General features: G+C 42.5%; 6 protein-coding genes across 10 annotated transcripts; 4 read left to right on the top strand and 2 right to left on the bottom strand.

Annotated features, from left to right (window-relative positions):
* Positions 1–46,981: 46,981 nt before the first annotated feature.
* wnt4 (wingless-type MMTV integration site family, member 4) lies at positions 46,982–58,863 on the top strand. The gene is made up of 5 exons (XM_076267634.1): positions 46,982–47,566; positions 56,254–56,489; positions 57,080–57,211; positions 57,399–57,541; positions 58,016–58,863. The coding sequence occupies exons 1-5, from the start codon at positions 47,490–47,492 to the stop codon at positions 58,484–58,486; spliced, it is 1,059 nt and encodes a 352-aa protein (XP_076123749.1). The 5' UTR covers positions 46,982–47,489; the 3' UTR covers positions 58,487–58,863.
* A 9,263-nt stretch (positions 58,864–68,126) lies between these two features.
* Positions 68,127–86,457, bottom strand: cdc42 (cell division cycle 42). Of its 2 annotated transcripts, none has more exons than XM_076268809.1 (6): positions 86,377–86,457; positions 76,397–76,540; positions 76,222–76,294; positions 74,630–74,739; positions 73,529–73,726; positions 68,127–69,606 (listed from the first exon to the last, which is right to left on the bottom strand). In XM_076268809.1, exons 2-6 carry the CDS (start codon positions 76,499–76,501, stop codon positions 69,517–69,519), a joined length of 576 nt encoding a protein of 191 aa, XP_076124924.1. In that variant the 5' UTR covers positions 76,502–76,540; positions 86,377–86,457; the 3' UTR covers positions 68,127–69,516. The 2 variants fall into 2 exon arrangements, with proteins under 2 accessions (XP_076124924.1, XP_076124925.1); XM_076268810.1 differs by lacking the exon at positions 68,127–69,606 and adding an exon at positions 69,644–71,258.
* Positions 86,458–87,164: 707 nt separating this feature from the next.
* ap5b1 (adaptor related protein complex 5 subunit beta 1) lies at positions 87,165–90,884 on the top strand. 4 transcript variants are annotated; one of them, XM_076269078.1, is made up of 3 exons: positions 87,165–87,193; positions 87,462–87,604; positions 88,063–90,884. In XM_076269078.1, the coding sequence occupies exons 2-3, from the start codon at positions 87,464–87,466 to the stop codon at positions 90,694–90,696; spliced, it is 2,775 nt and encodes a 924-aa protein (XP_076125193.1). In that variant the 5' UTR covers positions 87,165–87,193; positions 87,462–87,463; the 3' UTR covers positions 90,697–90,884. The 4 variants fall into 4 exon arrangements, with proteins under 4 accessions (XP_076125193.1, XP_076125191.1, XP_076125192.1 ...); XM_076269076.1 differs by having other exon boundaries at positions 87,168–87,264; XM_076269077.1 differs by having other exon boundaries at positions 87,170–87,254.
* Positions 90,885–91,221: 337 nt separating this feature from the next.
* cunh1orf50 (chromosome unknown C1orf50 homolog) lies at positions 91,222–94,665 on the bottom strand. Its single transcript, XM_076269075.1, has 5 exons — positions 94,450–94,665; positions 93,924–94,039; positions 93,747–93,833; positions 93,357–93,488; positions 91,222–91,770 (listed from the first exon to the last, which is right to left on the bottom strand). The coding sequence occupies exons 1-5, from the start codon at positions 94,496–94,498 to the stop codon at positions 91,585–91,587; spliced, it is 570 nt and encodes a 189-aa protein (XP_076125190.1). The 5' UTR covers positions 94,499–94,665; the 3' UTR covers positions 91,222–91,584.
* Positions 93,942–104,899, top strand: p3h1 (prolyl 3-hydroxylase 1). The gene is made up of 17 exons (XM_076269074.1): positions 93,942–94,047; positions 95,742–95,816; positions 96,393–97,000; positions 97,794–97,946; positions 98,252–98,441; positions 99,485–99,616; positions 99,744–99,883; positions 100,107–100,196; positions 100,344–100,396; positions 100,814–100,935; positions 101,056–101,219; positions 101,939–102,031; positions 102,186–102,336; positions 102,625–102,742; positions 102,838–102,913; positions 103,276–103,416; positions 103,549–104,899. Exons 3-17 carry the CDS (start codon positions 96,536–96,538, stop codon positions 104,338–104,340), a joined length of 2,880 nt encoding a protein of 959 aa, XP_076125189.1. The 5' UTR covers positions 93,942–94,047; positions 95,742–95,816; positions 96,393–96,535; the 3' UTR covers positions 104,341–104,899.
* A 14,362-nt stretch (positions 104,900–119,261) lies between these two features.
* On the top strand, positions 119,262–128,472 carry cldn19 (claudin 19). Its single transcript, XM_076267400.1, has 5 exons — positions 119,262–120,018; positions 123,615–123,779; positions 124,208–124,292; positions 124,397–124,543; positions 127,492–128,472. The coding sequence occupies exons 1-5, from the start codon at positions 119,796–119,798 to the stop codon at positions 127,538–127,540; spliced, it is 669 nt and encodes a 222-aa protein (XP_076123515.1). The 5' UTR covers positions 119,262–119,795; the 3' UTR covers positions 127,541–128,472.
* Positions 128,473–144,179: the final 15,707 nt, after the last annotated feature.

Here is a 144,179-nt window from a genome sequence, read left to right as displayed (position 1 = left end):
ATTTTTATTCCCTTTATTACATGGATATGAATAAAGCCGTGTAAGAGAAAAAAGGCTGAAACTCAGATGATAAATGTTAAGCTAAGCCTCAGTTCATTTAAAGCGATGGTTCGGAGTAATTTCACCCTAGGGTCCTTTGCACCATGACCCCGAGCCAAACACCCTCCCAGAGCCCTGTTTTCCCTTGGTCTAACCCTGGTCGAGTAGCGCTGTCAGAAACTAATGAGTTTCTGCAGTCGTAATAGTGCCAACTTTTATCTTGTAAATTACCCCACTAATAATGCCCTGAATGGTACGAAACTTCTACAGTAGTACAACTATGTTCTTTACTCATAAAACGAGGCATTGAAAAGTTTGTAAATACACCAGGAGTTTATTTAAATAACACTTGCCTGAGGGATGCTACTATCTGCTACTATACCGCAGATGTAGCATCCCTTAGGCAAGTGTTATTTAAATAAACTGGTGTATTTAAAAACTTTTCAATGCCTCGTTTTATGAGTAAAGAACATTGTTGTACTGTTTCGTACCATTCAGGGCATTATTAGTGGGGTAATTTACGAGATAAAAGTTAGTACCATTACGACTGCAGAAACTCATTAGTTTCTGACAGCGCTACTCGACTAGGGTTCGACCAAGAGAAAACAGGTTCTGGGAGGGTGTTCGGCTCGGGGTCATGGTGCAAAGGACCCTAGGGTGAAATTACTCCGAACCATCGCTTTAACTTACTTTTGGCATGTTAGTTGAATAGATGATTGATTCTCCACCCACCCAGCTGTTGATGTTTTGCCATCCTGCTGATTGTGGCTGGGAGATTGAAAGGGACATTCAAGCAAAGAGACCCAGTTTTCAACTCAAAGACTTATCGAAAATGTTTCTACTTGGATAAAGTTAGTTACAGATAATAATATCAGACACTCAACAGGGAGTGGTTGTTTTACTATTTGACACAATACACTAGTAGGCTCTCCGGAGTCGATGAAGCAGACCATATATGCCAGGCCTATTAATAGCATTCATCACGTGGCCTCATCCAATCAGAGTGCTGTTCTGTTTATCAACTCATCTCCGCCTGTGAGTCTTTTGTTGAGTATCACTGGCATTGCCGTGGAAAAGAAGACACCGAGATGCAGGCTTGGCACGGTGCCAGACTGACGTCAGCAGGATGGCAGGGCCGGCAGCCACGGGACCGTCAGCCTCTCTCTCGCGCGGAACCCACGGGCCAGCAGCATTCCCAGGCCGTGCCCAGCCGGTCCCTCCCCTGCCGGCCGTGCAGCGGACGAGTCAGCGCGTTATTCCTGCCAGCGTGACGCAGACGTGCCCTCTCCACACCCCGGATAAGAGCCGGCAGCCGCAGAGGGCAGGGAGCTTAGCGGAACGGAGCCCGGAGAGAGAGGAGCTGCAGCTGAGCGCCTTCCTCGCTCTCAGCACACTCACCGGCCATGGGAATGAGCCCACAGACCAAGCAGCCTGCCCGAAATAGAATAACACAACCACACTGGCCAGAGAGGGAGAGAGAGGGAGGGAGAGGCTCAGTACAATGACTTAAGCTCCATCACATAGGTTTCTCTCGAGAGCAATCTCACAGAGCCTTCTGGGGTATTGCACAGGTCACGTCAATAGGTTTATACAAGAGAATGGGCAATTTTTATGAAGGTGGACATTTGTTTATGAAGTAAAAGGCCTAAAAGACACAACAAAGAAATCAAGCCACTGGCTCCCATGTAAGTTACTAAAGCAGAAACCAACCCGTTCCCTCTGTGTGGTGCTTGTGGGTAATATTCACACTCGCTGGCCTTGCCTTGGGTCATAACAGCATAAACATACAAGCATGCTTCTGGAAATGAGTCCAACCTCTCTACTGGCCCGATGCTACTACAAACACTACTCTGAAGCCATGAAGAACTGGCAGTCCTATAAGCAACCTTTTTTTTTGTTTCTGCAGGTTAGGTCAACATGGTCTCACACGCTTGGAACTGTCGTGCAGCATCGCAATATAATATCATTAAAGTGACTGCCATCAGTCTTAACCATTCATTAAAACACATGGAGCCATTGAGTCATTTTGTGATTCATAATCCCAGTAGTTGATTCTTTGTTTCAGTAATCAACTCCCACCATCAAAATAGTCATTAATTGCAGCACTGTTGTCATTGTTTGATAATAATGTTGGAACACCACATTTCTGCAGTGCACATCTTCACAGACATATTTCTGCACTCTGTATCAGGTTTATAGTGGAGAGAATGGGTCACCTCGTGCATCTGTGGGCCATCTGTACTGCTATCTTGGAGTGGGGCCCAGCCCTTGGGAGGGGTCAAGCGAGCCAGTGAAAAGCAGAGGGTCGCCATGATCGCATGCTCTTATCTCCGTGGCTCAACACCGCCCAGACTGTCATTTCCGACTGTACTCGGGGCCAGGATGTTAACTCACTCAGTCAACACTGAGGGAAACTCCCGCCTCATGCCATGGCACCTGCAGCAGGAACCGAGGCTCTCCCTCACAGGAAGCTGTCATGGGTGGGGGAGGCACGCGGGGGTGAATGGGATGGGATGTGTACTGAAACGGCGGAGGAAACTCTCTCCGCTTCTGTTGGAAAGAGACGCTCGCTTATATGGCGCGGGCGGCACTCAGCGTCATTCACTAGTGGGTGGTCTCACAGAAAGGCCACATTTGTGAGTCAATCTCTGACACCAAAAGCATGACTCCAGCGGTGCTTAAAATACTGTTTTTTTTGTGATTACAATAATCACTGGCTCTGACTTTGTTGCTTGTTTTTACATTAATTAAATGAGTTAATAAATGAATGCTGTAATTGATGGATTCTATATTCTAACATAGGTGTGTAGTGTCCCCATACTGTTTATGCATTGGATGCCTTTTTGAAGAAGAAAAAAGACCTGTTTGCTTTAACTTTAACAATGTGGCTTTCCCATGGGGAAATAATTACTTTGACCAACCACATAGAGCACAGACCTCTTTGGGACTGTGATTACTTGGGCTGCGTTGTCCGGGGCAACCCATCCATCAGCCCTGAGAAATGTGCAGCATCCTATAAATGGAGATTTGCTGCCTTTTACTCACGGTAACAGGTTTGCCTGACCTTTTAGACAAAGAGAGAAGGGGCTGTAAAAGGACAGCCAGAGCAATGGAAGAGTTACGGCCAGGAAGAGTTTGTTTCCAATAATAAACAAGGCCCAAACAGAACCTAAAGTCAGTGGGGCTGAGGAATGGGAAATTAAATGGGCCCCCTCTTTTTGTCAGGCCATCCCATCTCTCCTTAGCATTTCTGTACATTCTTGATGCCTCCTGTCTTATATAGAATGTTCTGGAAGTTCACTCTGGCGGTTGTTTCTTTTGTTTGAGTGAAGCTGCTTCAGATGTTCTCCTCTTCAAATTAAATCCAGAGCATAAGGCCTAATGTCTTTTCTATATTTAAATATTCTATTTTCATACTCAAAGCTTTCTTTCATCAAATCACCAAGGTAGGTCGGGGATTGAGTGAGAGAGGGGGATGCCTTTGATTATCACTGACACACATTCCACACAGAGAGAGCGCATGAAACTCAACAGTCTGCTGGGATTGGTTACACCACTTTGAAATGCCACATGACCAATCTCCTAAATTCAGATGCTGTCATCATTTATTTTTATGCTTTTTTTGTATTTTGGAAGTACATATTTGTTTCGCCATTGCCTCGGTTGTTTCCAGTCGTTTGTCTTATCACTTAATCTGTCTTTCAATTGAAGGGGAACGGCACTGCTTAGCTGTGTCAGTGAGGATTTAGCTGAGCCTGAGTGGGGTGGCTCTTCTTGTCTTTCTGTCTTCTGCATTGCGTTGGCTTTTTACGCAGGTCTGGCATAAAAATGAGTTCCAGCTGTCAAGTCATCTGGTCCACTGGAAAGACACGAAAACAACATTTGATGTGACAAACTAGATACTTATGGCTTCAATTAGCCTGTCAATCCTACATAAAGCTTGTTAAGAAAAACACAAACAATCCAAATCATTTTGAACACCTATTGTAAGTCTTCATGAGCCCATCTTTCCTTCATCATCAGGGAACAGACAATGGAATATTAGGAGAACCTTTATTCTTTTCTCATACATCTTCCAATTGTTTGTTTCTTTATGCATGAGAGTTATGTATGCTACGTGCATGCCATTAGTCCAAATGTGAACCATACATATTCGTTAAGTGATTGAAAATCACATTATTTATAGACTCACTTGGCACTTGGCGACACTCACAAGGGCAAAATGTGTGAATGGTTTTAATTACTGCAGTTGAGAATGCCTATCCATCTTTGTAATGAGACATGTCTTCCCCCATAGCGGGAGAACATCTTTTTGGTTTGCTGACACTGTGCTGCTCTGCAAGGAGACATCTCCCAAAACACCAGGGATCTCCCACATGCCTGCTAAGCAGCTTGCGGGAGAGTCGTGTGGTTTTATTGTTTATGTCTTTCTGTAATTGCAAATTTGTTCATGAGAGGAAAGAGAATGCATCAAAAACAGAGAGCCATGCAAAGAAAGAGAGGCATACTGAGATGTTTACACATCTCATGTCACTCATGTTCCTGAAAGGCACTCTCAGGTTACTGTATACTGTATCTTTACGTGGATGTGTGTGTTTCTGAGTGTGTGTGGTTTTTGGTGATAAGATTCTGGCGAGCATTGTTTTCTCACTGGACACCAAATTGGTACATGATCAAAAACATCCAACGGTCCAGGACACGTACAAAAGAGAACAGTCACAGTATTACTGCATAGCAAACCAGGTTCTAGGTGCCTTTCTGCTTCGCATAATATATTAGCCTATAAAGTACCATATTGGGTAATAATCCTTGTAAATCTTGACCAATGGCCCAGAGAATGAAAATCATTTCATTTAATATCTATAATCGTAAAGGCCGTGAAGACAAAGTGTCTGGCAAACCACTTAACTCCAGTAACCTGAGGGTTCAGCACAATGTGCCTAATATGTCAATCAAGTTTGTAAATGTGGGGAGGGAGCAGAGTGTGAGGGAGTGGTGTCTCCAAGGAGAGGTAACGGCACAGTTCAGCCAAGGAGCGACCCCTCCTAACACACACACACACACACACGCAAGCACACACACACATGCGCGCGCACACACACATGCACAAAGAACAGCACTTTGCAAATCTTGGCAGGCTTTGGCGTCGTAGCATTTGTAGACTGCAGGAGTAGGTCGACACTTGAAGGCTGTTTTGTGATGGAAAACATTAGCAGTCTGAGAACCTGTTGCAAATAACATCTGAAAAAAAATGGCCCTCTTTCAGTCTTAACATTTTACATTATGTGCATATAAGTCTAGATAAGTGGCCCTACAACAAGCAAACTGTGTTGTTCTGCATGGGGTTAAATACTGTCTTATATGAAAGTTTTGTGGTATTGTGACTTATATACTGTACAGTGTTAGGGTGTTTTTTTCCCCTTAGAGAGCAAATGGGAGAAGGAAAAAAACAGATGGTCCTGGACTGAGATGTAGTGCCTGCACACTCCCTCCCCCTGTCAGCCGTTTGCTAACAGTGATAGATGGTGAGAGCGATCGTCTAGGATGTTTCCTCAATGAGAAAATCCCATGCTGTCAATCATCTCTGGCCTCCGACTTCCTAATTATACATCTTGATGTTGTACTGCTTCCAGGTCACGTTCCTTCAGCATCAAGTGAAAAGTAGGCTGTACCTGATGACTCTGACGGTAATGTGTGTGTGTGTGTGTGTGTTTGTGTGTGTGCGTGTGTGTTTACTTGATTCCTTTGCTTGGCCAAGCAAGACAGGTCTGAGTTACCTTGCTTTACTTCAACTTGCGGGAAATGATGGTGCGGCATGCCAGTGTCTAATGCTCCTGTCAAATATGTCGGATGGGTTTGTCACTCAAAAACGCCCCATCACTTCTATTACCCTAAGCATCCATATAGTTCATGTTTAAGCCTGTCCGCCAATCACCAGCCGCGAAGCCGGTACCACATTGGAAGGCCAACAGAAACATTCCGAACCATCTTCTTTGACTTCCCTATGATGTGTCCGTCTCAACTTACATTTGTGACTGCAATGAAAACACATCTCAACAGCGCCAGATGGAGACAGCCGAGGTGCATGGAGCATGACTGATCATATTGATATGTAAAAACGTTCTGTATGAACTGACTTGTATAGTGATGGTGACACAATGCTCTTTGCAGCACCTGTTAGAACCTGTAAAGTGTGTACTGGACTGCGAGTGTGTGTTGCACAAGTCCTCCTTTGGGTTTATTTTTCTGACCTTGGGTGTTGAGGACCACCAACATTATGATTTAGTTGGATGATATGTTTGTGTTGTCTAGTATTGGTAGACACTTGTGTGTCTGATCGTAATCTGAAAGGAATCCTACAACAGACTTGACACAACTTTGAATGGTTGGCTTAATTTGACATTATTATGTCATAGCTTATACTGGTTTTTGGTGCATATAACCAAATACACAGAAGGGCACAACAGCCAGGGGGCAGGTTGACTGGAGCGTGAGGGTTCGCTGGGTAGTCTCATAGGGTGATGTCATTACTCTCTCCAACCACTGCCAGGTCCTGGGAACCAATCTGCTGTTGCTTCCTGGTGACAAGAAGCAACTATCCATTTCCTGTCTCCTGGCATGGGCACTTGGCAGGACCTGGAGCCTCTCAGAGCCAGCACAGAGAATGAGAGAAGAGGAGGGGACACACAAAGGACTTTTTAGTGACACGTCAGGCTCAGAATGAGAGAATAAGAAATGCCCTGCCGACTGGCACATACTGTTGCATGGACAGCTCATTAGAGTGCAAAAACATACAGATAAACCCAGTTAGCCTATTACCCCTTCCTCCTCCCTCAGCCCCTCATGTCCTCTGCAATGTACAAATGTAATAATATGGAGCACATTTGCAGCATTTTTTTTTCCAGGAAAAGAGGAGTCATCTCCCCCAGTTTTTTTTATCAGGCTTTTGTGCTCTCAGGCTCTGACACGTCAGGAAATTTAGGACTTGGCAAGTCCCTGCCTGCTGAGTGAGTTATTGCAGGATTGTGCAGTGATAAATTCTCACTAATGGTTTGAGAAGTTACAAAGTGTGGTTTAGAAAGACGAGGGGCATGAGGGAAAGCACAGAAGGGACCTAGGGATCCTCTTCTTTTCTTGTATCAGTGGGATTTGGTCCACAGAATGTGAAGTCCACTCTCCCCATAGCGTCAGACTTCATATGATGGTTGAAAGGAGGGGTTGTCCCTGTAGATTGTTGCCACAGATTGTCCTGCTCTTCAGTTGTGACCTTGATTCACTCTCCCACAAACAAACACACACACACACACACGTATATCTGCATTCAACCCCCCAACCCAACCCCCCCACACACACACACACACGACATAGACACAGAGAGTTGTGAATCACAACACAAGGAATCTGAAGGATTCAACTCCACAAGCCAATCTAAAGGCTTCAGCTCTACATGCCATATGCAGTGTGCATGCCAGATGAGGGCTGATCTAGATGCAGAGAGATGGAAACAGATGATGGGAGGACATCCCATGAAGCTCTTGGAAAGAAGCAGATTGTGGGGACTGTGCTGCAACCTGAGATTAGCTCCCTTATATCAGCATGTGGCCTGGGCTAGAACCAGCCCTCCTTCAGATGGCAACAAATGTAGCAGCCTCTGGAAAGGCCGTGACCAAGCCAGCATCGGGGATTATCTGGCATCTTTCGCTGAAATCTATGTATGCTCAGTGTGCCTAACAGATTTTTCTGTCTGACTGTTAGTAGAAAAGGAGGGAGAAAATGAAAGAACTGCAAAAGAAATAGCTAGGCTATCTGTCTTTTCGGTGTCTCCCCTTATCTCTGTTTGTCTTTCTTTTTTTCTTTCTCTCTCACTTACTCACTCGCCCACTCTGTCTCAAACTCACACACACACACACACACACATATGCTCATACACACCTTGACTTATAATGTCATTTTACAATGAGTAAATGAGGGGAATGCAATTAAGCTAGTGGAGGTTAGATAGGTGATTATCTGGAGAAGAAAACTGTAAAAAAAAAACTAAATATAGCCCCCCCACATTCTACCAGTAACTGAACTGGTCTAGTCTATCTACGAATCATTCTGCACAGAGCACAAACCGTGTTAGTGTTGTACGTGAAGCAGGTTGCAAATCTTCTGCCTTGCAGTAATGTCAGCATACTGGGTCTCATTAGATCTCCAAATTTGCATAGTGTGATGGTTCAGTGGCAAAAAAAAGCCAGACCAGCCATTATAAGTGACTTCCGTCTACTAACTATCCTTGGGTGAGTTTGATGTGGTAAAAATAGCACTGGTTGTGCTCACAAGGTGGCTGTAACATCCTTAGAAGGTTGCATATGCTGAAAAAAAAAAAAACTAAATGTAAACTGTGTGGTGGTTTGCTCCTGATTTTGTGGGAAGGCTTTGTTTCCACTGTGCCGGGGCCCTTGCGAGGGGCCTTGGTTTCATGCAGTCTAAAGGCCACCAAAGATCCACGACAAGACAGGCTGCAACATTGTACAATCCAGAAACTTGCTGCAATACCGTGTTCTAAACCCCAGGGGTGTTCACGCCATCTACACCTAAGCCTAGTAGCACCAGCTACTGTAGGCAAAATAATGCCTGTTAGCCCCTTCTGTGACATGGACTATATTGCACTAAGTGTCTGTTTCAAAGGCATTTATCCACAAATCCTTCAATATGTCTATATGTAGTGCCTTTTATTCAAAGAATGATGTTAACAAACCTACAGTGACCATACAAATGACTATGAAATTCGAAACAACTTCTTGTAAATAACTCTTAAGGGTGGTACTTAAAATTCAAATAAATACTGTACATTATTAATGATAATCAACGACACAGTTACTCATCACACCCACAACTGGACATTTTTAAAGTTAACTATTTATTAACTGCAAAATGCCTTAATAAAACAGGACACTAAAAGCCTCAATAAAGAGTAGCAAGGGGCATCCAACCTGGTGTAATAGACCATGGTTCAGTCCTTTACCAGACACAAAGTTCTGAAAAGATGATTGACACTGGGCGCTCTATTTCAGTTAGCACGTTGCTTCACAACTCAACATCATCGAAGACTCAAAAATATTTTCATTAGAAACCAACTTATCGGATGTGTTGGTGACCTCTTTCATTCCTTTCACTTTGCACATTTACCATGTTGCGCCTTGATCTAGCAAGTTGTGTTTGAATTTCATCTGCTAATGCTGAAGGAAGACACATGAGAATCACAAAACAAACAAAAGGGGGAAAAACAATTAAAAATGTATGTAATTAGAGTGAGGCTTCCATTTTGCTATGTGTCTTGTAATAAAACTCCAAATAACCCCTTTGGATCTCACAACTGAAACCATACTCATCTATGTGGTGTTGGAGTGTCACTAAATTAGAAGTGATTTATGTCAGTCACATTTGCGCAAACCCCTTTCAACAGCTCAGTGTCTGGCTCCATCAGAGAATAAAAAAAGAGTCAGTGAAGAGTCAATGTCACATTTCAGAGACACATTGTCGCCCAATCAGACCTCAATCCCGCCCAGTTATTTGAAAGAAGATTCATATTGGCTTCCCATGGCTAACAAACAGGAAGCCAATTTTCCTGTTTGCCAAGACTTGGCAGTCGGTAAAAGTGTGAAACTTCAAACTCTCCAGTGTGCTAAAAAACATTGGATAGTTTTTGGTAGTCTTTTCCACATGATATATTCGGCACAGTTTTCTTACTACCAAATGTAATTTTCATCATCGCTTTTTAATGATTTTATTTATTTACAAAAACAATTTGTGTCCATCTTTTAAAACTGCTGCATTCTTATGGAGTCAAAATAGGGTCTTTAATATTGAGAGCTTGTGAAAAGATGTTCACATGTGTAATAAAGTTTTGCAGCTGTGCAAAAGGAGTTCTGCATGTGAAAAGAAATTGCGTACCTGTAGAAATATGTTGTACATGTGTGAAAAAATGATGTACCTGCAGAAATATTACGTACTTGTGTGAAAGAAATGTGTATCTGTAGAAATGTTTCGTACATATGTGGGGGGAAAATGCGGATCTGTAAAAATATTTTGTACACGTGTGGAAAAAATATGTACCTGCACAAATACTTTGTACGTGTGTGAATCTCCTACGCGATGCTTTCCTGCGCAACACTGAAAGTACGAGTGTGAAACTGAGATACAAGCTTACGGACTTTTGACCCTAATTTTACTGCCTTTCTGAAGAGCCAATCAACACATTGCTTACTGCCAACCAATCAGCGTTCCCCACCGACCACCCAGATTTTGCCGCTAACCCACAGATCTAGATTAGTTATTAAAACTGGTGGTAACAGCAAGGGCAGATAGGTCGTAAATGAACACCCATAAGTATTTCTGGACTAAAATATTGCAAAGCGATTTGGTTACTTTATTTGTCATGCTTTTATCAGTTGTAACATAGTCAAAACGTTAAGAATATCATACCAGAACATGAAATAATAACTGTATGATAGCTGCCATAGCTATCCTAGCTGACGTTTATCGTAGCGCTAGGGCTAATGTAACTCGTCAGTTTGTACGTTGCCCAGCGAATAAGTAGGCTTAATTCTTACATGTCTTAAGTTAAAGAATTGAAAGAAATAGGAAATAAAGAAAACGCTTGAACGGGTTTATCCATTTACATTCAGATCTTGCCATAGACTTTGCCTAAGCGCTTGCTTTCTTGGTAGTCTACCGTCCTGTTCAGTCTATGGTTGCTATAGCAACCGCTGCTGTGCTTCATAAACTGACGAGATAACCGTGTGGTTAAAATACTCCCCAAACACAAAGAAAACAAAACTATGTAAGAAAATGGGATGTTGTATTCCAAACAACAAACCAACAGTCCTGGAAGGGCATTACTATAATCTCACTCACTATAATCTCCTAGCTGTGGATGTCCCATTACAACCCATTCATCTGATTCGTCTTTTTGCCGTCCACTAGGCTATTATTATAGGCTTGCAAAGGGTGATAAAATAAACGTGTTCTCATATCAAATAATAATAGCAGATAAACGTAAATATGTGTACAGTATTACTGTTTTTAATCATGAATGACACCACTTAATCACCCTTTCGGAAATGGAATGAATAATTCAACTATTTCGTCAACATTACTGCTAGCTAGAAGCTAATGTTACAGTCTAAAAAGCGGATGGGATAGCTAACGTTAACATTACGGCTCCGCTTCAACCCTTTTTGCGATCACAGTATAAATTGAGCTACCACGTCACTCTTAATTAAGTTATAATTTTGCAACCCCAATCAAAGAGTATACCAGAGAATTTCTAATAAGACATTATAGACGGGCTCTGAGTATACTCTTCGATATGAAGCCAATCTGTTTAGCACCAAAATCTAGGTGGTCGGTGGGGAACGCTGATTGGTTGGCAGTAAGCAATGTGTTGATTGGCTCTTCAGAAAGGCAGTAAAATTGGGGTCAAAAGTCCGTAAGCTTGTATCTCAGTTTCACACTCGTACTTTCAGTGTTGCGCAGGAAAGCATCGCGTAGGAGATTCACACACGTACAAAGTATTTGTGCAGGTACATATTTTTTCCACACATGTACAAAATATTTTTACAGATCCGCATTTCCCCCCCACATATGTACAAAACATTTCTACAGATACACATTTATTTCACACAAGTACGTAATATTTCTACAGGTACATCATTTTTTCACACATGTACAAAATATTTCTTCAGGTACGAAATTTCTTTTCACATGCAGAACTCCTTTTGCACAGCTGCAAAACTTTATTACACATGTGAACATCTTTTCACAAGCTCTCAATATTAAAGACCCTATTTTGACTCCATACATTCTACCCCACCAAACAGGATCATGGGATATGATGCTGAGTAGGAAGTCTCTTTACATGTTGTACTCCTATGTGTTAAATAGGAGTTAGGAAATTGTGTTTGTGTGTGTGTGTGTGTTATGATGACAGTTTCAGTCTCATGTTATCCTCAGAAGATTTTGACAGCCCTACATGGCTATTCAAGTCTGTCTTTGCATTCTAGCCTATGGGCCATGGCTATAGACTTCAGTACACTGGCATCCGGTTCAGTTACTGGGGGGGAGGGGGGGGGGGGGGTATTGATATAAGCTATGTGGTGTGTGTGTGTGTGTATTGCAAGACGTATATATCAAAAAATGAAGTATGATGTATTGCTTTACTAAATCGTGCAACATTTTACAAAATTGTGGGCCCGTTTACTAAATTCTGTCAAATGAACGCACTAAAATGAGTCATAAGTTTTAAAATGAGTCATAGAAGTTGTATAAGTCTCAGGACTACTGCATTTATTAATAGATATGGAAAGGTGTGACATTTATAAGCTGAACTGTCAGACAGGGGGCGAAGAATGAGACATGGGGAGACAGACTAAATGTTAAAGTAGGGGAGTTAAAAACAGACTAAATGTTAAAGCAGAGGAGTTAAAGGTGTGAATCAACAGGAAAGGTAAAGGACCATAACCATATGACCAAGGAAAAGGGAAGTAGACCACGTATGGACCAGAAGGGAAAGCACCCACCCTTCACAGGCCAGACATGAAGGAGCCATTCCACCAGACATGATCAGAATGTCATTAGGAACAAAGTCTCACATTACATCAGATTGGAAAGTACTGTAAAACCCAAATCACACAATAATAAGACATAAGATACACACATTTTTTATGTACAAACAGGGAACTCAATTCTGATTGGCTGAGCGGCGTTCCGGTGATCTGTCATGGATTAGCACAAGTTGATTCTCAATAATACGGAACAAAATGCGTTCCGTATCAGTTCAATACGTAACGCATCTTTTTCCTTTCAAATACGGGACGATTCCGTATTTTACGGAATGGTTGGCAACCCTAACCTGAAGGAAGCTTTATGTATAATTTGTCCAATGAGCAAGCAATTGTCACTAGCCATCATGTTCACTTACGTAACAGAGGCCAGTAATGATACACTTGTGTAAACCTCAATCCCCTCAATGTTATGTTTTACAGTGGTCGATGTTAGCACCCAGTCTTGACCTCATTGCCAACATGCCCACCTCCCTTTGAGTGATGTGTAATTTCAAGTCAAAACTACAACAGTTTTGGGGTGTATTATCTTTTTGAATTTTGTAGTGATAGAGGAGTGTATCATTCTAACTGGTCCAGCCACCTACCAGCAAGTCACCATCTAGTCTGACACAGAATGTCTGGCTCAAGCTGTACAAGCCTAAGCAAAGGAAGTTTAGTCTCCTGGCTTAATATCACTGTGAAGATGGAAGAGGACTGAGCACTTTCTACATTGCTTACAGTCTGTTGGCTTGTACGCATAAACTATGCATCATTTTCAGGGAAACTGCAAACAACTTTATAGGACAATGTAAATAATTTACTTTCCACTTTTCACTTTACTGCTGGGCAGTTGTATTATCATTTGTAGTGTGAACCATTTCTCATCTTGATTAGTGTGCACAGACTCCTCCATAGGTGTGCCTCCCAGAGCTGCAGCAGCTGCCCATAGCATGTGAATGGAAGAGGAGCCAACTGATGTAAATGATGGTTTGTGTGTTTCTGTTGGTGCCATGGGGGTCTTTGCTTACAACAATACAGGACTTTAGGAACAGAGCTTACGCAAGTGCTTAGGTCTTGGGAAATCACACATTAAAAGCCAGGAGAGTTAGAGAAACATGCAGAGCTGTGTCTGCAGGGGGTCCACAGCTATTATGAGCTTGTGTTTGCCCATGTCGTTTTTAACATATCCGTTACCAAGCCATGCCCTCTCACTTGAATGCTTTCAGTAGTAACTGATCTCTCCCTATTGAAACAGAGCCAGAAGGAAACGTTCCGTGTTTATACAAGATGGTTTCCCATACATCCACAGCAAAAACACATCAAGGGTCAACAGTAGCTGCTAGCTTAAGTGAATCAACAGCTAAGAGGGTGTCATGTGTGAATAAGGAAGCCATTTATACACAGATGTACACAATGTCATCAGTTACTGTACATATATTTTGTAGTTTAAGACAAACATGGACATTTATATATTTTTTTCAGTTTTCAGAGTAATTTGAACAGATCACCCTGAGAGATACGAGGAAGATAGTGGTTATAGGCAGAAGAAAAAACATGCTAGAGGAATAAGATGACTGGCTCCAGTCCTGGTGCCTGGAAGTTAGCTGATGTTGATGTTGTAAGACATTCTATCACAGAGATTCTATTCTATCTCTAATGATGTTTATGGCCAACATCAGAAGGCTACACCGGAAAACAGGTCTAATCACATCCGCTTTGTCGTGCGATAACATTGATTCTGAAAGCGATTCAGTGATTGCCATGAATTGCTAATACCGTTCACAAGCTTTTTAAATTCCGTTTTATTGTTTATGTTTTGTACAAAAGCATATGAAGATAATTTGATAAACTGATTTGAGTATCCAATCAGTGGTCTAAACAAATACTACTGTTTTAAGTATAGCCTATACACCCATATACGCTTAGTTATCGTTATTTCTACTGTCTGTGTTTCAGAATCAACGTTTAGATCTGTTTTTTAACCTCATTTTGTCTCTCTGACAACACTGAAGAACAGGTGCACATTCGTCTTGGACAATTGCAATCTCTAAATCCACATTGTGAGAGGTCAGGAAGGTCTTTGTGATAAATAACCCGCCGTCTCCCTCATAAAATCATACCATAGTAATAACCAAGTAGCTAGTGCTGGGCGGTATACCGGTTCACACCATATACCGGTGTATATTTTCGTTATGATATGAATTTTTAATATACCGCCATACCGGTGTATTTGATTACACAACGTTTGGAACGCTGCGCCGCGCGACACTGTTTCAGACAGGACTTTTTTCACACGCACGCATGGTGCCACTTCGAGGCAGGCATAGTGAGGGTAAACACAAAACACCTTAAGTTTTTCCCCTGAAGTATGACCCTCAAGGCTTAATTTATCCTTAGGTAAGGGGTTTATTTAAGGGTGTTGCACAGAATACCTTAAATCGTTTCTTTAGTTAAGGAAAAAACGTTAAATGATACTGCATTGAAAGGGATTTACCGTCACGAAAATTCTATTGAGATTGTTCAACAGCTGTAACTAGCTGGCTAGTAGGTGATGTCGTTAGTTAGCAACCCACCGAACACAGTGAAGTTTAATGATCTTATCATTCATCTCACCTTAAGAATATTCGCTGAAATTATCCAGGTAGCAAGTAAAGCATGTTATAGACATGAACTGAGCAATTCTAGTTGGCTAGTTAGAAATGATCCTGACTGTCATCAGTGCACCAAAACGAACTTTTTTGTTAATGTTTTGCCTAGCGAACCGAACCAAAGCTCATGGCAGGCTAACAAGACATCTACATCCACATGAAGTTAACGTTAGCCTACCACTAACGTCATGCAAGCCACACAATAACAAAAAGGCATGTTTCCGATAGACCTATTTTACAGAGTAAGCAGAGGTTTTATTTTAAATTTTATAATTTTCAAAAAAGTATAAATTTTGCAAGTTGCACTACTTTTTGTATTGGTTTTATACGTTTTATTGGTTATATAAGATGTTTGTGAAATTTGCACAGTAAAAGTTCTGTATTTTGACTGCAATTGTCTGCATTCTGATTAGATTCTTCATTAGAATCATGAGTGGCTCTTTGTAAACAGCATCATTTTCTGGGGCCATGCAAAACTGCATTACCACTAGTGTGGAGTTAATCTACATCATGACAGTAAAATAGACCATTCTTAGTCAATGTACTGCAGCAATTCCTCTCTCAACCTGTAGAAAATGCTGTGAACATCTGATTATGCATGAAAAAAAAATACCGTCATATACCGTGAAACCGTAAGAATTTTTAAAAAATACCGTGATATACATTTTTGGTCATACCTCCCAGCACTACAAGTAGCTATTATTTTCTCGTTTTATAGTTTCATGCCCATAAATAATCTTAGACAAACTTCTTTAGGAAGGACAACCTGTATTTTTTACAGTCTACAGGGACATTTGTAGATGAACATTTTGCACCCTTGTTTATTAATTAATTTCAGGTATAGCAAACATTAGAGTATTCTTTCATCAGTGACAAACATGAATGCTAAATGAGTTAAGGCTTCATTTTAGTGTAATACCTCTTTATCAGGTGGGAATGTATAAAGTCACAGACATATGTGTGGTGGAGTCACTTGTAATGTCAAGGACAGGAGAAAGAATGTGTGGGAAATTAAGATAGGAAGCTATAAATATTGTTTTCCATTTTTTCTCCCCAAACCCTAAATGATCTGAAATGATTTTCAGTATGGGAGCTAATAGATGAAATATGGCGTTCTTCTGGGAGAGAAAGGTAGGCCATATTATTTCCTGCATCCCCAATGAATACCTTTTTCCCACAGAGCAACATCATCTCATGCAGGTAAATTGCCAAAAATCCTGTAATCCACTGGGGGGGATTGTGGTTCCTTGGGAACCAAAACTTGGCGGCCTGTTCGCAGGGACCATTGGCCTGTCAGCACCCGGAGAAATTAACTGACATCAAACACCGTCCCTCACTGGCCTAGACATGTTGAGGCCACAGACACACACATGCACACAGACACAAACTCATATGCACACACACATACACACACAATCCATGTATACATACTCACATGCATCAGTGAGTGCACACACACACACACACAGAGATGCTGAAATACATTTAGGCAGGGACATTTCATGCATTTCAGTAAAATGACAAACAGATTACTGATGTAAAAGGGAAGCATCTATGTACATGATCTGGAGAATAGTATGACTCTTTATTAAGTTGATGAAGTACATTTTACATCACACTTACCATCCCTGACCAAAGACGTGAGGGAGCTGAAAGGTGAAAGAGTTGAATACAGCTTCAGTAACCTTGGAATCAAGGATGTAGCTGTGTGCGCTTCATAACAGCAGGGGGAAAAGCGGAAAGCAAGGCTCAGGCACAGGAGTGTGTGTCTGGAGTTCCTGGAGTGCGAGCACTAGCCAGACACTAATAAGCCCTGGCAGAGGAGTGCACCTTCGGCCATGACTGATCCCACAGCTGCACGCGTTTGACACAAATCACCAGCCTGTTATGCTTTCGCCGTAGCTCGCCGTCAGCCCGGAGCGCAGAGGCCTGGACCCCGGCACGTGATCCCGCTCCCGCTTCTCCAAGGGGGGGGGGGGGGGGCAGACAGCCCTCAGCTGTGTGCTGATTTGAACCTCCAGGCAGGAGGTGATTCATTAGGTAAACAGTTTGGCGCTAATGAGAGGCATGTCTCGGGGTAGGCTGAAACAGAGCCTGCAAAAATTGGCGTGCGAAAAAGGTGGGGAGCGAAAAAGAAACTGGTGCTGTGCCGCTGTTTTGCTTTTTGCTCGACAAGCCAGTCGACACCAATGAGGGAAGCTGTCTCTGTGTGGACAGAGCTCTGTTTGATGACTTAATTGGTCCTGTGTTTTTCTTTCTTTTTTTCGATATTTGCACTTTTCTGATTAAGTCTCATGGCATGACAGCTCCTGTCATTCTTGATCGAACCAATATTTTCGAAGCAGTGCAATTGGCTGCCACCATACCAATGGCATGGAATCAGCCTTATACCTGTACATGCTCTATAAGGACACATTGCTTTAATGAACTAGCCATTCAAATTGGAAATAATTATCTTTCTGCAATTCACCACATTCTTAACCTTACTATCCATACCAGAACACTTTTTGTTGTGTTTTTGTTGCCAACGTCATTATACCCATAGAGACAGGTATTGGTGCATGCGTGTGAAAAACAATCCCCCATTATGTCTGTGGTAGGGATGGCCAGTGAAACAGTGCAGGTGACCGAGCAGTGGCCTCTCGGTAGACAGGCAGCTGTTTCTCATCTGACCAATGCAGCTTCCTTAATTTCGGGGGAAAAGCAGAAACCCACCTCACACGTGCGACTAGGGCCTCTGTCCAGCTCGGCCACCTGTCAGCTGTTTATTCACACCACATCCCCTCCAGAAAATATAATATCTAATGCCCCTCCTCAGCCCCTTCACACACACACACACACACACACTTGAGCACACACACATGCTCATGTACACACACACAGACTTCCTCCCTGGCCCCCTCTGCCTGCTGATACTTGCTGCTGACAGCCATTATTGCATTAAGAACAAGCCGAGGAGCTTGCGGATTCTATATATAGCTCCCGGACATGAGCAAATGTGTTTGTTTTCACACACACTAAAAAAACAAAGTGACGTTTGACTGGCTCGCCAGTATCTTTGATGGTCCCCAGAGCCCAGTCCAAGCAATACAGTCCACTTCTTTCATTATGAAGATGGAGAAACAAACCAGATGCTCATGTTTTAGAAGCGAACCTGCATTTAGAACGAACCGGTTGGCCCTAGACATAAAATAGGTCAGCGAGTTTTAAAAACGTTGTCAATAAATGCTGTCCTGATTCGGGGAGAACCATCATGTTTTTGCTGTGGACATGTCTCCCCTGCTTACCGGGCCAAGCAGCTGCTAATTTATATGTGCGATTTGGACAAGTGACAGGTACATATTATCCATGTAATTGATCATAAGCAGCTTTTCCTGTTGGTTATGGTTCAGTACTCTGAGGGTATTCAGGACTGCTGTCTTGCTGACGTTTGTGTTTTAAGCTGCTCCATTGGTCCAGTGGCTTGCACCTCCTCCTCTTGCTTACACATTAGTGCTATGAAGTCATGTACGTAATGTTTAGTTTCAGTCACCCCCACACTGTCACAGGGGCAAGCTCCTGTAGAGGTAAATCATCTGAGAAAAAGATGCACTAGGTCTCATTTTAAAAGTTCTCAAAATCTTACAATGCGGATCCTTTTAAGGAGTGACGAGAGCATTTTAGCATGCAGTGCAGAAAGTGTGATTGATTTGAAAACGAGGAAGTCGAGGTTGTGGTGTAATTCAGTTGGCATAAGGCTGTGACTTTGATTAAATCCACGTGTAGTTGAGCTTTTAAGCCTTTTGACCCATGAACCATTCTACTCTGTCAGGTCCGTTACGACTCCTGAAGAAAATCAAGGGAGCATTTATTTGCATTAAGAAGGTGGAGGAACAGAGAGATCAAAGATGGCACTCTCACACTACTCATATCATCAAATCAAACCTTGAGGCAAAAAAGTATGGTGTATGTAGATCCAATGTGGGAGAGCTTTTGAGTGAAACTGTTGCACACTACACTAAAAGGTAGAGAGAGAATGAGAATGAGCTTTCCTCGCTGACATCATGTTTTCGGTGCCGACACACAGGCACACAGCCAAGCCCCATGTCAAGAGTCTTGAGTGATGCTAAGCACCTTGGATAAAGAGCTCTTCCCTTCTCTAAACTTGCCTCGGCTCTCAGCCCTCAAGCCACATACCTGGGAAAAAATGAAGGGACGAGAGGGGAAGAATCCTTTTCAATTTAAAAATCTTGGGCACGTGGGAACAATATTGCATGCGGCAGACTATATGCATTTGTATGACCAGATTCATTACATTTAAAGCTTGGCTATATGTTTTTGACTCTATTACTGTTTGATTTGGGAAACTGAATAAGAATTGGTTTCCGTAGTAGTCTACACAATGGGTTGTCATCATTTCAATATTTATTTTTCCACAATGGAGTTTTTGGAGTTTTTGATAATTTAAGTGCATAATACAGACAGGACTCATCTTAAATTGTGTCAGATCACACTACTAAACACATGTATCTTCTGAGGGTGTCACTCACAATACACACACACACATTGTAGATATGGTGCCTTGCAACTGTAACATTACTCAGGATCTCCAGTTTCTCCAAATCCCCATTCAAACAGCTCCGAGTCTTTTTTTCAAACGCGCACAAATGGACCGTGGCGTGCTTTCGTTGTCTGCTGACTCAGAGGGATGATTTAGATGCCTTGTCACACAGGAGGGTTGCGTCGGTTTGGAAAGATCCTTGAGTCTGACAACACGGGGACGCGCTGCTGGCACACTACTTCAGCCTGGTGCAGCGCGGCTGCACCCAGAATAGCGCTGACTTTTTAATAAGTGTGTTCGAATGGCGTGGGGTGTGTTATTAAAGTCAATTACCTCCCAAAACGTTCCAGCGGGCTGTTTGGGTGGGCAGGGGTGGCCACCCGTGAGCGCGGAATGGGGTGGGAAGAGAAAAAAAGGGAAGAGTGTGTATTTATTCTGTTAGAGAGGATGAGTATTTTACCTGATGATGAACTGCCCAGTGGGGAATCTCCCTTCTGCTGCATGTCCCCCATCTTTTAGGCCCAGGACCCCAGAGCCATGGCTCTGCCCCAGGCCTGTGCCCTAACTGCCCTGGCTGCTGTTCTGGCTCTTGTTCCAAATCTGTGAGTTTCTTCAGCCCTCTGCTTTGCTCCCAGTTTCCCATGCAGGTGTAAGTGCTGATTTCTAGAGCCATTTTAGTGAGCTTTTATCTAGTCTTTGAATCCAACTTCAAACCATCTTTAACACCCAATGATATCCTTTATTCTTTACCAATGCCAGTCCCTTGGCCCCGGCGATCCAACCTCAGGCGTCTTGCTCCCGCTCCCATTCCATCTCCATTGCTCAGTGTCCTGCCATGTGTGGTAGCCCCAGCTGTAACTCGAACTGGAACTCCGGCCTCAGCTTGTGCTCCTGTTCCTGTCCCTGCTCCAACCCACGGGCGGCGGTTTCCTTGATTCAGAACCTCAGGTCTCAGTCAGAGCCCCAGGTCTCATCAGCGTCACGCTCCACAGCCAAGAGGTTTTCATTCAGCTCTTTTCAATTGCACTGATGGAACTCAACCAGTTTGATTTGGGGGTATAGAACTCAGTTGAAAACCTGGGTAGGGCAGAGATGGATGAACGGCAGAGATGGATGACGGATGGGTGGTTTCAGGGAATTGGGGGTTGGGGGATGTGATGGGGGTTCGTTGTGATGTGCAGAAAGGAATGTGGGAGCGTGCTTGCTCAGCGCTGCTCCACATGGTGGTGCTTGGCCTGTGAGGTGAGGTAATGCCACCAAACAGCCATTTTGGGACCCGACACTCGACTCTGCTTCCTGGAAAGGTTTTACAGTTTTTAGGGTGTGGAATGAAGGTGGGGGGGGGGGGGCTCTGTCATTCCACCCCCCACCCCCAGCAGCCCACTTCTTTCAACCACCATACCCCACCCACTCCCCCTTCCCAGCCCCAGTCTTGTGCAGCATTTGAGGGGTGATTGTAAGTGGCAGTTTAATAGGGCCGTTTCCTCACAGGGCGAGATCCCACTCCAGAGGGCCATCGCACATTTTCACAAGGCCTGCGCCTCTTCCCTCCCCATGTAGATTACACTTCAGAAATTTAGGTCACACCACAGAAGAATCTCATAGCTGCTGAGGGCCAAAACATGCCTTTTATTATTATTGTTCCACTCTCTCGTTCGCCTCTCTTCTCCCACTCACATGCTCGGTCACTTTCCTCACACTTTGTCTGAACGTGGACACCCTTTCTTGTTATTTCTTGTTTTGTCTGGTAGACCACTCATTGTGAGAATTGTTTTCATGAATGGTGAAAACATTAGGATAATAATATAAAAAAAAAACACTACTCTAGTAGTGTCACACAGACCTTTGCGTTTTCACAAGGGCTCTTATTTCCCCCCCCCCCCCCCCTCCGTTTCCCAGGAGTGAGAGCTTCTCCGAGGCGACTGCAGTCGTGGTGTGAGGCTGAGCTCGAGATTGTGGTCATACCTGGGAGTATTTGCTCAACAAGCCCCCGATGACAGAGCAGACAAGGCGGGCAGGCCAGGTGGGGGCGAACAATGGAGTCCTTGCAGCCGAGCCCAGCGGAGGCTGTGGGACCCAAAGTCTGTGGGGCATGAGTGAGGCAGCCAGGGAGAGAGAGAGAGAGGTGAAAGAGGGGAGGGAGGGAGAGAAAGGAGAAAGAGAGGAAAAAGAGGGGAGGGAGAGAGAGAGAGGTAGGTAGGTAGGTGAGTGAGAATGGTGGAGTGAGGGAGGTAGAGAAAGAAAATGTTGGAGAGAGGGAGGGAGAGAGAGAGAGGGAGGTAGGTAGAGAGAGGGAGAGAGAGAATGGTGGAGAGAGGGAGGTAGAGAGAGAGAATGGTAGAGAAAAAGTGAAGGAGGGCTTGAGAGAGAGGAGGATGAGAGGGGATGGGGGAGGTAGGGAGAGAGAGTGGGAGCGGGAGTGGTGTAAAACGATGCTGAGAGGAGCAGTCCATCCAAGCCAAGTGGCAGCCAGGGGGGATGACTCCCTGGGGGAATTCCAGGACAGGCCAGACAACCCTCTGGGACAGGGATATGACCCGAACGGAGTCACCTGCCTCATGGGAGACCACTCCATATTTGGTTGCATTCATGACTTGGCGTTGGTTGCATGCATGCAAGACTTGACGTCCCTGTAAATGGCAACATCCAGTCAGTCCACAGCTCTTTTATGTGCAGCCACCATGATTAGAGCAGAGATAAATAGCATGCTAGTCTGGTGGAGACTCAGACAGATCCACCTGTTCAGGAAGCAGAGGCTTGCTTCTGTCCGGCTACCTGCGGCGGTGGAGTAAAACTTTGCATCGAGCGGGCGCCCACTAATCCTCTGGTAGCAAAAGGAGGGGGAGGACACTCAATCTGCCTCCTGTGGTACTCACTGAGTTTACCCCCCTTTAATTAATTCAGGATTTGTGCAGAGTGCAGGGGTCAGATCCGACCAGAGTCTCGGGATTGATTTTCTCTTGTAAAAACCTGGGCCTTTGTGTGTGTGTGTGTGTGTGTGTGTGTGTGCCTGTGAGAGAGTGAGTGCTTGCACAAGTGTGTAAGACTCTCACAAATCGGCACAGAAAGACAGAATCTGTCTAAGGCATTGGTTTGCATACCTCGCAGACAAAGGCTCAAGTCTTCAATCCAGCCATCGAATGCTCAGGCATGCTCTTACCCCCCGACCCCACCCCACCCCACCCACAACAGCAAAAAAAAAAAGGTGCTCGCAACAAATTCACTGTAACTCCTTCACATCTCCTCCCTCACTCACAGCATCCGTCCCATTCCTCTGCATGCACGGAAGAGACCGCGCTGCGGTTCACGGGGTAGCTGACCGGTCTCAACGCGGCTCTGCTCCGGAGAGTTTAAGTGCCAGTGGCCGTGAGAGTGGGGAGCGCAGCCCCCTATAAAAGCTTCCTGCTCCCACAGGTCCGAGGCACGATCTGGCCAAGGCTCACCTCTCTTCCTCGGTCGTCTTAATGCTTTAATTAGTTCCTGTTTACGTGACCCCACCTGCCTCCTCTGCCAACCTCCCTTGAAACATCACAGGGACCCGTTTCACGGGGGTCAGGGGTCAAAGTTATCACAAGCGCTAAGCTAAACAAGCCGGGCGGCTGGTTCTCTCTTTGGGAAACGGAGCTGTCTTGACATGGTTTTGGAGGGCGCCAGACCTTGTAGGACACACAGTGCTTGGCGTATTTCACCCCTCTGGAAAGCTTATCAGGCCATCGGTCAGAGAATGGGTCTGTCCCCACGCAATGAGAAATACCAGGTGTCGTTTCGAGTTGTAATCAGAAGTGGTGAGGTTTCACGGGCCATGTTTTATAGCCAGGCGTGAAGAGGGTGTATAAGGACAGCTCACACTCATGCCTCAATAAAAATGCTTTTTATATCCTAATGCAATCTGACTTGCTGCAAAAACAATGGATTTGTTTTTTTCCCCATCCCCCTAAAAGAGTTTTTGAAATGTTAGTTCTAAAAAAAAAATTCTTAAGAGTGGTTTTCTGGATGGGAGGGGGGGGGGGGGGGGGTCTTTAAACAATCCAGGATCTTGGTCTGAAATCTGTTTGTTAGTTACTTTGAAATATAAAGTCCAGTAGATGCTAAGTACATGAGAAAGTAAGGAGTTAAATATGTGGAAGATGGCAATAAAAAGCTCTATCAGAATGGAGGCCTGCAAATAATTTTCTGTTAGCTTTACCTGACCTCAGATACCTAAGTGTTTGGTATAAAGGTCCCCCTGAGGGCGTCTGCACAGCTCATAGTAAATCTGACACGGCAAACCGACTCCCCAGGCCTTGACCAAAGAGAGAGAGGAAACTCACTGACAGATCGAAAGAAAACACATTAAAATATCGCAACGTAAGTACACACAAGCAAGCACACCGTGTTTCATGAGAGGGGCCGCTCAAGTGAAGGATGGGGCGAGGGTGGTGGTGGGGATGGTGGGGAGTGCTGGAGACAGGAGACCTAGGGCAGTAAATCATAGTCACACATTTTTTGTGTTTTGGCAGTCGAAGTTTCATCTTGATGCAGGACAGGCCATAGGGTCTTCGGACTGCCAGCACTTACTCATCCCCCGTGTGTGTGTGTGTGTGTGTGTGTGTGTGTGTCTGTGTCTGTGTCTGTGTCTGTGTGTGTGTGTGTGTGTGTGTGTGTGTGTGTGTCTGTGTGTGTGTGTGTGTGTGTGTGTGTGTGTGTGTGTGTGTGTGTGTGTGAGTGTGTGTATGTATGTCTGTGTGTGTGTGTGTGTGTATGTGAGACAGAGAAAGAGCATTGTATTTGTAACAGAATGTCTGTGTTTTGAGACATGGAGAGGTAGACGGTGAGTGGAAGAGTGTCTAAAAGTATATGTGTTGCAAAGAAAAACATGGAGAGAAAGAAAAATGTGGGGTCTGGTCGTCCCTCTTCATTGTCTTATGGCCAGATATCTTGCCAAGGTCTTTCCTCTGCATCATTCCATGTATTTTCTTATAAGAAGCCTCACTCAGCTGCTGACTGAGCAATGTATCATTTCGCTTCACATCACTGCTGCTGCTGCAGCTCACCTGTCTGTGACATGTATTAGACATGTTGAAAGGACAGCTATTGGACCTGTGAACCTGTCCCTCAGGGAGAGCACTACTAGTGCAGTTTGTAGACCTTTCCCTCAGGGAGAGCACTACTAGTGCAGTTTGTAGAAGTGTCCCTCAGGGAGAGCACTACTAGTGCAGTTTGTAGAAGTGTCCCTCAGGGAGAGCACTACTAGTGCAGTTTGTAGACCTTTCCCTCGGTTTTTAAGAGGTGGGTTTGGGGGTGGCTGCGTGTTTACAGGTCTTTTCACACTGCACACATTTTGGAGCAAAACATGTCGACACTCCCTCATGATGCGTGAGGTGAAGTACCTAATCATTTAGCACTGAGCCAACACTCTTGAAAGGTGTGATGACAACCCCTTTACAGAAGATTGGTTGCAAGTCGAATATGATTTATTTTGTAATTGAATGGGGGGTGTTGGAATGTTTTAGGTGAACATGCATCTCCTCACTTCAGACTAGCTCCAGGATCAATCATGATGAATAATATAAAATCATGTTCATATTCTCATATTCTCTTATAGTTCATGCATTGCTGTATCATTCATCAAATACGGTGGCATTTCTGTCTGCAGTAGAATTTTTCCCATTTTAAATGTAAAACCGTTCTATGGGTTAAATGTATCAATAAACTCAAATATGTTAATATTAACATTTCATATTGTACTTTTCACTTAAAAAAAAAAAATCATACTGCTAAGAGACACAAAACAGATGAAGGTGCTTTCACCAAAGTCTGCATGGTATAAAACTGAACACGCCATCTTCATGGCAATCATAGAGGTGCTCACCAGTCTGTGTTCAAAACATCCAGAGCACCAGTTTACTCCTCTTTATAGTCTTTAGCACCGCAGCACCTGCATGGGGGGCTTAATGCACAATGTTCTGACCCTGGAGCAGAGGAATGCACTGCAGTAATTGGGAGATAAGATCAGTGATGAGGGTTTGGGTGCTGAGAGACACTTTGGTGGGGAGATGAAGCTTGAATTAGATTCATTCAACCAGTGAAGTGCGCCCTGTGCCCTGCCAAAGGGTTTGAAGGTGGGGGGGCGGGGCGGTGGAGGCAAGCATGCCATCAGCACAGCCACACACACACACACACAGACACATACTCATACACATTCACACACACACAAATTCATACACTAGTTTGGGTCCAGCTCCTGCTGACCCAGTTATTCTTTACTGTAATGACATCATCAGAAACACAGCTCAGTTCAGAAAGGATATCTGTACCGATAAACACTGGGGCCAACTTGATTCTAACAAAGTACTGTACTGTACAGTATATGCTGGTGCCTCACATAACCAAATTCTGAGCCAGGTGGTCCAGGTGGTGAGGGCCTTGTTGAAGCTCAGGCACAAGTGGTTGGTAAAATAGTATTAGCACCAGATACTATACAGAAATGGATGCAGAGGAAACAAGCAGTGAAAACTAATGAAGATTGTATGGCTTCAGCACTGACCTAATAGCCCTTAGTGTATGTCATTGCCTGATGTGACAACATGTGCTGATGTGGCAGTTAATGTTGAATCCTCTCCAAATACTAGTAGTTATATTGAGCTGTTCTGAAAATGTGAAATGGTATACTATGAAGACTTTTTAGAGATACCCTAACTAGTTATAAACAATATTCTGACAACTTAAGGTGTTACAAATACGAGCTGTATACATCGGGGATAATAGGTACCGGTACATGGAATAAAATCAATTCTCATTGGCTAGTGTATAGAGGATTTCCTGACCCGCTGCTCTTTAGAGAGGATTCTAAAAGGAAGTGTCAACAGGGGTTTTCTGAGTCTGTGTCTCTGATTACCTCTTGAACTCAGAGCTGGGCCTGCACCCAGACAGACAGCGAGAGTGCTGACTGAGCTGACATGCTGTCAGTCAATTTCTTCCCCCTGCTGTAACACTTAAACCTATTCCAACTGCCTGTGTTAGATTTACCTCAATAACCTCCCACACACATTTATCTGGTGTCATAAATGCCAATAGCCTCTCAGGTCTTTTTGAGTAGAAAAACACCTCTGCTCTTGTCTTGTCTTCTCCACAGGGAACTCTTGAGGGGAAGGACTCCAGCTTGACTACCTGCCAATTTGTTTTAAATTTGTTTAGACGCAGCTCTTGCCTCCCGGGGCTGAGCCGAACGCGATTAACGTCAGATAGTAATGCTCCTGTGGCGTGTTGTGATAACATGCGGCAGCTGAAACAAGCCCGCACAGATACAGCTGCGCGACGGGCCAGGAAAGAGGGGTTGGGTTTGGGGGGGGGGGGCACAGGGAAGTGTGAAAAATTAACTCGACCAGAGAGCTTGGGCTGAGTGATGACATGGACATTTTCAAGTCAGACAACAGAAAAATACAGAACATTTCACAATTTCATTGCATCATTGTACAGGTGCAATTTAGAACCTCCTTAGGGTTCCGCTTGGCTCCATGAATGTTCTATCCAAGCAAACAATCTTTTTGTGAGTGTATAATGTAGTGCAATGTAGTATGGTACCGCATTGCACTGATTTATTCATATTGTGTGCTTTACTCTTCATGTTGCAGACATGGAATCATTTCCAAGATAAATTTGATCAGTGCCTAGTCTGTTGCCACTTGCTTACTTAGGTCAAACAAAACTACCTCAGCCATTTATTGGCCTGACTTTGCACTATTATATTGTCTATGCACAATTTCAACCCAATTTTGCTGCTCTTATTTCTTCATTGTATGTGCCTTCTTATTTACTCATTTATGGTTTACTTGAATGTTATGTTTGTCTGTGGACTTAATTGGTAAAATATGTCTTGTCTTCACCGTGGGATAGTGAGAAATGTAATTTCGATCTCTTTGTATGTCTGGGCATGTGAAGAAATTGACAATAAAGCAGACTTTGACTTTGACTTTGACTGTTAATGGCGTTCTTGCCATATGTAATATTTAAAAACTATGTTATTGTAAGAGGCAAACATTCTGAATTCTAGACAAGCAGATCGGTCCCAGCAACTTGTCAGTCCTTACATTCTACAAAGTGAACTGCTGCTGCAGCACGGGGAGGTGTCACGTTAGCTCATAATGTATGTGAACCTGTCAGCTCTAGCACAGGTGAACATCAGCTTCTGGCCCAGATTATTTTGTGGGGGCTAATTACACCTCTGTTGTCTGAAAAACAACTTCTTCATTTTTCATGATCACAGATCTACATTCCTCCCTGACAGTGACCACCTTGGAGGGTATTATTTGTATCTTCAGGCAAAACAAACCTCAAGCCCCCCCATCTCTCTCTCTCTCTCTCTCTCTCTCTCTCTCTCTCTCTCCATCAAAAAAGTGCATGTGCAGGTGTTCTATAGTGTAGTAGTCAAGCAACTATATGATAAAGAAACATTTAAAGCTAGCATGTGGAAGATAGACTGAAGATGACCATTTAAATGATCTTTGTAAGCAAATTTTTGTTGCCAATCAGATTGAGTTTGAGAACACTTTTTGTCCAGCTTTGGCAGGAGCATTAAAAACACTGGCCTGACACTATTTGAACATTATTTAATGTTAACAGGTTTCATTATATGTCATGTCTCTGTGTGTTTGTGTGTATGTGTTGTTGTGCAGCCATGTGTGTTTGTATGTGTGTGTCCAGCCATGCATGCATTACATGTTTGTTTGTGTGTTTGTGTTTATCATTGTGTTACCATTGTGTGCTTATGTTTGTGGCCCTGTAATGCTGAAATGAAAGCTTCAATCCTCTTACTGAAAAGTTACTAAATAAATACTCAACATTGATCCAATGAATAAATGTGCGTCAGTGTTTGATGTGAGGCTCCACACATTGTGTGTTTTAGTAACACTCGCTGTCCAGGTATGGCGTTGAGGAGCCAGGGAGATGCCCTGAGGCTTTCTGCCTGGCCTTCACATTCCCCTGGCGTGTAACCTTACGCTGACCTGTCAGACTGAAATATGTCCTCCTCCTCCTCCTCTTCCTCCTCATCTTCCTCCTCCACCTCCACCCCCTTCCATCCCACACCCTGCACCCCAGACCCAGCTCTCCACTGCCCATTCAGCTTCTGCCATCACTCACATCATCCTCATGACAAATCAGTCGTGTCTACTAGTTTCCCCCGCAGCCCCAAAACACATCCCTGACCAGTCTGAGTGTCTCTGTGCAAGAACAAAAACACACTGATGCGCTCAACAAAGGGGGTGAAAGGACAGGGGAGGAAGCCTGGACCGAAACCCAAGCACACCCCCGCCACTGGCCCGAGGGGTGGATGGGTGTCTGTTCCAGCAGAGCGACACCCTTGGTGGCGTCCCCTCCGTGGGGGGCGGCTGGCTAGCTGACTGTTGGTGGTGGAGGTCAGAGGCCCTTGGTGTCCTGAGAGATGTGTATGTACAATGCGTGTAAACAAGGCCTGTGGCAGACCGCATTAATGGCTGTGTATGCCCAGGGCTGAAGCAATGCACTTGTTTAATCGAAAACAGGGCTTTTCTGCGAAAACCAATGACTCAGACAGCTCTCCTCCTCCTTTCATAATCAGAAATGAGGACTACCGTCAGTCATGGGGTCTGCCATTGGAGGCCACAAGACATCTGCTTTGGTTTTAAGCCATTTCTGTGGAAAATCCACTACGACCGTAAATTTCACAGTGTTCCATTGCCTTCACCTTAGACACCAATATGCCATATAACCTTTAAGCTGTGATTCAGTGCAAGGAATGACCTAACCAACCCCTGAAGTGCAGCGTCTATGAGTGAAAAAAAGTATTAGACAATGAAGAGTATTGTGGGAGTATGTGGATTCTTAATGATTTTCGCATTGTGTGGTAAAACCCCTCTGGGTGTCCATTTGCTCCAAAGTTCCATCGCCTCTTTTCACAGAGACAAGACAAGAGGGAGGGATGGACAGGAGAGGAGTGTGTGTGTATGTGTGTGTGTGTGGGGGGGGTGATGACTGTTGGGGGTTCTCACGGGAGGTCCGCTGGAAAAGGTAATCCCATATGGGTGTCTTTTTGTGACCCCAAAACACAAGCCTTTCCCTCAGGGCCTGAGCACACTGAAGATGCCACTCAATTCGTTGTAGTCTTGTCAACCTCATATCGACTGAGTCCTTTTGGTGTGTGTGTGTGTGTGTGTGTGTGTGTGTGTGTGTGTGTGTGTGAGCCCGTGTAGTTTGGAGGTGCAAGACCCAACCAAATATAATATAAAGAGGAAGAAATTTGACAAACAAAAGCAGTCAATCAAAGGAAAAAAAAAACCCTGTGGTGTACTTTTGGAGAGAGTGGGGCTCTTTTAAATCACACCTCTAGGTTTCACTGGCTTTTCACACTCTCCCTAGGAGACTGGTCCGATCTGATACTTTATGTTATTATTTCTACACACAGGCAAGTGAAGGGGGCGGTGTGGGGGGCTTTGTAGTTGTATGTCCATCACAGTATTGAGATGTTAGTGTGGTCTTGTCAAGAACCTCACTTCTGTTATGGCTGTCATTCTCCAGTGGGATTGACACTGAACAGGGCTGACACAGATGAACTACATCTGTAGACGTCAAACCTCCTATGGGTATGATTTAATCCATGGGTTTGTGATCATATGTTATTGTTTGAAATGTCTCCCCTCAGAAGTTTGAAAGGGAAGTAAGTCGAAAAAGTTAAACAATATACCACTTAAAAGGAGCTCTGTGCTACGAGGGAGTTTTGGGTTGGTTTGTGTTGGCCAAGCTGCTCCTTATGATGAGCGTTGACAGGAAAATGGGAGAGGAGAGGCAGAGAAAAAATAAGCAGAACAATTAGAGCAGCCAACGGCTTCTGTTTAAGTGCCCCAGACAATTTTTGTGCAGAGCCAGGCTAGTGTGCATTCTGCTGCAGCAGTATGTGTAGCCATCTGAACTCGCATTCACTTATGTATAGTGTGAATTTAGTGGTATTATCTCTGAAAGCTGGGAAGGTGGTGTCTGACAGAGATGGACAGAGAGATACATATCCTGAGTTAATATATTCATATGTTAATATATGATAAATAATAGAGCAGGGACATTTTTTCCCATTGGGTTCTTCTTCTCCAGCCTGTGAGTGCTTTTGGAGCAACGGGGCACAAAAACAGTGACACAAAAAATAAAATGTGAACAAAGCTCTGCCTGGAGATCTTTTCCAGATGCATATCGTGCAGCAAGGCCCCTAGGATATAGAAACCGACACTTATGTGACAGGTGGGGTGGGGGTGGGGGGCTTGGGGAAATTGCCTCCTCTGGTCTGTAGAAGCTTCATGATCAATCCGTCATCTTTCCCATTGCTAGGTCACCCCCATGCTCTTCTGGTGCCTCCGCAAGCAGGATACGTTGGATCAAGTGGAAATCACCAGGGCGATAGAGAGTGGAAAAAGGAGTCGTCTGATTGCCAGTAATGTGCAATTAATCACACGGCCCGAGAGATTAAGGACTGGCTGTAACCGTAAACCACAATCGGTTATTGATTACAAATATCGTTTTATCTCTTCCCCTCGCCCATCTGTTTTGCATTGCCTCCCTCTCCACTTTGGCATGGTTGTCACGCAATTGTCAGACATGGGATCCAGTGCCCTTTCATACCCGCGTGGCTTTAAGGAAAGATGTTGTCAGAGACAATCCACATCCCTGATTATTTCACTTATCCTCTTTCCCACATATCTGTTCTTTGGGTTATTGGTCCAGAGGGCACTATTCACCTCAAATGCACAATGTTAGATGTCTCGGGAATCTGGCTGCATCAGTGCACATCAAGAAGTGCACCATCAAAAAACCACCCAATTTGCTCTCAGGTTACTTGATTATTTTATAATGCATTTAGCATAGCCTGAAATCTACATTCATAAATTTTTCTCTTAACGCGTTCATTGACTACTTCATTCAGAGAAGTAGAATGTTTTCGTTGGTGCACAATGGTACAACCCGCTCAGGGCCCTCACAGCCTTTAATGGCAATGAAAGCAGTGCAGGGGCCAAAGAAGTGTCTTAGCTGTAGAAATGACTGTCACGGTTGATGCTGAGCAGAGGGAAGAGTTGCACTGCCGAGTGATGTTTTATAAAATCAGGGGACAATTGGGGTGACTGTAGAGTGATGAGACAATTTTTTCCACATGTCACCCTCCTGTGGCTTCAGCTTTGAACATGACAGATGTAGTGAATCCCTACAGACCCATTAATAGTTCACAAACTTGCAAATATTCACACACACACACATACACACAAACACACATACACACACACACACAGAGAGAGAGGGGGGGGGGCACAGCCTTCCACACAAATGGCCCCGCAGGGATGCATATTCCACCACAAGTGTGCATCTCCTCCAGTATTTCCCTGAAACAAATAAGAGGTGGAATCTGCAGGCTGTTCCAGAAAAGATAACTGCCTACTGACTGCAGAGCCCCATGAATCATACACTCTGACAGGGTCCAACTTCAGCCGAGCTCTGGCTGTCTCCTTCCAGTGTGTTGACCGCCGTGCTCCAGGCGCATGCTCTACCCTCGTCCCCTGTGGGCCCTAGTTTGACGCAGGCTGGAGCCGTGGCTGGCCCTGGTCCACTTCCTCTGTGACGCGCTTAGCAGGGGTTGGCATGGCAGCCCCCAGCACCCCGGCAAGGCCCCCAAGTCCAGGCCGTCTGGGTCTTGTCTCTCTTTTTTTTCCTTTTCAATGAATTACTTGTGGATTACGAAATTGCTCCGTAAATCATTATTGTTTCATGAAGGAACCGATTCATACTGATCATGCAGACTGATACAATCCATGTACTGTCAGTAAATAGCTTTGGGTAGAGAAGCAAATAATGAATAATAGTAGTTTAACTGTTAGAGGGGGGTATTGGTAATACCACAGTCATAGTAAGTACCAGAGCGCAAAAACACATATACCTACAGATGTTCACTGTGCTTTATGCTAAACATGAGATATAGATCAGCTTGTATGACTGCTGTATGTGTAAATGAGGAAAGCAGAGCCCTGTCGACACTCGCCCTCTGTTTTTAGGGATCAGGAGCCACAGTAATTTAGTTTGTGCAGCTGGCACCATGCCAGACGTCCTCGGCCGGACCTCATCATAGCTGTGGTCTTGCCTGCGTGCCACGTAGGGCACTTCACAGCTGTCATCACGGAAAAGACAAAGTATCGAAGAACAGTAACTGATGTATGGGTTTCTTGGGGGCAGGGGGGCAGTCATGTGTAGCGCAGAGCTATCTGGTGAGTGGACAAAAGTGCAAACTGTCCCTAAGAGAGAGAGAGAGAGAGAGGGAACGAGAGAATGCACCTTATGATTAGGTCAAACTAAAGCACGGTTGTAACTGGTATGATGTCACCGGGTACTCAATTGGAATAAGAGAGCTACATGGTTGACCAGAGCACAGAGAGAGAGGACCGAGTCAAAAGGAAGAATTTGATTTTGTTCCAACTTCCCAGACGCCTGTAGAGAAAGCTCCTGTTAACAGGATTAGGCCACCCTGAATAGACTTCTACTTGAAGAGAAAACAACCTCAGAGGCTTGTTGGAAAGATACTTGAATACTGCTTACATGAAAATCCTGTCCTTGCCTGCACTGACTGAAGCGGAGTGACAAAACTGAAGTGGAACATCTGTTATGTAGCCAATTTGTCAAGCCCACAGTGGCATGATTTAAGTGACATCTAGGCCTGTGGTTGTCAGTTGTTTCTTTAACACTATCTATTTCATGCAGCCTCATATCCAAGCAGTGGATGCGCAGCTCCCATGATTGTGCGATTAATTATCACCTAATCCATCTTGTCACTGATCACCCGGCCTTGAGGGTCTAACTGTGTGTGACTACACCAAATTGTCATTGGTGCAGCCTGCTACCATAAAAATGACAAATGCTGAGCAATAACAAACTTGGAATAGTGCTCATAGTGTTACAGAAAACTTGCTTAGGGCTGAGAGCCTTTGAAACTAAAAGGCATCTTGAAAATGTCCAGTGTGTGTGTGTGTGTGTATGAGAGCACGTCCTATCTATAAGCATCTCTATGACTCATTGCTCTCCAGACCCCCTGAGCCCCCTAGCCACACACAGACACACACACACACACACACACACACACACACACATAAACACATAAATACACACACACACACACACACCCTATACAACCTGGCTGGCATAAACCCCCCCCCCCCCCCCCCCCCCAATCCCACACCACACCATTACAGTCAGTCAGATGTCATGTGACCCTGACAGCATTCCTGAGCGTGATTAGGATTATGGAGTCATCTCCCCGGACGGACCTGTCGCCAGTAGCTCTCCTGCCTACTTAACGCCTGGCCATCCCCTCCGAAGAACAACAAGCCAGTGTCTGCTGCACCTAAAGCTGGGCGGATTAGGGACAGGACCCCGCCAGAGCATGACAAGGCTTTTGTGACTGGAGGCCATTGGTTTGAAGTCAGCTTGTTGTCTTTATTTTCCTCTCCACTGACTGTAAGTCTGCTCTATCTGGTCTGGTTTTACACGGCTTCTCTTTCACTAGTCTGCTCTATCTGGTCTGGTTTTACACGGCTTCTCTTTCACTAGTCTGCTCTATCTGGTCTGGTTTTACACGGCTTCTCTTTCACTAGTCTGCTCTATCTGGTCTGGTTTTACACGGCTTCTCTTTCACTAGTCTGCTCTATCTGGTCTGGTTTTACACGGCTTCTCTTTCACTAGTCTGCTCTATCTGGTCTGGTTTTACACGGCTTCTCTTTCACTAGTCTGCTCTATCTGGTCTGGTTTTACACGGCTTCTCTTTCACTAGTCTGCTCTGTGTTGACAAGATTGAGTTACTTATACCTAAATGATGAAACGGAGAACCAATGACAATTGTGTCTGCGGATTGCTCACTCTGTCATCTCTCTTGAATGGTTTAAGAGGTGTAGAAGGATGGTCCAGTTTTTAGATATTTATGAGGCACCCCCCCCCCCCCCCCCCCCCCCCACCTCAGGACCTCTCTCATGCCCAGATGCATGACGTTTACCCCTCTCATTCAGGAACGGGTGACCTGGGGGGTCGGGGGGGGGGGGGGGGTCGTAATGCAGTGGGCATGGTGCCAGTTGCGGGCGTCAGTCTCGGAGCAGTGCCGGTGGCCTCTCACTGGCGACTGGCACCTCATGACGTTAAGCATGTCCTGCCACGGACGTGTTGCTCTGCGACCAGGCCACCCATCCCAGCGGCCATTCCTCTCTGATCCCCCCTGGCACCTCCTGCTGATAGCATCTTAATCTTTCCCCTGAACGCAGGTCCCCCAGCCTCCCCTGACAGACCGCGTTGAAAGAGCTCTGGTAGCCTATTTTGGGCTGCCAGTGGTAGTAGTGGAGCTGGAGGCTAGGGGGTGAGTGTCGGGGAGGGCTTCTCCCCGAACTCCTGCCTCGCTCTCCTCACTGTCTGCTGATCTGGAAAAGAGATGATGGAGGCAGAATTGAGCTTGCTGTGCTGTACATTATTTTGTGTGACAGCAAATACACATATGATCAATGAAAGTATTAAAGTATCAATTAAGTGAGTATAAAAAATATATATTTTAATGAGAACACTACAAGTGGGGCTAAATCAAAATGACTACTTCTACTGACTACTTTCTAAGCCATTGGGATGCTTTTCTCAGAGGGAGACCCATATAAAAATCCATGATTAAACTAACCACTGAGAATATTGTGGAAGCTGAGTTGGTGTATAGAGAACATTAAGAGTATTGTTAAATAATATTTTCTGCACTTGTAAACAGGGTCTGAGTTTTTTTCAACACTGTTCCAAAAAATCTTCCCACAGTAGAGTGCAAAGGCGTGATGTTTTGTATGTCAACACTTACATACGTTCTGTACATGGCTGTGGAATTCTCACAGCCTTTCTCCTTCAGACTCCCTATCATGATTTACACATCTGTTGAGTCATGCACTGAGACCAGGGTGCACTAGTGCGATTCTTTTGTTTTCCTTTTGTTGTGTATTTTTCATAGTTTAAATCAACAGGTCTCTTTTGACCAGTGGAACCTACTTCATCACTATACATTTACATATATGAGGGAATAAAGCACAGCATCTCTTGCCCTTAAGGATTTTGCACCAGTGTCACGTCCAGCACTCTCTGAGCGCAATAGCCTTTGGTAAGCACAGTGGTAAGATGCCAGATAATCTTACATCTCCTCTCTACCCTGGGAATAGTGAGACCAGTGTAGGCCAGTATGGAGCCAGTTTTGTGCAAATGTAAATGTTTTTATGTCTGGCTGAGAAAAAACAAGGCTGTCAAAAAATGAAGAGCTTAAGCAAAATAGAGTTTAAAATAGTGTGTTTTTGTTGCCCTGTGTATGTTGGTCAGAGCCACCTGTGAGTAAGACAGACAACTCATTGAGGTGTACAGGCAAAACCACAGTTTGCCACCGGAGGCTCTTTCAATTGTACCCTCACGTCACCAGTTGCCAAACTCTCAAGACTTTTTCGTCAGGGCTGGAAGGGAGAGTGTGGGTTCAGAGAGAGAGCGAGAGAGAGAGAGAAAGTATGCATAAACCCTTCCCTCTTGGATGGAGTAACAGAAGGGGTTTACAGGGGTTTAAAGGTTCTGTAAGCCAAAAGGGAAACAAAACAATAATACTCTTGACATCTACTTTGACTGTGCTGATATAAAAGTTCAATATAGAGGGTGTATATGCTACACAGGAGAATATGGTGTGAGTCATGGAATGAAATATGTGTATAGAGCATTTGATATGTTGGCTTTAAACATATTACAGCTTACCATTTTTGAGTCATCCATTTTATGCCAACACCAAATGTGTACATTTGTGGAAAATGACAACTTGGCAACTCTTAACCTTACCTGTTATGTGTTATTTATAAGTATAAATACTCTTGATCCTGAAATTTGGTCTCTGCATTTATCCCAATACGTGAATTAGTGAAACACACTCAGCACACAGTGTACACACAGTGAGGTGAAGCACACACTAATCCCAGCGCAGTGAGCTGCCTGCAACAACAGCGGCGCTCGGGGAGCAGTGAGGGGTTAAGTGCCTTGCTCAAGGGCACTTCAGCCGTGCCTAATGGTCAGGGTTCGAACCAGCAACCCTCCGGTTCGAAGTCCGAAGCGCTAACCAGTAGGCCACGACTGCCCATATTTCAACTCATACAACACATCTTAACTGGAACTGGAACCATCTCTTACCTAACAGAATGCAAACTACCAACCTAAAAGAATGCAAAAAACTTGCAAAGAGCAAGTTGGGTGTATGGGTGGCAGAAAAGTTGTGGGTTCAATTCCCGGCTGCCACCAATGCGCCCTTGAGCAAGGCATTAAACCCTGAGTCGCTCCAGGGAGACTGGCCCTTGTAATAATTGACATAATGTAAGTTGCTTTGGATAAAAGCGACAACCAAATGAATATGTATAAGTATAAAAACTACATCGTGCATGGCCTAGACAGCCAATGAAAATGTTAGGTGTACTTATCTGTTTATCTGTCCTGACCATATTCCTTCAACATTCAACAGGTGGCAAATTATGGCCATTGTTGCTTTAATGCATATTAAATAATTGTCTAGCAAACTAATGACCGTTAATTGTGCAGTCCTCTATTCTGGCAGAAAGTTGTTGATATTTGCACTCAACTGCCAATGAAATACAGCCCTGTATTTCTGTGCTCCTGAAGCAACACTGATGATTGGCTGGAACAATATATCAATCAGTCTGAGCCACGTGTTTTCCCATTTAAAAACCCAGGACATAAAGTAACACCAGAGGTTCTTTAGTGCAAATAGGTGCTAGCTAGAGAATCATGAGGAGAATTTAGCTGATTGTAGTTATTTGATGCAAAGTAAAATGGATTATAATCAAGGACTGTGTGTTTTAATGTCATTGTGTTGTGTAAGTACAGTTTGTTTAGAAATCAATACCCCCATATGCCCAAAGGCTAAATATAGCATGCAACAACATCTGTAATTCAAAAAAAGGCTGATTGATTATAGTCATATAAACTGTCTGGCATGTGAATTAAAAATTCTCAAAATATATTAAGAAAGGCGTAAAAAAAAAAAAATCAATCAAAATCTGTTACATGCTTACCCAAAATAAGATTAAACAAATTGCTGGCTTTTTAATGATTCTTATGCGTATGCTAATAATATAAGTTAATGTTAGTGAAAGAATTATTGCATCACAAAAGACACTCATAATGCCTAAGCTATTTAGAGAAAGTGTGAGAGAGAGAGAGTGTGTGTGTGTGGGGGGGGGGTGGTGTGGGGGGCTGTCTGTCTGTAGTCTGTCTACAGAATCAGATAGAGTGAATGACAAACATGAATGACAGACAGATAGATGGCCACAGACAGGTAGACTCACAGGGCATTGTGTCTTACTCAGACAGTGAGTGCAGTGTACAGTGTACAGATCCCCTTCACTATCCAGTCAGATAGATAGATAGACAGATAGAAAGAGAGAGAGAGAGAGAGAGAACACAGTGCCCTATGCACAGAAAGAGAAGAGCAGCACCTGTTGGCCTCCAGATCACTCTAAGCTCCATAGGTAATTAATGGATGTTCCCCCACTTCAGAGAGATCAGCCTGTGTTTGGGGAAGTAACAGGACCTGTCTTTATCATGTCACATTTTTCAGCCTTCACACACACGCCATCCTCATCCAGTGGTTTATTTATTTAATTGATGAACACCCTTTACAAGTTAGCTATTTTTAACACGGTGACCTACATAGAAAGGCAGATACATTTGCACCTCTTTGTTTAATGGATGAACAGAACCCTGACTGCTGTGAACACATATTTCTTAGTAGCATGCGGTTTTACAGTGGTAGACTGAACCATCTTCCTGTCATGGATATATTTACATACTTTAGGAGTGTGTCTGATACGTGTGGCAGTGTAACACAAGACAACAGCTGAGGGCTGTACTCAGAAGATATAAAACATGTTCTACGGAAGACATAACAGAGCAAAAATGAGAAATATGTTATGAATAAATCATGCAGGAGAAATGTAAAACTTTAAACTAATCAAGGGAAAAAATACTAATCACAGCCATCAGTCATATAACAGATAAAATTGGTCTGGGTGGTTGAACTGAAGAACCTTACCTGCATGCTTTCACCTCAGCGCTCTATAACATAAGCTTGGTAATTACTGACTAGCCTGTACCTCACTATTGCCATGTCAGGGACACCAGACAGTGTCTGTCAGCCAGTGACCCTCAGGAGACATGCCCCCCCCCCAAAAAAAAAACTCTGCTGCTCAGGAAAAGACACCCCAAGTGAAGGCCTCATGTTCTCTTTATTATCAACACCTCCCGCTATGAGTAGCAGAGAGCCATCTCTCATCTGATGTCACACTTGGCAAGTGACTCTCCTGTCAACTCGGCCAAGATTCTGGAACTATCTGGATTATCCATTCTGAGCGTTCAGGCAGGTGTCAGAGCCTGGTGCTGGGCTAGGTGAGGCGGTGCTTCAGACCCCTCACAGCCTGGGATTTGGCAAGGAATTGGCAAACATTTTCTGATTAATTACACAGTTAATGGTAGCTGTTTGACTCAAAGCAATTACTGCTGTTGTGTTTTTCTCTCATCAGCTTTTAAATGGAAAGCATCTGATCAGGCCAGTTCAAATCAGACACAAAGTTTGAAGTGATGAAATTAGATATAAAAAAAAGTGTGGCTTTAGCTTTATTATATGTCTCTGCAGTGGTAGCTGGATGCTCGGTATAATAAACAAAATATGACTAAGCTCTGCAATGAGTGATAGATCACATAGCTGAGACACATTCTGTAAAGGAACTAATAAATTAGGATTCACAGGCACAATACCAAATATTCCCTCAAAAGGAGGCTGGCAGCTTTTATGTTGATGTTTATTTCACTATACAGTTGTTGGCCAAGAGCATTTATCAAATCTGTTTAGTATGCCTTATTTGTATTTGTTGTATTCTTTTTGGTGTTTTGCTTGATTGTGTTTTCAGATGAATGGAATTCGTTTTGCTTGCACTAATCTCTGCTTCATTTCTTTCCTTCAACGCCCTCATCTGTTTTAATCACATGCACAAGTTAAAGTAGACTTTTGAATTTCTTTTTTTCTCGCTGGCACTCAGTGTGAAAAGACAGGGGTCATGGCACCGCACCAATCCAATTAGGGCCTGCAATTGTACAGGGTGAGCCTGCCACTTTCTTGTCGCGCTGAAACAGTGTGTCCATAGGCAAGATGAGTCGCTGTCTTCTCAATAAAGCTGGCCCCAGCAAAATCCCCTAGACAAAACCCAGCATGGTGCCGAGCTCTGGCTCAAAGCAGACAGACACCCCCGTCAGCACGGCCCTCGTTCTGCGCTTCCGACCCTCTGCCCAAGAAGAAAGGGCCCATTAACTTGAGGCTAATAGGATCTAAGAGCATATGTTGCCCCACTGAAAGGGGTTCAAGTATGCTGCGGAGGCGATCAGAGAGGAGAAAGAGCAGCGGCCGCGAGCTTGGAGCAGGGCTCGGAATCTGGCCCTCATCAACGCAGTGTGTGATTCCAGAACGCAAAGGAAAGTGTGTCGGGATTCTGATGCGGGTGACGACTGAGGTGTTGCTGACAACAGAAAATATGTTTTAAATATTCTGCTTCGTGCTTGGATGCAGACAGGCAAAGTTCACAGATGTTTTCCAGCCTTTGGTATGATAGTCATGCGAGCGAAAAGTGTATTGCCACTTTCTCATTGAAAGAGTGCATTGCGATGAAGAGATCTGGGGGTGTGTTGAGGAAACATATGGGTCCTATGTAAGTATACAACCACTTATGAACGTATAAATGAAAAAGGCTATTGATCATAGAATAATAAATTCCACAGAAATGAATTTCACCCCTAAAACTAAGTCTGACAGTAATGGCCTTGTAGTGGTATGTGTATGCGTGTCTGTGAGTGTGTCTCTATGTGAGAGAGGCAGCCAAAATAACCCTTGCTTAAAATATATAAACCATGTGCAGGTTATTATCTAACATGTAAGGGACAATTGAGTTTTGTTTTCATTCAGTTTGCCGCCTATCCCCGTCAAGACGCCACAATGGAGCTAGGAGGGATGGGGCAAGGGGAGGTGGGGTGATTGATGCAGCTGATTAAGTCGAGAGGAGGGAGTGCTGAGGGAGGGGTGTTGAAGCTTTGTCACGGACCCCACGGACCCCCCCCCCCCTCCCCAGTCTCATTCTCATGGCGCCCCTCTTTCAGCGGAGCGGTACTTTCAAGACGCTCCGCGGTGACATCGACTCCCCATTGTCTGCCGGCCCGGCCTGCTGTCCGCCTCTTTTGTTATGACAGTTGGGTGGCTTTATGCTCACTAACTAAGATAAGTCAGCTGCTCATTTGAGGGCCTCACCCCTTCGACCCCACCCCACGGCGGAGCATCCCCCCCCCCCCACCACCACCACCACCCTCCCGGCCTCCGAGCCTGGTGCCCTGGCAGTCTGACGGAGCGTCACATTTTCAACATCCCCAGGCTTCCTCTGGGCCTGTCATCAACCTCCTCATTCTTGTTGATGATGTTTACTCTTCTCCTTTATCACCTGGGTTCTTTCTTCATGTCATGTCTAGAAGTGTAATGAAATGACAGGTCTGTAAAAGAGTTTTCATTTCAGAGAATCATTAAAAGCCTGAAAGCCATAAAAAGGCCTGGAAATATCTTTATTTGGAAATTGAGATTCGTAATTTGTATTTGTAACTTTGCATGTAGAAGGCGAGGTAATGAAATAATTCCAGTGTTGAGTTCCAGTGTTCTGGAATGAAAGCAACTGCAATGAAAAGATAAAAAAGGAAAATGATTTTGACACATGAAAACATTGACAAATTGTTGATGTTCTAGAAATGACTGTACTAACATAACATATGGAAATATTTTAAATTTCTAACATTGAGAAAGGTGTCTCTTGCAAAAATAAAAGCCTGTGTTGACTCAGAACAAATCTGTCTGTTTTGTATAACAATGGTACTACAGTAAACTTTATGACAGGTGGGATTTATATGGTGAACTACTGATCTTTATAATAAGGCATTTGGACATGTGCCCACTTGAGTCAGCATCCCCAGTAGCCATGAATGAGCTATCAACTTGTTGAATCTGGCAAACAGCACATCTCCAAACTCTTGCATTTTTTTTTAAACAATTGATTTATTTGTTAATTATTTATTTCAAGTAAATAAGTGTAAAAAGTGGTATTGTTCATCGCCTTCAAATAAACAAATGAAAACGTCCTTCAAACGAGGAGGGTGGTGGTGGGACCAACCCCCCCAAAAAAAAAAAAAAACAGAAAAGGAAATGTCCAAACTTGTTTTGTGTGCCCAAAGCTGCGGAGTGACAGTATTCGTCGGGGGAGGGGTGACCTCCAGGCCAGAGCCGGGGCACGTAAAGGTCAGAGATACTGAGCAGACTCAGAGGAGGCTGGTGAGCAGGGTTACTCAGTAACCCTCTCTCCCATCGGGAGGCTGAAAGGGGGAATTACCAGGTAGAAAGCACTGGGAAAGTTGAAACCTCTGCTAAACTAGGATCTAATTACCTCCACTCTGAATTTTTGGCCTCTCTCTCTCATACTGTCTCTCTCTCCCCTCAGTCTCACTCGCTTTCTCTCTCCAAATGAAGCGTGGCATGCAGTGTTTACACTGCCTTTTGTGGTTTGAAAACACAGCTGTGGTGATACAAATATCTGACATAGAATCCAACTATGCAAATAGAAACCATAACTGACATTTCTTGATAATAAATTATAGGAATTATTAAATATAATATACTCAACATTTCTGTCATATTTCCGTCCCTTGTTTATTCTCACATGACGAAGCCTGTTGATTATATTTTGCTCAAATGTACTGTGGCATGAAGTGACACCATTCTAACTAACTTTGATTTCCCATTGACTTCCCTTCTCTTCTTTACCCATGTATGTCATCTGTATGTTGATTAAGTGATTCTAGTGTTTTCCCACCTTTTCTGGTCAGTTGGTCATCTCCCATGCCAGCTATGAGACTGATACATGCCAGCAAACTCTGCGGTTTTAGGTCAATATTTGAGCTTTATTGATAGGGTGTCAGTCTGTGTTTGTGGTAGCTAGAGGAGTGAGCTTTACCACAGAAGACAAACTTAACCTAATTTGATCCACGATAAGAGGCCCCGGGAAGACTTTCACTGAGTTCATCACTGTCTGGTCTGTGTGGTTTCTCAGAGGTCCTTTGACATAGAAAATTATACAAAATACCTCTGCTATGTAGACAGGTGCTGACTGACACTTGGGTGATAGCCTGATACTAACCAAACTGGGAAGACAGAATCACTAAATTGGAGGAATTGTGGTCTGAAGTTATGGTCTGAGTGAAATATGGACATGCATATCAAATGACATAAACTTTCTGACAGCATTTTTGGCGGGACAAAACTGCAGATTGTGCATTTTCCTGTTTGATATCAGAAAGACACAATAAAAATGGAAATACTTGGAAGCTACACTTGGAAAGTTGTTGTTGGATGCCTTGTTGCTTTCTTGTGATTGCAAATCACTGCGATGGAATGCAGAATGTTGGACATCTAGGCGGTTTTGTGATACCCCTGAAAGCACCCACATAACTTTGCCATCTTCTTCTCAGAAAAGAACCATCATTTTTCTTTATTTGGGTAATATTGTCTCAATATTGTCATTTTTCTGGTGAACAATTTGACTGAATTGGATTTGTCCCACGTATTGTTTCGAAGAAACTCCTTCGGGATTTATTGCTCACGGCTGAAAGGCCTGCGATGGTCGAGAAGAGAAGAAGAGTGAAAAGTCAAGATTTAAAAGGGGAGTCATCCTCCCCTTCCTTTCTGCACAGCCCATCTGTAGCAGGTGTAGGAGCCGGTGGCTGTGAGAGAATGCCGGGCACAATGCAGCTATAACTCATGGCAAAGAGAAGGAGCGAAAGATGTGGAGGAGACAGAGGGTTGTAGGGAGGCAGAGTGAAATGGAGAGTGGTATACTGTATATTTAAGGGAGACAATCAGGGGAGGGGGGGCAAAAGACAGAGAGAACATAAGAGAAAGAGTGTGTGTGTGTGAGAGAGAGGGGGGGGGGGGTTAGTGAACGGTAATGTTTATGGCACCTGATGGTGAAAGCAAATGTTAAGGCTGGTGTCAGACTGCCATTAACGTGCCTGTGAGATGTCGTCACCAGAGCAACAGCTCTGCAAGCTTCAGGCTGTATAAAATCTGTCCGTCCCTGGAATGCCATTGAGACGAGATATATGTGCTGATCCCAGTTGCCATGGGGAGAGGGGATTCTGAGGAAACCATGACTAAGGTTTTTTTTCCCCTTTTAATGGGTCTCTGTCGTTTTGTCTGAATGATGTTTCTCATTGGGCTGTGTGGATGATTCCCTCTCCAATGAGAATCATTTCCCATGGGTGCATGATCTGAGGGAATCGTGTATAAATATATAGTATTACTATGCTGGTGCTAAAACCTGCAGCACATTTGAGCAATCCAGCTGAATATGAGGTCTCCTCTGATGTTAATTCTGGGCTGTGCCCTCCTCTAAACCCCAGCACGCCTGCAGATGTGCACCAGATCATTACATCATTTCCTCTTTTGTCATCCCTGGATCTGGTGAGAAGGCCTTTGCCACAATATGCACATGCTTGGAGCTCCTCTCCTCACCCAGCTATTTTTGGTGGCATCCTGTTTGAAGTCGGTTTTACAAGGTTTATTCGTTAAACACAGGTCATCAAGTTGGCGCGTGATGCACTGTGACAAATTATATAGAGAGATGACTCCAGTCTGCTGATTTTTGTTAAATTCACTCCAGCAATGAGGACAGAGGTGTACAAGACACTGCAATGAGATTAGGAGAAATTCCTCCGGGTGAATGTTAGACGGGCCACAAAGGAGAGGGGTAAGGGCACGTCCAGCGCAGTGATCCCAGTGGTCAAATGCCACATTAAGAAACAAACGGGCATGATGGCAGACATGATGAGCTAGTAAAGACAGAGTGGCAGGCCCACTCCCTAGTTGTTATAGGTAATCCATTCTGGCAGTGGGAGGCCAGAACGCCCGCTGTCTGTGGGCTAACCCCAGATGTCTAGCGAGCTTACAATAGAATAATGGTTTCTTTCACAAGTGGTGCATGCCTCTGCTAATTTCACTTAAACACGCAGCAGGGGAGTCGGTGGCACTTACAACATGTTTGCACTTTCACACTTGTGAATATACGCACACACACACACACACACACGCGCGCGCGCGCGCATACATACAAAGACACATACATGCCAGCATACACAAACATGGAGCTGAACTCAGACAACCTGCTGCCACACACTCTTGCACACACACATACACACACGCTTACTCATAGGCTAGTGTTATATAAACATTCCTGTATTGTTTCAGTTTTTCAGCCATTTCAGCAAGCCTGTTATGATGATTGATATTCCCAAGGCAATGTTGTGTTTTTTTCACCAAAAAGAACCAAGTGTTGACATAAGTTCTTGTAAGTTTACCCCCTTCTTTACCACCCCTCGCTTTGAATGCCAGCACTTAAAGTAAACATATTTAAAGTAGACAAGGTGTTTGAGGTTGCTCTTGGTGTGCATGCATAGGCTCTCATACATACACAAACACACTGAAGAGGTTCTCTTTTTCCAGACAGTTCAAATCATGGTAAGTATCTTTGGAGAGGATCATCTCTGTGGTTCATGTTGTCGGTAGAGAGAGAGAGTCCCAGGGCCTTTCCCAAGGACAGGTGGCCATCAGCCCTGTATTTGCTCCCCAAGCCGCTGACGAAGAGAGAGGGGTGACACAGCCACCAAACATGCTCAAACCCCTCCAGGCAGCTGTCAGTGGAGCATATGATGGAAATCATCTGTGCCGATGGACAGAGAGGAAGGGGGTGGGAGGAAAGAGGGAGTATGTTTAACTTGTATGAGATTGCAAAAAAGCTAAACAGACAATGATCAGATGCCGTTCAATAGGGCTCAGTTGTAGACTTCACTATGAGGTTTCCTGGTGTGCATTCCATCCAGTCAGACAGAAGATCTAACTGACTCTGGCTTGAGAGAGCTACAATTCCATCTCTCAGAAGCTCTCAATGTCCTTTTGAGATTGGCCTGCAACAAATTGGATCTTCCAACAGACATAGGCCATTTACTTCACAAAACATAACGGTTGGAGAGCTGGAAAAGCACAGAAATATGGTCACTTCATGGACATAGCTGCTGGAGAGAAGAGCACCTGTCCACTCAGGACCTCACACCTTTCAGTGCTGCTCACTACCTCCCTCTGTTGGCCACTGACCATCCGTTAGCTCTCAGAACTCACTCATCGGGACCGTGAGCGGGCTCTGACATGTCAACTAAGCTCTGCTAATTGCACCTGCTACGCATGACAAAAAGTGTTTACATGAATCTCACAAGGCGAAAATAACTCAGCCTTAAAACAAACTCGTGCCAATTAGAAACAATACTCACTCAGATGATGCAAAATGCAGCAGTCAGAGGCTACATTCAAGCAGAAAACTCAATAAGTGAAATCCAATTTAGAGTCTGCAAGTTCATTTTAAACCTATACGTTATACGATAGAGTTTGTAAACTATACATGTTTGTACTGCCTGTCTACGAACCATAGGCTATTATATAACAGGACACTGATAGCAACTGGTGTTATGAGACATCACGTTTTATTATCATTATTATTATTAGTAGTAGTAGTAGTAGTAGAATGTGTTTGTCTCATAGGCTACTCATAGCCCTGTTTATGCTTTTGTAGTGGCAGGCCCCAAGTTGTTTCAATGTCTACCATATGGCTCTATTTGAGTTGAATAAACGGTCTGTTGTGCGGTGACCAATCTTTAAATAGCACTTTTGACCGCAGAGTACTTGAAATTTGGAGGAGCTGGGGCAGGAAAAAACAGTGCCAATGTGTGTAGCTAACGCGGTTAACGTGGACCGTTGCCTATCGCATCCTCTCAAGAGATCTTTAAAACAGCCCTTGGCAGAGAGGGCAGAAAATATATAACTCTCGTGTGGAGCACTAAAACCCGCCTTTATCTGTGGAGTCGCATTAAAAAAAAACTCCCCCCACATTTCGCGCCGCCCCTCCTAAATCCTCCAGGAGTTCCTAAATTCGACATTCAGTCTCACGCCGTGCTCAGAGTGGTGGCATCTACTGGGGTTATCAGCCAGGGCAGAGTTAAGTTTGAGAGTAGCCTACTGCGATTTGACCAAACCGGAATGACGGAGCGCGAAACGAGGCAGTAGCCTACGGAACACCAGCACTGACAGAGACCCGTGGGATTAAAATCACTTTCCTTTAGTCAGTTGTCAAGCGTTCGACTGCTTGTCTGGACACACAAGAGTGTATATAGAAATAAACTAGAAGGAGCCAGTTTTACTCTATGGTCTCGCTGTCAAAAATTAGCGACTCTTTCGGAGAAACTCTGCTGGTGCCTGAAACGGTAACAGTGGCTGACGGAACGACTTGTGCTTCTATCTCCAGTGGATGCTAAACCATGGATTAATCCAGTTTAAGGGGTCAATTGATCCATATTGCCACTTCAATTAGACGTCAACGTCAGTCTGTCTGTGAGCAAATATAGTAAACCTACTTTGTGTGGATTGTATGCTGATTTGGCAGCAGTGTTCCTCCAAACCTCAAGATGACTGCAGGATATTTGTTAAGGTCATTGCTGCTGCTCATTTTAGCGCTCTTCTCCGCAAACGCAAGCAACTGGCTGTAAGTGAGCAACGTTTGCGCTCTCATTCATTCATTCGAGTGATGTGCATGTGGTGTATAAATGTGTTGCCTTTACTTTCCAGTGATAACCCTCTGTTGATGACACAGCCACGGTTCGACTGTCATTCGTGTTAAAATTTAACTTCGTGTGCAGCCCCCCTCTAGTTTCCCACATTTTTGGCACAAGAGGTGTCCTTTTAGTGGCTTTTGACTGACCACCTTGACCGTGTGTTCTTTTTTGTTTCTCTCAGATAAACCATTAGATATGAGTGCAGGCAGTGTTTTATTGCTTTATGCATATACATAGTAGCCTATTTGGGAAGATTGGGCAATATATTGCTTATATAAATACCACTGTCGCTGAAAAATGAAACAGGTACCAAATTAATGTTGTTCACTTAGTTGCACACCTGGTTCCGGCACAGGACATAGACAGCTGTTCTCCCGGTGGGCCTGTCGCTTTACTCTATCAGAGAGCGTTTTATGGAAAAATTGGTGGTTTGATTCTTAGATCAGGCAGAAATCATGTTTAGGGTTCTTATAAAAAAACGGAGGTTTGCAGTAATGTCTCAAGTTCAAGGCTATTTTTTTCCAGTAAATCTATCGAAGGCCGTAGTGTGTTATGGCACACAGGCGTGGTAAGAGTTCCAAACATGTGGAGACATGCACCACTTTAGCAAAACCCTCTCTGCTTGTCTACTAAATATGATTATTCTGACAGGAGTAATCCCAACGGGAGCTGGAGAGCTTCCCCCACCCCCTCGTACAGGTATTTGCAGGTAGTCCAAGTCAAGGACAGTTTTCAGACGTTCAGGTTCACGTGAAAACTGTAGACTTACTGTTTTTGCTGTTCATGCTGCATGTGAGAGGCTGCAGTTGCCAGGTCGTCACTGGGACCTCAACCCGAACCGCTATATCCGACAGTGGTTGTTTAAATTTCACTGAAATACGGGGTAATTCTCCCAAGAGCCCAATGAAGGAAACTTCAGTGTCAGGGAAAAAAGTTTAGAGCAGGCATGGTGGTGATATGGTTCAATGGGGGTTTTAAGCTTAGTCGACCATAATTGAATTGTTGAAGAATAGCCAGTCTACTAGGGGTGTGTTTTTTCGTATTGAAGTTGCTTGGGAAGGTTGTAATTACGTTGTAATTGGTATCATTTGTATCAATTGGTATCATCGTTTAGGTATTGTTTATTCTGGAAAAATGCATGACGAAAATACTACTCAACTCTTTGGTGATTGTAAGGCCGGTGAATTTATATGGCCACCCTGCCTAGAATTAAATTCATGTCGTCAGATGAGGGTTAAATGGGCAATAATAACACGTTATTCAATATCTTTGACAAGTGAAGGCGATTCATTAATGTATCCTAAAATGATTTCGAGATGTAGCAATGAAGATGATTAAGACAGTGATTTATTCCATATTTAGAATTATGCCTTAAGACACCTATGTGGCATTATTGTAGCCTGCATTGTTACCGAAAAAAAAGTTAAACATGAGGTATTTCACATAAAAGGTCAGTAGCCAAAGCTTGTCCATAGCAAGTTATCATGTAGCATATTTCAGTTAGTATGCTCTTAGTTTTTTCATTTCATTTAGTTATCGTCACCATTATAATTATTATAAATGAATTTAACTATTAACTCAGTTGTGGTGAATACGAATTCAGTTACACAATTGGCTAAAAAGGGATGCTGATTATCATCGAGGCGCAGTAGGGATCCTGCCATGAGTTCACTAGAGACGAACGTTGCACCGGTCTAATGAGGCAACCCGGTCTCAGCTTCTCATCTGAAAACCTTAATGCCTCAAAATGCAGGACGTAGCCTATATGAACTTTATAGATACTGCCATCCAGATTCCGGAAGATCCAAAGATTTGTTAAATATACAGGCTTTAGTGTTTTGTTTTTGTCCATCCATCAAACCCAATTGCTTTCTGAAATCTTGGACAATTGAGCAATTGTTGTGCAGTTCTCAAAGGGAGTAGTTATAACAGCATTATACATTTTCATATACTTCAAGAAATGCGTTGATTTTTTTTTTTTTTTTTGTGCGTCTGCCTGTCATCACCTCCCGCTAATGTTCTTCCCGGTGGCCGGATAGCGGTGCACCTGCAGGTGGGGGTGGGGTGGGGGGTCAAAATGGTACCTGACTGCTTCTCGCGAACCTGTGCCTGTGTGGCTTTACGATATGAATGCTATTCATTTGGACTATTTGGTTTAATTTACTCTATGGAAAACACTTCAGTGAAATATGCGTTGTTTAGAAACGCTCAATATATGCGTTCATATATCGATCATTTGTATCGATAATAGTTTGATAGGAAATACATGTGTGGTGGTTTGTTTTAGAAGACAAATTGACCACATGATTAATAAAGAAATCTGTCAGAGAGCTCAACACTTAATGAACTTAACAGCTATTTATTTGAATATCAAAATAGATATATTAACTCTTCAGTCTGATTGCCAAATACCATTTTAAGAAGGTTAACACTGACATTGTTAATCGATTTATATTTACATGAACGGTTAGCCTACGTAGACCTATCCAGGAATCGCATTGCCATTTTTCGGACCAGTTGTCATGCATCTCAAAATGAATTTAGTCGTTTTCCTGTGATCTCTGTATTGTGTGCAAAGTCCTCGTATTAATATTAGATAAACGACTGGGGAAATAAACGAGTTTTAAAAGGGCGCAGTGAACGCACGGCGCGCTCTTCCTACGGGCGATTTGTGCATTCTGTTGTGTATCAAAGGCTATGCTTTTGAAACAAATGTTGTCAATAAAAAATGTAGTTCAGTTTCAGTTAAACGATAGGTTAACGGACAGAGAAATATTTGCAGAGAAATTAGCTTTATGGTCCCCATCAGCCCTTTTGTTTCACTTTTCCCTTTGTCACACTTGCATTCAGCTGCAGGTTATCGATTCAAACCAGAAGTCGATGCGATAAAAGAAATGTAAAAGTGCTAAAATATGAAATCATGTTATACACATTTGAGACAGCAAAATTACAAATTATTATTACTGATTTGATCGGTCAAGAATATATATCACTGAGCAGTCTACGGTGATTTTATTTAGTTGTTTATGTAATATTTGTTATGTACTTTTTTATTCATGGGATTTGTTTTGCCCTTTTCAGATATTCACATCAGGTCATTCATTGTGATTATGGTAGGTCCTGTCACTTGTCCCGCCCTTGTGTCTGAGACAAATTCACCAACACCCGGACCTGTCGCACAAGGCTGTAACCTTACAACTGTGTGCCCATGTACGCATCTCCCAGTCAATGTTTGGTGTCGCCATAACCCACTGCCACACAATGATGGGATGGAAAGCATGGAGACGTCATTGTCTGTGAGATTCGGCAGAAATAGTGCGCAGCTGATGGGCGGCGGGAGCTGCCGCTGCCGCTGCGTAGTCCTGGCGCCTCGGCCGGTGCACACAAATAACAACGGTGACAAGCGGCCGATGAAGCCGTAAAAATGCTGTTGTTACATTCCTGCCGTCTCTCAGCTGCCTATTCTCAGGAGCCCATAGAGCGCTGCTAATGCCTTTTCCGTCTAATTTGGTCCTATGCACAGAATACAGATCTAAATTAGGCACCTGAAAAAAAGGAAACATTATAGGTGAAGAACAGGGGCAAAACAACGAGAAGGAATCTAACATTTATATATGAATGAAGAACACTCCAAGAAAACCCCATGTACACACACACACACAGTCGCTCCTCCTTTGACGCACACTCAAACGCACACACTCGTCTCTGGTTCCATCTCATACTTTACCGTGCTCTCTCTCTCACAGACACACACACACACACACAAACACACTCTCTCTCTCACACACACATACACATACAAGAACGCACACACACACACACCCTCACTGACAGGATCCCTCTGGGCTAGCAGGGCACAGGGATTAAAGCGCACAAAGCAGGGGGCTAATTTTACAGCCTTTATGAGCACTTTTTCCTCTCTGCGCGTTATTTTTATGCCTGCCTGGTGCCAGTACACCGCCTGGCTTCGCTCGAGTTAATTTCTCCCCTAAAAATAAAAAAGAAGGGGGCTAGGGGGACGAATAACTGCAGCACCCCAAATTTTCCCACCACCATTGTCAGTAACTGTGTTAATTGCTCCCCTTTCGCCCCTTTCACTCCACATGTTAGCTCTCCTCCGGAGGTGATTTCTGTGTTCCATCAAGCGGGCCTCGGAGAGCCTCGTGCATGGGGTGTTCCACAGGTGCACAGCAGTCACTTATAGGCGCTGACATATTTCGTCAGCTACACGCCAAGGGACCCTTTAAAACCTAGACCAAGTAGCCACAATGTTTTTCCCCCCTCGATGGCATTCGTCAATTTTCGGATGCTTGCATTTGGGATTTGATTTTAGTGGTGATGTGTGTCGAACGGAGATTTCTGGATATCAGAGATTCTGGGAAACTTGAGGATGGGAGTAGTATTCTTGAATGTACCACTCATTCACTGTCTATGTACAGGTTACATTACAACTGACTTTTTCTTACAGTAGGTTATGACACTTGCAAACCTCTTTGTTATGTCACTTCATGAAGCCTGTCACAAGCGTTTGCTTGTCATTTGATTTAGGCTGAGGAAAGTTTTATTTTAAAATCTTGATTTCCTCCTCTCCAGAGCTGCAGTGATCTATTGTAGGTTACCTGTGGGCATTGCAACCTCATAAAACTGCTTTTCATTAATAGATTTTTTAGACATACATACCTTAAAGTGGGGTGAAGACAGGTTCGTTGAAGTTCAACTCAGGTTGGACTTGTGAAAGTGTGATTACACTGCCCTCTAGAGCTTGGGAGAGACCGCAGGTCCGGATGAGGTAGAGTTGCTTTGATTTGTCTGTATGTACAGTAATGGTGTCCTGAAAAAGGATATTCAGACATGGTTTTTATAAACCTATCTGACTCTTCAGTCTACAGGGTACACTTACGGAATTAGAGTGAATGACTGCTGGAAGCTGCGTGTGCATGTGTGTGTGTGTGTGTGTGTGTGTGTGTGTGTGTAACTGTTGGAAGCTAACTTAAGTAAAATGTAAGTGTGTGTGTGTGTGAGAGAGAGAGAAAGAGAGAGAGATAAGTCAATTGCTAGCAGAATTATACAAGGTACTGAATTGCAAAATTGTTGTTTGTGAAATAATTTGATATATTATACAGAATATATAGGCTCTGAGGTGATAAATATATTTTAAATGTCCGTTCATTTAAAAATCTGTGGAGTCTTTCAAACTCCTTACCAAGAGACTTGCAAGACTGAGTGGCCAAACATAAACAGAAAATAATCACTAGGAGAATTTATGACTGATTTCTGTCAAACACACACATGTTTATCTGCCATAAACAGCTCCGGAAGGTCTAATATTTACCTTCACTTGTTACCTCTGATGGATTCCCAAGACAGAAAATGTACACAGCTAGCCTGATGATTCAACATAGTCATAGTTTTGTACAAATGAGTGACAAATATGTTTCTCTCGGTCCCACATGTATTCATTGCATTGGTTTGTAGTTTGTGTTTTTTTGTGTCACTCAATTGTTTTGACTAGTTTTGTTTGAACCATTACTGATGCCAGGAAAGCATAACATGTTTATGAGCAAGACCTCAATTTGCCCCCCCCCCCCATCCCTGTTTCACTCTGTTTTTCGTTCTTTCTCCCTTTGTCCATTTGACTTTTTCATTCATTCTTTCTCTCAGCTCTTTCCATAATGTCTTTCTCCTGTTCTCTTCCCCTGAGCCCCCCTCGCTGTGTGGTTGCGTGCCTGCTTGGCCTGGGCTAAGCCGCATGGAGCCGGGCGCACTGTGCGGGCTGGCCGTGTGGTAATGCAACACAAACACGGCAGCACGGGGAGCAGTCAACACGCTCCAGGTGGAATGCTCCAGCAAAAATCTCCACCAAAGCTCCGTGTGAGGGAGGGGAGGGGGGTGTCAAGATTCAGTAGGCATTGTTTTTGTGTGTGAGAGAGAAAGAAAGACAGAGAGGGGGAAGAAGAAAGAAAGGGGGGGAGGCTGAAAATAGGGGGAAAAGATAGACAGGGAGGACAGGAAAACAGGATCACCAACAGTCCTGTCAAGGTCTTGGGAAGATTTTTCCCACGTGAGATGTTTTGAAACAGAACATAAACACCCTCAGACTAGTTTGTAGAGGACTTTGGATTCAGGTGAATGGTTGCAAAATAGCAGCTGCTATTTTTATTTATTTATCATTTTCAAGCCTTCCCTACTTGTGAAAGTTTTATTGCAGGACAGTTTTCTTGGTACTGCTTTATCTATTCTGTGGCATGTAGTTAAATTACCAAGTACTAAGAGAAAAATACCACTGAAATCATTTTTACATTTAATAGAGGGGGAAATAGGTTAACTTATTGGCCCATTCTTGTGACTGTTACCAAACTCTAAACTTTATCACTCTATTATGTTACAATGTTTTCTTGAGCTTTTGTGCAAACATGACATTTATAATCACTTACATAGTATGTGCTATGTTTATGTGGATTTAGCAGAGGTATTAATTTGCTTGTTCTCATTGCTTTTAATCGAAATGAATAAGAGTTATACGATGCAACCAAATAAATCCTCTACATAAGTCATCTTAATGGTACTGTAATGGTCCTTTGAAAGTTACATCCTTTGAATGATAAAACAGTAATTATCCAGCAGCGTCAAAAAGTCTGACAAACACTTTCCCACCTTTTCACCAGCACAAAACAATGTGTGCGTTTAATGGCCGTGTCGTGTGGCCTTATTTCTCTGTGTCATGTGGGCCTTGTGAAGTTCCCCTCTAGGAAAACATCAGTGTAATGATGTCATCCCTGCGCTGAAGTGGGGAGGATAGAGACGAGTGAGGAGAGGACAAGGTTATCTAGACCAAGAAGTGGAGTGCAGACCGCTTCAGGGTCATGGCGTACGTTTGATTGTGTGCTTGTGTGTGTGTGTGTGTGTGTGTGTGTGTGTGTGCGTGTGTGTGTGTGTGTTTGTGTGTGAGTGAGTGAGAGGAAGAGGGGAGAGGAATAGGGACACACAGTCCTGTTCATGCAAAGTACTTGTGTATATCTTCATCTCTTTGAACTGAAGTAAATAAACTAATTGTTACACAGTGTTTTGCTAATAAATATTGGCCAGTATAACAGAACCCATAGTTTTTCCCATTTGTCCCATGTTTTTTCCACTTAACAAAAACAGAAGCGTCTGAATTGTTTCCTTATGATACTGCAGACTAACTGACTCATCACTTTTGTATTGAAACTGTCACAATTAATATGTTTTGTAGGGCAACAGTATAAAAATAGGTGACCCAAAAAGCAAGTATTTGCTTTTGTGTCTGTTTTGTAGACTTTGTAGACATGATTTTGTAGACTTACTTTTGCCATGTCTTGGCCAGTCCATGATTTGCTTGATGATTTTTCAGGACGCTCAATTTCTCGGTACCTGGAACTGAGTTTGTACTTGCTCCTTGTTTAGATGTTTGCCTGCAGTCCAAATAGGAGCTCTCCATTTATCTTCGAGTGGGCGTCTATGTTTACTAACTTCCTCCACAACAAATTTCCTAGAAAAGAAAGATCAATACTAATTTCATTTGATGCTCCGCTCTGTCTTTGAAAGCAAGAAATGGGAAAATAAAAACTCTGTCCAAAACCAGAACCAAGAAGTCTGTGCCAGTTTAGTAAACAACGCTCACACTGCACCTAGACGATTCATGCCGTTCTTAGAATGATGTTGAAGACACAGCACAAACATTAGTCTTCTGAATGATGCCCTTCTTAAGGCTGAGACACACACAGGGAGGGACAGTTAGAGGAAGTCAGAGATGTCCAACAGCAAGCATGGTCTGAAAATCCCAGGCTCATGGCGGGGAGGTGAGTGTGATGAGCTCGTGAAAAGCCCAATTTTAGAGAGGTGTGTCGAAGAGTGGAGGGGCAGAGGTCTGGGGTAGAGTATGTGTGTGTGTGTGTGGAGGGAGAGCGGGTGTGAGGGGCGTTTTTGCCCTCTCTGCCCTGGAGGTGAGAGAGCAGATAACTCTGTCCTGCGGTCCTCTCAACATCGCTTTAGAGGAGTGGAACCTACCCAAAGCCCCATGGGAAGATGACGGCAGATTCTCCCTTCGTCTATCCTCTGTGTGCTTAATCCGGTCTGGGCCTATCTCAGCCTTTCACAAGAGGGTGATAAATGTGCTCTCGAGGGAATATCTTATTTAATGCCGCGCTTTTGATTAGAGCTTGGCATCATATTGGCTGTTTAGCTCTGTTTGTTTTATGGTGTTGGCGCTTCACGGAGCAAATGAACAACAGCCATAAAGCAAAACTGTTTATGTGTGTTGTTAAAAGAGGTTGCCTTAGTACTGCATTGGATGTTGATGTGTGCTTTTTACAGCATGTAGTTTAACTGTTTATAGGTGTTGTGTGTGTGTGTGGGTTTTATATTTTATATAAAATATTTTATGTTTTTTTTTCACTGCTGTGTGTGTGTGCCAATACATATTACATGGGTCTTCCTTATGTATTGCAGATACATGGCAATGCTGTTGCCTGTCTCAACATGAGTGTGTCATGATTAGTCTGTTTTTGCACTGCCACATATATGTGTATGTGAGTGTAATACTGTAAATTCTATGTGAGTGTATGATTCTGACTGACCTGTGTCCTCTGTGCCGCAGCTACCTGGCCAAGCTGTCGTCGGTGGGCAGCATCTCGGATGAGAAGACGTGCGAGAAGCTGCGTGGCCTCATTCAGCGGCAGGTGCAGATCTGCAAGCGCAACTTGGAGGTGATGGACGCCGTGCGACGCGGCGCGCAGATCGCCATTGACGAGTGCCAGTTCCAGTTCCGCAACCGCCGCTGGAACTGCTCCACACTGGAGACGGTGCCCGTGTTTGGCAAAGTCGTCACCCAGGGTGAGCAGCACTCGTGGTTCCCCTGCAGCCACCTCACGTTCACAAACCCCTAAACCCCTAGAGTCAGGGATGGATTACTGCACGGGCCTACCGGGCCCAGGCCCAAGGGGTCAGGGGGCCCTGAAGCCCAAGCCTTTGCATGGAATCATTGCCTCAATATCAACAAATCAGGATGTAGGCTATGAATCTGATTGAATTTAGTATTGGCCATCCCCAAAATGCACCAGAATACAGGAAATCACATCAAACAAATAAAAAATTTTCTGGGGGAGGACCCCCAAACACCCCCTCCCACATATACGACAATTAGTAGGGGGCCCTTAATACATCTGGGCCCAGGGGCCCGAAAGTTCATAATCCGCCCATGCCTAGAGTCAAACCCCTGTCTTTCATGGCTCTTGTCTCCACTGCATAGAAACCTTTTTGAAACTACATTGTTGTCTTAGCACTCCTTAAATACATTCTGAAATGCCTGAAGCTAGTCACATTTATTAAAACTAGTGAAATTTCGACCCATACAAACAAAAGAACGGCGGCTCAAATAGAATCACTTGTTGAAATGTTTTCTTGTTGGTGATGTTTTGCGACAGGCACGAGAGAGGCTGCATTTGTGTATGCCATCTCGGCAGCAAGTGTAGCGTTTGCGGTGACGCGGGCCTGCAGCAGCGGGGAGCTGGATAAGTGTGGCTGTGACCGTAATGTTCATGGCTTCAGTCCCGAGGGTGAGTTGTGTTCTCTCTCCAAAGCACCATCGTCGCCCCACACATCTGGAATGTGTATCTCTCACTTCTGATATTGGTGGTGATATGTGTGCACAGGCCTGCGGTTTCAGATATTACCAAAGGACTCACTATTGGTTTAGTTGTAGGTACATCTGCTCTTATTGTGGTCTTTTTTCGGTGCGTGTAGGGTTCCAGTGGTCTGGCTGCTCTGATAACATTGCCTATGGCGTCGCCTTCTCCCAGTCCTTTGTGGATGTCAGAGAGAGAGGAAAGGGCCAATCATCCAACCGGGCACTCATGAACCTTCACAACAATGAAGCCGGGAGGAAGGTATAGCTCTTCATTCTATCAACTTCCACTGCCTAGTCTATGAATGCAGTTAGCCTAGCATGTTTCCTTCCATTTCCATCTGCTGCACAGCCAATTTGGCCTTATAAACCTTGCCCATTTGAAAACACCTTGGTGCAATAAACACTTTCAAAACAGTGTGAAACTCTCTCAAACAATTCCCCTGATGTTGGTAAACACATTATGGATTCTTTTAGTGTGTGCTCCATTTGATTGATTGATTTTATTGCACCTTGCTGTGCCAGAGCTGTTAGCCCCCTGGGCTCCTGGCACTTCCCTACACTATAAATGGATAATTTCAAACAGAGACCAAAAGCGAGTCCAAGGGTATGATGGAGTTGAAATAGTGCTGTGCAGCAGTGGGAGTGTTTGGCTCCATTACAAAGGCAGTCTGTTAAGGGAGCGGTGGGGTGCCATTAAGTGCAGTAACTCAGGCCGTGCCGTCTGTGTTCTCAGGCCATCCTGAACAACATGCGGGTGGAGTGCAAGTGCCACGGGGTGTCGGGCTCCTGCGAGCTCAAAACCTGCTGGAAGGCCATGCCGCCCTTCCGGAAGGTGGGCAACGTCATCAAGGAGAAGTTTGACGGCGCAACAGAGGTGGAGCAACGGAAGATCGGCACCACCAAGGTCCTAGTGCCGCGCAACTCGCAGTTCAAGCCGCACACGGACGAGGACCTGGTCTACCTGGACCCCAGCCCAGACTTCTGCGACTACGACCCGCGCACGCCGGGCATGCTGGGGACGGCCGGCCGCCACTGCAACAAGACGTCCAAGGCCATCGATGGCTGCGAGCTGATGTGCTGTGGCCGGGGCTTCCACACGGAGGAGGTGGAGGTGGTGGACCGCTGCAGCTGTAAATTCCACTGGTGCTGCTACGTCAAGTGCAAACAGTGCCGCAAAATGGTGGAGATGCATACCTGCCGGTGATTCCCCCCCAACCCCCCCCACCCCCCCGACGTCCCATCCTACTCCTCCAAGGAGACACAAATGGACAAGAGGGGAGAAAAATCCCCCAAGGGAAGTGGGATGCTCTTCCTAACATTTTAACATGTGCTAGAGGAACTTGGCGTTCAATACATGGGACACATTACAAGCAAGATTTTTGGAATTGCTTAAGTCCCAGTGAGAGTTCTATTTTTGTCTCTCTCTCTCTCCTTTCACACTTTAAAAAAAATGTGGTCGCTCTCTTATTTTTGTATTTTTTTTTAACTTATTTAAGTGTATTAGAGAGTAAAACCGGATGTGACATTATTCCCAGGGCTGTGGCTTTGGGGCTGGGGTGCCATTGGATGGACATTGACAAACATTTTGGGGGATTGGGGGGAGGGGGGGGGGGCGTGTTGGGGGGTTGTTGTGGGGGTTGTTCAGAGGGCACATAGCCAATGTGTGTGTGTGTGTGTGTGTGTGTGTGTGTGTGTGTGTGTGTGTGTGTGTGTGTGTGTGTGTGAGTGAGTGTGTATGTGTGTCTGATTGTCTATTGGAGGGGTTTGGAGTAACCATATGGGAGGGAGGTTTGGTGGGGTTTTATTGTTGATGCTGCTTTAGGAACTCATCTGGAGAGATGGAAACCAAGGGAATACCGAAGCCGACTCAATTAAGGGATAGCACACACAAAATGAAAGCAAACAAAAAGAAGAAACCTATACTTCGAGACACAGTCCAGGTGTACATTTATCTTCCGCTCATTAAGGCATCAGTAGCGTGTTTAGATGCATGTGGCCAATAGCTCACGTGGACCCACATTGCTGCTATGCATTTGGAAAACAAATGTAGATTAACCACAGTAGTGGCTTGCAATTCTCTGTGAGTGCTACGGAGCTAACCTCTTCTCTTCCACAGACATTAGGGTTAACTGTAAGCGTGACAGGATGGGCAAAGGTATTTGTGCAAAGTGTCAGAGTGGAAAAACCCAATGCCCATGAGAGTGTCAGTGGACAGAGAGCATTTTATTTCCACATTTAGAGAATGCCAAGTAAACTGTATTGAGCAAGCAGCACCTGCCCTTTCAAGCGTCAGTCGAGCAGATGCTTTTTACTGGTAGGTTGATTAAGGGTGGTTGGACTATGGGCCATAACTTTAGCACTTTCCCTCTTCGGACGCACATACCACAGAATAAAACAAATCCCAAGCATTCCCTATTCCAAGTGCGGGGTGGATTGACTGACTGAATTATTCATGGCAAATATGTACAACTACCATAATTCCAAGCTTTTCTATAGTAACAATGTTATACAGTATGCTTTTTAAAGAAACATAGATCTGTTTAAGACTTATACACTGAAGAAGACTATATTGCATATGAATGTATGTAAAATTGAAATATATGCTGTGTCAAAGAAAAGAGTTTTTGTGATATTTCTTCCTAATCTGGATGTAATAATGTCACTGATAAAGTGGAAATTCAGTTGGAAGTGTGTGTGTGTGTGTGTGTGTGTGTGTGTGTGTGTGTGTGTGTGTGTGTGTGTGTGCGCACGTTTAATAGTCCTTTACATATGGTATCTGTCCACTCAGATGTCTGTAGTCTTAGTTGTAATGTCTGCGGTAGTAATGTCTGATATTGTAAAGAATGTCTCAGACACAACAAAAAAGGTCACCTCCCTTTAGCTGTCTGAAGAATTTGTAAGATAAAAGGCTGTTTGGGATGAACCAACAAAACAAAACAAAACAAAGAACATTAATGAAAAACTGCTGCCACTAAACGAAAGGTGTCATATTAATGATGATAATTTTCAGAGGGTCACTTGCTTGTGGCTGTCATGACCTCAGGCTCACTTTGATCTCACTTCTGTCTCCTGAAGTTAATGTCTGAATGTGTTGGAGGTCAGCTGTTCAAAACAAATTTTCCAGGGAGTTCATCTGTTAATTTTGCTGAGAAGGATATTGGTTAATAATACTTCAAGGGATCCAGCATCACACATTCAGATGCAGGGGAGGGACAACCAGCCACTTTCCCTTTCCCACAAACACACACACATAAAGACACGCGCGCACGCACACACACGCATGCACACACGCACGCACGCACGCACGCACGCACGCACGCACGCACGCACACACACACACACACACACACACACACACACACAGACACACACACAAACAGACACACGTTCACCCACACACACACAAACAGACACACGCACACCCACAGATCCTGAGTGCAGCTGCCTGGTGACAGTCTAGACTGCGCCTGGAGAGCCATGCCATCAGGCCAAGAACAATAAATATTTATAGAAAGTATGTGTGGAATAATGGCAGGAATGAGAGATGCTGGCCACACGTACATGTGGTTTGGTGCTGCAACTCAGCAGCTCCTGAATGCCCCGGATCATGTGCCCTTTCACAGAGTGTGTTTGTGTGTGGGTGAAAAAGAGAGAGAGAGAGAGAGAGAGAGAGGGAGAGAGAGAAAGACAGAAAGGTAGAGAGAGATGGAGAGTATTCCCCACAACCATTAGCAGTTACACTTAAAAATGTGTTTAATCATGACCTCAAAATTGCATGAAATGCATCCCCAGTGAACCAAAGGCACACTAAAATTGCAAATATGCATTGCTAAAAAGTTCATCCCTCCTGCTGACAAGCTAAGTAGAAGTTTTTGTTAACAAGGTATCAATTCCCTCATATTTCAAGACTTGAGCTCCTTTTATAGCTCTTAATAGGACCCTAGAGGGAATATCTGTCTTTACTGAAAACATAAAGTTCACATTTTCACTGATAAGGGATCTTTTGCGAAGCCCCCCCTAATGCAGCGAGCATCTCGGCCTGGCTTTAGGATACTGTATCTATTGCAGGATAATGGCACCTGGCCTCCCTGGCTCCCACTACGTCGGCCTCGTTGAATAAGTTAATCGCAGAGCGGTCTCAGGAGGTACAGGTACATTACACCTTCAGGCTTCTCTCCAGCCAAGCAGCCAGTTTTTCCGCATAATTTATGTGCTGTGTACTCTCCTATATCCTCTAGTAAAGAAGCTCCTGTTACGTGGTATTCAATTCTGTCAAAATCATATCTTGAAAACACATCCATGGTGGTGGATGCATGCGTTGGATTATAATCAAATGAGGACCATATGTCTTACATTGTTTTGTTTCTTTTCTTTTCTTCCTCCTTTTTGAATCTTCCCAATGTTTGGTTATACGCAAGTCTGTCTCCAATAAGCTCAGTAGATGCGTGAGATTACAGTGGGGGAGGAGTGGTCTATGAGGAAGGCAGAAGCCCGTGGAAGAAGCGAAATTAAAACGGGGGGCATTTTTGAGCGTCCGGGCAGGAGAAACCATGGTGAAATCCTCATAATACCAGCACTTCCTGTGTTTGTGGTAGCGGAGAGACACTGTGGCCTACAAGACCATGCCTGCGCTCACTGGGTATCATTGTGAGTGGGAAATCAAACAAGTTTTTCAGAGCAAAAGTTATAGTTTTCTACCATCGTCAAAATCGTTTACTGCTTGTCTGGAAATAAATAGGAAAACTGTTGCACATCATTACTAAAACAAATAAGAGGATGAGGTAGAATTTACAGACTGTAAAAAAAATCCTCACAATAATAATCTTCTCACTAAAAAAAAAAATTGTGTGTGTGTCAATGGTCCCAACAAATTGCCCAGAGGGAAAATCTCCCCATAAGAAATGCAATACTGTCAAGAGAATGGCCTTTTCACCGCCTCTTTGATGGAAATACCTCAAAGTAATTTAATATTTAGAGAGACCTTTCCTGGGACATACTATAATTATCAACCTACGATTCAATAAGGGGGCTCAAAGATCAGATGGATTTCACCTTTCAGCTACTTTTAATATGACTTTAGTCTGTACCGAGAAACATTTGTTTGATTAAGTCTGGACAAGGGGAGACTTGTGATAAGGCAGATTCTCATAACTGTTCCAGTCCTGGCTAAACAAGGCAGAAGCAAATGACTCATTGAGTTACCAGGAGGAAAACACTTCAAACTTAGCCAAGCTAATAAATGCATCCTATCTGTAATTTACTTGATAGGGGGGCTTAAAAGTCCAAAGGAATAACGTCAATCTTCGTGCGATTTTTGGACTGATTAGTGATTAAAACACTCGGATGGATGAACCTCTGCAGTCAGATGTTTACCTGCCTGAATGGCTGCATGGGTTTTATATTGAGGATCGGCACAGGAAGGGCAGATGAGTGAGACAAGCTGCCGGTGTTTGGTGCGGCCGGGACTGGGCTTACGCACCTGGGCACGGAAAGACTCGGAGGAAGGGTGCCGGGGAAGGGTTAACCCCTGTGCAGGTCTGGTAGATAATTCCACGACTGAAACCCAAAAGGATAAGCAGTCCTGAAGTGCTCCGCGCACTCCCCTCCCAAGCCTGCTTCAAAACTCACAGATCTCCACCAACATACTTCTTATATTAAAAGAAAACAAGTTACACAAATGAGACAGATGTTTCTTGTTTGTGATGACAGTTTCAATACTTTTTTCCCCTCCATCCCCTGCCCTCCCTTCTTTTTTCTTCTCCCTTTTCAAAGCGCCAAGTTGTGCAATACACACGAGAGCCCTTGACAGACACTGCCCAAAACCCTAAAGCCCCAAAAAACCCAGGGTGAATAATGAATAACAATGCATGGCAAAAGCCTGTGTGCTACTGCTGTGGACACTGCCACAGTAGGCTTCTGGAGATACTGCTCACGCCAAACAAGATGACTGAACGCAGTTCCCACAAAGAGCCTGCACGGGATCCATGTTTGCCAAAGGGGTGTGGAAGGGAGGAAGGGACATCCATAGGTGTCCAATGCTGACACATTACTGATTAGGATACCACCTCAATCTCAGAGATGTCCAAGGAGACAACTGGGGTCGCAATGACAAATGATGAAGTAAAGCGTTCATGTTCAAAAAGATACTAAGCACCCACATAAATCAAGTGCTGACCTACTACCTCAGTTTCTGTGGGTGATCAAATGTAGGCCTAATGCCACTCAGAATTTTGCTATGGCTCAGGTTCATGCCACTGGTAAGTTCAGACAGCACACAACATGACTTATTGAAGTTGGAAACAGTCCATGGATGTCTCAGCTAACTTTAATCAGTTAACTCAACTGATATGAATGTCTCAACAGGTAGCTTAATAAACATGTCTGAATGTCTGGGTTCAATGTGGCCTTGGTAAAACTGTAGTCATACAGTCTTCAGTGGAACTGCCATTCTGTACTGTAAAATGCCAATGTTGTGATGTCAGAGAGGCTTGGTGTATGATTATAATTTCCAGGCAGGGCGAGCCCCCAGATATTGTCAGGGCAGTGCCTCAGTGTTAAGTATTGTCTCGGCAGAGTCTGTCGGAAAGTCAAGGCATTGACTCACCAACAATGTGAAAGCAAATGCCTTCACATGAGATGCGTCTGCTAGTGATACTAACATACATCTGCATAGTCCAACAGGGACAGTGGCCCTCTAACGGTTTCTTATAACAGCCATTTCCTGGGAGAGGAGAGAGGAGATCAATCTGAGAAACTCCACTCTCAGGACCCTGCTAGGGAAAGCCAATAAGCAACATGGGCATGCAGGTGCTGTTGCTGTCAGCCCATTGATCTGTTTTCTTTTGGTTGAGATGATATTAGCAATGGGAAAGGCAGGCTAACTCCCACCTGTGCCCTGCACTGATGCGTGTGTTTGTTTGGACACAACTAACTCCCCTGTCTGGGTTATAGTACCTGCTGCGAGAGCAGAACCATGAGACAAGGGAGGCTAAGGGCTGTATTGGCCCACCTGCCAATTGCTTTCGGGCAGACCCGGCTGCACCTGCACTCCAGACAGCAGGCTACATGTTTCCATTAGCAGCGACGGAGTTAGCATATCATAACAGACACCACGCTGACACTAAACCCAGCTATTTGTTAGCGGTTGAGGGGTTAGCATATCACAACAAGCTGCCAGCACCATGGCTACTAGGTGTTGCTATTGTGGAGAAGGGCTCTTCTGCAGAATCCTCTCTGCTCTCGGGGCCTCAAGGCCGCAGGGCCTGGCACTGAGCCACTGATGGAGAGAGTGGAGTGGCATACGTATCAAGGGCAGGCCTGTCCGTGTCTGTCGAGGTTTTATGACTGCGCTGCCTGCAGGATGACTTATGATGTGAGGCCCTGCCTCACTTTAACCGTGCATGAGAGGGCAATGGTAAATCACCGCAACTCAGACAGCGCCGAGACACGCTGGCATGCTGGGCTCTGCTCGAAATACTGCTCCTGCCGCCCTATATGGCCTCAGAGATGTACATTAGGATGAGTTGGAAGTTAGCCTCTGAAAAATCTGTAGGTTAATATTTATTTTCACCTGATGCATTCAGGATATGATCTGCAATATAAACTCCCTTGGACAATGGGATAGTCTGAATCCTCTCACATGATGTGATTTGTTAATTGTGTATCCATTAACCAGTCGTCAAGACCTTAATAATATGACCTCCGATTTGGCCCTAGTAATGGAAACTTCATGCCCTTCCAAATTCTTCTCATCATTCCACAACAAACATAGAGGCCCTCCAACATATTAGTTTTAAACTTGAACAAGAGCAACAAAAATGTGTCAGCTATTACAATTGAGTGCATGACAGGCTTAGAGTACACCACTGCTAATATCAATCAGAAGTTTTACTTACAATTACTGTTTGAAATAAGTATCGAAGCAAGTCCAAGTATGTATTTTAGACTCATAGGTTCATGAGAAAGCGCTGTATGTACACTGGTGAACCACATATTCCTGCAGTAGAGCCAAGGCACACATGAGAAATGGGGTATAAGCACACTCCTAGTTGTCATGGTGCAGATGTCAATGGGGACGGTGTCAGACAGAAGAGCTGGAGCAGAAGATGAGGGGCTTTTGATAAATGAGGCCTCAATATTTCATCACACTCAGTTTCAGTCCACAGGTTGGCCTTTCAACACATCATTGAGCATGTTTAGTTTTGACTGGCATATTGGTATCTTAAGTAATCTCCCTCTCATCCTCAACCACTCCCTTTGTTCCCCTCTCAAGCAATGAATCACTGACATCCGTCTGATGGATTATTGGACCATTAACATCGTAACATTTTCCTTTGTTGATTTTAACATTTGGACGAGTGCACCACAGCTCCCCATATAGCCTTTGGTCAGATTTGGGAACCCCCTTAGGGCTGGCTCAAGCAGACGGGGGTCCACACACAGATGGGATGTGGAATGCCATCCTAAGGGAGGCTTGTCTTTTCCGCCGTGATTAGTGGGGGTTGAGCGAGGAGGTGAACACGAGCTGTGGTGTTTGCTTTGGATAAGAGTCCCCCTCCAATTAGAGACAAGGGGAGTAGACACAGTAGACTTTTGCCATTCATCAATTCCAACCCCTGACAATTGAGCATTATTAAATGTCATCTGAGACACAGAAAACATGAGCACGTATGAATGCAAAAATGCAACTTCATAGCTCACTCTGCTAAAAAGCTGTCAAAAGAAAAGAAAAGAAAAGTTTACCAAAGGTCTTTGGTTTCAAAGTAACTTTAACAAGTCAGACAAGTGGACATCACTTGTGAGCTTATCTGAAGTACACCTTTGGAATGAGCAACAGCAAGTTAAAGGTCAGGTCAACTTTACCTTGAACTGACTTTGCAATGGCCTGTTCAGGCCAGCAAAAGGGTGACACCATCTCCCGAATTCTGTGTGGACAGGTATGTTACCCTTCACATGTGCAGTGGATGATGTTATCAGGGTAGTGAGTGGATGTTGGCAGGCTGAGGTAAGCAGACCCTGTCAGGCTGAGGGTCCGTATCGCAGTGGCCCTGACTGTTCCGAGGCAACGCTCGCAGGTGGGCACCCTCAACACTCCAACACAGGAATGTCAGCCATCCCCACACGTGTGATGATTAATTGCTTGGGTTGCCTATTTAGTGCAAGTGCTCGCTGACGGCGAGCACTCCAGAAACGCATGGAATGCTTTTTTTCCCTCTCTCGCTCTTTTTTTTTTTAAATGATGAAACTGAGAAACTTGCCACAGGGGCAATCTGCAGAAGCACTCTTAAGTAGGCCACTTTCCACGCTTACTGGGTTCTATACACAACTCTCAATGTTGAGACCTCACAACAGGGTATTGAGAATATTTTGGCCATCATCTTCAATTTGTTAACTAAAGGGACATCCTGAAGAATACTTAAGTATTACTTCAGGAATGCTTGACAGGGAACTAATTAGTGGTTGTCAAACAACACAAAGTTTTTAAAAAAATTCTTGGAGGAACAGTATAAACCCATGTATCAACAGTTGACACGCCATCCATCAATAGCCTTTTAGATGACAATAAATGTAGAGAGGGGACATCCAAGTATCCACTTTCATTAGCAACTAGAGTCAAACAAGAACATTTGGGATGTCTCCTCAGTGTTCTTCTCAGAGTGCCATTTCGCAGTGTAAGCTGTCTGAAGTACTTTTCTTTTTTACTTACCTGCAACTGAACAAACTAAAAAGTTGATGGCTTACTGCTAGGACTATTTTTAGAACAGTGTGATTTGATCTGCCCCCTCAGGTCGTATTTCTCCAACACATCACAGAAAATGTGACCAAAAGTCTTTGGTCACTTGTAACTATACAGCACCCCCTACTGGTCCTCATCAGTTGGGGCAACTTATTTAGTCAGGATGTAGTGTTAAACTGTTTAGTGTGCTTCAACTATTTAAAATAATCTGATATATATATATATATATATATATATATATATATATACACAAGTTGTGTATACTATTCTATAATGGTGTATTATCAGACCAGAAGAGTCAATTCTAATTAGTCGATGGTGCACCCTAATCACGGCCCTTCTTTGCCGATACGAATGACCTTTTTCATGAGTGCTGTACCAATTCATCCAGTGTTGGTAATATATGCCTCAGCCTCTTTTGAGTGAGATTTGGTGGAAAGAATAGGTCCATGGATTAGTGAAAGTAATGAAAAAATAAGATCACAGTCATCAAACAGGCAAACGATTCCAACAAGCACCCTTGATCACACAGAGGAAGGTAAAGTTCCACGAATGAGTTGCTCAGAAGCCCTGGTCCCGACACTCTTAACTAGCACAACTGTTTGACTGGCAGGGCACTGAACTGTTCACTACAGATTTCCAAAGAGAAGGAAGTGAGTGAGGAAGAGCTTTCTGGAAAGTCACACACAAGCCCTTGAAATATTTGTAGTGTAGGCCTAGAAAATCTGCAGTTGACAAGGCTAATCTAAATCAATACCGTATTCTGTTCTAAAAGTAGTTTAGTATAATGTACAAAAAAAAAAAATTGGATTTAATATGGCTTTGATTATTATAGATGTAAATTCAATCAATTTTACTGCCTAATAATTGTCAACCAAATGAAATACATTTCATTCAGGCTTACTTGACCTACTAATTCTCAACAATCCAATGCTACTACTACCATTACTACTACTACTACTACTACTGAGACGGTCCATAAAAATGTTCTTTTTTTGTTTTTATTTATTCATATTTTCAACTTGTAGTTTCTTGTATAGAATTACAGCCAAAACTCAGACAGAGACACCATATCTCGAACATCTCAGAGAATACCTGGGAAATCTGGTAAAGGCAATTAAGGTATAAGTTTAATATCTTTGAAAAGAATGCATATACAAGACAGACTTCATACATAGAATTTGGTTTTCCACCAAAACAAAACAAAACGAAACAGAACAAAAACAAACAACCAAAAAAAAGTTTGCATGACAGACTGCTAGAGTCCCCCAGACTCTGATCCACCTGTGGAGCAACATTTGGCTCTGGAGGGAGGACTTCGCTTTTAGTATTCTTCATTCTTGTAATTATTTGAAATGACTGACAGGTGGATCAGAGTTTGGTAGGAGTCCAGCTCCTAACAAATTGAAAAGAAAATAAATTCATAAGATTATAAACAGCACAAAGACGGAAAAACAAAACATGAAAAAAAAAATTGAAGACAAAAAGAAAGAAAACAAAATAATAAAAAAGTGGAACCTATGACTTGTCAGCTTACATTATTATTTGTTAATGTTAATCTACAGCACAGGAACATCACCCATGGCTCACTGGATTAACGCCTCCATGGTCCCTGGCAATGCAATAGATCACACCTCCTGTACTAACACTGTTAGAAAGTTCTTCCTGCTTGAGAAGACAACTTTTTCTCTGACACTTAACACCAATTCCCAAATAAAGCGTTTCATTTGTTTAGTCACTCAGTTGACTACTCAAGACATCTTTCCTCCTTCAAACAGAGGTGTTGGCAAATTAAAAGAAATAATAATAATAATACAGGAACAAAGCTTTGCAAGCACTTCAGGTGAGGCTCTAGCTGAAACCCAGGGTATGTGTAGATAAGGGTGGGGGGCCATAGAGACTAGGGTTCAAGCTGTAAGTCAGACCTACCGGGTGCATTTCATAGGGGCAGATAGGGGGGTGGGGACTGAGGAGTTGACAGTTTAACGCCCGGGTGAAATGACTGGCTTCAGAACCCTCTGCTATGGCTCTGGAAGAATCTGCGGAGCTCTCCACCGACACTGGCCCAGTCCCCTGACCGTAAGACTCAAGCCAAGGACTCAAAAAGGTTCACCATGAAGTGCAGAGCTAAGATCAAATCTCAGTCATTATTAAACGTTTTTTGGGACTAAAAATAAAAAAAGGTATTTAAAAAAACAAAAACAGAAAGTGTCTATTTTGTCCACTATGGCATACACAGGGCCATCGTTTGAAACTTCATTGCAAAGCAAAACACAACCATAAACACTTGTAACTAGGAATAAATTGCTTTAGGGTAGCAAAGCTGATGGGCAGCCTTAGCAGAGAAAGGGAAGGAGGGGAGTTGGGGTAGGTGAGGGGAAACAAAGTGTTAGGATGTGTGTGAATATACATGTACGTATGGGTCTGACTGTAAGTGTGTGTGTGTACGTGTACATATGTGTATGTGTGTGTGGATGCAAGTGTGTGTGAGTGGGTTCTCATAGCAAAACACATTTGCGCTTCTTCTTGGGCTCAGGGGGCTCCAGGGCTGCCAAAATCGCCTCGTCAAAAACATTCTTTAGTCCTTTCTGTGAACACAAAGCAAGGGGAGAGACATGGAGGCTCAATGAGGGAGGAAATCATAATTACCGACACTGAGAGAGTTAGAGAGTTAGAGAGAGAGAGAGAGAGAAAAAGAGAGAGAGAGAGAGAAAAAGAGAGAGAGAAAGAAAAACAAAACGGAGTGTTCTGGCGAACCATGACAGGGCACCCTTTGACTTGGGGTACTGGGCGGATGGGAGGAACAGGGTGGTAACCAGACCACTGTGTTAACACAAGACAACGAACACGTGATGAAACAGACACACACAGAAAGACAGAAGACATTGATTTCCAATGGGCGGACTGTCTGTTGGCAAAAAAAGGAAATCACTACAAAAGGATTTGAAAGTGAAAGGGAGAATGTGTGTGATGGTATGCAGATTTCAATTGCAGAGTTTTTAGACTGATTTGTTTTGAGATGTGCAGAAACCAACCAGCCGTTTGGGGGTACACCAAAACCAACAAAACAAGAAAGTGGACATCCAAGAGAGCACAGGCTCAGACACACAAAAAATATATCCCACAAAACCACATACAAAAGGAAATCCTTGGAGAGGAATTTGAGGAACACCAGGTTTCAATGCATAGGGCAATTTAACCATCTCTGTGGTGTCTAATCAGGGATTTCTTATCACAAACCCAACTTTGAAAAAAGATACTGTTTTGAATGTGCACATAATGCAAGAAAGAGATAAACACCAGTTCACGTTAATGTTTATGTTGACCTTTATTAATGTCACAAATCATTTCACAAGATTTTTTTTTTTTTTAAATATTACTGAGCTTTAATACTTTATTTCTCCACACGATCTCTGGATGGGAACCAATCCTGATAGCAAAGTCTAGCCATACATAATTCTGATATCATAGTCTATGATACATGGCCATAGTAGTAAATAATACATCGATGTAAAGGAATGAGTTTAAAAATTGGCTTTAAGAGCGGAAATGTGGCGGCGCAGCAGCTTGCTGTCGTGTTAACATTGGACTACTTCCCTTTAATTCTGGTGAGCTCTGTTCAAATCATACTCAAACCCGAGAAACACAAGGCAAACAGGTCGTTAACGGAAATGTACATCCTCATTGGTACCTCCGGACAGTTCATACACACACACACACACACACACAAGCACTCTCTTAACCCTAGGCACCGCAGAGAGGTCGTCCCCACTGGGCGTACGGCTCTCGGCACTGGCGTGCAGAGGAGGCGGTGGGGCGGAGTGCCCTGAAATGCTTTCAGACAGGAAGAGAGGAGCAAAAAACCAAACGCAGAAAAGGACATAGCAAGGCCAAAACCACAGCAAGAAAACACAACAAAAACAACCCCCCCCCCCCCACCAAAAAATCTAAATGAATAAATAAAAAAAAAAGTTTTGGTAATGAACGTGGTTCACATTTCAGCACAGTTTTGGTATGGGGCGTGGGGTTGGGAGTGCCAGGGAAACTCAGGAGCTGAAATCATTCTGAACAGGAGGTAAACCAAAGGAAGCAGCAGACATTTGGGAGGAGGGAAGAGGATGGGGTGGAGAGGGGGATTTAGAAAGCAGGCTTAGAATATACAGCACTTCCTTTTTCTCTGTGTTTCTGGTGGCTCAAGGGCAGCTAGGATAGCTTCATCAAATACATTCTTCAGACCTCTCTACAAAGACAGAGGGGAGAGGAGAAAGAAGAAAGCACCAATGTTAGCACTCAGCCTACGGAACAGGTTAGAAGCAGACAGAGAGAACTATATAGTGGAGTTTCAGATTGTACATCTGTGTTTCCCACAAGTCTTAAATGCAAATTGAGTGGCGTAGAACTGCAGTCTAAGAAAATAATGCTTCTAGGAATGCATTTAGTTTCTGTTAATACACCATGGAGTCCCACCAAAGCAAAGGTTATGTGTGGGAAACACTGAGCAGAGAGAGAGAGTGCAAGAGAGAGAGAAAGAGAGAAAGAGAGAAAGAAAGAAAGAAAGAAGAGAGAGAAGCAAGCTAAATGAAGCTGCTTAACAGTGTACACCTCATTAGACAGAGGTAGAGGGGGGGAGGGAGAGAGAGAAACTACAAAGCATTTTAAGTACATTCAGTTGAGGTAGAAACTACAGGCAGAAATCAGGTTTGTGCTGAAGATTATCCTCAAGATGCTGACAGAGGACACTAGGCACACTAAGCATCTAGTCGGTGACTGAAGCAGTGGATGTTTGTGTGAAGGAAAGAAGTGAGAACAAAGCGAGCCAAGAAGATGGCCTACAGTCAGATTTGCCTGCACCCCAACCCCCAAGAAATGCTCTTAATCCTCTTCAAAGAGGGATGTGTCAGTTAAGCATGTGCAAGACCCTCCCTCAGATCAGCTTCCAGTGCTGGAGCTTGCTGCTGTTCATCCAGCTATATCTACTTTATAATATTCAGTACCTTCAGCATGCACCAAAACAATACCATGCATGCACATCATCAACTTCTTCAGGGGACAAGATAGCAATTACAACAAATTGAAGATGAACACCCAGAATCTGACCGCTCACACCATTCCTGATATTGTGTTCTCTTCTTTTCTAGAAGGATATGTAGTAATCAGCTTAAGAAGGGCGCAGTGGCAGTGTAAAATAAAATGCAGCTGAATAGGTTCATCTCCCCACTGAGATATGAATGTCAACAGAAATGTGCCAGGCTATGGCTCTGCTTTGCATTTCAATAAAATATCAAACATGACATACTGTAGACACAGAGCCAGACCAGAGGTGCGTTCAAATTCGGCAAACAGTGGTGAACGTTCGTGGTGAACATGTATTTTTTGAACAGTTAAATTTGAACGATTTAGTGTTAACATTTCATTGTAACGATAATTGCATTGTTGCCTTCGCCAAACTCACGTCCAGTCCCACTGTATGTTCGCGGAGAACTACGTCTTCCTCAGATTGTTTGGGATTGTTCGCAAACGTTCCCCGAAAACTCAAGGCTAGCGGAAAACTGTTTCCAAACGTTTGCAAATGTTTGTTAATGTTTGCGAATTTGAACGCACCTCAGGCTTTTTGGATGCTGGGCATGCATGGCCAAATAGTGTTGTGTTTTTGCACACTGTGCTAGTTAATCTACTATGCTGTTAGATCCCTAAAACAGTCGTGCTAAGTCAGTTCACTGCATCAGTAGTGATTGAATTTTGGTCTGGTTTTGTCACTGATAACAACTATATTTAATTTCTCACTGGATAAAATTGTGTGTGTGTGAGGGGGGGGGGGGGGGGGGGGGGCAAGAACCATGAAACAGACTGGTTCTTCTGCACCGAGCTGTGTCATCTAACTGTGCCAAGGAAATCACGCTGGGCTCAGCCAGCAATTATTCTGCGACAAAGCCCAGGCAAGCGGAAATGCCAGTATAAAGGCTCACTCACCGTGCTCAAAAAAAATTGGCTGAACAGTGGAAAGGCACCAGACAATATTCCCAAGCATTACACCCCAACCACCAGTGTCTGAGCATTACACCAACATGCTTTCTTGTCTCCACTTTCTTGTTTTTATTGTTGTTGTAGTTAGTACCATGTCTCTTTCAAGAGTGAGAAAGAAATGAAGTGATAGAAAAAAAAAAAACTTACCTGTATTTGTTTGTACTAATTAGATGGGACAGGCTGATGCACACTTAAACTATGCATGTTAGCAATGCAGACAGTGTAGAAGTTGCTAGCAAAAGACGCTTCTCACCATGGGGTTTAGTCTTTTTGCTAGTACACCCGCCTCCTAATCCGTGCCCAATCCATGCAGTCAACACAAGAGGATACACTACCACCTAGTTTGGATTAGTGCTGGCTGTGACTGGTGCCGAAACCAGTGTGTGAGAGACACACAGATGGCAGAGACAATAGCAACACCCTGTCTGTTGCCTCATTCTGCTTTCTGTTTGTGTGCGCGTGTGTGTGTCTCAGGGACAAACGCACCTGTGTGAGGGCGGAGCACTCCACGTATTTGACTGCTTTGAGGTCTCGGGCCAGCTTCTCAGCCGTCTCCGGGGTGATGGGCTTCTGCTTGTTCTTGGCCAGCTTCTCGATGGTGGAGGGGTCGTCCCGCAGATCAATTTGCGTGCCCACCAGCAGGAAAGGGGTCTTTGGACAGTGGTGAGTGATCTCTGGGACCCACTGAAGACAGGGACAGCAGAACACAACTCATGAGCTGAAGAATGCTGTGGTTTTACTTAGAACACCTTCAAGATTTTAATACAACATCTGGATCTGTGCCAGTAAAAAACAGCCGCTTGTTTTTCTTCTACCTAACCATTATCTCTTCACCACTTCCTCATATAGCGTAGTGTAGGCACTCACACTCGAACTTCTTTGATGGAATGCCTCTTTTGGGTTTTATAACCCCATACAATTATGAAAGTAATATGTGAAGTAAAAAATATTGGCAGAATAAATGCAAGCATGACCAGAAAGAACAGATTAAGGCAACATGTTAACCCTTAAGACCCATTCACACCAGTAACAATAGCGATAACTATAAACAAATATCGTTCTCGTTAATATGAATGACGACATAAACTATAACGTTAACGACATGAAGAACAATATCATTAGGGATCACTTTCAGAGCGATTTTGAGAACGATAAAAAGCTAATAGCCAATCAGAACCCATCAAACTTTAGCAGTCACATTCATTAACACAGTAGAGACTTTGTTTATCGTTGTTCAGTGTGAACGCTTTTATCGTTATGGTTATAGTTACCGTTATTGTTCTTGGTGTGAATGACCCTTTAAATGTGAGGGTTTTTGAACATTCAGTTACAGTAGATTCCATTCTGCAACAATTCAAGGTTCTAAAATTCTATGTTGAATTCAATGAACCCAGATATTCTTTAGAACGTTCATTTTCCAACATTCCCGTCACACAGGTGTGGCGGTACACCTTCAAAGTGACAGATCATGAGTCTGCTGGGAGCATCCAGACTGTAAGGTCTTTCTGACCATCATCAGCACCACTAAAATGGAGCAACAGTTAGTGTTCTTATGGTGTTCTCATTGAGTACTGCAGACACACAAACCTTTTCTTTGACGTTTTCAAATGAGGAGGGCGAGACGACGGAAAAGCAGACTAAGAACACATCTGTCTGAGGATAACTCAAAGGTCGTAACCTATCGTAATCCTCCTGACCTATGGAGAGAAGAGAGAGGAGTTAAGCGTCAGGTCAAAGATAATATTACATTCAGGGTTCCCACTCTAAGAGAAATTATTTTTGACTTTTCCCCGAGTTTCCCTGACAACCCTAATTGAATTTCCATGACCTACTATATAATGAAGGGTACAATATACCGACCAAAGATTTCAAAACAGTTGTGTAGCGTTCAAGAATCAGATAATGGGCATTAAATAAACAAAGTTGGACTAACCACAACTACTCAAGAATGCAGTAAAGCTAATAATCAGATATACACCAATTCTGAGTGGAAATATATTTGTATTAATTAGGGGTGTCACAATTCTCCAAATCCTTGATTCGATTTAACTTTCAATTTTAAAGTCACGGTTCGATTGGATTTTTTGGCCTTTTCCTTTTCTGTTTCGGGGGGCTTTTATTTTGAAACCGTTCCAACGCGAGGTTGTAATGCAATGTATGTTGTAATTAAATGAAACAACACAGAATGATAATTTGATTGTTTCAGCACACTCTGAAGAGACCCAAGGTTAGTGTTCATGGATTATGTACTTATCAATGTGCATTGAAACCATCTTTTCACTTGCTAAGTTGAGTAGGCTAAGTTAGTGTTAATTGGCGTGAATGACAAAATACTTCCACACCGGTGATTTCAGAGTAGCAAGAGGGGCTTTGATTTCATTAGGTTGATGTGTATATTTTAACTGGCTGCAACCTAAAATTAGAGGAGTGTTTGGAAAGTAAATTTAAAAACTGCTACAACAAAATTCCCTGATATTCCATGACTTTGCCCCAAAAATTCAAAAATTCCCTGACTTTTCTGGAATAGACTTTCCAAAATTCCATGATATTCCATGACCCGTGGGAACCCTGTACAATACTACCGTGTGATATCCCTCTGAATCTCCTTTGGTCTTCAACAAATTACCTATTTACAGCCATGGTCAATTCAAATCTATTTGGGATTTAGATGCAAGTGTAAACAGGGTTACTAACCAGTGGGGAATAAATAAGTAGTCTAGTATAGTTAACTTTGCAAACAAAACTGCTATGTGTGCCATGTATTATTTATCAGTCCACAGTTTAACTTCTGGCATCGGTGTCTAATGAGTGATTAACTATGTGCATGAGGATTCTATTGACCTATGATGTTCAGATTATTGGTTTCTCAAGGTTGCCTACCGTCCTAGTCAAGATGAGTGGATTTCTGACCTAAGCTTGGAAGATAGCCATTATTGGAGATTTGGCTTTTACAATTATAGTTTTACAAGGGATAATATATTGTCCGATAGTCATTATTGGAAAATAAGTCCTAACAGGGCGAACAGGACCCAGATGCAAAGCAGAGGCTGTATAATAATGAAATATAAATTGATCACTCAGTTCAGCCTGGTCCAGTTAGCTGAGAGGGCAATGTGTGTGTGAAGGCGTACTGCAAAACTCCCATATGAGACATATAGGAGAATTGCAGAGATGTATACCTGCAGTGTCAAAAAGCCCAAGAGTGTAGGGCTCCCCGCCGATCATAACCGTTACTGCATAGTTATCAAACACCTGAGGACAAAACACATGAAGGGACACAGTGATCAGATGAGGGTAACAGTGGTACCCAAAGGTGGCAAGACAAGCTTCAGAGGTCTAGGGCCACAAACTTACCGTTGGGACATACTCCGAGGGGAACTTGTTGGTAGTGTAGGAGATGAGCAGGCAGGTTTTACCCACGGCACCATCACCGACCACAACACACTTAATCGTCTGCATAGCTGTGCTCTTTCAGGGTCGACTGCTCTCATTCAAGATCTGCCCAGGGGAAGAGAAGACAGAGGAGGGAGCTTCAACAACTATTTAACACCACAATATCTCTTTTGACTGAAGATGATTGACTTCTTCTACATCACTAGCTTAGGTAATAGTTATAAGCCTACTTCTGCAATACTGACTAATGATGACACACAACCCTTTGGCTGTATTTCAGTCAATGAGTTGTGAGTGGTTCCTATGTTGACATGCAATATTAAGCAAAGACTTCCTTCTCTTATCAACTTCACACTTAGCAGCACTTAGTGAACGATGCCTAAATAGAAGGGTTGACGGATGCTTAAAGGAGAATTCCGGTGTGATATTGACCTAAAGTGTGTTGAAACATGATACCGAGTGTGAACGTATGTCTCATAGCCCATCTCGGCTTGTCCCCTGCACTCCAAAATCTGGCGCTAGTTAGCCGATGCTAACAATGGTGGTGCTCCGGCATCGGCCTAGCCATGCAAATAAATCACTGTTTTACACCATTTACGAGGCTCAATGTATCTCCACACTTCATTGGTAGACTTCCGAGGGCCCTGACATTTAAAACGAGACATTGAGAACTTGTGTGGAGTTATTCTACATCATGACAGTAAAATAGACCATCCTTAGTCAATGTACTGCAGCAATTCCTCTCTCGACCTGTAGAAAATGCTGTGAATATCTGATTATGCATGAAAAAAAAATACCGTCATATACCGTGAAACCGTAAGAATTTTGAAAAATACTGTGATATACATTTTTGGTCATACCGCCCAGCACTATTTCCACTTGTCAACTGGATAGTTTTGAGCAGGAAATGGGAATATTTTAATGCCACCATATCAATATGTGAAGAGTGCTAAACACGCTGAATTGGTCAATTAAATATTTAATACCATGTTACAATATTTTCGGCAACATTCAGGCCATCGAATTTCTGTGAACCAAAGCAGGAAGTGTTTGTTGGAGCAAGCGATTTCTCCACCTATGTTATAAGGGAACTTAAAAAGCAATTGATTGTATTGTCCTGGCAGCTTCCAAATAGGTCAGAAGGGCATTTTCTACAATAACAAATATCACGTTATCTATGGGCACAACCATATAAAATTCCATTGATTTCTCCCCCTTTGCCACCACAACTGACGCACAAGGAGGAGGATTTCACTTTAAAGCTTCCTGTTTATGACTACAAAAGAGCACAACTCCCCGACAAAGGATGCAACAGACTATAGAGGATGCCGGAAGCACAAATGGGAGCAGTGCCATCTATTAAAGGTCTAACTGTGGACATGCACATATGCTGAAACAAATGGGGGCTTCACAGCCTGTGTGTGCAACTGTGCATCAGCATGGCATTAACAGTGTGCATGGGCACAAACGTCATCTGTCCTACCATGTGGATTTAAATCTGTCATATTTGACGGAATTTATATGCATACGATGCAGGCATAACAAGGTGACAATTATGGCAGTTATGGCCAGAGGAAAATGCAGAGAAAGCCCTGACCCCTTTGCAATTGTCCTGAGGCAGAGGGGCTGTGATGCACCTGGCTCCCTCCGTGCCTGATTTGTTTTCTTTTGTTTCTTATATTGCAGAGCAAATAAAACAGCAAAACTCAGGTCGGTTATGGCATCCATCATTCAAAACAACAGAATGCAGAGATCAAGGGAGAGGAGAAACCACCTCTGTTACTCTGGGGAAAATCCAGAGGAAACAACTGACCTCTGGAGCACCAGCTTCCCTACTGCCCCCGCCTCAACCACCACCACCACCACCACCACTCCCCTCAGCCTGGCCCTTCCTCGGGCTGGATAGTAGGTCACTGCCAAACAGGAGCTGACGCAGACTGGCGGCAGGCACGCAAACATGGGGCTGCCACAATCACACTGCCGACAGAGGGTGCAGTCAAGACTCTAGCCTGCACAACACAATAAACAAAACTCAGCCCCGGGACAGAGGATGAGCCTGTGAAACTAGGTTCTGGACACGAACCATCGCCTGGTAGGCTAATGGTCCGACGCCCATTGCAGGACTGATGTGGGGGAGAGACACGGACAATGGCACATCCAAAGAGGATAACAACAATGCTGTGTTGGTGGCCTGAGAGGTCTACCTCCCATTCTGTTCAGCGTGTGACCATGTTCAACTCCTTTAAGCAGCATTTGCTTTGTGAGCATGCAAGCAACATTGCAAATTGACCAATCGTTAAGCTCAGGTTCAAAATAAGCACATAATCACAGTAGTTTCTTGCAGCAGAGGTTTTCATCGAAAAGGACCTAAAAAACAAATCCATATTAGTTTGTTGATGCACAAACATTAGCTAAAGCTTGAAGCAAACTAACTATTCATAAGGGCAACAAATGCAAGATGAGTGACGGAGAGGGATTTGACATGTGCAGGGCAGAGCTTCATTTATTTAAAAATGACTAAGAAGCCACTGCTGTGTGTCACCGCATTCATATTCACCCCGACAACACACAAAAAACAAAGAAAAAATAATCTCATTAGAGATTTGACATATGACGCTATGGCAATATCAGCAAATGTAGTTTATGCTGTAAGTTAATTAACAGTCAAAGTGCCTGCCTTTAAAACAAGGATGATGGGACCCTTTTTTAGGTCAAAATACTTCTACTATGGTTATAGACTTGTTTTTGCCCTACCAAACCTTATTTGCTATCAAATGCAGGTATTTGTTGGTCAGCAGGGCCAGCAGGTACTATGCTAAGCATCCATCTTTAGACACAGAGAGGGTTTGGCGCATTCGCCACTGGGAAGGAGAGCAGGCCGATGGATCAGGCAAGACCAGGGGGAGTAGAGAATGTCTGGACTACTTCCACCACGTCCCTGGAGCCCCACCCACATTCAAAGAGCATTCATACGCCATGTCCTAAGACCTCCACTTAGCCCTCTAGCCGAGCCCATGAACAACATCAGCACACATCACAATCTGACAAATAGCCAGACAGTAACACTGACATGTAGCCTCTTTGTGTGCGTTTGCACATGCTTACGTCTTCTGTTTCTACATGTGAACGTTTTAGGCTACTTGCTGTGATGTGAAGGATTACTCAAACACTTTATGAAATACTGAGGCTGGCCTGGCCTGGCCTGTGGTGGCCAACTGGAATTCCATTATTAAAACTTAAAAGTAGCTCAGCTCCGAGTTCCATCACCCTGACCATAGTGGAACAGTAGGGAGCTGAGGCACAGTGGCAGGAAATCTGACCACTGCGCAGAGTGTGAGCATGATCACTACAACAATGGCCACAGCTTGATGGTGCATTCATCAGCCTTCCTGCTATTGCCTGCCACTTCGCAAGCAAATTCCCCACCCCCACCACCACACACACAAAACTTGGAATAGGTTCCATCAGCACAGACAGCAGTACTAGAGTTGGCTTCAACAACACAATCATATGTCAGGTAGGGGTGTGTGATATGGACAAAAAATTATATTTTTATATGTTTTGTGATTTTGACGATAACGATAATTTGACGAAATTCTTAAAAATGTGTTTTAAAGGTCTGGGTTACTGACAGCTCATTATTTATGAATAGCATCATTATTATCATAATCAATGACCTGTGACTTTTCAACCAAATCAACCAATGCATTGTCACTCTGACACATTTCCAATTCTGTCCCCACTCCTGTGTGTGGGCTGGTCTAGCCGGCTACATTAGCTGAGCAAATGGATAACAGTTTCCGAAGAGAAAGTCTCAAGCTGAAGTTCCTTTCAAACCTTTATTTAGGATTCACTTTAAAACTAAGCAGATATACAGAGCATATCTCTCCAATTGCATTTAATGTTTAAAGGAGAAATCTGGCGATATTTTTACATAGATCTCCGTTTCACGACAATCGGTTTTACCTAGCTCAGGGCTTGCCAACTTTTTTTGCCTGGAGAGCCACTTTTATCAAATTTTTTTTTTTTTTTTTTAATCTCAGAAGAGCCACATAAAGACAGTTACAAGAAAAAGTTTAACGTAGGCCTAAAGTTACTTTCATTCAACAGAGGATTTTTTAATACATTTTCTACTAGTTTTAAAAGTAATGTGCAAGTAACTTGAAATGTAAAGTGGAATGACAGAAGTATAGGCCCAATTAGGCTTCCCATGTAGGTAGGGTTGGGTATCGTTTGGGTTTTATCCGATACCGGTGCTAAATCGATACTTTTAAAACGGTGCCGGTGCCGAAGCGGTGCCTGAACCGGTACTTTGTTTGTTATTAAAATGTTTTAAATTAAAATGGTCTAAAGCATGAATTGCTTTTTTTTTTATTGATAAGACTAATTTGAACATGAAATTGAACTGTTATATTCAATTTACTATCAATATCTCATTGCTCCTACGAATAATACATTTAAATGTTAAAACAGCTTGCCATGCATGCACACACATGTAAGCTCTGCTTTCAAGTTTACCCAGTGTAGGCGTTTTGCCATAAGGTATGTTAAAACCGCTTGCCATAAAACTGCCAGGTCATGGACAACGGCATTTGCAAGCTAATCTAACAGGGAACAGGGACTAGCAGTTAATTCAGTGTGTTCTAGGGCTGCACGATATTAGGAAAACATGCGATATGCGATAACATTATTGAGTACAGCGATAACGATATAACTTGCGATATTTAAATATTTAATGTTTTTCTCCATTCTTCTTGCTGCTAACATAGACTGTAGGGTTGGGGGGGGGGGGTAAATGTATAATTACAGAAATAAATGTATAATTTTCTACATAAACAATATAAATATACTGCTCAAAAAAATTAAGGGGACACTTCAATCATACACTGGATTGGTGCTCTGACTGTTTGGTTCTGAGCATAAGAAAAACTTTTTAAGGCGAGTGTTTTATTTTGCAAGAACTGTCAGACATTCTGTGAATGTAGTTTGAGAATGGAGAGAAGGGTGGAAGGTTTCAAAAAATGGGTTTTAACAATTGTGAAAAACTGTAAGTGTTCCTTTAATTTTTTTGAGCAGTATATTATGTAGCCTAGGCTTTATATGGCCTGATTAAAGGACAGCTAAGATACCTACTGACTAGGCTATCGAAGTTGTGTGGAAGAGTGCTCCAAGAAAATCCTCGTAAAAGACGGATAGACAGCCAATCTGAATACTTGTGCACCAACCAGCGGAATATTCCACATTGCCAGCCTTCGCTGGGCCTAGCAAAAAAAGCTAGGCCTACTTAAGCTATATCGCGGCGGTCACTCATCTAAAATCTTAAGTAGCCCAGTCTGTAACCTCATACGCTGCGCATCCCACGTTATTAGGCTACCGGCATGCCGACTACGAGGGCAGCGGAAAGTGAAAGTAAGTGGCTGCGATCGCACAGTCCAGGCTAACGAAGTAGGCTAAACAACTTTTACAAATAACGAATCCTGATTACCTCTCTGCTACTGTCTGGGCCTTTTGCTAAATGCAAATCATGAAATACAAGCCTTACAGTGAAAGATAGATAGGCTATCTTCTGATCCTATAACAACAACGAAAGAAATGGTTTATTTTAACACGGTGGAGAAGGACGCATTTGGCGCTGTGTTTGTAATACGTCGTCCTTTATAAAACCAAAATATTTCCATATAACAGACGTGCTTTTCCTTTAGTCACCAATTCCTCTTCACCTGTAGCCTACCTCGCTTGACTCACTATCTTCAGCCATCACGACTTAGCTCCTGCCTCAACACCTAAAACACCACACACCTAAACTGGTAGGGGACGGGCTTCTAGGGCTGCATGACAGCATCGGTTTGGTAAAATATGTTGACATTCAGAATGTGAATACATCATAGACTGTAGGCCATGGAATGCGTACGGCACAGAAAATGTATCAAAATGTATCGAAAATTAAGTAATCTTTGCGGTATGTCCATCGCAAGCGTTGATATCGCGATAACGATAGATTTTAGATATATCGTGCAGCCCTAGTGTGTTCCCAAATACTTCAAGAAATGTCATGTCTTAATCCATAACACGCAATAGTTTTGAACATGTTAGGCTATATGTCGGTGTTGAAGTGTTTAGATTCCCAGCGCTAGCCAGGCATTTTAACAGCAACTATGGCTATGCGCTAACACCAGTCAGCTGAGTTTAATTAGCGATAACGTACGGAGATGGTTTCGTAGCCTCTTTGACAGCTCAGTGACATCAGGTATGTAACCTACATATTTATGTTTTTGCCAGCGAACTTTTAACATGATCTTCATATTCATTGTGATGCTATATGGGCCTCATGCACATGAAAGACTAGGCTAATATCATGCCATTATGTTGTTTAGAACACACCGTGAAATAAAGTTTTCACCTTACAACTTTGCTGATAACATTTCAGATAAATGCCAGTTAGCGCATTAGCAAGGATATTGTGTAACATATAGGCTACTGTTGATGTTGTTTCATAGCCTTTTGCTTGTGTGTAGTTAGGTCCACTGCTAGATTTTGACAGGAGCTCACGATGTCGCTTTAAAGTAAGCTACTTGGGCTAACGCAAGCTGTCAAACACAGCTGTCCACTGGTATGTGGTGCACCCCTCTGGTTTATACATCCAGTGTTTATGTTAGCTATCGATAACTGTGTCTGGATGTGTTGCTATCAGAGCAAGACATTAGAGATGGCGCATGACATTCAGTGATGCCTCGTATAAAAAAATTAATAAAAAAAATTAATAAAAAAAATGGCACCGAAATGAGGCACCGAAATCCACGTTGTTATTCGATGCAGTTACTACCGTTTGCGTCGGCACCGGTGCCATATTAGAACCGTGTTTCGGTGCCCAACCCTACATGTAGGCTAAACACCACCCCCTATTTTCCCACTGTCCTCAATTTTCATTGACATGTCATTGGCAAAAAATCGAACATTAAGCCTACCAGAGATTAGATTTGGTGATGGCCTTGGATTCTGGCTGGCTCATATTCAGTGAGGTGAAGTTTCATGCAAGAATTGAGGCTGTCATCATTTAAGGGCAACTCCACGCAAAACTGTCATATATCCATAACGCCAACTAAATAGCCTACCATGGCATTGTGTTGGCATTATGGATGTGACAGTTTTGCGCAGAATTGCCCTTAAACGTTTCACGTTTTCATTTCGCGTTTTTAGAATCAGTCTTCGGATGGAAACTTTCCCATTTCAGCCCGCTTGTGTTCGCACTCGCAAGATGTGGTCGCTGACATTTCCTTTTTGACATTTTCCTTATCTAGCCTACAGCAAGTGCACACATCAACAATAACAATAAAAGACAAGTGTTCTCGTTGACTGAAATGGAGGGAAATCTGTGATTTTGTTTGATTTTGACATGGCAATGAACCGTGAATGTAACAATATTGTGCAGGCTACGGTTACGGAGTCAAGTGAGGTGGGAAGTTATTACTCAGATAGACCTACGAACTAAAATAAAATACATTTTAATTAAATAGGCCTACTCATTATTATTTTCAAAAGCTGAGCCGCATCAGAGGGATTAAAGAGCCGCATGCGGCTTCGGAGCGGCGGGTTGCCGACCCCTGACCTAGCTCGAGTTGCTAGTTCTAGTTAAAGCTGCTAAGCACTCTGGGGGCATGAACATGGGGCCTCACGGACATGCCCCCAAAGTGTAGTGCTGTAGCTGCCTCGATGTTTTCAAGTGTTTTTTTTTTTATTTAAATACTCGATAATGTGTGGTCAGTGGTAGTGTCATGGTTAAGGAGCTGGGATAGCATGCAGTAGGATGTAAGTTGTGGGTTCAATTCCTGGCTTCCGCCGTTGTGCCCTTGAGCAGGGCAATTATATAATATAATAATAATAATAATATCGTTGACATATGTAAGTCACATAGACAACAGTGTCTGCTAAATGAATAAATATCTGCTAAACAAATAAATGTAAATAACATCCATTTGCACATTGTTAAAACGACAATCACAATATTATCGTAGACTAAATATATTGCGCACCCCAATGTCCGGTCACAAAAACAAATCACTTAAATTCACAAAAGAGACACCACTTAAACCAATTAGCCCTTTTTTTTTTTCATTTACAGTCTCTAAAGAACTTTTGGATAACCACAGTTCAAACTGGTGCAACAGAGGTAACAGACAGAATCCTCAGTGTCACTGTACTCATATACCAAAAGTCTGACAGTCTATTGCTTCAGAATACCTAGAACTTATTGTCACTTCTATTCTGCCCTAGGGCCTTTCCTGTGATGGCACAGAACACACGCCTAACAGGAAGTTGTATTTCCTAACCGATTTAACACACAGGAGGTCTTACACACTTAACATCTCTGGGCAAGCAATTTACAGTGAAGGCTATTGAGGTGTTTTGACACAGACCTGTGAAAGCTTCAGTTAAGTGAAAGCTTTATTAATGAAAGCTTCAGTTAAGTGGACAGTGTTTAAAAAAAACTCTGTAGCTTCTCATCCCCAAGACTCATCATGCTGTAGAATTATGTCAGAGAAAGTCAACCAAAACCGAAAGATATCCAAAACTGAAACCTGTGTAACAAGCCATAAAACAACAAGATATTAACTGGCGAACTGGCACATTCAAAATCCAAAAAAAGAGCAATCATTTCACCCTTTCCACTCTACACCAGGGGCATCCTCACCAAATTCAAGTATGAATAGAAGGCATAATCTTCAACACCTTTAGTCCTAACATCAGACACAAGTAGAAGTATTAGTTAAACTTAAGTATTATTTCCAAGGTAATGGGTATATCGAAGTTAGATTGATGAGAAAGTTGACATGAAAAAAGTACTAAATTACATTAACCTCACAAAAGTAGCTTTCTGTTCAAAATACACATTCAGACAGAATATCAGCAATGATACACAAAGGCATCTCTCGGAAAATGTAAATATTAATGTTAACTATTTCATCACAACTAGGAGCGGATAGGCCAAAGAACTGAACTAGCTGCTCCTCTTTAGCCCCTCTTTCCTGAACTAGTGCTAGCTGGCTCACAGGCCTGTGTTTCTTCCGGTGTGGCTAATGCCCAGTCGATACATTGACCAAAATCTGTCTGTTGCTCTCATAGCGTTTCTTTCGTCTCTTAGTAATTTCGTATGTTTCGGTTTGGATATCCTCATCGTTTTTTAAAACACGTATTAAAATAAACATGACAAATAACCCTGTTACTCTGAAAACCATATCGATAACGTTAGCCAAGTCACCAAAAAACAGTGGCCTTGATTAGGATACATTAACGGGTTGACGTTAACTGTTAGTTACTCCCTAGACAGGAATAGATTCCTATCTATTTCATCTGGTCTAAACTAACTAACTTTGCGAACGCCATTTACAAGATTGTAACGACTCTTCCCTTGTTTAAATGCAATGTTGGCTACAATCCGACGACGGCCTCGAACATTTTTGGCTTAACGTTAGTTAATGTTAACGTTAGCTATTTAACGTTAAGTAGCTCGATCAAATGCCGCAATCGCTGTCGACTTAACGTTAGCGGCGATATATCAATTCATGTCTTTGGGCACTTGGGGAATGACGTTAAGTTAAATAACTCTGGACATCTCTGGTAAACAATATGTATCGTAAAAACATAGCGATTAAGGTTAAAACTGACGACTTTTCAGAGACAGCTTCATAGCATCTCCCTGGTCAAGCTTCCTTTGCCGTCAGTTAGCAAGCTAGCGATAATATTAACGCTGGTTTGTTAGCATATTGGCTAGCTAGCAAGCTAACATTAGCTGCTGTCATTTGGCATAAATAACATGGAGCTAAAATCATCATACACATTCACATTTTAGAACTGGTGACGCACTAAGATATATTCAGACCACGTCGTCTGTTTTCACTGATAAACATCAACGATATATTCCAATATAACATTTTTCATCTTACCGTATCCTTTCTGTTTGTTTCTCTGTGCCGGGCGTTGGCAGGTCCGCACTAGGGGTTTCCCTGACCACTGTACAGGGGCACGTCGCGTTTTGCGCAACGTCAAGTATTCTTTAATTAGCATAACCAGATCGGTGTGTGAAGATAGATCTGATAGCCTACATAGATGTGGATGGTATATCCAGTATCATATTCAGTGTATATGAATCTAATACAGTATATAGTATTGCATTATACTGCATAGTACATTTATGTACAGGATATCATATCACACACACACACACATACACACACACACACAGTTTATAACATTTCTTCATACATAGTAAATTATGTTTTGCAGATGGTTAAGTACGGTTCATGTATACAAGAATGGACATTTTAACCGAGAAAGCTTAGAATGCTAACGAATGTCGGTCGTATTGCAGTCGTTATTTTACAAGCCCAGAACCTAATTTTAATCCCGAGAGATTTTTTGACCCAGTTCTTTCTGCAGACTGCAATACGACAGACTGCCACACGATGACCGCATTGAGTTGCAGTTGCATTGGTTAGAAACAAGGTCAGTCAAGTCTTTCAAAATAAATGGATCTAACAGCTTGAGCTGTTGCGATTTCAAGGAGTGTCCCTCCAGAAATTAATTATGTATACATAAATGTAATGCACAATAGCCTATTTCAGGTCTTGGATTGGAAAAGTAGTCCAACTGTATTTTTAAACGAAATACGTGGGGACCCTTACGATACCAAAATATAATCGTCGCAGAATCACATGACCTTCATCACATGATTCCCAGGCAGAATTGGTAGCCTAAACCACGGTAACGCTGTGCAGTTTGGATATGGATTTTTAAACAATTATCCGCTATTTAAAGGGTATTAGTAAGTAATAGTAAGTAAATTGTTGTTTTAGACACAATTCATATGTCAGTGCTTGTAACTATTGGACCTAGGTCAAAACACATAAAATATGACACTTGCAGAAACTCTCAAATAATAGGCCTATAACTAGCACTCTAGTACTGTTTACCTATATGATAACTAGTACTTTACTAAAAACTACTTACAAAAGTGTTATTTATGTTTCAGCAATGACGTCCCTAACCTGGAGTCAAAGAATATCTGCATTTTCACTGAGTCCCTCTCAGTTCCTCTCCAGCATAACATCAGATAGCTTCCTGGCGGAACTCCTGCGCGAACTAAGAGATGACAAAGCCAGTGATAACACAAAGGTATACATTGTTGACAAGTTCGGGCTTATAAGTTACATGTTAGAGTTTACTTGACCTTATTTGTTGTGTCATGAGCTATGTATCATTGATTCATAGCCATTCAAAATGTTGGGGGTGGGGGGGGGGGGGGGGTTGGACAACAACAACAACAACAACATTCTTTGGCTAGGTTTTCATTAAACCCTGAACATTATAGGTTGATTAAACCTCGTTTTAGTGTGATACTAAAGTGCAGTGGTTCAGTCAAATTGAAAAAAAGAAAAGAAAAAAGGCCTACAGTGTGCAGTGTGTGCATTGACAGTGTGCCTACAGTCTAGCAGGGTAGACTGGTGTAACTGATAATATTTCAGCCTAGTTGATCTTATAATTTCTTATGAATATATGCTACAATGACACAGGAAAGTAAGTTAAATCAGCATGAGGTTGTGATAAGTACCCCTCTCTATCTATTTCTGGAGGTCCTCCTGCTGTCTCCATTCCTGGAACATCCCACAATCCTCTGCCCCACGGTCTCAGTTGGAGAGGAGACGGCACTGGAATTGATGTCCGTTCTGGCCCAGACGCCACCAAAAGCTGTCAGTCTCAAATGCAATCTGATGGTAGCCATATCTACGGTCCTCATTTGCACAACCTGCATGGAGAGACAGCCCAAGGTGGCAGAGGATTACCTGGACCAGCTGTTTCACACCATTGAGGACACCAATGACCACAGGGGAGGCTTGTCCCTCCAGCCCATCCGAGCCACATCCTGTGAATGCCTACGGGAAATGGAAATGAGTTACCCAGGACTATTGTCACAGAGACTAGAAACCCTTTATCAATTAAAGCAACTGGAGACCACTGTGGTTCATCAAGCCTATAGTGCTCTTTACACACTGACCCTCAAGAATGCTGTTTTTCTCCTCTGTCAAAAGGAAGAAGTTGCTAATGCTGATCTAAAGACAGTGCTATGTGCAAATGAGGGATTTGGATGGAAAGCTATCCATAAACCTTTGCCACATGCAATCTTTAGTCAAATGGAAGAGATCCCACAGCTTAGGACAGGTGTGGACTGTAAAGAGTTGAAATCAATTGTGTCTTCATTATTGGAAGAGTCCTACCTTTTAACTCCCATGTCCCAGGCCGCTTTGCTCAGAGAGCTCGTTGATATTGTTTCTATGGTACCATCCTTGTCCCCTGCTTTGTTCAAGTCCCAGCTGTTGCGGCTGTTTGGGACAGCTCAGGTGGAATTGGTGCATGCCACGCTGATGATGAAGAGTGCATTCACTGATAGTCTCTTTAGTCCTGATGATGAGAACTTCTTCCTGAAACGTCTTGTGTGCATGGCTCAGCATCCACTGCTCAATATCCCAGAGAAGCTCTTCTATATAGACTGTATACGTCACTTCCCTGAGAACAGACCCATCTCCAGCCAGGGAGATGAAAGCCTACCTGTGCTGGTCACACCTCGCCTTACAGTATCTCTCCTGCCGACTGTATTCAATGATAGTAGCACCATGCTTTGCCGTCTGAAACTCATGTGCATGGTGTACCTGGAGGCTGACGAGGGAGAGGACAGCAAGGGGGTGGCCTACTTATTTGATCATTTGATGGCACTCCTTAAAATAGTTGATAACCATGGTCGCAGGGAAATGGTGGTGACGGCATTTAGAGCTGTCTTTATTTTCCTTACTTACTTTTCTCAAATGGAAAACCTGCCAGAAGTGCTTATTCAGAAGTTATCAGAGCTGTATTCAAGGCAATGCCGTCTTGCTCCAAATTTAATCAACTTGTGTGATAGAATTCAGGGTCGCATGGAGGATTCCGTGTGGTCCGTGAAATTGCTGAAAAGCTTGCAGAGATTGGTCGTGGATATGCCCCCATCTCAGTTGACTCTGCAGAACTTCAGCTGGCATCTCAAAATCCTGAAAAGAGCAGCAGTGGAGAAACAGATACCTCAGGGAAGCTCCCTTTACTTTCTGCTCAAAGTCCTATACCACTCTAGCCTCTGTGAGAGGGGAGGTTGGAAAGTAGGTAATGCAATTCTCGCGGTGTGTCGCAATCTACTCCTCCATCCCTGTATGAATCAGGCCTCTGTATCAGCTGAGTTGGCTGATTTGCTTCACCACATGGCTGGTCACTATGATGACACAGACATCCGAGATCATGCCAGGTTTTACTACACCTTGCTCACAAATTTGTCATTGGAGAAGCTGTCAGGAGTGTTGGTGCAAAGTCAGGAAGGAGGTCAGGCTAAAGTGAGATCTTTGTCTGCCATCATGGCTGAAACAGAAGGGCTCTCCAGTCATCTCACCATACACCCAACCTCAGGGCCAGTTTTACAGTTTGTGAGGCTACAGCATGTCAGTTTTCCTCCAGTGACATTCTCCACAGAGGACACCACTGCAGTGGAAAACGTCCTGGACCATTATAGGAGTCAATTTAGTGATGCAGATTTTGCCTCAGAAGTTACCCTAAAGTACAAACTTGCATACCTAGGTGAGACAGAACCTTTGTTTGAAAAACTTTTCTCAATCTGTCTGAGCTTTGACCTGAAAGACTCAAATTATGAAGACATGTGCGACATCCATGTCCCATGCCTGTTCAGAGACAGGAAGCCCCCTGAGGTAAGTCTCAAGCTGAAGCCTAAACAGCCCTACCCAACATGCTTTAAAGCTAGTGCAGTGTTCAGCACTGAAGATGGACTCACTTGGCAAACTCAGCTTCCTGATGTCAAAGTGTGCTTCCCAGACATCTTTTTGCCAATGCCTGTACCTGTAGGTTCATCATCCTCCTACAAGGAAGATGTTTTTGACCGCCTTTGGGAAGACATCTGTGCCACAGAAGCTGATAGGTCAGCAATAAGCTTATTCTGTTTTGAGGGCAAGGACAATTCCCTTCAAGAAATGAACAAACAGATTTTCCAAAACTTCCTAATATCCGATCCATCTGACATAGGCGAATGCAAGGTCTTGTTTTTCCTTCCGCCTCGGTTTCATATACTATTTAGGATAAATCTGACTGAAGATGCTGTCAAAATTGACATAGGAACTGACAACTGGGAACTGTTACCTCATATCAACTCTTACTTATTGAAGATAACAGAGAAATGAAAATGTGCCTCATTGATTAGATGCCAGTGTGGTATGTGATGGTAACGTTTTTTGTTGTAAATATTAATTTTTTTAATCATCTTTGTAATTATTAATATGTAACTTTATTTGAGTGGTTTCAGTGGCACAGTAGTCACTGAAATGCTCATTTATGTGTTCTGTAAAGTAATAAATGTCAACTTGTTATATACGGTCTTAACTATTGTGTGGTGAATTGGGAGAAACCAAAAAAGTCTGCAGTCCAGGTGGTAATGGAGGTTTTACTTCAGACAGAATTTAGTAAGAGTTTAATGTACCAATTTACTAAAAGCCCCTTGGAAATAATAATAATAAAAAAGCTAATTGGTCTGGTGTTAGCCAGGCTATATAGACTTATCTTTCATGTAGTAAAAGCCATATGCATGAGAAACACTTTGGGCACAGAAAAGAGTGAATTCTTCTAGTTCTTTGTGTGTCTATAAACATTTGTTTACTCATTCATGGTCCTGGCAAGATGAAGAGATGGAATTCTAGAATGCCTAGGAATACAGATAAACACTTGTCTTTTTTTATTGTGCCTTAAAATAATTGAAATAAGAAAATATAGCATTAAAACAGTATCAATAAGAAACACTGCAGAATGTGTCTATGAAATACGACTTGATAAGATTATGTTATGGTACTTTTTGCATTAAGTAATGCTTTACTTTTAACCTCTGTCATATGCACTTTGTCTGTGTACTTGCTGAAAGCGTGAAGTCAAGCCACATCCATCAGGTTTCAAGGTGAGAATGCAAAATCCCATGCAAGTCACTTAAGTTAAAGCAGAGGTCATGTATGTTATTCAACATATAACCACCACTTTTAGGTCCATTATTTTAAGACTAGTGGGGGCAAAAAGTCTCAAACTCATTTGGCAATGCCATCAAAGTTGGGCTCTGTGCAGGCAGGTAGTGCAGCCTGGTGGTTCAGTAGTTTCTCAAAGATGGCAGTCTCTGCATCCTTCTTTTCCACATCATCTATTGGAGTCCAGGACATATCATACTGTAGTTTATAGGCACCAAGGAACTTATGTGGACAACTGGATCCCCATTCCTGAAGAATTAGAAAAAAAACGCACATCTTAACATCATGGCACAATATACTGTGTGTGGTGTTAGCTCATATTTCTACTCTCATGTCAAAACAATGGATCATAAAGCTCAACAGAATGGTGTTGAACCATAATGCTTGTCAGTCCCCACAGAATGGCGTTGAACCATAATGCTTGTTAGTCCCACCCATTTGAAACTGTGATTCTCAATTACTTTGCCAAAAAAGTGTACCTTTTCTTCAAAATTAGTGTAATGGCCTGAAGCAGATGTTTCTTGAAATACACAGACGACAGTATATGATAGAATCACTGGTTAATACCACTTTAAACCGGCTTTGTTATTTTCCCAAAGACACGTGTAGACTTTGAACTGAAGAACATGCTGCTATAACATACTACCTTATTTCATAACAACACCTGCTCAAATGATATCACCAGTGTTATTTTGCTTGTTTCTGTATACTGTTTAATGTGATCAAACGTAAAGTGGAAATTTTCAGATATGCATCAAGTCAAGTAATGAGAATAATTCATGTGTATCAAAGTAATAGATATCAATGTTTTAAAAAGGATTACACTTAAATTATTGTAAAAGTGCAAAATAAAACAATCTCTCTAGACCAGTGGTGTCAAACATAAGGCCCGGTGGCCAGATAAGGCCCACCAGCAGGTTTCATATGGCCCCTTAGATGTCTTAGGTAGCAAGGGAAAATTAGAAAAAAAGATATTCACATCCAGTTGTCTTCAACAATGAGCAATATCTCTTATGATCAAATTGATTAAACATAGCACTACAAACCATCCTCAGGAAGGAAGAAGCAGAGAAACTAACATGGAAGTAGGGCAAGCAGTATATGACAGCAGTACATTATTTGTACTTGTTTGCTCATAAGTGATATCATCAAATAACACTCTGATATCCATGCAGAAAAATGATAATCACCATGACAATGACGGGCCCCCACAAGGTCTCATTTCAACAAAAGGTTGACACCCCTGCTCTAGACCAAACATAAACTTTGCACCATGTATTTTTGATCATGAATGACAATTTAACTGCACACATTGTCAAGGTGACAGATTCTCCAACTACAGTAAGTGGTGTGGGAAGTCAGTATCCCAGCTCTTTAGACCATATCTTCTTCCCATCATGTTTTTCTATTGTATAGTTACAATGATCTGGAGGACAGATTCTCAAAACCACTTCTATATCCTAACCTGCGTCATGAATTAAATACTGATTTGGCTGAGCTTTAACGAATCTGAGTGAAAGAATTATATCAACACTCTGCAAAAAATGAGGCACATTTGAGGTATATTTTGTAGGGGAATAGTTTTAGTATAGTCTTCAAATTCATCTTGATTGTATTTGGGTCATGTGACAAATATACTTGCTACTACCAGAAATCAATTGTGGAATGTCAAATGACCAAGCTTCATTCAGTCTCTTTAGTTTCTTAGAGTGCTGGACCAAACTTGTAACTAAGTAAAAGAAGGGAGACAATGTCACTCTTCCATTATGTTAATGTTTCTTTAACCCCCCCCCCCCCCCTTATTTTACTTGGAATATTAAACACTTGGTGAATACCTGAGGAGATATAATGGAGAAATAACGCTGTCCAGATTCACGCACGTAAAGGTAGTACATGTTCCCAGGTTTCTTCACCACATTACAGGCAGCATGGTGGAGATCAGCATGTTTCTTGGCATCCTCTAAAACCTGATCAAAAAAGAGGTGTCTGTAACAACTGTACAGTGTCAAGTAGTGTAGCCTATTGGATATTTAGTATGTTAATTTTAATGTTGGCTTATTAGATTTATGCCTATATCTATGTAGGCAATATCAGACAGATGGCATAATAGGCAAGATCTGATTATTATCTTTACAGAAAGTAACAGTGTCCACTCATTATTTAAACTGTTAGAAAAAACAATATGATCAATGAATGTAGTTGGCTTGACATGTGACTTCGTTCACCTTACGAGCTTGCTCCTGTAGGTATCGGATTTGGTCTGCAATGACGGTCAATTTGTTGCAAGCATTGGCTCGGACGAATTCGTCTGACTAGAAACCCAAATAACAGGACAGGTAATTATTATATGATTAATACAATAGGCTAACAATACAGGGGGGAACTGGACTAATTTAGCCTACCTTCTGTACTTGTTCTGCCAGGGACACCAAATCCATGGGATCACCAATCCTATTCGTCTGATAGGAGCTCACAAGCTCCAACCCACTCGGTTTGTTACTCGACTCCACCAGCGTTACTGAAAAAGTAAGTGGGTAACATTAGTAGTTTTCTGAAATGGTCTATCACGAAGCCATAGCCTACTTTTTTAGGTTTATTATAAGAGAAAACTACTACTGATCTTAATCCCCAGAAATTAGACGTGGATAGGCCTATCTTATAGCCTACTGGCAACTCATGCACCCTTTTAGCCTACACCTAGTATGCAGTGTTGTCACTGTCTGTAAGCTGTCATGTAATTAACGAGTGTTAGCCTACACTTTGAGGAGTAACTGAAGCTGAAAGCCAAAATTGTCATTTAAGTAAAGTTAAGTAACGTTGATTTACAAAGAGAGGCGACATCACGTGCATTTGTGAAAAGAAACATTCTAATAATAGCTTTATGGTAAAGGTAATAAAATGTATTCTAATAAACGTTATCTTTCTTACCCACTGTCCTCTTGTCCGGATGACCTGGCAGGCTGACTGTTTTATCCATGTCAATTAAATTTAAATTTAAATCCTGGCCCTTCCGAATACGTTAATTTGTTGCCCACTCCTGACTGACAATGTAGCTCAAATATGCTACAAGTCGAGAAACAGCGACTTTGTTACTCCCGGTTGCTCCTAGGATTTTGTAACATTGCAAGCAACCAGTAACATTGTGGGCGTTTCGGGGTCCTGACGATTTTTCTCTTTAACTGGTATGCCACATTATTGCCTGCACAAAATGTTTCGATGAATGGGCATGTATTTTCTGAACGTCTAGAATGCTTGATCTATACTTAAAAAAATATGAAATTGGTTAGTGCACTTAGACATGCAGATAATGCATGAATACATTTGCGTAGTGCCAACATAAAGTTACCAATTACAACAGGCGTTCACATGGTACCGCTAAATCGCTTGCATAGTCATTTGAGTGAAATACTCATATAACATCTTATGAAATTGTTCAACGTTGTGAAATACTATTTTTCGCGGAAGAAGAGCTATAGGCCTAGCAATACCAGAGAGTAGGCCTAAGATATGTGTTGAGATAAAATAGGATATTAAATAAAGGTTTTGATACCTCTGCAGATATCAGTTCATTTCAAGGGTTGAAACCCAGACAATTCATCAAAGAAACACAATTGTAAAGCCTATATTCACTATATCCTAGTGTAGCAGTGTAATCAAAATTATAGGAAATTGAAGCCTACACACCTGTGTGTTTGTGTGTGTGTGTGTGTGTGTGTGCCATAGGCTACATATACTTTACAGGCATACTTTACAGATGTGTCACTGAATGGGGCAGTTCTCTTACAAACATAACTGCACTACTTCATACATCATATGTCAAAAATGCATTTTCCTGAGTATCAAAACTGCAGTTTTGGAGGAATTATTTGCCGTTCATATGCAGGGGATGCAATATTATTACAGGACATGAAGAAACTGCATTGCACAAAAGATTGCATGTTTAATCTCTTTTCAGAGAATGGAATTTAGGTCTGGACTCATAGGCCACCTCAGAATAGTCCCCTATTTTTTCCTCAACAATTATTGGATGTTTTTAGCTATGTGTTTTGGATCATTAACCTGTTGGAAGGCCCGTGGCCTAATGAAGCTGAGCTTTCTGGCACTTTACACTGTAAACCTTACACATTCTGGGCTGTATGTTTGATTTTAGGGTGCCTTCTAGTGTATAGGCTTCATTTCATACAGTAGGTTTCATATAGGTTTCATTGTGTCCTGCACAGATTCAAGCCACCATGGGCCAGACACAGCAAAGCAGCACCAAAACATAACCCAGCCTCTACCATATTTCAAAATAGGTATGGTGTTCTTTTCTTAAGCATGCTAATTGTTCGTCTTTGAACACTTGCTAAAGTTTTGTCTCACCAGTCCATTAGACATTTCTCTAAAAAAAATGATGACCTCATAAAAGGCCTATGTATTTTAGAAAAACCTAGTCTGGCTTTTTTACTCTGGTCTTCATACCAAGTCCTCCCTAAATGGGAGATATGACTCAAACCAAGCCATGAACCAGCCAGTCAGCACTCATTGGTTCAGGAGAACTGTAAGGAAGGGATATCATTTGACTGGTTATTGAACAAACATTAACAACCCATAACAACCCATATAGCCTAACTGGGGAGCTCCAATCAGGTCCCTGGTGGTTTATATTGGAACTGGAAGGTCACCGTTATGTTGACACACATACATGATGTCAAAACCCTAACACATTTTAAAACTAGTAATATGGTAGGTTTTACAGGCTACAACATATAATTGCTTAGCCTAGTCTTCCTAGTAGCATAGTCTCTATGGGATTGGGATTGGAATAATAATGAAGAAAAAACAGTAGTCATCATCTGCTATTTTTACAGTCTGTCCTTCCATTTTCATAGGCCAAGGACCTATACTTGGGACCACTTTGCGGTCCTTTCCTAGCTCCACCCTCACCAACGCTGTGTGAAAAGTTCCTTCTACGCTCCGACTCCCTCTCGTGTTGGACGTCCGCTCTGGTGCTGCAGAGGCCCAGTGACTCAAGATGTCTTTCAGGACTGTATCTGTGCTCCTCACAATATTATATCTGAATAATAGTTTGTCAGATGCACAAACCAATGGCAGTACCATCCCGGAGCCCTACGACCTCCTGTTTGATAACGCAGTGGAAGCGTACTACAAAGGGGACTGGATGACAGTCATCCTGAACATGGAGCGAGCTTTGAAGAATAAGGGTTTAGTCAGGAAAATCAAGGCTCAATGCAGACTTGCATGCGCTAACCAGACAGCCTTTCTGGAAGGTATTCCAGGCATAGGACCTGCCATACCTGGAGCTGGGTCCATCGAAGACCTAGGCTTCTTTCAGTCAATATTAAAACGGGCCGACTGCATAACTTCCTGCGAGAGTGAGAAGTTGGGACCGTACACACTTCACGATGTTAGCGATGAAACGCTGCTTGAATTTCGGAAGAGGACCCCGTATAATTACCTACAAGTCGCTTATTTCAAGGTAAAGAAACGAAGTGATTTAGAACTAAATAAGACGAGTTGACATGGTGTTTCATGGATTTAACAATGTGGGTCAAATGCATAAGACATGGATGTGTTTTAGGCTACTACTTTGAGCCCCAGAACTGGCATTCGTGTTTTGTGAGTTTAATGTATCATTTCATCTTTAATGTTGTCTGATTGTTGTCCATGCTTTTGCGCAAACCTCTTAAACGGTTCAGCCCAGAGGCTATACAAATCTTATTCAGTAGGCTAAATTGCCTCAAGGCTCATCCATTTGTTGTGTTCCCAACCCCCAGAAACAGTTCCAGTGCCACGTCTTTAAGGTGGAGTCTGCACGCGCATGCATAGAGCTTGTAGCATACCGATTTTTCGAGATTTTAGGCTACTGTGTGAATGAATGGAGCATTGTCTTCTCCATTGTGAAAAACATAATGTTGATAAGACTGGTCTAGTTGGGTGTCATTGGTCTCTCCTCCATGTTATGGCTTATGAATGAGCTTTCCCCACTCCACCGTTAGAAAAGACACAATTTTACAATTTGTCAGATTTCAAACCAAAGCCCATAAATCTGTCAATCACTCCTGGGGCCATTGCTCATTATACACATTATTTTTCTTATTCTAAATTAATATCCCTAATGAGACCCAATCTGTTCCCCCTGTAGCTCATGGCAATATATCCTACCCACGACCTGGCAAAAGAAATGTTGAAAACATATCGGAAAAAATAACAACACAAGTTCTCAACCTTGGAACAGCAGTTATGTTCATCAATGAATTGTTACTCTGCAGATCAAAAAGCTTGACAGAGCAGTGTCTGCAGCGCACACATTCTTTCTGGCCAACCCTGACCATATGGAGATGAAGCAGAACCTGGATTATTACAAGTTGATGGCAGGAGTTCAGGAGAGTGACTTCAAAGATCTGGAGGCTCCACCACACATGGTTAGTTAGTTAAAGTGTTTGTTTGATTAAAACTATGAAATGTTACATTATGCCTTCACTTAAGTGTAATATAATTCAAATATCCTTTTTTATAAGTGTGTAAATGTAACTTGTAGCAACATAACAATGTGATTGTTTCATCAGTTCGGCAACTACATAAATGATAGAGGTTGTTGCCACAAAGGAGATAATCGCAATGAATTACCATAAATTACTTGACTGAAACGGGCCAGTGCAGAACATTCAAAATTCATCAGTGTCCACATTATAAACATTGTCACACTTGGTTGCTTATTTACCATTAGGTTGCCTTCCTTGATGGGAAGAAGTTGTACAGTTCGGACAACTTTGCGGGAGCTGTTTCATACTTGGAAAAGGCTGTGGAGGAGTTCTTCCCTGCCTATGAGGAGTGTCGTGCCCTCTGTGAGGGATCGTATGACTATGATGGCTACAACTATATGGAGTACAAAGCGGACCTTTTCCAAGCAATGACAGGCAAGTTAATGGAATTCCTTCTGATTGGATCCTCATCCTCTATTATGCCATCCATTTTTTGTTAATAATATTAGGGTGGACATCCAGCATCCTATTAGAGAAAAACTGAAAATAGCAAATTACAGTGATCTGTATTTCCTCCTTCAAGTAAATTTTAAGTGTGACCAGGTGGTAGATCACTAAGTATTTGTTCTGTTTGATCTATGCTCATTCAGAGTGTCTTGTACTGGCTATATTACCCAGTACTTTTGGTTTTGAGTGTTTGTTTACTATATAATTATTACGAATTTGTGTTGTTAATTCCATATTAGTTTACTCTTGCACCGGTAATCATTTTGCACTGTTCACATTTTGCACTACCTCCATGGATACATACTATTACCATAATATCTCATTGCATTTCCTACACTTGTGCATACTGGATCAGAGTTTAAGTTTCCTGCCTGAAATTTGACTCTGGTGGATAGACACAAGTGTGTTGTCATCCTCATAATGAGTGAGTTTGTTCTGTATGCATCATATAAGCTATGGGATGCCTTCATTTCCCCTGGGATATAAAGTAAGTATCTATCTATCTATCTATATATCTATCTATCTGGGCAGCCGTGGCCTACTGGTTAGGGCTTCGGGCTTATAACCGAAGGGTTGCCAGTTCGATCCCCAACCAGTTGGAATGGCTGCCCTTGAGTGGCACCTAACCCCTCACTGGTCCCCGAGCGCCGCTGTAGGTAGGCGGCTCACTGCTCTGGGTTAGTGTGTGCTTCACCTCACTGTGTGCTCTGTGTGTTCACTAATTCACAGATGGGATAAATGCAGAGACCAAATTCCTTTTATACGCCAGTATACTTGGCCTAGAAACCTGATTTACATTTACATCTATCTATCTATCTATCTATCTATCTATCTATCTATCTATCTATCTATTATCTATCTATCTATCTATCTATCTATCTATCTATCTATTTATCTATCTATCTATCTATCTATCTATCTATCTTTCTAGATAGTTTTACTAATGGACTGTATTATCCGTCCATGTTCAGATCACTTCCTGCAAGTTCTGAACTGCAAACAGAACTGTGTACTGGAGCTGGCTACCACTTCTGGAAAAGACAAGCCGTTTGAGGACTTCTTGCCATCACTCTTCAATTACCTTCAGTTCACCTACTTCAACAGTATGTCTAAGTTTGTTATGGATTTGTCTCCTTCTTTTTGGTTATATGGGTTCACAGTATTGCCAAAAACTCTGATATGATGAAAATACGATATAGTGGTTCACTGTCTCTGTTGACTGAATTCCAGGTGAAAACTATGAGAAGGCTGTTGAGTGTGCTAAAACCTACCTCCTATTTCATCCTGAGGATGAGGTTATGAAGCAGAACCTGGCATATTATACTGTGGTTGTCGGAGAGGAAAATGCTGCGGCCATACATGAAAGAGAGGTACTAGTTTTGCACTATTGAACAGTTCCACAAACTGCTCTGTACTGGATTTGTATGCTGATGTTACGATATATTTGCATATTGTTTGAAAATAAAGTGCTTTTGTTTTACCATGAAAGAATTTCACACCTTCAGTGCAAGAGTTGTTCATACGAAGACTAAAACATTGAAATGAATTGCCGGAACATTTCACAGGGCTAACTTCATGTTATTAATCTTTCAGGTGATCAAACAGTACATCAAGAAGTCTTTGTTGGAAAAGGAGCTCCTGTACTTTGGCTATGAAATATTTGGAGTGACCTTTGTGGATCCAGTGAGTGAAACAAACTAGATGTGTCTGAGCAGTTACTTATGTGATTCTTGGGTGGTGTGATGTTCCATTTACTTTGGATTGTTTAAAAAGTGGTGTGATGTTCCATTTACCTTGACCTTCACTTAACAGTGATAATTTATGTTTCAGGACCCCTGGACACCAGCTGAGGTCATGCCAGTGAAATTGAGGGAGAAGCAGAAGTATGAACCTGAACTATCACAACCTTCATTTACACAATTCATCCTGAGTTCTCATTCTGCACTTAAGCTCATAGATGACAACTATGAGCAATCATCATACTATAAATAGAAACTATAAACACAATACTCATGTTTAATGTTTAAGTACAGTTGTAGTTGTAGTTTGCTGCATGTGCAAACTCCTACTCAAGAATTTATTTTTGAGGAGCTGTTTTGGGGCTATGTAATAAGTGTTAAAATGGCAGCCTCTTGCTAATAATTTATTACTTAATTTGTACATTTTATGTACTGTATATGAAAGTAGGCCTAAGGTTTCTTTTAAGAGGGCAGCTTAATTCCAAAAGACTAATATTTGAAGACGCTTGCATAGTGCAAAGTATACACCAGTCAGTGTGTCTCCTTATTTGCATGTGCCAGGAATGACCGTGAGACAGCTGCCCGCATCACAGAGGAGATTGGAAACCTAATGAAGGAGATTGAGACCCTTGTAGTGGAGAAGAACAAGGACTCATCAGACCTCACCAAGATTGTGTCCGATGGTGAGAATTCCCTCTGTAATCCAGAAAGAACTAAATGTCTTTACCCTTACAGTGTGAATTTAGCAATTTCTGCAATGCATTGACTTTTTTAAGTCCATTTTCATATGTGACTTCAAACAGTTCCTCAAGCAGACAGTCAGCCTGTGGCACCCCCTGCAGAATCTGTGCTTTTTGACTCGGTCAAGGTGACCATGACGGCAAACATGCTGAATGGCACAGACCGAGTGCAGTTGGATGGGGTCATCACAGACGATGAGTGCCGTGAGCTGCACCGCCTCTCCAATGTGAGTCAGCACAACACCAGACATGGGCTCCTGACACAGTCAATGCGCTATATCACCACTAAGTGTCTGTCTCTTAAGGGATGCAGGGTAATGTCACTTCTGTTGACCTTCAAACAAAACAGAGAGCTAGCTCGCTTCTCCCTCCCCCTCCCTCCCGTGCAATTGAAACTCTCCCAAGCGCGCATCTCGTCGGTGATTTGCTGGAACAGTTTGTTATGTTTTTATGGGCAAGGTTTGCCCAAGTTGTTTCGTGGCCGTTTTTGGAGCCTAGGCTGTCCACGGAGACCGCTTTTTTTACAGTGTATTCAGGGCACAGGCAGCTAGCAGATGGTGAGGTGATAGCTGTATGTGACAAAAACTGTTTTGTAACTTGTTTTGTAAAAAAACTGCATGCTCATCACTTTATTATCTGTTTACCTGGACATTTGTTTACAAGCATCTACAAGCTCCAACAATCTCTCTCTTTGCACAGCTTTCACAGCATAAAATGATATTAAACCACATAAAAACATAACAGCACAAAACCGTTACACATAGTGACACATAAAAAAAATCTATTGGCAAGAGAGGCGATTTAGTAGTTGCATGCGTTAGGGTAAGTGTGTTCTGGAGGTAAAATAAAAATCTGTCTCTTGACAGAGAAGTCTGTTTTCACACCCTTTTCTAGACAGTTAATCCCTGCAGACTCTTAACATCAGTCACTCACCTATATTTGACAGGCTGCAGCTAAGACCGGGGACGGCTATGGCAAACCCTCACCACACTCCCCTAGTGAGATGTTCCAAGGAGTGACCGTGCTCAAAGCACTTCAGGTAACTGCTTTACAACTAACCTCAAAGATTGAACAACAGTCTGCACCATAAGCTTCACAGGGAATGCCTCTTTTGAGGCATTTCAAAAACATTAAAAACAGGACATAACAATCTCAAAGATAATGGGTTTAAAAAACAAATCTTTATATTTCAGCTTGGCCAGGATGGCACGGTTCCTCTGAAGAGTGCTCGTGTCTTTTTCGACCTCAGCGAAAAAGTCCGCAAGATCTTAGAGTCTTACTTCCACCTGCCGACCACGCTATACTTCTCTTACTCCCATCTGGTGTGCCGCACTGCTATTGAGGGTGAGTGTGACCGCCCTCTGCTGGCAGACTGTGAAACTAACAACTGAAATCATCATCACCTCTTGTCAGCTTAGTAGACCTCAGAGATGAGCTGTTTGTCTTCAAACCATAATGATTAAATATTTGTCATTCAGCACAGAAGAGTCATAATGCATTTTAGCAGTTGCTGCTATCTGCTTGTTGGAGTGGATCTCTCATTAACAGTACATTTGAATGGTGGATGCTGATGGTGATATTGTTTCATACCCTCAGCAGATGTTTAATTCCTTGTGTTTTCCCCTGAAACAGAGAAACAGGAGGACCGCAATGACCTGAGCCACGCTGTGCATGCAGACAACTGCCTTCTGATCTCAGAGTTGAATGAGTGTGTCAAAGAGCCTCCAGCCTACACGCACAGAGACTACAGGTACCACAGGACTACACCTCTTCCAGAGTCAGTCTGCACCACCCGCTCCTCACTGTTTTCATGTGGTATTCATGTGCAGTAATACTGTCTTTCAGCGCTATCCTCTATCTGAATGATGACTTTGAGGGAGGCGATTTTATCTTCACAGAGATGGATGGAAAAACTGTCACTGTAAGTAACTTCCAGACAGTTCACAGGAAGCTAAAGAAGCACAATAATCTTTCTTGTACTTGGGAGTTGTGGTGGTTAGAATGTCACAAGAGGTAAAGAGCTAAACAAAAGTGCCTTTCACAAGTCTTTGTCTCATAAATGAAAACATTTTAGTGGTTAATGCTACATTCACACTATTCTATTTTCGTTTGAATCAGGAACACTTTTTATCACATTTCTGCCTCTCATCTACACTATTCCGGCGTTTTTGAGCCCCTGAAACGAAACGATATGGAAGTGTCAGAATCTACTTGAGGTTAAAGTTTGCTGTCCTGCTTTTGTTCCGCTTGTAATCTCCAACTTGGGGACTTTCCTGTTTGCAGGCCACTGTGAGACCCACGTGTGGTCGTGTTGTGGGCTTTGGTGCAGGAAAAGAGAATCCACATGGGGTGAAAGCTGTCACCAAAGGCCAGAGATGTGCGGTTGCCCTATGGTTCACTCTAGACCCTCGCCATGAAGAAAAGGTAACTCCATTAAATTGGGTTTATTGACTAACCCATGATGAACTGTAGTACATTACGTTATTAGTTTTTATCCTCCTTATTCCTTATACAATTAGCTTTAACATTATGGTTGATGATGTACTGCCTCCCCAGGAGCGGATCCAAGCACAGGAGCTTCTGAACATGCTCTCCTCTCCTGTGGATGCGGAGTTCCAAGGCACACCGGAGGACAAGAGCGCAGATACGCCAACACAAGCTGATGACTCCCGACCTGTAGCACAGCCTGATGGCTCAGAGGTGGCACAGGTTTCAAAGGAAGAGGAGCAAACCACTGCACAAGTGGCGCAGCAGGCTGAAAAACAGACAGATACGCCAGAGACCCCAGTTTCTGCTCAAAATGATGCTTCTCCTGAGGTAAAAAGCACAGGTGATGCTGTTCCTGAAGTAAAAAGCACAGGTGATGCTGCTCCTGAAGTAAAAAGCACAGGTGATGCTGCTCCTGAGGTAAAAAGCACAGGTGATGCTGCTCCTGAAGTAAAAAGCACAGGTGATGCTGCTCCTGAAGTAAAAAGCACTGGTGATGCTGCTCCTGAAGTAAAAAGCACAGGTGACACAGCAAAAGACAACAAGGAATCCAAAACAGACGAAAAGCCCAAGCCAAAGACAGCTGTGAAAACAAAACCAAAGCAGACAGACAAGACACATGCGAAACAAGCAGACAAATCAAAACCCAAACAGGCGGACAAAACAAAACCCAGACAGGCGGACAAAACAAAACCCAAACAGGCGGACAAATCAAAACCCAAACAGGCGGACAAAACAAAACCCAAACAGGTGGACAAAAAAGAGAGTACATCCACAAAGAAGGCTGCAAAAAAAGCACCTGATTCAAAGAAAGCCCAGATGAAGACCACAGATTCCAAAGCACATAAGGAAGAGTTGTGATTTTTAATCACATTTTTTTTTTACTGTTTGTACATTTTTTTGTGTGTTTTGTTCATTTCATTTATGTAAATGTGATGGGTGCAGTATGATTAGGTCAATATTTTCTTAAATGTCTGAATATTTGAAAGATGCAATAAAGAAGCATCCACCACTGGAGAAAGGTTTGCAGCACTGAGCAAAAATATTCCCCTAAATGTATATTGCGTCATGAAACATGTCCGAACTCCTAAATATTTGTTTGCCTTAATTTATCTGGCAAAAATATGTATGGTCCAATCTTTATTTATCACTGTGAAAGGTCTTTTTAACATCAAGTAGGGTACGCAGTCTACACAGCCCATATTAACAGAAAGATAAATTCTTTTCAATAATTTCAATAAGCCTTTGCCTGTCCACACATTGTCCTTAAGCTGCTCTGCTTCTTGGACAGTTTTGCCTCAGGAAAAATGCCCCCAAGTATTGATCTGTACAGAGAATACTTTGTGCCTTATGTAGATGTATGTGATCTACCTGATGTTCTAACTTCTGTTTGTACAAAACATAAATGATTTTTAAAGAAGTTTAGATGTTTTTTTTTTTTTTAAATATTCTCATTATTCTCATTGCAGTGCACTACAAAGCTGTAAAGATACAGCAGGAGTATGAGTGTCTCACTCTAAATGTACACTAGGGGGCAAAGTGGGGTGATGACTGGACTTGGGAAGTACTTTTCTGGATACACCCAAATCATTACTGACCAACAGCTGGTTGCACTCCCAGCCTTGACAGTTTTCCTGTCATGTAATTTAAACATTTCCTGTTTGCTAACAAAACTCAGGCCCACCCTAAACAAGCATTTGGGAAAAATATGCAAATAGTTATTGTTACAAACGACTTAGCCACCCTTTCCATTTTGTATTTTGATTATACGCTTTATATGACCACTTTTTACCTTTATAGGTTTTAAAAGGTCTGTTATAAAGATCAGATGGAGCTTGACAAAATATATTCCAATCTTCCTGTAGGAGGGAACTGCCATTATAAGGCTGTTCTAAAACCGGCTGATTTCTGTTGTTCTGTCGGAGCATATGTCGGTTAGAGTGAATATGATCAAAACAATCTTGCCAACTGCAGCTTTAATTGTAAAGAGTGCAAAGACATTCCCATTGTTGAAAAAGAAAAATTGTATCAGCCGGCCATTTTAGCATCTGGACTCTTCTGTTATGGAGCGTTGTAATATGTGCTGAATGAAAACCTGTATATCATTCAGCATTAGTTGTGCTTTTCCAGCTGTGCAAGCTGCCCATGCCGTAGGGTGTAGACACTACTGCAATCCCACAACATAATAGATGCTGGGTTTTGAACTGTGTACCAATAACAAGTTGGATATACATACAATGATTTTCCTTAGAGAAATAGGTCTCTGTTTTTAATGCCAGATTTTTAGTGCCAGATCTGAGGCCCTGAAGATCATAGCCATCCAATATTTTGTCAGACATGCCCCTTGTTTACAAACATTTCTCTTAATATTTTCATGATATCTATGGTTACACTTTACTTGACAGTATCGACATAAGAGTGACATGACACCATCATGAATGTGTCATAAACAAGTCATAAACGTTTATGACATAATACTTCTGTTATTAAGTGACATTCGGTTTTTGTCATAACAAGTTAGGATTAGGGTTAGATTTAGGGTTAGAGTTAGGGTTAGGGTTTGTGTGTCATGACAGTGTCATATGTCATGTAACTCTTATGTCGATACTGTCAAGTAAAGTGTTACCGATGAAACCTTTACAATTTCACATTGAAGAGCGTAATTCTTATATTGTTCCATTATTATAAACCTTTCACAGAGTGATGAATGCTTCGGCATCTTTATTTCTGAAACTATCCTTACTCTGTCTCTCAGCATGCTCTTCTTTATACCCAATGGTGCCAGTTAACCTAACTACTTGTTCCTCTGTGTTTTTTTTACACAATTACACAACTTTCCCAGCCTTTTGTTGCCGCTGTCCCAACTGTTTGAGACATGTTGCTGGTATCAAATTCCAAATTTGTGGATTTAAACATTGTTATGCTGTCTACGTCCTCTTTGCAACTAAATATAGGTTTACCAGATTCACCACATTTTTGTTTAACCAGATCATGTTCTGTTTTTATTTAGGCTACATTTCACAAATGCAGTGTCCCAACTTTTTTGGAAATGTGGTTGTATACATAAATGTAGAAACGTACACAGATTTAGTGAGCACTGAACATTGATGCCAAGGGTAAAATGTTATACCTGGAATATTTCACTTGAGTTTGATGCAAGCGATGCATGAACGCATTCATTGTGCCTAGCAGCACCAAAAAATATTGCAGGTGTCGACCAGGGGTGTAGTGGTAAAATAAGAGGTGGGTAAACTATGAATTCTGTGATCATGGTAAGTAGGACTGCGCCATGCAGTATCGGATTTTTAAAAAAGACATTCAGAACATGTTTGATGATGGTGGAGGTTATTGCCCAATGTTTATAACAATACAAGTGGTATTAAATGGTTCCTAGAGTGTTGATGAGTGTACATATTGTGAATGTGAATAATAGAGTATGATTTTTAAATGTTAAAAGTTGCAATTGGTGAATAAACTCTTAAGAGGTGGATAAACTATTTCTGAAATTCCAGAGGTGGGTAAACTGTGTTTACTTGCATTTAGCCTTAAAGGTTCTTAAATTGTTTTGGTTCAGAATTCTTTCAACCTTGGTGCTATCTAGTGAACCAGCCCACATTTCCACCAGTTTTGAACAGAACCAAGGATATATAGTCGACAGAGGGTGTTATGTGCATGAACTGTAGAATGACAAGCCCACTCCCACCAACTTCTCAGGTTCTGAACTGAATTAATTTTGTCTAAATGCTTCGAACACTTCAACATCTGGAGTATGAATTAGAATGGTGGAAAAAGCCTATCTGTTTCTTTTCCCTCCATTTCAGACCAGCAGATGGCAGTAGTCTGAGAGCAAAGATGTGGTGTACATGTAGAATCATCACTTGTCTCACATACACATACACTTCCTATGGTAGAATCTCAGGGGTTTTCAGAAGATTTGATCTTCATTGGATGTATGTCAGATTCTATTTAATACCAATTCCCAAATGTTGATTGGTCTGTCTTATCGGAGGATGACCAGATGTTTCTACTCAAGCCTCACAGTATGAACTGCACACTTAAAAGCATGTATAAGATAGGATAAGATAAGATAATCCTTCAATTGTCTCCCAAAGGAGAAATGTGGGGAAAAGCACAACCACTGTGTACAACCATTTATCACAGTAACAGACAATCATCCTAGTTCCATAGATATCAGCTAAGCCACCATCCTGCTCTCTCCCACTATCTCTATTGGGTCAAGCTTGCATCCCAAAACAGCACTAGCCCTCTTAAAGAGTTTGTTCAGTTTCATCCTGTCGGCAGCTGAGATGCCGCTCCCCCAACATACTACCGCATACAAAATGGCTGATGCCACCACTGAGTTGTAAAATGGTTTCAAAAGCGCCCCTTGAACCCCAAAAGATCTAAGTCGCCTCAGCCGATAAAGCCTACTCATGCCCTTTTTGTAGAGTGCAGCCGTGTTGTTGGACCAGTCCAGCTTATTGTTCATGTGAACACATGTACTTATAAGATGCTACCCTCTCAATCATTTCCCTGAATGCTCACTGGTGCTGATGGGGGATGGCCCTTCCTACGGAAATCCACCAACAGTTCTTTGGTCTTGGCCGCATTGAGTTGGAGATGGTTCCTCAGGCACCAGTCCGTAAAATCCTGTATGAGATCTCTGTACTCATTCTCATCATCCTCCTTGATGAGGCCCATGATCACAGAGTCATCAGAGAACTTCTGCAGGTAACACTGGGGAGAGTTGTATTTGAAGTCTGCGGTGTAAACACTAAAAAGAAACGGAGCCAAAACTGTTCCCTGTGGCGCTTCGGTACTGGAGACAATGATGTTTGACACACCATCCTTTGTCCTCACATATTGTGATCTCCCTGTGAGGTAGTCCAAAATCCAGTGTGTCAGGTGCTGGTCCACCCTCATGTTCTCTAGCTTTTCCCCCAGGAGTGTAGGCCTTATGGTATTGAAAGCACTGGAGAAATAAAAAAACATGATTCTCACAGTGTTCCCAGGCTTGTCCAGGTGAGAAAAAGATCGGTGCAGGAGGAAGATGAGAACATCCTCGACCCCAGTGCCAGGCTGGTAAGCAAACTGCAGTGGGTCTAAAGTTGCTCTCACCGTGGGGCGGAGCTGGGCAAGGACCAGCTTCTCAAAGGTCTTCATAAGGTAAGATGTCAGTACAACTGGTCTGTAGTGGTTTAGTTCTTTGGGATGTGGGATTTTTGGCACTGGAACCACACATGATGTCTTCCAGAGCTGCGGCACTTTCCCCATTTCCAGGCTCATGTTGAATAGGTGCCCCACTATCCTACCAGGTCTTAGGTCTGTGTGTATACACACACAGAATTGCACTAAGATAAAATACACAAATAGTTATGCAAATGGTCACCCACCATGATGCTCTGTCCCGTGACAGCTCTGAATTAGCATCGTTTTTAAGCTGCTACCTGTCACATTACCAACATTATTTTATGGGCCAATCTGTGAAGCACTGGCTAACTTGGACACATTCATAAGTGATCATAGCCATCAGTGTTTGCTCAAGACTATTCCATACACCAGCCAGCCATTGTGTGGTCCTTCTCTTCCACTTATTTTGTCATGACTAGTGAGCACCCTTGATAAATCCACTGTTCTTTGTCTTAGATAACCACTGCCATCTATTGGTGGTGCTAGCAACACAAAAAAACTAAATGATTAAATACAAATGTAGCCAGTGGTTCCTTTGATAGCACACCACTTAAGTTTAATACTGCACAACCTGCAGTCCATTAAGGTATTGTAATTACTCTTCAGTAAACAATACTGGATTTATACAGAAGTTTGGCTGATGTAAAGCCAGATAATTTGAGCCAGAGTGAACCTTGTACATTGATGACAATTGGGTATAATCTAGGTTATTGGATTCCTCAAAGTCAGAATTTAATTAAGACCAATGAACGTGCCACAGGATTTACAGCCACCTACAGTAGCATCTTTGGGCAAGCTCTACATTGCCCAGTGGCTCAGATATGTAGTATAGATAGTATTTTAAGAGGCTGTTGGTATCCAAGTGCCTTGAATGTCTGTCATGGAAATCATCCAGGTCTATCCCTGAGTTATACGATAACCACCACATTGCCTAACTTACTGGTCCCTGCTCAGTAAAAGCCCTAGAAAATGGGTTGGCATACCTAGAGATCCAAAAATATACAGGTCTGTGGTCACAGGACAAGCTTCCCAGCCTGGCCCCGCCTGCTTGTATCTCAGCTCATTCTTTTCCCACACAAAGTTAAATGAGGTGAATAGGTCTGGTGATAGCAGGCTACAATCTTCCTGTACTGAAAACATATATAATGCTCACACTAACAACATGGAACACATGGGTTACCGGTTCGAACCCCGACCAGTAGGCGCGGCTGAAGTGCCCTTGAGCAAGGCACCTAACCCCTCACTGCTCCCCGAGCGCCGCTGTTGTTGCAGGCAGCTCACTGCGCCGGGATTAGTGTGTGCTTCACCTCACTGTGTGCCGAGTGTGTTTCACTAATTCACGGATTGGGATAAATGCAGAGACCAAATTTCCCTCACGGGATCGAAAGAGTATATATACTTATACTATACTTATACATCCCCAACCGCCCACTGCGGTCTTCTGATGAGCGTCTGTTGCGTCGACCAGTCATAAATGTTAGGTCAAATTCAATACTCTTTTCCTCAGTGGTTCCATGTTGGTGGAATGAGTTGCCCAGTGCTTTCCGTTCCTGTGATAGTTTTGGGTCTTTGAAGAGGGGTCTAAAGGCATATTTGTTCAACATGCACTTAGTTCATTAAGCACTTCTTATGTGTTATGGTTTAGGCTGTTTATTAATTTGACATTGTTATTTATTATTGACATTCTCCTTTATGTAATCTTTATTTTTTATTGAATGGAAATTATTGTTTATTATTGCTTTTTTCCCTCATTTTCATTGTTTGTTTAATTAGGCTATTGATTTAATTGACATTGTTGTTTTATTGCTATTCTCCTTATTATAGTCTGACCAACATTTTAATTTTTTCCCTGTTAAATTTAAGTATTATATTGTTTTGTATTTGTATGCCACTTTGGACAACAGTGTATCCATAACCATAACCATATCCATAACTAGTGTGGGAACAATTGTATATATTTAATAGTTTAAAAGAAAAAAAAGATAAAAATCAACTTATAATGTATTAACATTTCTGAGACATTTTACATAAATGACTATGACATCAGTGTTGAGAAATAATACAGATACAATGGAAAACCATTGTTGAATACATTAGTGTTCACATGTCCATAATGCAGATGAAGTACGCTGAATTGCTGAGGTATATTTGCATTGGGAAGTAGAGCATCTGCATTGGGTATGAAGCTGAATCCCTCCATCTCTGACGGCACTGAAAACAGTCCCTCTCTGTGCCTGTGTCCCACTTCTCCACACGTGGGTGGACACAGCCACGAGCAGAATGTCAGGGACGGCCTGGGACAGTGCAACTGCTCGGATAGGCAACCATTACAGCCACATAATTATAGTCAGATGCCGTCAAATGACTCAAAACATCAGTCTATCTTCTATTCAGATTCTAAGACAGATAAGGATACAAAGATAAGAAAGATAATCCAGTTGTTAATACCATCTAAAAGGGCCAGATCTGTCAACCAGATAGTTGGATTTTCAAATTAGACCTGCTTTAGCATGAAAATGTCTTCCATGTGGGAATGTCTGTATCAGTATTCACACTCAACATACTATACTACAAGTAATGTGGAATTTTTATATTTTTATTTCTATAGTGAGAATAGCGAGAAATCCATACTGCTTCTCTGTAGAAAAGCTGGGTGAGCTAGTTGGTAAAACACCAAGGATATGAGTACCCAGATGAAAATGTACACTTGAATGATAGTAGCTGGAAAATTGTTGTGAAGTTGACAAGTTGTTGACATTACTATCGTAAAACACAAAGATTCAATCTTAACTTTCAGTGATAGTTTTTCAATAATATAATCGCTAGCAAATGCATGTATATGTTTGCATGCATGTGCATGTGTATGACTATTGGATTCAATTGGTAGTTTTACTTTGATGATATGTAAAAAAGGGGGAAAAACTTCATCCTGCTTTGATGTAAGGTCAAAGTAGTTTGTACTGATCAAGGGACTGTCCTGACATCACTTTGAAGGCACAATTCTGTTGGGTGCGGCATGGCCACTGTTACAATGAGATGAGAGTGCCCAAGGGTCAAACAAAGCATGTTTTATGGTCAGGTTCTTTTCTCTCCCATGTATACCAAGTCAAACCATAATAAAAACATTGTGTATGCAAAAATTACAGAAATTATTTTAATCTTTTTGTAAACCCTCAATTAAAAGTGACTTTTTGTTACATTTAGGTTAGAACTTCCTTGGTGTGCAGGCTTTGCGTCACGGGTCTTTGGTTGAATTGAATTGTGGCAAAGAGGGGGAACACAGAAAACATTGTCCCTTCAGAGAGTGTGCTGTATGTGTCTGTTTATTGTTCTCCGAGAGGGAGAAAGAGTGAAAAAAAAAGTTTGTGTACTGAGCCATGCATTCAGTACAGTGCAGTCCGGAGCAATGCCTCTCCACACAGTTGCAATACAAAAGCCTTGACAAGTTTATCTTGTATCCACGTGTCCTCTGTGTTCGTGAAAATAATTTAAAAGAAAAAAAATGAAATGGGACATTATTGTCAGTATTGAAAATGACAACTTTAATTGGCCAAGGTATAATAGCATGGGTTCATTGAAGACATGCAAGTGGAGTGACTCATTTGGACTCAAAAATCGTGGCTCTCATGCTTGGCATCAATTCAAAAGAGCCAAATAGATAATGCACAGGTGTGACAAGTACAGGTCAATACAATGACCTTTACCTGTATGATATTCAGGGATGATGGTATAGTCATATGACAAATGAACAATGACGCTGCTGGAAGAGAACTGTAACTGAAGATCTGCGTAGAAACTCAAGAAGTTAATTTCCCTGTGCCTTGTCATTCAGATGGTATTAGTTCAGAAAAACTGGAAGACATTTGCTTACTGTGCAACTCAAACACACAAGAGCACCTGTTGAGTCATCAACCAAGGGAAAAGAAAAACGTCTCAAATCTTTTGTTGGATTTTTGTGTTACAGAGGCGAAATAAAGGAGCATTCTTCCTGTTTTTTTTAAATAGGTTATAGATGAAAGTGTAGAGGTTGTAGTAGCCATTAGTGGTTACCCAGGAGACAGACTCGGCATGTCTCTCCTGGGGTAGGATTAGCCTGGACACAGCAGGACGCGGCCTGACGAAATGAATTCCAACTCTTTGACTTGAAAAGGTGGCCAGGAAAATAAAACAGCAGGCTAAATAGACCTGACATCGACTTTGCTGAAGTTTCCATGATGCCAGAGTCAGTATCTTAGGCTGAGAACAATGTTTGCACCGTTATAACTGTTATAACAGAATCAAGCAGCACAGAAACCCAATTACGCCCAGGAATTATCTGGAGCCATATTGCTGCAACCATCTAATACTTCCAAAAAAGATTTTTCTTCCCCAAAAAAACATTGAAACATTTCTTGTGGGGATGATTAACTATGTCTATGTTATCAGCCGATTTTAAACCTAGCAAAGAGAGCATCATAGGTCTGGTGAGCAGTGGCAATGTATAACCTCAAGTCTAAAACAAATCTTGTGTCAATGGCAACAATGGACGGCATTGTAAGGGTTTTTTGATGGATGCCTGGACGATGACTTCAGCGGGTACGGCAATGAACTGTCTCCTTATTCCCCCTTAAGACTGGGATCACTCTCGTGCCGGGCTGGGGAAGGCTCCGAGCCAGAGCGGGGGGCTGGAAAGACAGTGCTGGAGGCTGGACGATAGAGGGGCAGGAAGAGGCCTGGTCAGGGTCCTCACCCCCCCCCAACAACTAGGGAAAGGTCTCCTGGGAGTGTGAGAAAAGGGGCACTGGTTTTGATGAGCTTAGTTGACCTTTGGTTATGTCATGTCATGCCACTGTATTGTGTCTCCTTGAATTGATGGTCAATTCAATGGTCATGATTTTCCTGTACATTGATGGATGGGACACCGATTTATTTTTATTTTCAGTTTTCCAAATGAAGTTTGATAGATGACTATGTTTGATTATAGTTGGTTGTCAAATAGCTGACAAAATTGTCATTGTTTGCAACGACAATAACTGTATTCTGAGAAATATTCATATTTATAACTAACTTGATTATAAACAATATATGTGGCACAGTTGCACATCAAACTGTCACTTTAGAGCATCTTATCAGTACAGTTATTTTATTTAATGTGTAAGAGCTCAGTGTTTGTTTATCCCGTTTGTTGCCAACAGTATGCGCCTCATCCATAATGAAGACAGCAGTAAGTGTTGCTACGCAGCTTGATTTAGATTCAGGACTTTCTCTGGAACTGACCACATTTGCATCTCCAGGCAGATTCCCATTTAATGTGAAAAATCTGAGTGCTAAGTGGGCCCTGGAGAAAACATTTCTGCGAACCTCATTGTCAGAGGGGTCTGTCAAATAAAGATGTCATTAAGCGTTGCTATGGCGATGACAGGGCAGCAAACTGGACCGTTGCCACTGAGCTGAGCAACAGATGGAAAAAGAGGGCCTGAGTCAGTGCGAGACATTTTTCACTGGATTCACCCGCGATTATTATCATGCTCATGCTATTATTCACAACTGTTACATACAACATGTTAACACTTCCCATCTTTTATCTCAAACTGGATGAGTAACAACCAATATATATGGAAAGACAGGAAACTGCTCTGCTCCTCATTCTTCCACCTCCCCAAAGGGCGCCCGTTGACCAGACCTTTCTCTAAAACTGCCTGGCAGTGTGACCCTGAGGCTCAGTGAATGGAAATGTGCTCCTGCAAAAAAGCATCATGATTATCATTCGACAGATTTGCATCTACTGACTCTTATGAAATCTTGTCCAGTAGATGCTAAATGGGATGCTTGAGAGAGCAAGCATACAAAGGCATGATTCTTGGACTTGAAAGGCCGCCGTGGTGTACACTGAAATTAGAATGGCACATTAAACCTCCGGCCCTGATCGGTGTTTGCTTTCGGGAGCCAGAAGAATGGCCCTGCACTCTCTTTGGTGCACCGACTGGACAAGGGCCACAGCATAACGGTGGATTAACCGGACACATTCCCCTCCTAATCTCCTCGGTGTCCAGCTCAGCTGTGCTGCCTCAGGACATGGCCTTCTCCAGATGGGGTTATCTCCCTCAAATGCCCCACCACCCCTTATTTTACCATTGCCAGGTGGCAGCTCTTTACCAGGGAGCACTATTAAAAGTCCAGCGTTTGCTCTTAGGGGGAGAGAGGGGCTCTGAGGGGCGCCCCATCCGGCCTGTGACAAGTGCACTGTACAACACAGAATAAGGAGGCCCCCCCCCCCATTCACCTCTTAGTCTCATTAGCGGCCGCTACCGTTGAGTGCTCTCTGTCATTCAATGAAATGGACGCAAGGTACACACTCCAGGCAAAAGTAGTACAGGGTGAAAAAAAAAAAGATTCCACTGTCCCACTATGAAGAATTGGCCAGTATGCACTCTGTCATTACAATGGTAATGGAGGGAGGGATTGTCTGTGGGAGTGGGAGAATGGGGTGGGTAAGCAATTAGAGAAACCTTTTTAATGGGCACACACAGGACTCTGGGAACAAAAGTCGGTCCTTTCCCATGTCGGGGCACGTACATCGGACTCGGGCCTCTGGGAGGTCCGCGCCATGCATTGGGAACACTCCAGTCTTGTTAGATAGGATATGACTTTGTTTCTTTGATCAAGTCAGCTGACTGTTAAGCTCAGCTTAGCTATGGAAAGAGTTGGGGAAAAGAGTGGAAAAGCTGGTGGAACCCAGCCCCCCATCTTCCAAAAAGTGGTAAACTGACATACTCAATGCTCATCAGTGGGAGTAAGGGACATGGACACAACGCACAAGATTAAGGCAGCCAATCAATCACATATTAGGTTCAGGGGTCATCAGGTCACATGGGAGGAACCTATGATAGATGAAAGAAGGCAGATTCTTACGTGATGATCATCCCAAAGTGTGACTGTTGGAACTAAAGATCTTAGAGCGGAACGCGTAGCACTCTATAATCTTTGGTTGGAACTATCATCTGGGCTTCCCATAGAAAATGCATTTTACTCTTAATGCAGTATTAGCTGAGACATACACAGTAAGGCAATAGTTGCTTAGACAAAATAAAAGTAACAAAATAAAAGGCACAAAATGACTCAATTTCCCAACCTATTTGAGAAGCCCTTTTGTCAACAGAGGACAAGGCTTTTCAAACTGAAAAGCCCACTTCAGATTTGTACACAATCCCCAAAGTTCATGGCTATCTGTTTAAATCCAAAAAGGTGAATTGCATTGAATTGAGTTTTTTTCACATCAAGACAGCATAAAACCTAATATAAAGAATCTGAAAACCTTATGTAAAGTTAGATTACAGCCAGCAGAACATGAATAGACCATTAGTAAATGGGTCATCATTTGATTAAGAGAAAATGTGTGAAAAATCGTATAATACGGTGGTTTCTTTAAAACGTATGGTCAGTTGTCCATTTGTTTCAAAAGATGTGAACTATTTAATTTTTTCACAGTTCCAGAGCCAGTGCATCACACGCTCAAATACTGTTCACTACAGTTACATAACAGCCAGTAGCACATCAGTGTTCAGACATCATTATTGTACTGCAGACTTACAGACAACCCGTGACAATCTGATCATGCCATGATTTGCTTACTTCATCACCTCATTAACTAGTTTCCTGTTTAGTGGGTTTGGGCATGTGAGGCATCTCATGATCTCCCTCTGTACTCATGCGAAATGGCCAGTGCGAAATTGCCTTCCCAAATAAGGTGATCATCTTTAGGCTAACATTTGTATCCTTTAGTACATCAAAACACACCCCTGTTACATATTCGCTGTTACGGTGATTTAAGTCTCACTTAATGCAACCACAGTGATCATAGTTATACAATAGACCAAATGTGTTTTATTTTTCACCTGGAGGAAAAGTCAACCCAAAATGTAAAAATTCACACTTTAGTGACCCTAAGTAAATGCAGCAACCTAACCGGCTGCACTCCTCCCTTTCATCTTTGCTGTATGTTATTTTGTCCCGCTCGAATGAAGTCTCCTGTGTTCAAAAGGAGGGGAAAAAGCCCTGGATGTCTGAGGACTAATTAGCCGATGTTGAACTTGCCCAGATGGCCCCTGCTGCCCGCTTACAATGCTCAGCTGCACAGAGCAAACTCCTGAACCTCTGAATCCCTGTGAGGGGAGGGGCTGGCTCCATCCCCATCGACATGTCCTGTGCGTTGCTGCTGTTGTGTTTCACACCCACAAAATGATTGCAGATCTTGGTCATGGTAGGCATAGGGATTACACAGGAAATGAGTGGTGATTTCTGCACATGGAGAGGACAGACAATGTGTTCTAAGATGAGAGCTCTGACGACCACAGATGTTTGCTCATTATCATAATGATGATGCTTCATGCTTGCTTTTAGAGGGTTCAGACTTTGGGCTCTTGGAGTACAGTTCCCTGAGATGTCAATTGTCACTATAAAAATGACTAAAATGTAACTGAATGGTTTTATGAATAATATGGCAAGATGCAGGCATTAGAGGAGATAACAGCAAATGTGTAGGTTGAAGATGGTGCAGGGGCAAAGCAAGAATGATTTAAAGTTGACTGGTAGTCAGGAGATGCTTTTATCCCAAAGCGACACAGACTTGCAATGGTGGGTTCGGGACTTGAACCTGGGCCAACTGATTGTCAAGCCTACCACACGTCACATTACCACAGCTCTGCCATTTGCTAGAATTGCTTAAACAAGGTGGGAAGCAATGACGAAGGGAAATTGAGGAGGGGTGGATGAAGAGGTAGAAGGAGAGGTAAAAGACTCAGCAACTCATCTCAAATTTTAAAGAATATTCATAAATCATGTTTTTTTTAATTGTGCATTTCAGGTTATATCTGTAAAAATGCAGTTGCGTTGTTTGGATTAAGTAAAGATAAATCAACTAAGAATAACCCAGCAACAGTCCCACATATATTACCTGAAAAACTAAAGTAAAATACAAGATTTAGGAAAATTCATTAAAATGGAGGACATGGTATTTTGGAATGAAACTCTTCAAATAAAGGGTTGGATGCTTCACTCCTGCCTTCAAACAATGTTTGACATCAATGCGTCATGGCATACAGATACAATAAAAATGGAACTGAGTACAGAGAGAACGGAGGGAGAGAGAGTCCATGAGGGAAGAGAGCGCTGGGCCACCCCCATGTGCCTTGGCTGGGTCTGCCTGAGCACAGAAGGCTTTGTGTGGTACACACTCAGGCATGGCCGCGTGGTATTTTAATCCATGGCTGGGAGATGGGGGGCAGAGTGGTGTTTGCAAAAGGGCCCAGTCCAAGTAGCACAGTTCACTGGGCTCCACTCAGATGTAAACAGCCTGACCAAAGGAGAGCAGTGCTGGAGCTGACTGAGAAGAGGGGTGGAGGCGGTTGGGTGGAGGCCTTGCGCATTTCTGTGAAAATAATTACGAAAAAGAGACAGTTATCTAGATAATGAATCCCTATCCTAAGAACATGGGCCAGAGGTGCGTGACCTGTTGCCATGGTGGACGCGTGGCTTATGGGGTCTAATCCATAACGCACCAGAGGAACCTCTTTGAAAACATGGGCCTCTTCTCTGAGATGAAACCCCTTAATCACTTGTTTTGGAGAAGTTTTGCCCTAAGCTATGATTACAGGTCTCTCGAAGACATCACACAGTCTGAATGTTAAATTTAAGCCCTGACAGTGGTGAACCCTGTTTTTGATTTTGAAGATCAACAGTGTATAAATTGAAAACACTGTCTCGACCGGACATTAAAGATAGCAAGCGAACCCAAAAACAAAACAAAAAAAGACTAACCAAAGTGGTACAATCTCCAAAACAGCCTTCCAAATTTGTATTGGTGAAAAAGTTTTATAGATGTGTACTTTGTGTACAGCTGAAGAGAGAGACTTCTGCATCCCTGTGACTTACTCCAAGAGCAACACCTTTCTGTCGTGAGTGACTTTCTTTCTCTCTCCCCCCTTACCATCCCCACAAGCTGTCTCAAGGATTCCATTGTGCAGGTTCCCATGGTGATCTCTAGACCTTTGATAGGCCAGCCCCTAAATTTCCAGTAGGAGCAGGAGTTTTTGTGTGGCTGCGACACCTCCTTTCAGCCAACTGCAGTTTACTGGCTGATTTATGTCTGTTTGTGAAGATTCTGGGGACAAGCCTTCCCCTCAGATTGGGTCAACCTTGAAGCATCTGCCCACCGAGTGGAGGGGGAATAGAAGAATCCAAGCAATGGACGTCTTCATGTTTACCCAAAAAAGCACAACACAGATATAATCTTGATCTTGTTCTTATACTTTTTCATCAACAAATTAGAGAATGTAAATGTTGTGTATCAGAATATCTAACATTAGAGGGGTTGAGCACCACACTTTAATTTGTCCCTCCAAAGCCCCTCTGACTCCTTTCAAGGGGCGTAGCTTTGCAGCTGGAAGAACCAATCGTAAAACGTCCCCCTCCTTCCCTTGTTTTGTGCATGAAGCTTGTCAAGGCTTTTTTGTCTGCAAAGTTTTTTTCTCTCCTTAACCCCCTCTCTCTCTGTCATTGTACAGCCCCCCGAGCTCAGCCCAGACCTACTGGAGTGTGAGGAGGAGAGCTATGCAGACTGGAGCTCAGCCCAGAGCCAGTGCCTGACGGCAATCGAGGCCACCCACAACCACTTCTCCTCAGCAACCTCTGGGCAACAGGGAAACCTGCGCTAACGGCCACCCCCATCTCAACCCATCCTCTCTAGACTCTAGAGGTCAAGGTGGTCCTCCTGCTGGTGACAGGTCCTGGGGATGATTGCGGACTCCTCCAAATGACAGGGACTGTCGTGGCGACGAGCAACACTGAGAGGAACTGGCTTCTTGTGAAGAGTGAAAGCTTAAGGGAACCAGCCACTGTTCGCTTGTTGACCTTGGGAGCAGAGACAGGCTCAGTGTGTCACCTGGACGTCTGTTGCCTTTAGTGCAACTAGACAAAACAAAGAGTTCTTGACAGAGTAATTGACTGAACCTGAGAAGAGCTTTGGTGGACAATATCAGGTGTCTTTGGAAGAAAGAAAAGAGAAATATTTGAAGGGTGAGTAAAAGGTATCTTCAGCCTGACAGAGTGAGAAAAAAGGCTATAAGTGCTAGGTAGGACAGACAGCTAGAATGGCAAACTCTGGATTTCAGCTCCTGGGCTACTTCTTGGCCCTGGGAGGGTGGATTGGCATCATCTCGACCACGGCGCTACCCCAATGGAAACAGTCGTCCTACGCGGGAGACGCCATCATCATGGCAGTGGGTCTGTACGAGGGCCTCTGGATGTCCTGTGCATCTCAGAGCACAGGACAGGTGCAGTGCAAGATCTTCGACTCCCTTCTATCTCTGGATGGTGAGTTAGAGTGAGACTTGTAGTCAGAGTCTTCACCAATGGCCCAAAGCAGCCACTGCTCCATCTGATAATGTTCATCTTCTGTTATGCTGTGACTATCTAAGTATAATTTGAATAATTACAGCTATCTTTGTAAGACTTATTGGAAATGTTTATCTGATGTGTTTATGTCATGTTACTTTTATATAATTGAGTAGGTGAAACTAAATCATCTTGGAAGAAGGAGGCTTGTCAAACTTCAGTGTGTTTTGCTTGGTATTATTTGTCTGCATATATTTGAATAGTAGTACAAAAGTAGAGAAAGTAAACATACACTTTCAGATGGGTTTCATTAGGTGACGTAAACACTAGCCGTAAAAAAATCTTGAGCTGACAGGAATTAATTACATTCCTCCTCCTTTCTCTCCACAAGTGGTAGAAAGATTAATTGAGGCAGCCTGTCAAAGATGGGGAAAACGACTTTTGTGAGTCACTTATGAAATATGAAGCGCCACAGTCAACTGTCATAGTTGCGGTGATATAGATTCAATTAGCTCCTGCTGTCTGTTCTTGTTTATCTGGCATTGTTTACTATGATTGCCCTTGTGAGTCTGATGCCTCCCGTCTTTGGAAATAGAATGGAGTCTGATTTAATTGAACAAACTGGGCCATGAAAATTGTTTTTGTTTGTGGTCAACTAAATGACATTTATGCCAATGGATCTGTGGTCAAAATCTGTGGAGACAAAAGATCCCCTGCAATTGATTAGCAGTTTTACACTCACATTTGCAAACATTAGTGTGGTCACATTTTAAAGACAATACTTTTCCCCCATTGTGTTAATCGCTATAACAGACACAGCATATTGTTATCGTCCAGTGAATGCCACTTGTTGAAGAAAGAAAAGCCCACTGTTTAGGCAACGACATTTTCAGTATGCTAAATGCATCTACCCCCCACACAGTATAATCCCTCTTTGTCTCTCTTTGTCACTCTTTGTTGACAGCATATGAAGTCCTTTGAACTGTCCTCATTTTTATGTTACTTCCATACTTCTGCTTTAGGTTCCACAGGTTGGAATGAAATTAATTGCGTTGTGCTTTAAAAGTCAATGACACCCCAAGTTTTCATTAACAAAATGTTTCTACACAGAAAAGTAGGTTGGGTGTCAGCTGGTAGTCACATCAAGTCCAAGTATATATTTTGCCTAAAACACTAAAGAAACTATGCTAGTCTAATGCAGTAGGCCGCTTCATGGAGGCTGGGGATGAATGAGTGATGTTTTTTTGGGACGTGCATAGCTGTGGTGCTGAAGGAACAGTTCTGGATCCCAACTCTGCTCGGAGGAGCACTCAAAATGGAACAGCAACAGCAGTTCCATCTACATATCTCAGCTAAATGTATGACACAACTGGGGTCTGAGTTACCGAAATACAGAGAGAAAGGAGAAAGAGAGAGAGTGAGAGAGAAAGAGAGAGACAAATACACACAGGGGGAGAGAGAGAAAGAGAGAGACAAATACACACAGGGGGAGAGAGAGAGGGAGTGAGACAAATACACACAGGAGGAGAGAGAGAGAGAAAGACAGAGAGAGAGAGAGAGGGAGTGAGACAAATACACACAGGGGGAGAGAGAGGGGGAGAGAGAGAGAGAGAAAGAGAGAGAGAGAGAGAGAGAGAGAGAGAGAGAGAGAGAGAGAGAGAGAGAGAGAAAGAGAGACTGGAGTACCACTCACGGTGGAATCTAACCCTGGGCCCACAAAGGCTGATTTGACTGATTCACTCTCGCCCCACTCCCCACCTCCCCCAACCCCCGCGCCATCGTTGCACAGACTGAGGTCATCCGCTGTGATAGTGACAGCAATGTTCTGTGCTTATGTATATACAGGGAGCCCTCCTACAAGCCTGCATTGTTTCTCTGGCTGCTTGCGAGCTCTGATGTCTCTCTCTTGAATAATTGTTATTATGCGTGGTGCCACTGAGGCTTTGTGCTGCTGGGGCAAAGGGGATGGTCGCTCAGTAAGGCCACTGTGTCTGATAGCACCAGCTGTGCTGAGGCCTGCCCATACAGTATGGCCTGAGCTCTCTATAAAGAGAACCCAGGCCCAAATGTGTCGTAACATACAAATACCCTTTACTCCTCTACAGAAACCCAGTTCAAAGTGGTGTTAGTTTCAATCCACGTCCAAGTGCATCTTGATAAATGCTTTCAAATATATTGTTTGGTCAATAGAAAGCATTTTTACAGCGATCTAGCCTAGTAATTGAACTGTTTCTATTGGAGTAACTAAGCAATTTAAATGTTGGCAGTGAATTTTGTGACCTTAAAAGATACTATTCACAGATAGCATGTGTAGAGTGAGAGAGAGAGAGAAAGAAAGAGAGAGAGAGAGGGGCAATATGACGTGAGAGGATGTTCTCTTATCATCTCACAATAAACAATACGTGTCAAAATCAGAGCCATAAGCAGACCCTTCAGATATGTTGCCATCCTGTCCTACCAGCTCTTTGACAGGGCAACCTTGGCATATGTCAGAGGCCCGTGGGTGGGGTGCCCGTAGGTGGCACTCTGCTTTAGCTGGGTCCACAATGGTCAAAGCACCCAGGGTGCGAGATGGGTCTCACAAAGAGCACCTCATAGAGCTAGACCAGAAAGTTAAGGGATGAAAGTTCTAGTACAATAAAAAGCATTTTCTTCATCATAAAACTCCCTTTCTTATGAAACCGCTAACAACTCCTGATCAAAAGATGCCTTCTCTGCTCATAAATCAACTTTCTTCAGATCCCCCCACTTTCTTTGAGTTCTCTCAAGTCTCAAGATTGATTGCCTTGACTCCATGAGGGGGCTGTGGAGAACCATGACCTCGTCTTTAATCTTTGAATAGTTACAAAGTAACAATTCAGGTTATTCCACTTAATTTTTAGAAGGCCCTTTGGTTTTGTCTTGGTTTGGAACTCATATTCACAAGTGGTGACATGGTTGGTGATATTTGAGTTTTTGGACAAAACACAAAATTATTAACAGCCATGCTGCGAGAACTCTACGAAACATGTGGGACTTCTTAATGAAAGAGGCGACAGATAAGCAAAAACAATCCTGCTTTGTGAGAGAAATCACACTAATCTCTTGTGTGAAACATGTAAAAATGTCACTCCTACGGAATTATGCTGCACTGACGTGCATGTGGGTTATTCATGGAATTCAGAGTAGTAGGGCTCGCTCTCTCTCTCGCTCATAGAAAAAAAAAAAAATCATGGCAGACACTGGTCCTTGCTGGCGTCCTCTCGTGTTGGGCTATTATACAATCACACCATTTACAATACCCCCTTTTCTCCATGATGGTTCTAACCACTTCATTTTTGCTACCGAGGAAGAAAACTAGTCGGATATCCTGACAGATTTACGGTCCATACAACATTCAAAGTTCAACAAACAAAATAATCAAATGCAGATGTTTGAGAATCACAGGGAGCTTCGTCAGAAATCAGCTACTGGATCTATCTGGCTTGCCTGCCCCTTCCACTGACTGTATCCACCCCAAGCCTCCACCTCAACTGACTGGATGCATGCTTTTCTCTTCCTCCCTCATCTGATAACAACCCCCCCTCCCTTTTTAGTGCACATCCAGACGTGCCGTGCCTTGATGGTCATCTCAGTGTTGATGGGCTTCATTGGCATCATTGTCAGCGTCGTAGGCATGAAGTGCACCAAAGTTGGCGATAACAACCCGCAGACCAAGAGCCGCATCGCTGTCTCTGGAGGAGTTCTCTTCCTGCTGGCCGGTAAGACTCTTTTGAAGCCTTCACTTGTGTGTTTGTTTGGCTGAATAGCACAACAGGAATAAATGCACTACAATTAGGGAATGTCCAAAAATGCCCCTCAAAACACATCTTTCACTGTTTCATAGACTAGGCATTTTGAGAAATACAGGTACATAGTGGCATTGAATTATACATGCACTCTGCATGCCTGCTAAAAATGACAAGTAAACAACTAAAACAGGGCAAGAAAACAAACATGTATATGAATGAGCCCTGGAAGAATCTTGGCATGAGGAACAGGGTTCCTCGGAACATGAGCTTCCAAAGCCGTTGCAGCTAAAATTCAAACCAATGTGCTTGTTGTCATCTTGGTTAAATGTCACTGCTTAACTGCTTGTTGCAACAAAAGCAGCATGACCCATAAATTCATGTCACTTATTGTTCCCTAGGATTGTGTACACTTGTATCTGTGTCCTGGTATGCTACGCAAGTCTCCTACCACTTCTTTGACCCCGGCACCCCTGTGAATGCCAGGTAAGGGCACATCAGTATTTGAACAGTTAAAATTCACGCATGCATCAGCTTCAGCTCAACTGAGCTCTGTTTACTCAGACTAACATCCAAACACTGGTTTGCAGGTATGAATTTGGCTCTGCACTTTTTGTGGGGTGGGCAGCAGCCAGCCTGACCATTTTGGGTGGATCCTTCCTCTGCTGTTCCTGTTCCAACGAAGACAGGAGGGGGCAGCAGTACTACCGGCAATCGCAGCCTTCCACAGCCAGGGAGTACGTGTAAAAAAACATCATCAACCAAACAAACAAACAAAAGATAAACAGCAAACAAACACAGAGACCAGAGGGCATTTGTGACAGAGCTCCTTCCCCTCTAACCATGATTATATCCCTGTTCCCACTGTCTGACTTCTCTCTTTACACGCATCCTCCAACACATGGAGTGTCTGCATCTTCGCCTCACCCAGGTTTTGCACAGTGTATCTGTAGTAGTTAGAGCAAACAGGTCCATAGGGGCGCAGACATACACACACTGTGTGCTATTTTTATATTAGAGCAATTTTGTTTTTATCATTACGTATTACAAACAAATGGAAGGGAAACAAGTAATTTTGTGAAACTGGTCTGGAATACTATACATTTCCAGGTTATCTTGGCTAAAAGAGTTTTTGTTACATTCTGCATTCAAGGCATAGATATGCTGAATACATTTAAATCTATGTAATATATCTAAATTACTTATTATTAGTGGATGCATTTTATGAATGAGGTGAATATTAATCCATTCAATTATACTATTGGTTTAAATAACTAAAAAATGAAAAAAAATCTTAGATATATAGCACACCAAAACATTATGTCTAACATAAATGAGCAGTCATTTATGTGTCAGATGGATAAATGGGTCAAAGAGAGAGATAAAAAAACGGTAATCAGAGATCCAGTCTCTGCAGCACCATGTAGGCCTGGGTCGTGTACATGTGAGTTTGTTCTTCCCCAGCCATGGCCAAACAGGGTATGGCCTGAAGCTGGAGGCTTTTCTCTGTCCACAAATTGCAAATGGAATTGGATGGAGGCCATTCCCCTCTGAGGACGATATAAATTACAATGATGTTGATTTGTGAAATGGGGTTTCACATCTCAAGTGTGGGAATAAAGGTTTGGCTGACACCAGGAGAATTCCAGAGGAGCCGTTAAAAACAGCAAATTTGGTCCCTGGGGTAATATGGTTTGCTTGTGTTATGACAATACCTCTTTTTGAATGTAATTTATAAAGATAAGCTTAGGTGAATTTGTGTGGAAATGTCACTGTACAAGAAAGGTTAAAATTACTGAAAACTAGAAAACAAAACAAAAAAATTGGTAAACTTGTAACTCTAATTCAGTGTGAGGGAACGCCAGATGGAACCCATAGCTTCAGTTTGCAGTAATGCTATTCTTGTATTTGTGACCCCTTATTCAGCTACATCAGCCATCTCTTGACAGCATGATTTAGGATAGCAAAGCACAGCAGTTTCTGACACCGCACGGCACTAACACCGCTAAGTCTGCTAAACTTTCTCTGAATGGGTGCACTGCTAGCTGCACGCAAGCCGCACACAGCTAGGCCTCATCTTTTGAGGAACCTCACCGGAGCAGAGCTGTAAAATGTATAGAAAGTCACCATGTCACATGACTCCGCATTCTCTCTTAATTACATCCAGGCAAAATCTAGTCAATGAACTTTCTCAGAGGGCCACATTCACACGCAGCAGATGTCAATCTTAGTGTCAGCCAATCTCTACTCCAGTGTCAATCCCAACTAGTGATTTTTGATGGACAGAGGAATGTTGCGTCTCTACACAAACGTGCATTGCAAGAAAAGGTCGATGAAAAATCCAAAGCTGATAGAAGTTGTACAGCAGTTGTGAAGAAGAAGCACAGCAGCAGAAGTTATTAGCACAGCAGTAAGCTAATTGTGTGCATGAATGCTGCATAGTCTGTACCTATTCACTCGTATGATTGCCCAGATTCTTACTACAACCCAATGACACTCACGTGACTTGTGCACTGAAAAGTTTTTTTTTATACTTTTCAATGCCAAGGTCAACTTTGCTATGTTACTGCTTGTACTCTATGTTGATCTATTTCAATGCAATATTTCACTGATTACATATTTTGAATGCATATGTCCAGCATTTGTATGACATATCTGTGATAGACTAGTAAGTTGGAGTAGCAAGAGATACCTCACTGCAACAAATTCCTAACTGATAGCCATCAGTCACAGTGGTTTAAGTATGTTAGGTATGCAATGTATAGCCCAGAAGTGGGAGGGGCATTCTGTCTCTCTGCATCCTGCAGTAACATCCTTGAGTGGCGGTAGTAGTAAAAATCTAACTATTCAAAATGTCACAAATGTCATCTGGTGCACCTAACTGCATCCGTGTGAAGCTTCTACTCACTTGCTCCACTAACAACCTTGACTTCTCAACACAGTTCTTTATCCTTCATCTTTACACTAACATTAACTAGGAACAACATGAAATCAAGAAGGTCTTGTGACATGTCTCTCTCTCTCCCTTCCCTTTCTTTCTTTCTCTCTTTCTGTCTCTCCCCCTCTTCTATTTTATTGGCTGTTCTTCTATCTTCTCCTCTCCTCTAATTCAGGGCTGAATTGTTGAGTGAGACTAGTTTTCCCGACTGACCAACCCCCCCAGCCTTTTTTCGAAGACTGTTCCGAGCTCCACTGTCTGTTTCCATCCCCCTCTGCTCCTCCTTCCTTCACTCAAAACTGGGAGCCTTGTCACTCTGCTATAGAACATTCGTGCTCCCTCTCCCTCCTTGAGATGTGTTTTTTCTGTTTATTTCCGCATGTGATATTTAAGTAAGGTTGGAAAATGTTATCCTGCACCTGTAATAACCTTTCCCACTGAAACCCTGCCTCTGTAAATATGATTTCTTTAGGATATATATCTGTGTAAGCACCCTGTATGACAGGGCATTCTACCTGCATGTGTATACATGACTGGTGAAAAAAAGTGTGTGTTTTGTTTTCTCTTCCTGTTTATGTAAGCCTGTATGATTCAAGTCATGTGATCTTCAGATGAAGCACTATGACTTCTGAGATTAGATGTGACTTTCCTTTCATTTTGGGTTTCTGTGTTTTATTTGTCCAGTTTGTTGGGTTTCTGTTTCAAGTGTACACTCACTTAAACATGTTCTTTTCTTTTAAATTGCAGACCAAATGTTAAAAGTTCTCCACCAGACAAAGGGGAGCAGTACTTATAGTTTGGGAGAGTGAACCACAACGCTGACTCACACACTGTTAGAGACACTCTCTCTAGGCACAAAGGATAAGAGAATTGAGAAAATGTAAGGTGTAGGAATACCATACATGTCCTGTTGTAAAAGCTTAATACATTCTAGAACCACTGTACTGTACAACATTACTTTTTTATGAGTGATGTGCTTGATAAGCAATTCAGTGGTGTATGCAGTGGTTATTTGGTTTAGAACTTTCTAAATATATATCTACATTAATTGGGCTATGTGACAAACGTGCCTTATGAAGACTCATTAGAAATGTAAAGTAAAGTGGCATTTGGGTGCAACTTCTTTCAGGGTAAACAGTGATGAAACAAGCATGCAAATCTGTTACATTATTTTGTTGTATTGTAATTCCCATCAAGTTAAATGGTTATGTTTTGTTTTATTTTTGCTAATTGCCATCACTCAGAACTTGTAAAGCCTATCTGGAGCGCATGTTCTTTTGTGTTGTTAAAAGCAACTATAATCATGTTTTGTTTGTGCATAAAATGTAGAAACATAAAAGATGTGTTGCCTTCAATTTAAGTAGTTTATGGAAGTGCATAGCCAAACACCAAGAATTAGCAGTATTTCAGAAAAGTGAGCCAACTTTTAAAACAAACCCCACTTGGATTACTTTGGATTATTATTACACAGAGTTCCATGGTGCAGATATGATTTGTGTTGATGAATGACAGATACATTCAACATGCATTGAAAGGCACTGTTGACTGAAGAAGCTTTGTCACGTAGTGGGGTCAAATATGTAACGGCCAATTTTGTGGAATGTAATCCCAGATATTTTAGTTGCATACGTCATAGAACATTCTAATATTCACCATTGTGTATCATCTCATATAAACTGTTATCATCTCTGTTTATCTGTTTTGACATAAATAAATACAGGAAAACTGTATGTTCTCATATTTAATTTTAATCACTGGGCCTATTTGAAATACAGCTATCTAGCAAATAAATAAATCTGTGAGGATGGTAGGCAATTTGACTGCCTGAAGAACCACTATGTGGAAAAATAATAATAGAGCAGACACTCAGAACAACCACAAATATACAATGTCGGAAATCTGTTAGACTTGTTAAACCAGAAAACACCACAATTAAAGTGATTATTTATTGGGATGTAATGATTCTAATGCAACATAAAGCCTAAATTACTGACAACAACTGATGTTTTGTTTGTTTTCTGACATCTTCCTCATGACCACCATATAGACCACCATATATCGTTGCTGAAATACTCTAAGTAGCCTACATTACAGTATGTTTTTTTTCCTACTGGCTTGATGGAATACATGCTGAATGGTATGGGTCGGATATTAACAGGGTTTTGGGCCTACCAACAAACCAAAACAAGCGGTTTGATAAAAATTTCTGGCTAGCCTGGTGTGGCAAGATTCAAATCCTTATAAGAATTTAAGTCTGGTAACACACCATTTGGATTTGATTATGGGGCGCGTCAGCCTAGCCTGAAAGCCAGCCCAAAATTTGAGGATGTCAAATGCCTTAACCACTGTTTTCCGTCCGTCTTTTAAAGTTATTGTGCTGTCAATAGCTTGTATAACAGATGCAATAGCGTCATTTTATCACCTCGCTTCTACAGCAGTAGCAAAACTCAAGCACACTCAGGTGGCATAGATGACTACCACACTGTTCAACGGTGTTACTCCAGACCGAATTTACTGCCCTGAAATGTTGTGGGCGGAATCAATTCGGGCTATTTTCTGGCTCTTTTAAAACAAAAAAGCATTTATTTGTGGCAAAGTGTGGCCTACAAATATAAAAATGTTGTTTTCAACACCACATCAATATGCCCAATGGTACACTTGTACAGGTATTTATGGGATTTAGCAGGTAGGCTGTTTTTGAGAACTTGTAGTAGCCTGACTTGATACCTTTTCAATCTACGATTTGATCTGTTACTTGTTTCTTTACTGGTATATTCATTTTTCATTTCTCACTGGAACACCACACTATTTTCAAATCAGTATTTGAATAAAATGGCATTTGTTTCTTATTGCCACAATAATGTTAATAGGGATAAGAAATAATTGTCAAAGACAATGTTTTGTGTTGTGAAACAACAAATATACACAGCTTCACAGCCACAGATTAACCAGTCTGGTTTCATGACAGAAGTGGTACATCAACGTTGAGACTACTTCAAATGGCTTGGGGAATAAAGACCAACAACTGCCACATTATTCATGTGAACTCTTCCAAAGTAACATAATGTGTGATCAGGGAGCTATTACAGTAGAAAAAACAGAGGCGCACTCAAGGGCTTGATACTAATACAATTTGTATTGAGACCCGAGGTTTTAACAATGAGTCTAAGGACAAAAAAATAGGAAACAAACGTTTCAGGCTTGGCCCATTATCTATGTCACCATTATGAAATGTGTCACAGGGCGTTCAGGTTTTTTATAGATGTGACGTGTCAATTACCGCAATACTCAATGTCATCACAAAAGACAAATCGTATAAACTACACCAAAACCAAAAAAACAACCATATGTGCAATTAACATTAAAAATATATACAGACATAATGTATACATATCTGGATTCAAGACAGCAGTATACACAATAATGCAAGATCCACATAAGTGCTTATCGCATCACAAAAAACATGACAGAACCAGTTCTTCATTCATCCCTAAGGGATGGAGAGTTTTCAGGGTAAACATCCAGTAACTTTCCCTTTGTAGTAATCTTTTTTCTAAGTCCCCTAAGTGATCAGGGAGCTAGACAGTCTTTAACCAATTGAAAAAGGAATCTCAGATTCAGCATCTTCATGTAAGCACAGTCTCATTGTCTTGTCTTCAAGTCTTGTCATCAAGCACTACCAATTTGTTGGTTTCCCTAGAAACACCAGCCATAGGATGACAGTGACTCATCATGTCAACAGAAAAAGAGCTAATCTGTGGAGATGATTGATGAATGCAAAACATGCAGTAAGGAGTCTGCAGTCAAGAGACTTGAGACTATGAGGAACTGAAATCTGTAAAGTCATCCTTGCCATCTGTGTGGCATAACTCCATACTTACCACAGCATCACCACTTGTGAGTCAAAAGTGTAGCTGTGATATAGTGTTAGCAAAGACGGAAGGTTACTGTATAGAAGTATGAACGATATATAGCCGGCTCATTGGCTGCATAGCACTCTGACAAAGAGGCAGGTGCGCTAGGCTCCAATTAAATAAAATCCTCAGGTATAAATAAGGAATCACTGATAGTAAACAAGCATTTTCAATGACATATAATTCATTGGAAGCATAATCAGCAGGCAAACATATTTTAGCTTTAAGTCATGATCTTCAGCGTCTTGCTGAGCGCTCCTCTAATTGGGGGACAGTAGAGGTTGAGCCAAAGAAGTCCAATAGTCAGGAAAAACACCAGAGCCTGCAGTGGGGTGGTGAAGAGGCTAAACTACAGTATGGAATAGGGAACAGGACTGGGCAAACCAACCTTGAGAGTCAGAGTGGTACAGCAAGCTGAGGAAAAATCAGAACTCCTGGTGTGAGAATAACAGGGAAGGGCCACGAAGACCTATGGTGTCTTTGCGGCTTGGGCTATTTTCCGTGTAATTTTACAGGGGAAATTGAGGAAATGGGACCTATGTTGGTTAAGTCAGGGGAAAGCACTACACCATTGACAATGTCCAGCAAAGGAAAGCAAAAGGTCAGCGTCACCAAACCAAACCTCTGAAAAGATTGCAGAAAAAGCAAGAAACCCGCTGGATGAGCAAGAAACCAACAGGATTTGTGGTGAAACAGATCCCCACAGCCTGCTCTTAGCGCCAGATCTTACCAAACAGAGTAAAGCCCTATTCGGACGGGATTAGCTTTACATGGAGACGTGGGGTAAAGCGATTATTGCCAGGGGTTTTAGTAATAAATAATGCAAGGCTACCACAGAGTGATGATTTTGCCTGTTAGCCATTTATATTACAGACGTCCTGTGGCAAAATTACTTTACCCCACGACTCCACGTAAAACGAATCCCGTCCGAATAGGGCTTATGATGTAGGAAAAGAAGAAAGCGCACTGGGCTAGAGTAACATCAGAGGGCCCCACGATGCCCATTCCCAAACACCTGTCTGGTCTAAAACTCATTCATATTTTGGAAAGAAAGTTCTTTGAAGACTTTGCAAGTTTTGTTCACTCACAAACTGTAGACACATTCTTAAGTCTGTTTACTTGTGATGCATAAGAAACTCTTTTTGGTACATATTCCACATTTATTTATTTACTTACATCAACCACTCATGGCATGATGTAGACTATTTATCTGGAAAAAACTGACACAAGGTGTCAAACGTCCCTACATTATAGCCAACAAATTTGTCAGAAAACCTTCAAAAATGTAAATACAAAATGAATAATCTACATTAAAAAAATGTCTTAAAGCACACTGAGCCCCAAAGATTAGTCTAGTACAGTGCTAATTGTCGTTCCTAGCCAGCTGGTGTGGAAACCAGCGAGTTAATGTACCATTACTGCTTCAACAAGGTCAGAGGTGGTTCTGTAGGCTGTGACCGCTTTCAGAAATCCCCACATTAGGAATGCAGGACACAGTCTGCTTTCAACGACAAGACTCAAAATAGCAATGGAAAAATAAAGGGGCCTCCTTCAGGCACCTTTTAACTAGACTAATGCACTGTACCTTTTCGTTATACATGGGTGATTTGTTCCAAGATACCAAATCTGCGAATCATACTGAAGTGACATCAACCTATTAACCTCTGTTTTATTGGTCTTAAATAATCTTACATGCTAAACTGATTCATTGCATTTTGGTCAATGCAAATAATAGAGTGACACATGCTCTCGCACAAAGTGTGCAATTATTTAGAATGTCTTCACACTCACAAGAAATGTGGCCTCGCAGCTTCCTAAAGCTGTGTATAGTGACTGTTTGTGCAATACTTTCAAATGGCTAGTACAGTGTGAAAAATAGATCAAAAATCCCATTTGCTTACTGCAAACTGTTTTCAGGGTCACCCCTACAGAATTTTATGATCAGCATTCTGGCATTACTGAGGTCACTCTGTCAACACATGATGAATGGCAAACTTTTGCAGTTCAACCACAAATTTTAGATCTTTCTTTTTTTATTACCATTTCATTTACGATGTTTCACAAATTGTGTAGTTAAAACAATTATGTATACAGACATACTGCAATTTTGAATTTGTACTGAGTATGAGTAAATCTCTACTTAAATATGTTAATATGCACATTTATTATTATTATTATTATTATTTTGATTGCTTCATAGGATAGTCTTCTATGAACAGACTTATTCGTTTTAAATAAAACCAGTCATATAAAATCATATTTTGTAAGGTTATTGACATGTAGTTATGTCCTCTCCTTCAGAGATTCTCAATCTTTTTGGGGCTAGGGCACACCAAAGGTAAAACCAAACGCCAAAGCACACGTATGTTTACTGATTTTAAATTATGTCACACACATTCTTATACGCTATAACAGAGGTGTTCATTTGTATGCCCAGATTTTGTCATGGTCATGAACTGAGACCACCTAGGCATATGCTCACATCATAGTGACTGAGCTTTTTAAATAAGAAACTGTGTCATTTATGCATTTAAAAATAGCCATATAACCTATTTCATAAGCCTTTATAAAACACATTGGGTTCCTCAACATTCCATGGCACACCTCACCTTGCTTCACGGCATACTATAAGTGAGAACCACTAAGAGACTACTTCAATATTTCTTGTTTTTACAGCAATGCTTCATTCAACCATATGTCAACCAAACACATTTTTTAGATCTATTTTTAGATTTAAACCAGCAATTTGTCATGTAATGACTCAGACTAATCATTGTTAGTTGCCTCTTCTACCTGGGGCTGTATTTTGCACACTGGCGCATGGCGTAATTTTGCACGTTTATTTTTTAAACAATGCGCCCAGGGGTGTGGCAATTAACAACCTAGGGAGGGGCCTGGCGCATTGTCTAAAAATCGCTATTGTACACCTGGTCAGAAGTCTATGGCGAGTTGTTTATATGTTATTTTAAGAGCGCATTGTCAACAGTCATATTGGCAGGTGCACCTTCTATCATTCATGAACGCACACCAGTGCATGTCCATGCAAAACATTACAAATTGCACGGTTACAATGGAAAACATAATTAGAATAAAGATATTACGAAATACTGTACATCTCATGATGAGTAGTTATTCACCATCATTTGCAATTTGGTAATGACGGTTAAAAGTGATTAGGGGAGAGGCGAGAGACACGTATGGAGCACAGCTGAAGACGCACTGTCACGAGATATAAGCAACTCCTCTGCAGGATAAATGTTGTTTTATTCAGTCATTTGAGCAATATTAGGGTAAGTGTTGCTTTTTCCAGCCTATGTTTTCGATGGTAACCCATTGTCAGTCAATAGTGAAAGTAACTGCATATAACTGTCTTGTCGCTGACTGTCACCTTGGTGAAGTTAGTTTCACTTTGCCAATGAGTTCAAATAATAGACGAGTGCAAATGCGTAAAGGCTATGCTAGGTTTTAGTAAAGCATGGTTTAGGAATGACTTTTCCATATGGTCTCGCAAGCAGCCTCCTTCAAATGCGCCATTGAATGCCAAAATACCGATGCATTTATTTGACATATCGCGCTTTGCGCCGTTAAAGGGAATGACAGATGTCATTCTCATTGGTTTAAATGATGTTACGCCCCAAACACACCCATATGACTGATTAAAAAACCTAGGAACACCTTGTTGCGCCATGCGCTCCACGTTTGATAACAAAAACCCTCCCAATGTGAATAGGACATCCTACTAAATTTGAATAAACTTTTGACGAGTGACGTTGTGCTTTAGAATGTCATGATAGGGCCCCTGGTGTCAAAAACTTGTTGTCATTCCTGGAAATGCACATAGTTAATCAAGCACAAAATGTCTGCATTGCCACAGATCTCCTACTTCATTCCCTCCCTCAAACATCACATATGATTGGACAGTATACTTCAAAGAGCGGCTGGGCCCAGAGGCGAAACAGGCTTCATCCTATTTGGACCTAACAAGATTTCTGGCTCTTAGAAGGTCTTCAAAGTACAAATCTACCAATGCTAGTGGGATGGCACATGCACTTCACAAGTGCAGCCATTGTGTGGGTGAAGCTTGTGTCCTCAGGTCAGCTGCCACTGCTGAGGCCTTCTGGTGGGGGAGAGAGTGACCACACACATGACAACAGATGCTCTTGTGTCCGATAAACGACAATAGCCAAGTGAGTGTTCCTCTCGAACACTCTACTCGCACCAATTCAAGACGATATCCAGATCAGTTCTGAGCAAGAGCTTGCTGAGATCAGTGGCTGTATCTAAAAGTAAAAGACAGCTATTTCCCATCCTATGCACAAAGATGTTTTTGTCAGATTTACACTGAACTGTGTAACTGGTCAACTTTGTGATCTAATTTTTAGGCTAAGAGAACATGGGCTCCAACTTCAAATAATCCCCAGAAGCTTGTATATAGGCGATCTAGCCTATAACCCTCTGATGAAGAACTGAATATGCTACAGACTTCTCCTGTTTCAGTGACTGTGGGTCCAGTACTGATTTGCATGCTGGCCTTTCTACCTCTTCCTTTTCCTTTCTACCTCTTCCTTCCCTGTCCAATGCCTTCCCTAGAGGCTGTCAAAGCTGCTGCCCCCCTGTAGGTCTGTAATTGCGGAAAAATGCAAAATGGTGGTTCTGCCTCAGCGGACCTGGCTTCGATCCAAAGTTCATTAATAAAATTCCTTCAGGTAGAAGGTGGTAAGGGCAGCACTAGAACTGCTGCATTTGGTTACTTTTCAATAAGTTGACAAAAGCTGTTCTCGATGGCAATATAATCGTTGAGGAGTTTGAACCATACCACTTCTATTTGTCCAGAAGTACACAACTCAACCTTTAACCATCAACCAGCAACCAGGTGTTATTATAACTCACAATGAGAGCTGTCACTCACAATGACTGGCTGGCATGCATTTGTGTTGTTGAGTAAACACCTATTGCATGTAAAATCGTTTAATTGCACAATTGAACTTAGAGTCAATCTGTGGTCATGTCGAAATATTACACAACAATAGGATTAGGAGCTCTCTAGCCAACAGACGGACACATATTAGCCCATCTACAACTAAACCAGTCTCACAGACCTTGGTTGTATGAAACATTCTGTAAACTAGGTCTACTGCAATTTGTGTCGAGGGGTCAGTGAGAAACAACACAAAGGCTTCACAACTGCACAAGTCAACAAATACCAACACACTGGGATGCGGTGGGGATGAGTGTCAGGGCCATAAAATGCTATGAATGTAGAACTAGGGTCAGTGGAGGAAAGGGGTTTGTGCTATGCATGCAATCCAAGTAAACAACTTCTGCCTGTAAGCAATCCTTCTGAATGATTGATCTGGGTTTACACATCCCAAAGAAATCTTAACCAGCAAATATGTATCAAAAAACACCTCTTTGAATACACAAATTAAACCATTAAAAATAATACAGGAAGTATTATTGCTACCACAACTTTTACAGTGCACATTTTTTCTAGTAGCTTCATATTTGTAATGTTGTCTCTCTGTCAATGTCTTCTGGTTATATGGATGGTGTAGGATAAGTGAATATAAATTGTATGGACATGGTGTTACCTGATCTCCATTACCTGCTGTTTCTCAATTACGGCCACTTTACAGTCACATGTGGATGGAAATCCTGGAAATCAGTGATGGAAACACAGTCTCTTAGTGATGCTCTCTAGTAGTCAAATTTGCATCACATTGTGATGATTCAGTGATTTAATTCTGATGCAAAGTCCCTTACTCACCACACCCCAATCTTAGACCGATATCGGAAACATTTATCACATATCCCGAACATGTCCCGATTCAGGACCAGCAAAACATGACACTTCATATACCATACTGTGAAGCGAGCAAATTGAAGTGCATGAACAAAGAAGGGTCTTTTTAGCTACAGCCAAAAAGCTGTTACATAAATAGCTTCAATGGCTTCACTCTAAAAAGCAGTGAAGAAAAGACATTAAACAGCAGAGGTCAAACCTTTTCTCATTGTGTATCCTGGACCATTTGAAGATTGTGGGTTGAACTGTTGTGCTGTGGAAGAGAATCATCCATTTTTCTGGCTTGTGTATCACTTATCATTGTAAAAGAAATGAATTAAAAATTCACTGCTGAGAGTGATTACTAGGAGAGCAAAGGAGAAACGGTTCTCTGAAAATATGCCTTTTTTGAAATGACTAATGTGTCTTGAAATTGAACCTTGAAATGATTAAAGCAGCAGAGGTGGATGGTTTTAAATGATAAACATTTTCTTTTCAAAGACAGTAACTTCCTGAACTGAATTGACCTGTCTTTCCGTCTACTCTATTGGATGTGTGAGTGTTGTGACTGTGGCACTGTGTGAAGTTAGGTTGGCCTAACTACCTGATTTTTGTGTTCCCTACGGGTATAGCATTTTTAATGATTTACTTTCTTTCAGATGAACATGGTCAAAAGAATCTTTAAAAAATTGTCTCCTTTGAGATATGTTAAAACTTTTACCAAAGCAAGAACTTAGCAAGAGGAAACGTGGACAGAACCTTGCATGTGTGACTCCATGTGTGGGGTGTACTCTCGAATCCCATTACTCATGTGCTAAAAGTGCATCTGAAGAGGCATTTTGAAATAGTTAATGGGACATACATCATTTCATGTGAGAGGAATTATAAAACAGTGCTGTTGTATGAAACTATAAAGACTGGAGGGTAGTGTTCTGGGTATTTGGGATAAAAAAAGAGTTCATTCTAGGGACAAGAAAGAGTACTCAAACAGACTCCTTTAATTACAAACCATGTTTTTTGAATAATCTGACATTTTTGTTATGATTTTTTTAAGACCTTATGCCTGCCTCTGAGTCTTTAAGGCTGGGACAACAGCATAACATGAGTTGTCTCCACTCCTGTTTGTATTTTTGATTACTTGTGTGCCCCTACTGGGCTATTCTCACCATAAGGGGGCAGTATCCCACTATAGTCCTCCTTGTTTGTGAGCTCCCTTTCACAGCCAACCATGCCAAGTAGATTAGATGAAGCGGTTGAGTACTCTCTTTCTCTGGAAAATGACAACGCTAATTCTCAGCCCTGACTCAGAACGAACGCTGTCCAGGGAGGTTAAGCGGTGAAATCGCCCATCTCCCTTCTTTAAATGCTGGAAGCCAGGGGTGAGGCTGTGGCGGAACCCGAGCAGAACCACACATCCCAGCGACCCGGCTGGACGAGACTGGCCACTGAGTATGATGAATGAGAGAGATTTAGGCTTAATTGCCTATTTCATTATGACAGACTCATGCAGAGTACAGGGCCCCTTCCGAAGACTTGCAAATAATGAGCCACAAGGATTTTCATCAAAAAACTCCACGCTGGCAATGATATTAATCATAATTAGCTCAACTATTATTAAAAGAAATAGTATTATCACCAGATACAGCACATGATAGTAGGTCTGCTTTTTTCACATCAATTATAAATCCAAAGTGAATCACTTAAAAGACCGTCCATCCTTGTCATGTACAAATCAAACTGAGATTCTCTCTGCTCTCACGTGAACTCTGGGCCTCTTTTGATAAGGTCCCCTAAGCATTTCAAGTCCTCGCCACTGTCTCTGTCTCCGAGTGTCAGGGTGAGATTTTGTAATGTACAAGGGGTGTGCGTGAGCAACATTTAAACTCTGGCAGTGGCAAACTGACATCCCCTGATATCTCTATTTCCATAAAAAGGCTGTGAGCCCAAGGGGCCAGTTTAGTCACGCTTCCCCCCTCTTCAAACGGGCAGAGGCCTAGGCATGAAAATGAGGAAGTGGTCCCTGTGGGCAGAGTCCTGTAATCTCGGTGGTAAGTGTGAGTCATCTTGGAGTTCGGAGACATGAGTCTGCCGACCCGCCAGTGTGAACACCTTATTTGTGTTTGTGTCGCCGAAGGATCTGAAACAAGCTTACCTGTGGGCTTCGTCACCCTCCGCTCTGAATGTCCAGTAGAGGGCTTCTTACGCTGTCTGTGGTTTTTCACTCTTTGACACAAGACTGTCAGTTGGAGACGTGTCTTTATCAACCATCATGCAGGGTGGGCTGGGGAGAAAATAAAGTCATTCATGTTATGAGATGGATTCCTGTGCAGAAGGCTAAATTATGTCTTTCGAGTTCAACACCTTAGTGGAATTAAGATGCAGTGAATGCTGTGATTAGTTGAATATATTATCAAGGTCCTTTATTTCTTTGTAAGAACTGAGATATTTCAAGACTTAGCCAGCAAACCAGCTGTGGGGGTGAACACTAGCAATAACATTATGAAGGTTATTGGTAAAAAAATCTGCTTCATTACTGTTCGTTATTAATGTCAAACAAATGCCAGGCCAGGTGGTTAATCTCAGCGACAGTTCACCTTTTATAATTACCCTGACAGCAACTATAGTACTCGAAAATGTGAAGTATTCTTCTGAAGGGAAATGACTAGGCTTGTTCCCCAATAGACTGATATGGATGAGCAGTAAATATTATTTTTTTTTTTAAAAATCAGAGATCCTCATCTCCTGTTTCTAGAACATTTCATTGAAACGCGGATTCTTATTCTAAGAGATTTACGCTTTATGTCTCAGAGCAAGGAGGAGCATGGGAACTGCACAGAGTGACAGAGAAGTTCACCAAAGGTAACAGGAAGGAAGTGAAGTTAGGCCTGGAGGCACATTACCATGTGTGCATACTAATTTGCCTTGAGACTTTATTGATTAAATGTGCATATCAAAGCAAAACATTTGTAGACGTAGTTGGCTTGTGTGTGGAACAGGTTTTATGCTTGTACAAAAAGGGCCAAGAGCATTTTCTCAGAGGACTGCAGACACTGACATTTTACTTATTCATGACCATATCTTGACCATCGTATGGATAATAAGTGTATAATCTGATAGAGTACAATAGCTGAATATATGCATTTTGCATTATCTCTAAACAATTGCATTTTCTTTGCAAGTGCTCAAAACAGGAGAGGCCACAAGGGACCTAACAATTTGATTTAATGATTATTTTGAGATGACTCGGTAAGAAGCAGATTCTTTAGGTGTTGTGATTCTTAAACAGACAACATTGCAAGATGCTGAAATTTGTTGTTTTTGAAGCCTTTCAAAAACTTCACACAATAATATTTAAAATGAAGAATGACAACTCAAGACCTCAAGTACCTAAATCACTGGTTCATTGTGCAAGCTGCTACTTAGATATTGGGGTTAACAAATTACATTAATACCCAAATAAAAGAGTAAACATTAAGCATATGAATTATTCAGCTAGCTTGCTTTGGTTAGTTGACATTAGACACAAGCTAACTGAGGAGGATGGCCACTGTGGCTTTTCTGAGGACAACATTTAATAGGACTATTGTATTATCTGTTGTTGTGTGCCTGTAAGTTAGGATATCTTTCGGTTCCATTCAGCAACTTATATTTTCTGTATCTCATATTTAGTGTAATTTGGTGAATTTGTAGTCTATAGGCCTCATAATGTTTGTGCATTGATCTTTGACATTGTCTTGTGTCCCTTTATCCTTCATCAAAGGACATCTGGTCTTAAGTAGCTTTTTAACCTTTAATGAAATAGTTTAATATATGTTTGCCCCTGCTGGGGAAACTGATATTTTTGAGCCCACATTCCTCTAGAAACCTGAGGGACAGCCGAAGCTGTCATTCATGATGCTATTGAAAAGTATAATTATTTAAAGCGATTCAGGTTGCTTTGTGGTCTAGATCAAACAATACAAGCACCATGCTTACTACTATACTACAGTGCTGATAATATCTTGGCACGTCTTCAGCAAATAAAGCTTGCCATTAAAAATAAGCATATAGGAAAGTACTACCGCTACCAGACAGGCAGTGCTCAAATGAAGTAGGCATCTGTAAAACATTGCATTGAGCTTTCCAGAGCCAATCAGCAAAGGCAGAGGCTCAGAGCTGCAGCTGAGGCCAGGCTCTGCAGCTGACAGCTGGGCACAGCCGCCTTGCGTGGACGTGCCTCAGCAAGAGGATGTGTGAGTGCAAATACAGTACGGGCCTACTGTAGCCTAAACTGCAAACAAGTTCACACACTTTAAACATTGATTGTCTGATCCACATAGAAAGAGGCTGGTGGACCACTGACCATAGGGGCAGATCTGGTGGTCCCCTGGCATTTTGCTCATCGGTTTTCTGGCGGTCCACCAGCGGGATGCCGTCAAACGGCCCAACATTTTGCCAATTGTGGTCCAAACACTTTTTTCATTCAGTTATACTTCTTCCATCATTTTAATTACATGTTATGTTTGTTTAGCTTTTATATTCACAACAAGTTAAATTGAAGGTGACAGTGGTCCAACAGATCCTATTTCAACGGCGGCAAGCGACTAATGGTTCAATATCTGCAAATCTGATTTTTGCTATCTGGGGTGTTCACATGCCCTGCTCACCTGTCTTGATTAGTATGTCACAGATGCAGTGATTAGTGGGCTGAGCTTACTGTATGTGTCCTCCAAAGGAATAAGATTTCTTCATTCTTCTACAGGGAAGTTTTTCTGTGATAGGCTACAGTTAGCCTATAGCAAAGTCCTTTTAGGCAAGTCCCTCCACTCGGCGGCCATATTGCAACGCTTTTTGCTCATCGGGCATCCTATTCAGCAGAAATGCGCGTGCGCAAGGCTTCACGACACCAATCTTGCTCCAGCGGCGAGTTCACAACACATGATTGGTACGATGTCTTCACAACACACCATATAATTGGCTCAATGTATTCACATCACACCACATGATTGGCTCAATGTATTCACATGTCGACGTTTTGCCGAGGAAGGGGTGGGATACGTTAACCTGACCCTCGCCAGATTAATTTCGCTCCGACTAGCTCCACTCATCCATCTGGAACCGATCCATTGGAATGGTGTTTCAGAAGGCTGGGCCTAATCAAAGAATGCTTGCATATGATTGAATAAGCCACTTGTCCGTCATCTATTGACGTGCTACTTCAACCACTCACATCGAAGCCAACCCGTGACGCTGATAACAGTCTCACGGTCGCTTCTCCACTACGTCCATGGAGGTATTATATATAACTGGAGAGAGTGACTAAGTCCCGCCCTTCATACAAATGAATGGTGGAGGCTAGGCTAGTAAATCCGGCCAATTCATAGTCAACGCCATCTTGAACACTGGGGTTCGGATCCAGCACCAGTCGGCTCTGACCATGCGCCAAGTTACAAAGCTGGAAATGACGCATGGACCAACGTCGATTTTTATTGGATATTCTGTAAAAAGAGAGTCGTCCTCCAGTAAGAGGGTGGCGATAATGCACATAAAGTCCTTGCCTCATAACAAGAAGAAGAAAAAGTTGCTCGGGAACGCACATGGAGTCCGAGTGGAGTCGCCCTGAAGCGCAACTTAATTTCATTGGATACAGCGGCTCTAACTAAGAGCGGTCTGCCTGCTGTCCTGCTGCAAATATGCATTCAAACATGACGTGAAATATCCGTAGTCGAACTATAAATAAACTATTTGGTTTTTAGTGCCAAGTGTAGCGCATTTTTACAGTCTATGATTAGTTTGTTTTTTATTTTAATTGTTTGCCATTTCATAGCGGGTGCTCTAAACGTATTCTAGCGTTGGCCCATGACCAAATCAAGCCAATAATAGCCAGTAGCCACAATAATGACTGGAGCCAGAGCCCTCAATAGCCACCCTGTTTTGAAAATAATATTGAAGATATTAAATATTATTAAAGATAGTATTGAAGATAACGCACAGAACGGTCAGCCTGAGCGGACAATTACGTCCCCAACTCATCTAAAATGTGGTGTCTTTACTTTGAGTTGTACACCGCAGATGGTGAAGTAACCGTTAAAGAGAATGTTGTCTGCGGACTCAGCAAAAAAACAGTTTACTTGCCCATCCACGACATCCAATCTTCGCGCTCACCTGTGGAGTTACCATCCAAATGAGGCAGCGGTGTCAGAGGCACAGTAGACGGGCAGAGCATCGCCAGTCGTCCAACATCGTATGATGGCATACTTTCCGTAAATCCTAAATTATGTCCGGCGTCTGCTATTTACTTAGGCTGCGCAAAGCACAGGTATTTATTTGAGGTAGGCTTATTCGGGGCAGACCTTTTCTACGTTATTGTGAGACATGCGTTTTGTTTGGAGCGGTATACCAGGCTATCAAACGCAGACGATTTTCGGTTTTGGTATGAGATTTAATTTACTTTTTGACTTTTATTATATAGTTAAATGTTGAGACTGATGGGCATTTAGATCTAGAGGGTATTTGATGATCACTGTAAAGTTTCGTGTAGTTGAAAAAGTGTTTGAATTTCCAGCTGTTTATTGCGAGACAAGGCCTTCTTCATTCATTGAACGTGCGCTGTGCTCTAATGAAAACCTTATTGCATAGCGAAGTAGCCTAAATTGAGTTTTTTTTTAATTATGCATGGTTTAGGCAACTTTTTATTAAATTCGTAGGCTGGAATGCCTCGCGGCAATAGGCCTAATTGTGTTTAAATGTAGTAGCCTAGTGCTTCAGCCTCTGGCGAGCTCCAAAGGGGGTTGAGAGCAACGTGTTGGAGACCCATGGTGTAACGAGACAAGGTCTTTATGCCGCTGTTGTGTAATTTATTGTCTTTAATCATGTTTAGGCTATGTTTGTTCGGGACAAACAACAACGAAACAAGATCAATAGAATTTTCTTTATTTGTCATATGATGGATAAACAACCAATATGCACGTCTTCTCATAGGCTCCTCAAGAAATACGCACTGAATAACGTTTGGCTGTAGCCGCCGGATAGGTACCCGCCCACCAACATGTACGCGCATGAGAGCTCGTGCCCAACACGGATTTTCGTGCATGGAGCTGGTTCCAAATGCTCCATGCAGCGCCATATTTGAAAATGGCGTATGCTAACATGCCGAAGCTAATTTGCACGCTCTTGACCCCCTGACTACGTCACATCTATGAAACTCCCGCCCTGCGTCCTGATTGGCTGAACCATAAAGTCGGTTGCAGAAATCACTCTCAATGGAAGAGGTTCCAGATGGATGTGAGTGAAGCTAGGCGGAGCTAAACGGAACGAAATTCATCTGGCGAGGGTCAGGTTAGGGATATGTGTGGACAACGGCCAAACCCCATGCTTTTCTATGGAGGATTTTTTGAGTGCTGTGTCTCCTCATTAGAAGTCTCTGCCTATAGGCCCCATAAATTGGTGTAAAACTTGGCCAATCCCCTTTAAATATTGCATAAGTAATAAGATCAAAGAAGTACACTTCAACATTTCAATAAAGTTCAATATAGTTCAATAAAGCACAGAAAAAATAGCTTGTGCCCTGCCTTCTTTTCCTTGCGTGTGGGGAGAAGAGAAGTGCACTTGAACGTTGGCTTGATTCCAGGGTGTTAGGGAGAGATGTAAATAGACGGGGCACATCGTTACAGAAACCTAGGGAAAAGACAAGCCGTATCTAGCCTACAGCTCCAGCGAGAAGGAGGAAGGAGAACGAGACGTTACCTGTAGCCATTGTG

The sequence above is a fragment of the Alosa pseudoharengus genome, unplaced genomic scaffold (genome assembly GCF_046254945.1).
Source record: "Alosa pseudoharengus isolate Yale_2024_CS ecotype anadromous, Long Island Sound unplaced genomic scaffold, YU_APseudo_1.1 YU_APseudo_1.1_scf_5, whole genome shotgun sequence".
In the NCBI taxonomy this organism is placed as follows: Eukaryota; Metazoa; Chordata; class Actinopteri; order Clupeiformes; family Clupeidae; genus Alosa; species Alosa pseudoharengus.
Note: the sequence above shows the minus strand (reverse complement) of the source record. Positions and strands in the feature narration are given on the sequence as shown.

Coding starts and splice junctions, on each gene's coding strand:
- wnt4 (XM_076267634.1), top strand. CDS start 47,490: ATGACTGCAGGATATTTGTTAAGGTCATTGCTGCTGCTCATTTTAGCG. Junction 56,490..57,079: donor TGGCAAAGTCGTCACCCAGG/GTGAGCAGCACT, acceptor GTTTTGCGACAG/GCACGAGAGAGGCTGCATTT. Junction 57,542..58,015: donor ACAATGAAGCCGGGAGGAAG/GTATAGCTCTTC, acceptor CTGTGTTCTCAG/GCCATCCTGAACAACATGCG.
- cldn19 (XM_076267400.1), top strand. CDS start 119,796: ATGGCAAACTCTGGATTTCAGCTCCTGGGCTACTTCTTGGCCCTGGGA. Junction 120,019..123,614: donor CTCCCTTCTATCTCTGGATG/GTGAGTTAGAGT, acceptor CTCCCTTTTTAG/TGCACATCCAGACGTGCCGT. Junction 124,293..124,396: donor GGCACCCCTGTGAATGCCAG/GTAAGGGCACAT, acceptor ACTGGTTTGCAG/GTATGAATTTGGCTCTGCAC.
- cunh1orf50 (XM_076269075.1), bottom strand. CDS start 94,498: ATGGATAAAACAGTCAGCCTGCCAGGTCATCCGGACAAGAGGACAGTG. Junction 94,040..94,449: donor TCCGGACAAGAGGACAGTGG/GTAAGAAAGATA, acceptor TTACTTTTTCAG/TAACGCTGGTGGAGTCGAGT. Junction 93,489..93,746: donor TACAGGAGCAAGCTCGTAAG/GTGAACGAAGTC, acceptor TTTTTTGATCAG/GTTTTAGAGGATGCCAAGAA.
- p3h1 (XM_076269074.1), top strand. CDS start 96,536: ATGTCTTTCAGGACTGTATCTGTGCTCCTCACAATATTATATCTGAAT. Junction 99,617..99,743: donor TCAGTTCACCTACTTCAACA/GTATGTCTAAGT, acceptor ACTGAATTCCAG/GTGAAAACTATGAGAAGGCT. Junction 100,197..100,343: donor GAGTGACCTTTGTGGATCCA/GTGAGTGAAACA, acceptor TTTATGTTTCAG/GACCCCTGGACACCAGCTGA.
- ap5b1 (XM_076269078.1), top strand. CDS start 87,464: ATGACGTCCCTAACCTGGAGTCAAAGAATATCTGCATTTTCACTGAGT. Junction 87,605..88,062: donor AAGCCAGTGATAACACAAAG/GTATACATTGTT, acceptor CTATTTCTGGAG/GTCCTCCTGCTGTCTCCATT.
- cdc42 (XM_076268809.1), bottom strand. CDS start 76,501: ATGCAGACGATTAAGTGTGTTGTGGTCGGTGATGGTGCCGTGGGTAAA. Junction 76,295..76,396: donor CCTCGGAGTATGTCCCAACG/GTAAGTTTGTGG, acceptor TTTTGTCCTCAG/GTGTTTGATAACTATGCAGT. Junction 74,740..76,221: donor TGGGCTTTTTGACACTGCAG/GTATACATCTCT, acceptor TTCTCTCCATAG/GTCAGGAGGATTACGATAGG.